The sequence below is a fragment of the Lithobates pipiens genome, unplaced genomic scaffold, assembly GCF_037356315.1.
Source record: "Lithobates pipiens isolate NorthernLeopardFrog02 unplaced genomic scaffold, aLitPip1_a1.2 Scaffold_13, whole genome shotgun sequence".
NCBI classification, from domain to species: Eukaryota; Metazoa; Chordata; class Amphibia; order Anura; family Ranidae; genus Lithobates; species Lithobates pipiens.
In genome coordinates this window covers 118,239,664-118,383,842 of record NW_027507718.1, presented here as the reverse complement: position 1 = coordinate 118,383,842, position 144,179 = coordinate 118,239,664, and the positions used below count along the sequence as shown (strand labels likewise).

Below are 144,179 nucleotides of genomic sequence, written 5' to 3'. Positions count from 1 at the left end.
AAAATTGGGACTTTTTTTGGATTATATGTATTGATTGTGTTTTAAATTGGTTGTGCTACACTGGTTATGTTATACTTACTTACAACTCTACCTTCTGCTTTCTTCTTCCTTTTCCTGTCGGGGTCCCCCAAGGCTCTGTCCTTGGGCCACACTTATTCTTGATCTACATCTCCTCCCTAAATCAGATGATTGCCTCCCACTACCATCTCTATGCTGGCAACATTAAAATCTGTCTTTCTACCCCTCGACCCACCCAATTAATATCCTCACACATTATTAATTTACTAACAGACATTTCAGTATAAATGTCCCACCACTTTCTCAAACTAAGCTCATATTATTTCCTTCCCCACATGCCCCTTCCCCTGACTTCTCTGGCATAACTATCAGTCCATTCCCACTTTTCAGGGTGCTAGGTGTAATCCTGAACTCTAAACTCTCCCTCTAAACTTGCCCCATATCCAATCACGGTCCTGATTTTGCCACCTCAACCTCTGCAACATCTCCAAAATTATGGCCTTTTTTAACTAAAATCACAAGGCTTCTAATATACAGTGGTGTAGTGGATAGCACTTTCACCTAGCAGCAAAAAGGGTCGCTGGTTTGAATTCCAACCATGGCACTACCTGCAGTTTGCATGTTCTCCTTGTGCCTGCATGGGTTTCCTCCGTGTAGTCCAGTTTCCTCCTAAACTCCAAAGACATGTTGGTAGGTAATTAGATCCAATTTTTAAATGTCTCTTTATTAGTTTTTTTTACATATCCATTATACATTTCACCATTTACATTCATCGGTCTCTTATGAGCTTCCATAAAATCCATTCATAGTCATGTCCTCAAATACTATAAAAAATACATTTATACATTCATATCCCTCTTACCCCTTTTTTTTCCCCCTTTTGGTGTGGCTTGCCCTATCTCCATACGGTTTTATCCTGATGCCGTTATAGAATTTTCTATCCAACTTGCCCATACTCTCTCGTATTTCTCTCCATGTCCTCTACTCCAATATGTTTCCCTATATAGTGGTAGATTACTATTTACTACATTTTTCCACTGTGTTAACGTTGGGGTTTCCGCCTTCTTCCAATTCAGCACTATTGTCTTTCTAGCATAAAAAAGCAACAGACCCACTTGTATTTTCCTACCTATAGGGGTGATATTATTCCCTACTAGTCCTAATAGGGAGATCTCTGCCTCTTGATTTAAAGAGACTGATGCTACTATAGTAGACAAGACCAGAATATGTGGATGAAATCTCCTGGGGTACCTGCACATCTCCAGCAGTTTTGAGAGTTTGTTGGAAATATTTTGTATAATTTGTATGGCGTATAATAACTTCTATGTATTATTTTAAATTGTATTAATTTATCTCGCAGAGATACTAGTATTTGGAGTGGTGATCTCCATATCTCCTCCCAGTTTTTATCTGCTAATGTTGTAACATCTCTTTTCCAGCTTTCACATAGCTTACTTGTATCTAACAATTTAGTTTTGGATAAGTAGCTATATAAAATTGAAATTTGGTCTTTTTCCTTACCATTTGCTCTAATTCTGTTTCTATCAATTGTGAGATCCCCTCCGTGAACTGAGCCAATAAAGCATGGACCAACTGCATGTATCTAAAGGTGTAGTTCCCAGGTATATTCCAACATTTCCTTATTTCGGCAAATGAAATAATTCTCCCTTCAGGTACAACTTGTGATAGTTTTTAACCACTTAACAACCGGCCCATAGCCAAATGACGGCTACAGGGCGGTTGCTTAACTCTGGGAGGCCGTCATATGACGTCCTCCCAGAATTCCGCTCTCGCGCACACTCAAGAGCATCCGGCTCATCGTGGCCATTTACCATGTGATCGCTCTGTCAAATGATGGAGCGATCACTTGTAAACAAACCTCCCCTGTTCCTTGTTCCTCCCTCCCCTCTCTGTACTGATCGGTACAGCTGAGGGGGCAGATCGGTGTCAGCAGCGCAGTGGGCTGAATCTGCAGTGCCCACAGTGCTGCTCACCGACAATTAACCCCTCAATTCCCTGCCAATACTCTGCAATGCCCTGCCAATACTCTGCAATGCCCTGCCAATACTCTGCAATACTCTGCAATTCCCTGCCAATACTCTGCAATACCCAGCAACGCCCTGCCAATACTCTGCAATGCCCTGCCAATACTCTGCAATACCCAGCAATGCCCTGCCAATACTCTGCAATACCCTGCAATGCCCTGCCAATACTCTGCAATGCCCTGCCAATACTCTGCAATACCCTGTTATTATGGCAGTTCCTCCCTCCCCTCTCTGTACCGATCGGTACAGCAGAGGGGGACAGATCGGTGTCAGCAGTGCTGTGGGCTAGATCTGCAGTTCCCACAGCGCTGGTCACCGACAATTAACCCCTCAATTCCCTGCCAATACTCTGCAATACCCAGCAATGCCCTGCCAATACTCTGCAATGCCCTGCCAATACTCTGCAATGCCCTGCCAACACTCTGCAATACTGTGCAATGCCCTGCCAATACTCTGCAATACCCTGCCAATACTCTGCAATGCCCTGCAATACTCTGCAATGCCCTGCCAATACACTGCAATACCCAGCAATGCCCTCCCAATACTCTGCAATATTCTGCAATACCCAGCAATGCCCTGCCAATACTCTGCAATACACAGCAATGCCCTGCCAATACTCTGCAATACCCTGCCAATACTCTGCAATACCCTGCAATACTCTGCCATAAATTGCCATACCCAGCCATACTCGGTGATACCCAGCCATACTCGGTGATACCCTGCAATACCCAGCCATACTCTGTGATACCCAGCCATGCTTGGCCATGCTCAGCCATGCTCCGCCATGCTCGGCTGTACTCGGCCTCTGTATGTGGCCAGGCTGTGGAAGTCTCACACATGTATTATCGCTGCACTCAGGAGGAGTAGGAGAATCTATTTTGGGGTGTCATTTTTGGTATGTACATGCTATGTGTTAAAAATATTGTATAAATGGACAACTTTGTGTTAAAAAACAAAAAAAGCATTTTAACCACTTCCCGCCCGCCGGCCGTCATATGATGTCCTTGAATTTGTGCGGGGATATCTAAATGATGCCTGTAGCTACAGGCATCATTCAGATATCAGCTTTTCCCCAATCGTCTTTCAGGACAGCCACCTTTGAGAGACACTGGCTCCTCCCCTCTTAGGAAACACCGCCTTCATTTTCATGATTTAAGCCTCCTCCTCCCTTCGTTCCTCAGTTATGGTGTTTCCTCCGGTGGGGAGACATCGCTAAGGAACCTTAGCTGAATTCGGTTGGTGAGACTGAAGCTATCCGAGCGGAGCCCCGGCCCCACTCGGTTACCCGACCGTCTATCGGTCGGCCCTTGACAGTCGGATCAGCGGGGAGCTGAAGCGTTCGTACTGTCTATACACCCTAAACTTCGCTTGGGGAAAGCAGGAAGTTTTACAGGGTCGTCCGTCCGTTCACCCGCGGGTGTTTTAACGGAACAGGCAGTCCGGTCGGCTGGGGAAGCTGAACTTTTGACTGACCTTTTTCTATATACGCACTCCAATCTTCGCTTGGGGAAAGCAGGAAGTTTTTGGGGAGGTTCATCCCTGCGTTTCGCCCAGTGGGGCGCTGCAACGAGGACGTCCAAGGCCCCCCTGTGTATCCAGTCGGCTGGGAGCCAGAGGCCGGACCGGTTGGCGGGCGACGTCAATTCCGGTGGGGGCGGACCTCTTCGTTGGATCCGCGTCTTCCGGTTCCGGACGCGGCACGTGGAGGGGAACCTAGCGTTCGGCTGGTGCAGCCTCTCTTTCTACAGTTGCACAGGTAGCTGTTGGAGGCACGTTCGTACCACTCTTCCTCAACAGGAGAATGTCCAAAGCAGTGGCTTCGGGAGCTCCAGGAGTAACGGCACCAGCCACTCAAAGGTAAAAGCCCTGGCGAGGGGTTCCCTTACCTTACAACCAGTAGCTCCACTGGTGTTTTTTCCCCCTAGGTGGTCGGGGGGGAAGGGCAGTGCGTCTGGGATCCAGATGGAGATTGATCCTAGGGGAGGGCACTCCCGGTGGTCCTCTTAAGTAGTGCTGGTGTTTCTTTTTTTTAGGATTTTATGCTGCTCTTTTATCTCTAGGTCCCTGAAGGACATGAGCAAGTCTCCCCTTGGTTCTAGGAGGGAGCGTCCTTCATATAGAGCCTCTTTGGGGAATCCCTGGTTCAAAGGCACTTGGTAAAGAGTGTATTGAAGCACCGGATAGCTCAGTCAGACCTTTAACCTAAGGTTCCAGTGGCCTCAGAGGGTTCAGGTCCCTGTTTGAGCGCCATCAGGAAACAGGCAGCAGAACACGGTGCATATCTGGCGGCTTCTGGGAAGGTTCCAGTGGCCTCAGCTCCAGAGCACTCTTTCACCAGCACAGCAGAGTGTTCCACCTAACCCGATGGATGTTCCTCCTGCAGGTTAAGGGAGAGTCTAGAGGGTTCCAGAGAGGAAGTTGAGGAAGAAGTTGACAGTGCCGTCTCAGACTCCCAAGGGAATCTGATAAAGGTGAGGGCTTGGGTGGGGAACCCAAAAGAACCCCTCGATATAAACTTCCCCCTGGATGAAGTGGATAAGCTCTTGAGAGCTATTCATACCACTTTAGGAAGAAGGCATTGTCACCCCACGATCAGATGTACTAGGACCTGGGGGAAGCAGGTGTTCTCGGTTCATGATGTCTTGATCGATGCCATCAGGAATGGCGGGGTCCCGAAGGAAAACCTTTCTTTTCTGGTGCATTAAAGCAAAAGGTTTTTTCTTGGGCGGAAGAGGAAGCTCTTGTCTGGAATAGAATCTCCCAGGTTAGAGACTACCTTTCTTCAGACGTCCAGGCATACTGACCTGTCCTCAGGGACATGGGAATGCTTTCAGACCCTATGTTTGAAATGATGGACTCACTTCTGAAGGATGCATGGGCTTTTTCTCTTAAGAAAATATCTAAGCCTGCCATAGCGGCCACAGTGGTGGCTCATAATATGAAGTGTCGGCTTAGCCAGATTAATGCATGAAGCAATGACGGCAGAGGAGACTTTCTATCCTCCTTTCCCATGCTGCTTAAGGTGTTGGCATACGCTGCTTCGATTCAATCCAGGCGAATGTATGCAAGATCTTCGGCTCTGACCAACTCAGCCTGGAGGGCCTCAAGGCTGAAGACATGGCAGGGGGTCAAGGCATGGCAGGGGGACAAGGCGTCCAAAGCAAAGCTCTGGAATCTTTTTTACAGGAGGCTGCTGTTACTGCTACTGTTTACTGCTGTTTGGGCCAGGTCTTGAAGCAGGGCTAGATCGCACGGCTGATAAGAAAAAGGCCTTTCCCCTTAAGAAGAAATATGGGGAGCAGTAAAAAAGAGGCCTTCCTCCCCCAGTGGGAGATGATCACCTCCAATCAGTTTGTGTTGGGGATCATCGTAAGAGGTTACCGTTTGGAGTTTTCAGAACTCTCCTCTTTTGAGACTCCTTGTCACTGAGCTGCCAAAATGTGCCCTTCTTTCCTCTTCAGGAGTTAGAGGAACAGGAAGTGGTAATACAGGTCCCAGCAGGATATATAGAAAGGGCTCCTATTCTCACATTTTTGTGGTTCACAAGCCTTTGGGAAAAAAGTTCAGGCTCATCCTGAACCTGAAACGTCTGTGTGTCTTAGTCACCTACAGATGGCTTTCGTTGGTTTTGGTCACTGGGTGAGGGCACCTCTTCCACCAAAACTGTTTCAGGGCATGGATAGTATGGATGCATACCTGCATATTCCCATTGCAGAGAACCACCAGCGTTTCCTTAGGCTGGCAGTGATAACTTCTGTAGGGGTGCTACACATTCAGTTCAAAGCACTTCCCTTTTGGGCTATCCCTTTCCTCCTCCTCCTATCTTCACCAAAGTGATGGTAGAAGTTCTGGCATTCCTGCGTCTCAGGGGAGTCTCGGTGATCGTGTGTCCTGAAGATCTTCTCCGGTTTGTACCTTCTCTGACGCAGTCGATTTGGGATCAACAGGTAACAAAAGACCTGTTAGTGAGCCTGGGTTGGCCTCTGAACCTAGAGAAACCCAACTTAAATTCCTTACCAGGGGGTCACCTTCCTGGGGTAGGTGCTGGGCTCAACAGAACAAAAGGTCTTCCCTCCTTGGAGAAGATCCAGAAGATAGACAGAGCACTGTTGTTTCTCCAGGGCAACTGTCAAAAACTCAGTTAGGCAGTACACACCTAGACTCCTGTTTGGTACAGGAAGGAATCTAAGAGATCCTCAAATTGGAGGGAGTTGAGAACAGTAGATCTGGTTCTCAGGACCTCTCAGAGTTCTCTGGAGACTTCATGTAAGAGTCATGGAAACAATCCCTTGGCAGTGGCTTGCGTCGACAGGACGGGGACTCCTGGAGCGGATCCTTATGGGTCCTGGCGAAGGCCATCCTCAGATGGGCCGAATATTAAAATCCTGTCTTTTCAGTGATCTGTCTTGAAGGAGAGCAAATCCTGATATTAGATTTCCTCAGAGCAACCAGGTTCTCAAGCAGGAGGTTCTTCGAATGGATCACCCAGAGTTGGGGGATTCCTTGCATAGACCTCTCTTTTTCTCAAGGGAAAACGCAAAAGAAGCCATCTCCTGTTCCATGAACAGGGGAGATGGGAGGTCGGGAGCAGACACACTAAAGCACAGAGTTAGGGTTTCTCTAAGTGCTATGCTTTCTCCCCTCCCGTTCTGATTCCTGCAGGGTCAGGGAAGTTTTCAGGTGGAGATTACTACCTATTTTCTAATCGCACCTCTTGGGCCCAGGAGGCCGTGGTTCTCCATTCTGAAGGGCCTGTCAGTAGAACCCCCCCCCCCCCCCCCCCCCGGGTTTTCCCGGTCTAGGAGTGTCCCTTCTCCCAGGGTCCAGTCTGCGGTCCCCAGGTGGATTCTTGCAGCTTGGCTACTGAGAAGGAATTGCTGAAGGGCAAAGAGGTCTCAGACTGTTTAATAGCCACTCTTCTGAATTGCAGGTAAATAGAAACTCAGACCATTTTCTTGAAGGTATGGAGACGGTTCAACAGCTGATGCTCAGAGAACTCCTTCAATGTGCACAGCTTTGTAGCCGTTCTAGAGTTCCTGCAGTCAGGGGCAGATAAAGGTTTAGCCCCATAAACATTGAAGAGTCAGGTTTTCGCTTTTAGCGTATTTCTGGAAGGGCATCTAACATCAGACCTTGGTATAGTAAGGTTCCTAGAGCCTTAAGTAGGCAAAGACCAAGCCTTTGGTCGCCCCCTTCCCAGTCGGGGTCACTCATTAGTTTTACAGGTTCCCACAAAGGAACCTTTTTCAGCAATTGGAATCTGGCTGGTTATGGTTGATCACTCTCAAAACTGTGTTTTTTGTGGCGATCACTGCGGCAAGGAAAGTGAGTAAACTCGAAACCCTTTCTGTTAAGGCACTCCCTTTCCAGACCATTCAGTTTTTAAGATCATTCTGGCCTTTTTACCTAATGGTAGTCTCTAATCCTCAGAGAGTCCGAGAGATTATGCTGCCTATTTTTCGTTCAAAACCAGTGAGCGAACAGGAACACATCTTCTTGGACGTGTCCTTCATTATTTTGGTTACACAAAGCCAGTTCAGGAAGTCTGATTTACCTTTGGTGTTACTTCCAGGGGCTAGGAAGGGTTCCAAAGCCTTTAGACGTACGCTAACCAGATGATTAAGGTCAGCCATTGGGCAGACTTGCGCGGTTGGGGTATTAAAGCCTCCAGTTAGAATTAAAGCACACTCAGCCAGGACAGCGGCAACTCCGCAGACAATGTGGGCTGGTGTGTCTCCTGAACAGATCTGTAGAGCCGCAACGTGGTTCAAGTTTTCTACGTTCGTGAAGCACTATAGATTGGATCTTCTCTCAGCCAAAGACCAAGCCCTTTGGTCACAAGGTGCTGCAAGCAGTAGGTCCCACCCTAAGACAGGGTACTCGCTTATCCTCTCAAAGGTGGCTGTCCTGAAAGACGATTGGGGAAAAATGGAATTACGTACCGGTAATGTCCTTTTCCAGGAGTCTTTCAGGACAGCACCGGTTCCCACCCAAGTTTTTTGCAGATCATCGGGAACTCATTACATGAGGCCGTCAGGTAAGACTTAAAGGTTTGTTTATTTGACGTGTTCTTGTGTCTCCCCAGTTGGCCGGAGGTACTCTGGAAGAACTGAGGAACGAAGGGAGGAGGAGGCTTAAATCATGAAAATGAAGGCGGTGTTTCCTAAGAGGGGAGGAGCCAGTGTCTCTCAAAGGTGGCTGTCCTGAAAGACTCCTGGAAAAGGACATTACCGGTACGTAATTCCATTTTTTCAGCCGGCGATTCCCTACACCATAAGAATAATCATAGCAGCTGTTCTGCTGCTTGATCGTTCTTATGGGAGGCGAGAGGGGACGTCCCCCGTCCCCCCGGCCGCCCTCCGGTGCTTCTAACGTCTCGCCAATACGATCAAAGCCAGAATCGTTTTTTTATTTTTTTATTTCAGGCTTCCCAGCCTAGTGGTGAGATGTGGGGTCTTATTGACCCCACGTCTCACTGTAAAGAGGACCTGTCATGCCATATTCCTATTAGAAGGGATGTTTACATTCCTTGTAATAGGAATAAAAGTGATCAAAAAATGTATTTTTGGGGAAAGAAATGTCAAACTAAAATAAATAAAGTAAAATGAACAATAAAAAAAAAAGTAAAGTGCCGTGTCCCCATGAGCTCACATGCAGAAGCGAACACATACGTAAGTCCCGCCCACATATGAAAACGGTGTTCAAACCACACATGTGAGGTATCGCGAATGTTAGAGCGAGAGCAATAGTTTTGGCCCTAGACCTCCTCTGTAACTCAAAACAAGTAAAAAAATGTAAAGCGTCACCTATGGGGATTTTTAAGTAGGGACGTTTGGCGCCATTCCACGAGCGCGTGCAATTTTGAAGGGTGACATGTTAGGTATCTATTTACTCGGCGTAACTTCATCTTTTAGATTATGTAAAAACATTGGGCTACCTTTACTGTTTTTTTTTTTTTAAAGCACAAAACTTTTTTTTCCAAAAAAAGCGTTCGAAAAATTGCTGTGCAAATACTTTGCGAGATAAAAAGTTGCAACAACCACCATTGTATTCTCTAGGGTCTTTGCTAAAAAAAATAACATATATAATGTTTTGGGGTTCTATGTAATTTTCTGAACAAAAAATCCCCCTATATAAATGGGATTATAAGTGACCACCAACACCACATACAAATCAAAAAAATTAATATTTTATTAACAAATACAGAACAAAAGATACACATAAATACATTAAAACCAGAGGGACTACTAAGCAAACAGTGTCCAATGGTATAGCAAAATGTTATAAACACATAATTACATTAAAAAAACAACCAATAAAAATTAATCATACTCTAAGCTGATGACCCCAGACCCGACGCGTTTCTAGTTGCTGAAAACTTTCCTCAGGGGTGAAGAGCAAAAAGTTGGGTGGTAAGTTGATAATTCTGAGATATTAAAATCAAAGATAGATATATTGGGACCATTCCATACAAATGCCTGTCATTGGTTTGTGTGGCTTTGTCCCAGACTGGTATTTGGCCATGACTACTTCCCTTTTGGTCCACCCTTCCCAATCTTCTGTGTAAAGAAAGAAAGGGTTGCACTAATCTGAAGGTGGCTCAATTCTCATATACAAAAGGTTTTACTCAAAATAAGCAAAAAGCCTCAATAGGCTCAAGATTTGCAAAGAGAATGTGCCCGCAGGAGAGACTGAAGCCAGGGGCTCGGCAATGCGGGCCATAGATTAATTGACAAGTCACAGAGTGTTTCCATGTATGTGGCAAAGGGATGTAGCTGTATCTTTTGTTCTGTATTTGTTAATAAAATATTCATGTTTTTGATTTGTGTGTGGTGTTGGTGGTCACTTATAATCCCATTTATATAGGGGAATTTTTTTGTTCAAAATGTATCAGGGATGAGATCAGCACACTAGAATTTTTTGATCCACTGAGAGCCCCCTTCCCTCTTTCGCATATGTAATTTTCTAGCAAATAAATTATGATTTTTACATGTAGGAGAGAAATGTCAGAATTGTCCTGGGGATCTCCAGAATGCCTGATGGCGCTCCCTGCATGTTGGGCTTCTGTATGTGGCCACGCTGTGTAAAAGTGTCACACATGTGGTATCGCCATAGTCGGGAGTAATAGCAGAATGTGTTTTGGGGTGTAATTTGTGGTATGCATATGCTGTGTGTGGGAAATAACCTGATAATATGACAATTTTGTGAAGAAAAAAAAAAGGAAAAAAAAACTTGATTTTTCAAAGAATTGTGGGAAAAAATAACAACTTCAAAAAACTCATCATGCCTATTACTAAATACCTTGGAATGTCTTATTTCCAAAAAGAGGTCATTTGGGGGGTATTTGTACGTTTCTGGCATGTTAGGGTCTTAAGAAATGAGATAGGCCGTCAATACTTCAGGTGTGATTAATTTTCAGATATTGGCACTATAGCTTGTGGACTCTATAACTTTCACAAAGACCAAATAATATCCGCCAATTTGTACTTATTTTTACCAAAGATATGTAGTGGTATAAATTTTGGCCAAAATTTATGAAGAAAAATTACTACCGTATATACTCAAGTATAAGCCGAGTTTTTCAGCCCACTTTTTGGGCTGAAAAAAGCCGCCTCGGCTTATACTCGAGTCAGTGAAAAATTTGCCCGAAATGGAGGAGAAAAAGGGGCAGGGCCATGCCGCTGGGTGACGCTCGTGAATGGCCCGGCGCCCCTGTGAGTTTCCCCTCCCTCTGTGTCAGTTTGCCTCGCAGCGCGCACCGCACCATCCCCCTCCTCACGTTCGAATGTAATGCAGGGCTGTCTTACGATTCCCCTTCCTCCTGCCGCTCTGCAACGATGTCCCACCTCCTCCTTGTTATGGCAAGCAGCCACATAGCGATGTCCCACCTCCTCTGGTACAGTGATCCAATGATAGGAATCACTGTACCGTGTGTCATAGGAGGCGGGACATCGCTCCCGCGGCTGCACGGGACATCATCATCACAGCAGGACATCAGCATCATGAGGACAGTGAAGTATTTCATTGAATACACCGGTATTGTGTGATAATAATTTGTTATCCAGAGCAAATTTTTACAATGGCTACTGTATATTTAATGGGCACAGGCAGGCTGTATATGTTATTCAATGGGCAATGGCAAGCTGTCTAATGTGTTATCCAGAGCATTATTGCAATGGCTACTGTATATTTAATGGGCACAGGGCAGGCTGTATATGGTATTCAATGGGCACAGGGCAGGCTATATATTTAATGGGCACAGGGCAGGCTGTATACGGTATTCAATGGGCAATGGCAGGCTGTATAATTAATGGACACAGGGCAGGTTGTATACGGTATATTTAATGGACACAGGCAGGCTGTGTATTTAATGGGCACAGGCAGGCTGTATATTTAATGGGCACAGGCAGGACACTGGTAGAATGTATATTATGAGCCCTAACACAGGCTGCTCTATGCAAACAGTCATGTCATCACTTTCTGTAATATCAGCCTGCATTAGGCCTCAAAAGATACGGTACCCGAACAAGTCTTTTTTTTTTTTTTTATCCTTTTAGAAATGGATCCCAATACTTCTACCGGTAATCCTGGACCAAAAGAAAAACGCAGGTCATTCGAAGCTGGTTTCAAACTTAAGGTTGTGTCAAGAGCAGAAGAAAGCAATAACAGTATTGCAAGTAGGGAATTTTGTGTTGATGAAAAACAAGTGAGGGAATGGCAGAAAAAGAAAGCTGACTTGGAAAAGATTCCAAAGGCAAAAAAAGCTCAACGTGGTTTAACAACTTCATATGGGGCTCTAGAGACTGAATTGCATAAATGGGTTATGGAGTGTCGTCAAAATGGTTACTGCGTAACACGCATGGGAATTCGCTTACGTGCCCTTCAAATAGCACAAAATTGTTGATACCATATTGTTTTTATTGACCCTCTTTTCCATTTACAGAGCTAGTTTACTGTTTTTCTTTGAAATAAATATTCAAAAACATTATTGGTATCTATTTTTATTTTTGAAATTTACCGGTAGCTGCTGCATTTCCCACCCTAGGCTTATACTCGAGTCAATAACTTTTTTTCAGCTTTTTGTGGTAAAATTAGGTGCCTCGGCTTATATTCGGGTCGGCCTATACTCGAGTATATACGGTAATCTGCTAAATTTTATAACAGAAACGAAGAAAAATTATTTTTTTTTACAGAATTTTCGTTCTTTTTTCTTTTATAGCACAAAAAATAAAAAAAAACAGCGGTGATTAAATACCACTAAAAGCAAGCTCTATTTGTGTGAAAAAAAGGACAAAAATTTCATATGCGTACAGTGTTGCATGATTGAGTAATTGTCATTCAAAATGTGAGAGCACCAAAAGATGAAAATTGGTCTGATTATTAAGGGTGTTTAAGTGCCCAATGGTCAAGTGGTTAATCCCAAATCTAGTCCATGCTGGGTCTTGGATGGAATCCAAATGTGGGAGCTCTGGATTTCTCCATAATGGAGTGTTTGTTGATAAATCCCCTCTCAAATTATCCTCTTTTACCATGGCTGCTCTCCATAATTTTACTGTCGTAAACATCGAGGGAGTCAGATCTGACCTATATTTTAATCTGCGGAACGGCAATAACTGCAGTGCCTCCTGCGACTGGACCACTGCGGCCTCTACCATCGTAGCAGAGTCAAATCCATCCAGATTCAGCCATCTCCCTATCGTCACCAACTGTGTAGCCATATAATATTTATAAAACATTAAATCAAAAAATATTAACAAAAGTGCAGACAAAGAAATGTATATACTAATGTTCAAATATTAGTGCATCATCCCATCAAAAAAAATAATTTGGGTTGTAATCTCCAACGTGTTTTAAACACACCACACCGATATAGGAAAAGTGTCATCAGAGTTTGCAGAAAAAAAGGAGGACTTCCACCACCAACACTACTGCCGCTTACCAGCTACTCTGATCCCATCTCAGAGACCAGATATCGCCAAATCAAAAACACTTCCTTACCTTTCGTTATAGGTAACGTCTTCCAGGGGCACAGGCGGCGTACTGACTCACCGCATTAAATAGCACTGTGTACAATTAAGTTAATTGTACACAGTGCTATTTAATGCAGTGAGTCAGTACGCCGCCTGTGCCCCTGGAAGACGTTACCTATAACGAAACGGCGTAGGGTGGACCGACGTACTGACGTCACCGCGATCTACGCTGGACCCGGAAGCGACGGGCAGCGTTACTAAGCCGGCCGGCGAATCTGTTTGTTTTACAAAGCAAAGTTTTTTCTACTCGATGTAAGTGCAATCTTTTTTATTATATTAAATTTCGTGACTATATCACACTATGGCGATTCCTTTCGTTATTATATGTGCTGGGCAATGAGCGGTGTGGCCGTAGGATTCTTCTAACCATTGGAATAAGCGGTGTGGCTGTAGGATTCTTCTAAACCACTTGAACCAAGCGCCTAAAGGAGATACACCCTCCATGCAGTCCTGACTCAGAGGAAGTGTTTTTGATTTGGCGATATCTGGTCTCTGAGATGGGATCAGAGTAGCTGGTAAGTGGCAGTAGTGTTGGTGGTGGAAGTCCTCCTTTTTTTCTGCAAACTCTGATGACACTTTTCCTATATCGGTGTGGTGTGTTTAAAACACGTTGGAGATTACAACCAAAAAATTTTTTTTTGATGGGATGATGGACTAATATTTGAACATTAGTATATACATTTCTTTGTCTGCACTTTTGTTAATATTTTTTGATTTAATGTTTTATTTATTCACTTATTTGCTTCACGTAGCATTTATTGGATCAGTATAGCGCAGCTTATTTGGGAATAATTATTTGAATTGTGGGTATCTCACGGTTAAAGCTGCTGCTGCGTTTATAATTCACAATTTTTTGTAATTATCGTTTCATTACTTCACATTAAGTTCACATAGGAACAGCGCTGTATTTTTTAGGTTTTTATATAATATTTATAAAGGTCTGGGAAAGCCAATCCCCCTGCCGGACGCATAAGTACGCTTAGTTTAATTCTAGCTGGTTTGCCTTTCCATACAAATATAGAAAACATACTGTGTAGCTGTGTAAAAAAAACTTCTTAGGCAACCACTGCGGGGAATTTCTCAATAAATACAGAAATTTAGGAAGAATTTTCATCTTTATTAAATTTATATGTCCCAGCAGCGACAGGGGCAATGCCTCCCAGATCTTTAACGTTTTCTTACACTCCTGTATTACTGGATCTAAATTCAGCATTTTAAAGTCTTTGACCTGTCGAGATATTATTATACCTAGATACTTAAATTCTGATACCAATTTTAACGGTAGATCTGGAGGAGCTGTGTCTTGTGCCCCTTTGTCAATAGAGAATAACAAAGACTTATCCCAATTCACTTTACGCCCTGTAAACATTGAAAAAGTATTCAGTAGTTCTAGAGCTCCTTTCAATGAAGGACCTGCATCTCTCAAAAACAGCAACATATCATTGGCATACAGGGCTACCCTCTCCTCCCGCCCCCCCCAATCCGAAGTCCCTGAATATTCGGCGAGGTTCTAAGAGCCTCTGCCCCTGGCTCAATTGCAATTGCAAAGAGTGCCGGAGAGAGATGGCAGCCCTGCCTCGTGAATCTATGCAGCTGAAATGGGGACGAGAGCCTTCCTCCCAATTTTACCGATGACATGGGTTTTTTATATATTGTTTGTATCCATTTAATAAATATTAATGGAAATCCCATCCTTCTTCCCAAAGAAAAGGCCACTCGACCGTATCGAAGGCCTTCTCTATATCCAGAGAGGCCACCATTCTAGATCCCTCATATACGTGGTGGATATGTATGTTTGTATGTAATCTACGTAGATTAACATCTGTCATTCTCTCTGGCATGAATCCTGTCTGATCCGAATCTATGATATTCTTTAATAAAGGTTGTAATCTCAATGTTAATATTTTCGTCAGTATTTTTAGATCTATATTTAATAAAGCTATCGCCCTGTATGAAAAACATCGTTTTGGGTCTTTCATCTCCTGGTATAATAAGGTTATATGTGCATGCCTCATTGAGTCTGGAAGGACTCCTTTCTATAGACCACTTGTAAATACTTCTGCTAATTTTGGAGCTAGTAAAGCTCCATATTTCTTATAAAATTCCATAGGAATTCCATCTGGGCCTGGTGCTTTCTCCCCTGGGAATGTATGTGTGACCTTTATGATCTCCTCACCTGTAATCGGACACATCAATGCCTCTCTCTCCCTATCCAACAACCACCCGAGGGCTACCCGGTCTAAAGGGTCTGCCATAGCCGTCGGGCGGAAGTCAGAGGGGAGGGAAGAGGCATACAACCGACCACAGTACTCTCTGAAGGTCTCTAAAATCTCCTCAGGTTCATTTATTCTCTTTTTCTGTAGGGTTTCGATTTCTGATATAGTTGTAGCTTGATATTCTTGTTGCGCTAATCTTGCTAAAAATCTCCCACCTTTATCTCCTTGCTGAAAAATATTTTGTCTGTTTTTATGTAGTTCCAACCTTGTTATTTCTTCCATATGTAAATGGAGGTCTCTTTGTGCAGCCATCATTTGCTCAAACTTGGAGTCTTGACCATATTTCTCCTTTTTTATATCTGTTTTTGCAATTCCTCTATCCTAACCTTCTGTTTTTTATTAACCGCAGCGATATTTGAGATGTAGTGTCCCCGTATATACACTTTAAATGCATCCCAGACAATGTCCACCGAGGACCCTGCATTATTTTCCCAGTACTCCATTATTAGGGATGCCATTTTTCCTTCTATCTCAGGGTGACACACCCACTGCGGAGTTAACCTCCACAATGATGAAATCCTCGGGGTGGGGACACGTATTGACAAAAAAAGGAGAATGATCTGATAAGCCACTCGGTAAGTATGTTACTTCTGAATATACGTTAACATCAGGGCTCAAGTGGGAATGGAGTTCCTGTACTTTTTCCACAACAGGAACTCGTTCCCGTTAGCAGCCGTATCCTGCAAGACTTTGAAGTATGCGAGCTGTGTGGCAGGTGCTACACCAGCAACCAGCCCACAACAAACCATCTCTGCTACCAAACAACTGCCTGCCCAAGAGTCTCTTCTTCCATCACCTATGGCAACCTCAGTTTCAGCCCAATATTCTTTACTTCCCACCAAATATCAATACCCTGTTTCTTCCTGCTGCACACACCCTGCCTTTAATCCAACTGCCTCTTTCTCGTTGCCTACTATCCCTCAACAACTTCCCCCAGCCACTGTTACCTCTTCCCTGCTATATTCCAACCCTTCTCTCCAGTCTGCTTCATCCCCTACCTATAGATCTGCAGCTACCTACAGGACTTCAATAGCTAAATCTAAAAAGAGATGGAAGTTCTTTCCTACCCATTTGATCCTGCCAGTAACGCAACCTGCCTCCAAACCAACCAACCTGCTCCAGTCTGCCTGCATGCCAGCTGAACCTGATCACCCACCTGATTCTGCCAAACATCTGCCTCCTAGTCAGCCAGTGACTCTGCCTGAAGTTCCTGTGCCCCAGTCTGATGTGCCTGACGTCCCAGTGCCTGCTGTTGAGCCTGACGTCCCAGTGCCTGCTGTCCAGCCTGACGTCCCAGTGCCTGCTGTCCAGCGTGACCTCCCAGCCTTCCAGTCTGATGTTCCACTGCCGTCCTTCCAGTCTGATGTTCTGCTAACATCCTTCCAGTCTGATGTTCCGCTGCCATCCTTCCAGTCTGATGTTCCGCTGCCGTCCTTCCAGCCTGACATCCCAATGCCTGCTGTCCAGCATCACATCCCAGCCTTCCAGTCTGATGTCCCGCTGCTGTCTTTCCAGTCTGATGTCCCGCTGCCGGCCTTCCAGTCCGATGTTCCGGATTCCCAGCCAGAGGTGTTCCCGTCTGCTGCCCAGCCAGAGGTGTTCCCGTCTGCTGCCCAGCCAGAGGTGTTCCTGTCTGCTGCCCAGCCAGAGATGTTCCCGTCTGCTGCCCAGCCTGATGTGTCTCTGCCAGCTTCCCAGCCTGATTTGTCTCTGCCAACTTCCCAGCCTAATGTCACGTCACCTTGAGGCGAGGTGACAGATGCACACCGTAGGGATCAGGAGTGCACCGCAAGGTTGTGGACCCTATGGCTGACTGCTGCGGACGGGAGACAGGTCCCACCGGGGTTAGAGCGTAAGATTCCCTGGGGTGCGGAGTCTAAGAGCCAGCAGGTGTTCACCAGAGCCTCGAGTGGTGAGGATGGACTTGGCTGCAACTGGCTCCAGGTCGCGACCCCCAGGGTCCCCCAGCTCACACCCACAGTAGGCAACAGGAGGATAGGGATGGTGAGGGACAAAGCCAAGGTCGGGGCCACAAGCAGACAAATAGTCAGGGACACGCCAAAAGGTCAGGATCACAGGCAAACAGGGATAGTCAAAGACACGCCAAAGTCGGTAACGGAACAACAGAAGAGCACACAGCAGGTAACAGGAAGCCAAACACACAAAGGAATACACAATGGTTGATCAGCACTGATGGCCTGCAGTGCACAGGTTAATATAGGGCTCCCTGATAGGGCCTGGGGTGGAGCCATGCTTAGAGGAGAGGTTATAAAAACCAGGTGGAAGTGGCTGGCCTCTTAGTCTGAACACATGAGGGGAGGTAAACAAACACAGGAAGATCACTGCATAACCATGACACCTGATGTGTCTCTGCCAGCTTCTCAGTCTGATGTGCCTCTGCCAGCTTCCCAGCCTGATGTGCCAGCTTCCTAGCCTGATGTGCCTCTGCCAGCTTCCCAGCCTGATGTGCCAGCTTCCCAGCCTCCCAGTCTGAGGTGTTTGTGCCAGCTTCCCAGCCTGATGTGCCTCTGCCAGCTTCCCAGCCTGATGTGCCTCTGCCAGCTTCCCAGCCTGATGTGTCAGCTTCCCAGCCTGATGTGCCAGCTTCCCAGTCTGATGTGCCTCTGCTAGGTTCCCAGCCTGATGTGGCTCTGCCAGCTTCCCAGCCTGATGTGTTCCGGTCTGCTTCCCAGTCTGAGGAGTTTGTGCCCACTGCCCAGCTTGAGGTGCCTGTGCCCACTGCCCAGCTTGAGGTGCCTGTGCCGCTGCCCAGCTTGAGGAGCCCGTGCCCGCTGCCCAGCTTGACGTACCGGTGCCCTCTGCCCAGCTTGATGTGACTGTGCCTGCTGCCCAGCTTGATGTGCCTGTGCCTGTTGCCCAGTTCAAGGTGACTGCCGCCCAGCCTGACAACCCAGACCCTGCCAACGACCCGGAGCCTGCCACCTAACCCGACAATCCCGAAGCCTGCCGCCCAGTTTGATGTGCCTGCTGTTAAGCCTGTTATGTCTTTGCCTGATGCCCAGCTTGAGCTGCCCATCGCCTGGTTTAATACTTTAGACCAGTGATGGCAAACCTTGGCACCCCAGATGTTTTGGAACTACATTTCCCATGATGCTCATGCACTCTGCAGTGTGAATGAGCATCATGGGAAATGTAGTTCCAAAACATCGGGGGTGCCAAGGTTCACCATCACTGCTTTAGACTGTCTTCATATCCAGCTTAATGTGACTCTGCCTACTGCCCAGTTTGATGCCATGGACTTGTCCCAGCAGCAGGTAGTTGGAGCGTCCGGGGGCCGCTCCTTTGAGGGGGGGTACTGTCAGGAAATGTTCCATCCGCTGATAATATCTGTCTTTTGGCATGCAGTACTGAGGTCCTCCAGCAGGTGTCTCCTGGCAGTTTGGAACTGTCAGGAGAGCTTTTCCCTGCTGATGTTATGTCATCTTTGGGCTGCAGTACTGGCGTCCACCAGTGGATGGATCCTGGCAGTATGGAGCAGACAGCACCTCCTGCAATCAGGTGTCACTTGAGGCCAATCAAAGGACTATAAATAGCTGGCAAGCATTCACATGTTTGTCTTGGTATTGTCCTTGTGTCCTGACCTGCTGCTTGTGATCCTGAGCCTGATTCTGTACCTGTTCCTGTGCCCTGAACCTGTTTTCCTGTCCTGGTCCCTACCTTGTCCCACCTGTTACCATCATCCCTGCCCTGCAGTCTGATCTGTCCATCCTCTTACTGTCCTGTGTTCCTTACCCCATCTGCTGATTTCCCAGTGTATGACCTTGGCCTGGCTTGTGTCTCTGATTCTGGACTGCCCTTGTTTATCTACTGATCCTCTGTGCATGACCCTGGCCTGCCTATCATTTATGATCCTGGTACTTCCCATTTATTGTACATATCTGTTTGTTGTTATTTGGGGGTCTCTGTTGGTTGATTTATTGCACTGTGTGGTTGTACTTATATTATTCACTTCCCTTAATAAATCATTATATTTCACTTATACACGTTTGGGTTTCCTCTGTTGCAGTCCACACAGTTCTGGTCTTATCTGATACGTGACAGCCAGGAGGGAAGTTTATGTGAAGGGTTGGAATAGCAGCGAGTGTGTTGGAGCCCTGCAGAGTTTGCAGCCCCCCCAAGCTAACATACATCTCCTAAGAAGGAACACATCACTAACTCCCTAAGCATTCTGTCCAGATAAGGTGCAGTTAATTTATGACCTTTCCGTTTAACCCTGTGTTACCCAAACTCATAAATACTCTATATACAAAATAACCTTCCCCAATAAAGATCAGAACAGGATGTTCACATTTGCATGGAAACACAATTGAATGAATGCTGATTATTCAGAGAATTACCATATTTATGTTTATTGAGGATTGTTTTTTTTTATGTACTAACAGTTAACCACTTCAGCCCCGGACCAATTGTCAGCCTAAGGACCAGAGATCTTTTTACAATTTCGCACTGCACTGCTTTAACTGGTAATTGCGCGGTCATGCAATGTTGTACCCAAACAAAATTTGCTTCCTTTTCTTCCCACAAACAGAACTTTCTTTTGATGGTATTTGATTGCCTCTGCGATTTTTATTTTTTGCGATATAAATGGAAAAAGACCGAAAATTTTGAGAAAAAAAAGATATTTTCTACTTTTTGTTATAAGAAAAATTGAATAAACTCAATTTTAGTCATACATTTAGGGCAAAATGTATTCAGCCACATGTCTTTAGTAAAAAAAATGTCAATAAGCGTATATTTATTGGTTTGCGCAAAAGTTATAGCGTCTACAAACTAGAGTACATTTTCTGGAATTTACACAGCTTTTAATTTATGACTGCCTATCTCAATTCTTGAGGTGCTAAAATGGCAGGGTAGTACAAACCCCCACCAAATGACCCCATTTTGGAAAATAGACACCCCAAGGAAATTGCTGAGGGGCATGTTGAGCCCATTGAATATTTTTTTTTGTCCCAAGTGATCGAATAATGACACAAAAAAAAAAAGTTTACAAAAAGTTGTCACTAAATGATATATTGCTCACACATGCCATAGTTATATGTGGAATTGCACCCCAAAATATATTCTGCTGCTTCTCCTGAGTACGAGGATACCACATATGTGGGACTTTTTGGGAGTCTAGATCCCCGAAAACCAATCACTGCCTTCAGGGTTTCTAAGGGTGCAAATTTTTGATTTCACTCCTCACTACCTATCACAGTTTCGAAGGCCATAAAAACTGTTAGCGATCGCAGGGATCAAACCTGACTCTGCGAACACTGCAGTTATGTGTTTAGTGTTTTGTAAGTGACAGTGATCGATCGATACTGCACTTGGGTGGGCTGGGCGGAGGGGCAAAATGCAGGTGCTAGCAGGTATCTGGGCTGATCCTGCTAACAATGCGTTTTTTGGAACCCTAAACTGCTGGGGACGCTAGTATAGATCTGATCAGATCAGATATTGATCTGTTCAGATTCTATACCACTACGGGAGGTTTATGCTTTGCGCATGGGTGTTAGCAGTACTGGCACTAACCTAGCGCTGCCTGGGGCGGTGCAGACCCTGACCCTAAAACCTAATTGATATCACCCGCCGGTTGATCAGGGGGTTAAACCTTTATTGGGTAATAAATGGTGGGTGCCCTGATGCTATAAAAAGCAAACTAACTAACCAGAGTCACCCGTAACACTTATACGGTGATCGCTGGTGAAAGGGTTAACTAGGGGCAATCAGGGGGTTAAATCCATTATTGGGTAGTATATCGGGGTACCTAGTGCTATAAAAACCTGGCGGTGAACCTAAAAAAATAACTAGCTACCTAGCGGCATCAGTGACACTAATGCAGCGATCAGAAAAACGATCGCTTAGTGACACTGGAAAAAGGGGATGAAAGGGTTAACTAGGGGCAATCAGGGGGTTAAAACCATTATTGGGTAGTATATCGGGTTACCTAGCGCTATAAAAACCTGGCGGTGAACCTAAAAAAATAACTAGCTACTTAGCGGCACCAGTGACACTAATGCAGCGATCAGAAAAACGATCGCTTTGTGACACTGGCAAAAGGGGGTGAAAAGGTTAACTCTAAGGGCAATCAGGGGGTTAAACCTTTATTGGGGGGTGGTAGGGGGCTACCCTGGACCTAACACTAACTGCCCTGACACTTTTTACTGTCACAACTGACACTGAATGCAGTGATCAGTAAATAAATGATCACTGCAATCAGTGACACTGTGACTGGGAGGGGGGGTGATCAGGGGGGGTGATCAAGGGGGGTTTGTGTGCCTATGTGTGCCTACATGTTAGTGTAGTGTTTGCTGTTTGGTGCACTTACTTTCAGTGTTCTCCTCGTAGTCCGGTCAAAAAGACCACCCCGAGGAGAATGACATCACTTCCTCCCTGCCTGTGTTTACTATACACAGCGGGAGGAAGCTTCTCATTCGCCAGGAGCGATCGAGAGGGGATGGCCAGAAACCAACGCCCATCCCCTCATCCGGGATCGCTCCTGAAGCGAAACGGAGCGCCGCATCCAGCGGGAGGGGGTCCGATCGGACCCCCCCATCCGCTGGAAGGCAAGCACGTACATGTAGGTGCTTGTGCCTGTACATGCCATTCTGATGACGTACATTGGCATGCGGCGGTCCTTAACCACTTTCAGACCGGACCAATTTGCTGGTCAAAGACCAGACCACTTTTTGCGATTCGGTACTGCGTCGCTTTAACTGACAATTGCGCGGTCGTGCGACGTGGCTCCCAAACAATATTTACGTCCTTTTTTTCCCACAAATAGAGCTTTCTTTTGGTGGTATTTGATCACCCCTGCGGTTTTTATTTTTTGCGCTATAAACAAAAATAGAGCGACAATTTTGAAAAAAACTCATTATTTTTTACTTTTTGTTATAATAAATATCCCCCAAAAATATATAAAAAAAAAATTTTTCCCTCGGTTTAGGCCGATACGTATTCTTCTACATATTTTTGGTAAAAAAAAATCGCAATAAGCGATTATTGATTGGTTTGCGCAAAAGTTATAGCGTTTATAAAATAGGGATAGTTTTATAGCATTTTTATTAATAATTTTTTATTATTTTTTTTTTTTACTAGTAATGGCGGCGATCAGCGATTTTTATTGTGACTGCGACATTGTGGGGGACCCATCGGACATTTTTGACACATTTTTGGGACCATTATCATTTATACAGTAATCACTGCTATATAAATGCAGTGATTCCTGTGTAAATGACACTGGCAGTGAAGGGGTTAACCAGTGGGTGGCAGTGTAGGGGTTAAGTGTTCCTAGGGATGTGTTACTAACTGTGGGGGGGTTGGGCTTTCATTTAGTGAACACTGATCTCTGCTCCAATCACATGGAGCAGAGATCAGCGTCACTAGTTGCTAGGCAGAATGGAGAAATGTTGTTTACAACGGCACTTCTCCATTCGGCCGCTCCGTGAGACGATCGCGGGGATGCCCGTGGCGATCGAGTCCGCGGGTCCCGCGACCTGACTCACGGGAGTCCCGACCAGCGCGGGAGCGCGCAGCGGGCTCCCGATGGCAGGGCGGCAAATTTAAAGGGACGTACATGTACACCCATTTACCTGCCCGTGCCATTCTGTCGACGTACATCGTCGTGCGCTGGTCGGCAAGTGGTTAAAGCGGGATTCCACCCTAAAGTGGAACATCCGCTGATCGGATCCCTCCCCCCTTCCGGTGTCACAATTGACACCTTTCAGGGGGGAGGGGGTGGAGATACCTGTCAAAGACAGGTATTTACACCCACTTCCGGGCTATTTCCTGCTCTGCCGCGCTGTTTGCTGGGACACACACGGGTCCCAGTGACAGCGCAGAGATTTCCTATTGCGCGGCGCAACTCGCGCATGCGCAGTAGGGAACCGGGAAGTGAAGCCGATTCGCTTCACTTCCTGATTCCCTCACCTAGAATGGCGGTGGCAGCAGCAGAGAGCCGAGCGATCGATCGGCCTCGGCTGCCGGCATCGCTGGAACCCGGGACAGGTGAGTGTCCATTTATTAAAAGTCAGCAGCTGTAGTATTTATAGCTGCTGGCTTTTAATATTTTTTTTTTGGTGGAATCCCTCTTTAAGTGGTTAAGCTTCATACACACAATACGAAAATTGGATGAAAAATACCACTTTTGAAGTGTTTGTGCATATGAGCGTATCATTTTTTATTTTTTTTGGTGGGGGAGTGGATCTTGGGTTGGAGTTCCCAAACTTTTTTCCCCAGTACTTGATCCCTGGTTAACATTGTTACATCTGCAAATGCCAAATCTATTCTGGACGCTGTTTTATAGGAGGCAGAAAAACAGGAATAGACTCTTTTCTCTGGATTTCTCCATCTCCAAATTTCGTTACTCCTGTTACCTGAGCCCAATTATACAAGTCTGCTGAATATTGCTTAGGAGGTTTTGATCTATCCAGCTCTGGCAATAGAATTGAATTAAAATCTCCAATAAATAATAACTTTGCTGGGAGATATTCGATTATTTTCTCCATTATCTCATTCAAAATTCCCACCGCAAATGGGGATGTTATATAAATTGCTACTGTAATGTATCTTTGCTGCCCAATTGTATAGAATAAAATAAAATGTTTCCCTTGTATGTCTATAAAGGCCTTCTTTATTTCTCCCAGAAAAGTTTTATTTACTAAAACGGATACTCCTCTAGCATAGGAGGAATATGTGGCATGGTATGCTTTTTTAAAGTTGTTAATCTTTTACCCATTAAATGTGTCTCCTGAAGTATGATCAATTGAGGACTATATTTTCTTATATATTGAAACATTAATGCTTGCTTAACCACTTATCTACCGGCCCATAGCCGAATGACGGCTACAGGGCAGTTGTTTAACTCTGGGAGGACATCAGATGACGTCCTCCCAGAATTCCGCTCTCGTGCACCCCCTGGGGTGCGCACTCGAGAGCATCCGTGACCACTGGGTCCACAGGACCTGGCGCATCACGGATCACGGTAAACGGCCGCTCATCGCGGACGTTTACCACGTGATTGCTCCGTCCCCCTCTCTGTACCGATCGGTACAGCGGAGGGGGAAGAGATCGGTATCAGCAGCGCTGTGGGCTGCATCTGCAGTGCCCACATCGCTGCTCACCGAAAATGAACCCCTCAATTCCCTGCCATTACTCTGCAATACCCTGCAACACTCTGCAATGCTCTGCAACACCCGCCAATACCCTGCAACACTCTGCAATGCTCTGCAACACCCGCCAATACCTTGCAACACTCTGCAATGCTCTGCAACACCCGCCAATACCCTGCAACACTCTGCAATGCTCTGCAACACCCACCAATACCCTGCAACACTCTGCAATGCTCTGCAACACCCGCCAATACCCTGCAACACTCTGCAATACCCTGCAACACTCTGCAATGCTCTGCAACACCCGCCAATACCCTGCAACACTCTGCAATACCCTGCAACACTCTGCAATGCTCTGCAACACCCGCCAATACCCTGCAACACCCGCCAATACCCTGCAACACTCTGCAATGCTCTGCAACATCCGCCAATACCCTGCAATGCTCTGCAACGCAATACTCTGCAACGCCATAATCTGAGATACCCAGCCATACTCGGAGATACCCAGCCATACCCAGCCATAGTCGGTGATACCCTGCAATACCCAGCCATAGTCATCCCCCCCTCCCGCCGCCCTCCGGTGCTTCTACCGACTCGCCAATACGATCAAAGCCAGGGTCTTTTTTTTTTTTCAGGCTTCCCAGCTTAGAGGTGAGGTGCGGGGTCTTATTGACCCCATATCTCACTGTAAAGAGGACCTCTCATGCCATATTCCTATTACAAGGGATATTTACATTCCTTGTAATAGGAATAAAAGTGATCAAAAAAATTATTTTTGGGGAAAAAAATGTCAAACTAAAATAAATAAAGTAAAATGAACAATAAAAAATGTTTTTTTTTTTTAAAGCGCCCCTGTCTCCATGTGCTCGCATGCAGAAGTGAACGCATACGTAAGTCCCGCCCACATATGAAAACGGTGTTCAAACCACACGTGAGGTATTCCTGCGAACATTAGAGCGAGAGCAATAATTCTAGCCCTAGACCTGCTCTGTAACTCAAAACATATAACCAGTAAAAAAATGTAAATCGTCGCCTTTGGGGATTTTTAAGTAGCGACGTTTGGCGCCATTCCACGAGCGTGTGCAATTTTGAAGAGTGACATGTTAAGTATCTATTTACTCAGCGTAACTTCATCTTTCACATTATGCAAAAATTGGGCTAACTTTACTGTTTTTTTTGTTTTGTTTTTTAAGCACAAAACAGTTTTTTTTCAAAAAAAAAAGCATTCGAAAAATTGCTGCGCAAATACCGTGCGAGATAAAAAGTTACAACGACCACATGTTGGGCCTCTGCATATGGCCACACTGTGTAAAAGTCTCACACATGTGGCATCGCCGTACTCGGGAGTAATAGCAGAATGTGTTTTGGGGTGTAATTTGTGGTATGCATATGCTGTGTGTGAGAAATAAACTGATAATATGACAATTTTGTGAAAAAAAAAAAGTAAAAAAAATCTTGATTTTGCAAAGAATTGTGGGAAAAAATGACAACTTCAAAAAACTCATCATGCCTCTTACTAAATACCTTGGAATGTCTTCTTTCCAAAAAGGGGTCATTTGGGGGGCATTTGTACTTTTATGGCATGTTAGGGTCTCAAGAATTGAAATAGGCTGTCAGTACTTCAGGTGTGATCAATTTTCAGATATTGACACCATAGCTTGTGGACTCTATAACTTTCACAAAGACCAAATAATATCCACCAATTTGTACTTATTTTTACCAAAGATATGTAGTAGTATAAATTTTGGCCAAAATTTATGAAGAAAAAAATTACTAATCTGCTATATTTTATAACAGAAACAAAGAAAAATTCATTTTTTTACAGAATTTTCGGTATTTTTTCTTTTATAGCACAAAAAATTAAAAACCGAGCGGTGATTAAATACCACCAAAAGAAAGCTCCATTTGTGTGAAAAAAAGGACAAAAATGTCATATAGGTCCAGTGTTGCATGACTGAGTAATTGTCATTCAAAATGTGAGAGCACCGAAAGCTGAAAATTGGTCTGGTTATTAAGGGTGTTTAAGTGCCCAGTGGTCAAGTGGTTAAACTTCGAGTTCAATCCTCGGACATTCCATGAGAATATTGAATAGCTATTATGTTTACCTGTCATTATATTGGAAGTGTGGGAAGGTTAAACACCTCCACCACATCATAGAGAACGTCCATAGGGTCTTAATCCACACCCTTGTTGCACCCATCCATACTTCCCCCTTACACTTCCTTCACCTCTCTCTCCCCATCCCGCCCCATCCCCTTCCACACCCCTCTCCACATTCACTTCACCCCCCTCCTCCCATCCCATCCTGTCCCTTTCCACTCCCTTCCCTGTTCTGCAACCCCATCCATTCATGGATGGGAATGGAGAGGAACTTCTCCTTGCCCCTTCTTCACTGAACATAGTATATATTCCATGTTCAGTACCCAACTTATCCAAACAAAACTAAAAAAAAACTGTCACTCTTCCATTCCATTGTGGGGCGGGGTCTCTATTAATGGGTCTCAACCCGCACCTTTATACACAAAAAAATATTTTCCTTTGTCCTTCCCTTTTATCATTCCAAAAATTATATTATCAATCTATTTAACAATTACCATAATTTATCATATCACAATTGTACATAAAAAGAAACCAAAAAAATTTAATAATAATATAAATAATAATAATAAATAAATATATATATATATATATATACAGTGGTGTGAAAAAGTGTTTGCCCCCTTCCTCATTTCCTGTTCCTTTGCATGTTTGTCACACTTAAGTGTTTCGGAACATCAAACCAATTTAAACAATAGTCAAGGACAACACAAGTAAACACAAAATGCAATTTGTAAATGAAGGTGTTTATTATTAAAGGTGAAAAAAAATCCAAACCATCATGGCCCTGTGTGAAAAAGTGATTGCCCCCCTTGTTAAAACATACTATAACTGTGGTTGTCCACACCTGAGTTCAATTTCTCTAGCTACACCCAGGCCTGATTATTGCCACACCTGTTCACAATCAAGGCATCACTTAAATAGGAGCTGCTTGACACAGTAAGGTCCACCAGAAGATCCTTAAAAGCTACACATCATGCCGAGACCCAAAGAAATTCAGGAACAATTGAGAAAGAAAGTAATTGAGATCTATCAGTCTGGAAAGGGTTATAAAGCCATTTCCAAAGCTTTGGGAATCCAGCGAACCACAGTGAGAGCCATTATCCACAAATGGCGAAGACATGGAACAGTGGTGAACCTTCCCAGGAGTGGCCGGCCGCCCAAAATTACCCCAAGAGCGCAGCGACGACTCATCCAAGAGGTCACAAAAGACCCCACAACAACGTCCAAGGAACTGCAGGCCTCACTTGCCTCAGTTAAGGTCAGCGTTCATGCCTCCACCATCAGGAAAAGACTGGGCAAAAATGGCCTGCATGGCAGAGTTCCAAGGAGAAAACCACTGCTGAGCAAAAAGAACATCAAAGCTCGTCTCAATTTCTCCACAACACATCTTGATGATCCCCAAGACTTTTGGGACAACATTCTGTGGACCGATGAGACAAAAGTGGAACTCTTTGGAAGGTGTGTGTCCAAGTATATCTGGCGTAGAAGGAACACTGGATTTCATAAAAAGAACATTATACCAACAGTAAAATATGGTGGTGGTAGTGTGATGGTCTGGGGCTGTTTTGCTGCTTCAGGACCTGGAAGACTTGCCGTGATAAAAGGAACTTTGAATTCTGCTGTCTACCAAGAGATCCTGAAGGAGAATGTCCGACCATCTGTTCGTGTACTCAAGCTGAAACGAACTTGGGTTCTGCAGCAGGACAATGATCCTAAACACACCAGCAAGTCCACCACCGAATGGCTGAAGAAAAACAAAATGAAGACTTTGGAGTGGCCTAGCCAAAGTCCTGACCTGAATCCTATTGAGATGTTGTGGTATGACCTTAAAAAGGCGTTCATGCTCGAAAACCCTCTAATGTAACTGAATTAGGACAATTCTGCAAAGATGAGTGGGCCAAAATTCCTCCAGGATGCTGTAAAAGCCTCATTGCACGTTATCGCAAACGCTTGGTTGCAGTTGTTGCTGCTAAGGGTGGCCCAACCAGTTATTAGGTTTAGGGGGCAATCACTTTTTCACACAGGGCCATGACGGTTTGGATTTTTTTTCACCTTTAATAATAAACACCTTCATTTACAAATTGCATTTTGTGTTTACTTGTGTTGTCCTTGACTATTGTTTAAATTGGTTTGATGTTCCGAAACACTTAAGTGTGACAAACATGCAAAGGAACAGGAAATGAGGAAGGGGGCAAACACTTTTTCACACCACTGTATATATATATATATATATATATATATATATATATATATATGTGTATATATATATATATATATTTATTATTTTTCTTTCTTTTGTGTTGTTGATATATATAAAATATTCATCACAATTTATCACTTTATACATTTTAAGAGGGAGAGAAAAGAAAAAAAAATAAGGGGGATAAAAGAAAAAAAAACCTCTATATTTGTGCAACACTCTATATTTATGCAACCCTCCTCTTCTGACCACCCTCCTTTGTTTCCCAGGTGCTATTCTCCTATATATATTTCCCTGTATCCTACTATATAAAAATAAAAAATATTTACCATATTTTTTTTCATAATATTCAGTGGAGAGAAAAAATAAATAAATACACATTCTACATCCGTGTAGCAATCTATTTCCAACCACCCCTCCTATATTCCCATGAGCCTTTGCCCCTATTTATATATGTTTTTCTGTGTCATATTAACAACAAAAAAACAAGAATATATATATTGTTATTATCGTTCAATATTAGAATTTCTTTACATCTTTAGTGCTTATTGTCTTTTTTCTCCTTTCTTTTTCTCTTTCTCCACTTCCCGCTTCCCACCTCCCCCTTCCCACCTCCCCTTTCCCACCTCCCCCTTCCCTCCCCCCCCCCATAATTCCATATATGTGATCTCCCCTACTCTCCAAAAAAAATGTAATCCATATTCATATAAATACAATAGCCCCCCCAAACCCCGTCACTCCCCCCCCCCCCCGTTCATATAATCATTGGTCTATACATTGATCGCTTAAAGTATGTTTGGTTGTTCCTCAAATCCATACCAATACCAATCTATACCAATCCATGAACAAATAACCATATACATACATACATATATATATATATATATATATATATATATATATATATATATATATATATTATATATGTACAGACATACACATACCCCCAAAAAACAAGGGGGGCAGAGAGAAAAATGGGGGGAAGAAAAAAATAAATAAATAAAACAAATACATAAAAAAATAAAAAAAAATAAAAGGGTTAGGGAAGGAGAAAAAAAAATGAAAGGACACTTAAAAAATCAATCTATCTAATGTCCTGCTACTTGGTGTCCAGCCATTCTGCTGCTAAGAGTGGTGTTTCAAAAAAAAAAAAAGAATGCGTGTCCCGTCAATCACTCGTAATTTACTGGGGTATAAAAGGCTATCTTTTAACCCTTTCTCTCTCAATCTTTTTTGTATATCCGTATAGGCTCTTCTTTGCTGCTGTATCTCCTGCAGATAGTCTGGAAAAAAATGATAATTTGGAGTTCTCATACTGTAAATCTGCCTTTATCCTGGCTGTTGATAAGATACAAACTCGATCTCTATAATTCAATAGACGTATCAAAAATGGATGAAGAGGCGCCCCTGATTTTGGGGGGCGAAATTAGGTCCTATGCACTCTCTCCACCACAAACGTTGCCAACATGTCCACTAGGCCAAAGGCTTCCGTCAATAATTTCTCTGAAAGTTTAATTGGGTTGTCTCTCTCCACAGCTCTGGTAAACCCACAATACGAACGTTACTTCTTCTCAGACGACTTTCTGTGTCAATTGCCCTGTCCTGTAGCACTTTGATTTGTTTTCTCAATAAATGTGATTCTCTGTTATCTGCTTTTAATTCATCCTCTATTTTAGAGACATGAGTTTTTATTTCTGTGGTCCTTTGCTGTATTCTAACAAACTCATGTCTCATTAGATTTATATCCACTGCTAATGCACCAGTTTTGTTTGTAAGAGTCTCTCTGCTTGTTTTAATAGCCTCCATGATGTCTTTACCAGAGGGAATTCGCTCTACCTCTCCTTCTATCACAGTCTGAGTCTCTGCTGGTGTCCCCCTCTGTGGGGATTTTTGTGGGGACTTTGTTGCAGATTTCCCTGCTGTCTTTGCAGATATTGCTTTGGGGGAGGAACAGGGAGTAACAATTTGTGCTCTTACACATGGTTTAGTAGGGGCCATTTAGCCACACACCTTCTAGGCTTCCCCACTGTTCAGCAAAACAACATAGAGGTAACAAAAAATACTTCACGTCTTCCTCACCTGGCTCTCCTCCTCCCTCCCTTTTCAATCTGTTCTCCCCTCTTTCCAAGTGTAGATAAGAACAGGAAAAACAGGTAATTTTACAGCCTACCGTTATGTCCGTGATTCCAGGGCTACACTGATGCTAAAGGCATAGGAGATGAGACATCCATCCATCCATCCCTCTGATCCACAAGCCTAAGAAACTGAAAGGTTCTCAGCCGATGCTCACAGAGCAGCTCCAACCTCTGTTTTTGTCTGTGCTGAATGTCTGGTAATCTCCTTAGAACAGCCGGGGGAGGGAGAGAGAGAATCCATCCATCAACACCTGAGAAGGATTTCAGCTGCAGCATCTAGTGTGTAATGCTCTCCTCTAGTCAGCATGGGGAGAGAACATTCAGCCTGTACACAGCTCAGAGTTTCTCCATTGAAGCTTCACAGGATCAGTGCCCGTCCACCCCTTCACACATCACACGTACTCACACCTGCATGCTTTCCCCCCACATGTGTGTCCAATTAGATCCTGTTTAAATTGGCCCTAGTATGTATGAATGTGAGTTAGGGACCTTAGATTGTAAGCTCCTTGAGGGTAGGGACTGATGTGAATATACAATGTATATGTAAAGCTCTGCATAAATCGATGGTGCTATATAAGTATCTGAAAAAAATAATATACTCTCTGGTTATTTATTGCCTCTTCCACTGCAACTCCCTCCTCTTTAGCTTACATTTACCCATAGGCTATCCCCTCTTCAATCCATCATGAATGTTGCTGCCAGACTCATCCACCTTACCAACCATTCAGTGTCTCCTACCCATCGCTGCCAGTCTTTCCACTGGCTTGCACTCACCCAATGAACCAACAAATAAAATTCAAAATACTAACAAATTGCAAAGCCATTCAAAACTCTGCCCCCAGCTACATCACTAACCTTGTCTCAAAATACCAACCAAACCCTTCTCCTGCTCCTCACAAGATCACCTACTCTTACCTCCAGGACTTCCCCAGGGCCTCTTCCCTCCTCTGGAGTTCCTTACCCCAATCGGTCTATCTCCTATTCCAGTGTTTCTCAACTCCAGTCCTCAAAGCGCCCCAACAGGTCATGTTTTCAGGCTAGTATTATTTGCACAGGGGATTTAATCAGCTTCACTGCCTTAGTAATTACCACAGCTGTTTCATCTGAGGGAAATCCTGAAAACATGACCTGTTGGTGAGCCTGGAGGACTGGAGTTGAGAAACACTGTCCTACTCTATCCATCTTTAGGTGATCCTTGAAAACTCATGTCTTTAGAGAAGCCTTTCCCGCTTCCACCAGACAAATATGTTTTTTTTTAAATTTTCTCCATCAGCTTACTCCCTACAGTTTTTACCTTTTTTATATATTTTTTTCTTTTTTTTTTTTATTGCCATTTCAAAAAATTACAATCAGGCAATCTAGCTCTTGGAAAATAAAAAAGAAACATTTTGAACATTGTACAGGTATCTTCATCAGTCAAATATATTATTTAGTTATTGATATCTTTACTAATTGCGCAATTTTTTTTAAACAAAAATAATAAAAAGTGAAGGAGAGGAGTGGAGTGAGAAAAAAAAAGAAATCTTTTGTATCACTTCATCCTTCCTTTTAGATTGTAAACTGTAACAATCTGGGCTTTCTGATTCCTCTTTTAGTGAATTGCATTGTAACTGTACTGTCTGCCCTCACCTTGTAAAGTGCAGCACAAACTGTTAAATCCTTCTTAAGATCTATCTAGCACTTATGATTGCAGGAAACTAAATGCTAGATACACTAGTAAGAGGCCTTTGAAAAAGAGAATTGGAGAATGTATCAGGGACTCAAAAGCACAAACTGAAATAAATAACAGCACAGCCCTAACCTGTGTGTATAATGAAATAAATACAGTTGTGCTCATAAGTAGGCAGAATTTATGATTTTGTGTCCATTTTTCAGAGAATATGAATGATAACACAAAAACTTTTCTTTCACTCATGATTAGTGTTTGACTAAAGCCACTTATCAATCAACTGTGTTTACTCTTTTTAAATCATAATGACAACAGAAACTACCTAAATGACCCTGATCAAAAGTTTACATACCCCAGTTCTTAATAGCGTGTCTTTCCCCTTTTAATATCAATGACAGCTTGAAGTCTTTTGTGGTATTTGTGGATGGGGCTCTTTATCTTCTCAGCTGCCCATTCCTCATGGCAAAAAGTCTCCAGTTCCTGTAAATTATTGGGCTGTCTTGCATCAACTGCACGTTTACAATCTCCCCAGAATGGCTCAATGATATTGAGGTCAGGGGACTTTATTCTACTGTAACTAATGACACCTTGACTTGGCCTTGTGTTTTGGATCATTGTCATGTTGGAACGTCTAAGTATGTCTCGTGCACAGTTTCTTGGCTGATGAATGCAAATGTTCCTCCAGTATTTTTTGATAACATACTGCATTCAACTTGCCATCAATTTTGACCAAATTTCCTGTGCCTTTGTAGCTCACACATCCCCAAACATCAGCGATCCACCTCCATGTTTCACAGTAGGAATGGTGTACCTTTCATCATAGGCCTTGTTGACTCCTCTCCAAAAGGAAGCGTTTATTTAAGGTTGTGGCCAAAAAGCTAAATTTTGGTCTCATCACTCTAAATGATTTTGTGCCAGAAGGTTTGAGGCTTGTCTCTATGCTGTTTGGCATATTATAAGTGGGATACTTTGTGGCATTTGCATAGTAATGGGTTTCTTCTGGTGACTCAACCATGCAGCTCATCTTTCTTCAAGTGCCTCCTTATTGTGTATCTTGAAATGGCACATGTTTTCAGAGAGTCCTGTATTTCATCTGAAGTTATTTGCATCCCAAACAATTTTCCTGGCAGTTGTGGCTGACGTTTTAGTTGGCCTACCTGACCGTGGTTTGGTTTCAACAGAACCCCTCATTTTCCATTTCTTGATTAGAGTTTAAACATTGCTGACTGGCATTCTCAATTCCTTGGATATCTTTTTATATCCCTTTCCTGTTTTATGCAGTTCAGCTAGCTTTTCCAGCAGATCCCTTAACAATTCTTTTGCTTTCCCCATGACTCAGAATCCAGAAACATCAGTGCAGCACAGGATGAAAGAGGCAAGGGTCTGTCAGAAATTCAGATTTTTTTTAACCTTTTTTACACACATGCTAATCACAAGCAAACAGGTCACAGGTGAGGATGGTTACCTTTCATAGCCATTTAAATCCATTTGTGTCAACTTGCATGAATGTTTATCAGGCCAAAATCATCAGGGTATGTAAACTTTTGATCAGAGTCATTTGGGTATTTTCTGTTGTCATTATGATTTAAAGCAGGGTTCCACCCTAAAGTGGAACTTCCGCTCATCGGAACCCTCCCCCCCTCTAGTGTCACAGTTGGCACCTTTCAGGGGGGAGGGGGGTGCAGATACCTGTCTAAGACAGGTATTTGCACCCACTTCCAGGCATAGACTCCCAAAGGAGTCTATGCTGTTTCCTGTCCCGCTGCGGCTGCCTGCTGGGACACACATGGGTCCCAGAGACAGCGCGGACCATTCCTATTGCGCTGCGCAACTCGTGCATGCGCATTATGCTTCACTTCCTGATTCCCTCACCTAGAATAGCGGCTGCAGCGGCCAAGAGCCGAGCGATCAATCGTTCTCGGCTGCCGACATCGCTGGACCCTGGGACAGGTGAGTGTCAATTTATTAAAAGTCAGCAGCTGTAGTATTTATAGCTGCTGGCGTTTAATATTTTTTTTGTAGGTGGAATCCCTCTTTAAAAAAGCAAACAGTTGATTGATAATAAATGGCTTCAGCCAAACACTAACCATGAGTGAAAGAAAAGTTTTCACATGATCTGTAGAATAAAAATAAGGTGCTACTGAGTTTTTAGACCCTACGGTATTTGCACAAATGTTTATCAAACTAATATATTTGCAAAAAAGACACTAAAATCATTATTAGCAGATAAAAACACAAGTTTTACTAAATGCCTACTAAATATAAAAGCTTAACCTGTATTAAGTTAATAAATAACAAATATTTGTAACTTTTAAATTGCGCCTTTTTGCAAAATGGTAAAAACTGAACAGACGCAAAAGTGTAAATATCCAAATTTCTCAAAAAATCTGGTTTTAATTTTTCCCTTACAGGTTTAAGAATTTGCGAAAGACCCACAAAACCATATATTTTCTGAAAGCATATAACCTTTAGCATAAAAAGAAGGTGCTACTGATTTCTTAGACCCTGCGGTATTTGCGCAACTGTTTATCAAACCAACATATTGTCAAAAAATACACTACAACCATTATTAGCAGATAAAAACTAAGCTAATTTTATAAAATTCCCATTAAATCCGTACTAAATATAAAAGCTTAACCTGTATGGAGCTAATAAATAACAAAAAAATTAAATTTTTACATTGCGCCTTTTTGCAAAATGGTGAAAATCAAACATAAACAAAAATTTAAATATCCAAATTTCTCTAAAAATCTGAAGATTTTCATTTTTCATGTACAGCTTTCAGAGTTTGTAAAAGACCCCTCAAACCATATATTTTCTGAAAGCATATAACCTCTGGAATAAAAATAAGGTGCTACTGATTTTTTAGGCCCCTGCTCTATTTGCACAAATGTTTATTAAAACAATATTTTTGCTAAAAAAAAAAAACAATAAAACCATTGTTAGCCAGATAAAAACACAGCCAATTCTACAAAACTGCTAAATTCCAACTAAGCCTAAAAGCTTAACCTGTTTGGAGTTAATACTTAACAAATATTTTTAATTTTTACATTGCACCTTTTTTGCAAAATTGTTCAAACAGAACGTATACAAAAATGTAAATATACAAACTTGAAAATACTTGAAAAATATGAAAGGTTTTCATTATCCTTACAGTATTCAGAATTTGTGAAATAACCCCCCCCCCCCACCATATATTTTCTGAAAGAATATGACCAGTAGAATAAAAAGAAGGTGCTATTGATTTTTAAGGCCCCACGATATTTGCTCAAATGTTTACCAAAGCAATATTTTCGCTAAATAAACACTAAAATCGTTAATAGTGGTGGATGCATTCATGGCAAAATGTACAAAATTCCTGCTAAATTCCTAGTAAATATAAAAGTTAAAACTGTATTGAGTTGATAAATAAAAAATATTTGTACATTTTAAATTGCACCTTTTTGTGAAATTATGAAAACTGAAGGTACGCAAAACTGTAAATAACAACAATTTACTCTAAAAATCCAGAGGTTACCATTTTTCACTTGCAGATTTTAGAACATGAAAAAACCCTCAAACTAGATATTTTCTAAAAGCACATGACCTGTAGAATAATAAAAAAAAAGTTCTACTGATTTTTTGGGCCCCACAATAATTGCGCAAATGTTCATCATATCGCTATTTTCACAAACAAATACACTAAAATCATTAATATTTTCAAGCCACATGATAAGACCCTGAGGCTCTAATTGGGTTGAAAAAGGTTGGGCTTGGAGCACAGAGCATTGCACCCCGAACTTACCCACTTGTGACAATAGCATATTAATATTCGCTATTGTCTTCCAGCTACACCTCCTGTCCAATCAGAATGGATCGGATTGGCTGGGAGGAGAAGCTGAGGTATGTGTGGAGGGGTGAGTGCGAGGGGGGGGGGGCTGTCACCGTGAGGGTGGTGAGTGCGGGCGGACTTACTAAGTGTGTTTTTTTTTTTTTACTTTTTTTGTTTTTTTAAAGTCATTTTTTTTTGTGGGGGGATATCAGAGGTCTAAACAGACCCCCATATCTCTTTTTTCGAGACGGACAAAGGGACTGAAGATAGTCCCTTTCTCTGTAGCATTTTACTTGAATGAATAAAAAAATCTTTATAGAGATTTCATTCATTCACAAAATGACAGTCTGATACATTGTAACACTCGCAGTTACAATGATCAGCTGTCAGTGAATATAAGAAAGACAGATGCCTATATTTACTGTACTATGGGGGGAGCTTAGTAAATACATGTTTGCCAAGCCCCCAAAGCCCCTACTTCACCCCCACCCACACTGCTCCTCCTCCTGCCGTGCTCTCCAGCCTGACAGATTAGGAGATAAGTGCAGGGAGAAGCTGCAGGCAGCGGAAGGGGAAGGAGAGATGCCGCTCGGAGCGGGCCATGGATCGTGGGTGCAGGGGCAGTTGGGAGGGAGACTGCCCCAGCCCCATGCAGAGCTTGAAGCCAGTGGGATTGGAAGAGGAGGGATGATGGTGGCTGCAGGGGCGGTCGGATCGGGTGGAGGGGGGGTAATTAGTGCTGGGGGGGAAGGGGGTGAAGGGGATAGGAGAGGAGTGTGGGGGGGCAGTTTTAGATTGAAGGGAGTGGCGGGGTGGAGATCACATTAGGGGTTAATAACTCTGATCAGCGGATTACAACCCGCTGATCAGAATTATAGAATTGTTCAGCAGAGTCTGTTGCACTTTGTTTCATCATCTAATGTTACGTTATACATTTTTTTGTGTGTTCTGCATGTTTATATGAGTGTGATCATATGATGATTAGTTCTTTTATCCAAAGGTGCTAAGGTTTATATTTTTATGCACCAGGGGCATTGCTTGGTGGCAAAAAAGACCAGGGGCTTTAGCCCAAAGTCCGAACCTGGCAGGCGTTACCTACCTGACATACGCTGACCTACCTGCCATACAAGGAAAATTGAATATGACCTCTAATGGTAAGAAAAAGAAAAAAAATATATAGAAATTTGTACCTTCATCCAGAAATCAAATAGTATAGAGATTGGTAGTGTGATCCCCAACCAAGGTTGGTTGGGGATCAGGCTACCAATCTCTATACCACCTGACATACACTGACCTACTTGACCAGACTTCAGGTGACGTGACCTCCTCCTGCAGCTCTGCCGTAGCGTGCAACGTACCCATCACAGTAGAGTAGACAGCAGGCACTCCAGGCAGCCAGAGCCATGATAGGACAGGACAGGAGAGAAGAGCCGCCGGCCCGAGCGACGAGTGGGGATCTTCTGACAGTGGCGCAGCGGCCGCATTGTAATTTCTGTCTTCTGGAGCCTGCAGTGCCTATGATGGACATCACATGTCCTGTGGTCCTGACATTAAACCAGTGGGATGTCCATCATAGGCGCTGCAGGCGCCAGAAGGCGGGACCTTCTGTGTCACTCGGCCGTGCTCAGGGTCAGATCTGTCCCCAGTGCTCGGGGCTAATAACAAAAATGTGCATTCCCGGAGCTTTTTGGAGACCCATTCGGGGCTTCTCACACTGCTTCTTATCTGTGTTTTTATTTACACTGCACACAGGACAGGAGAATGCTGATTAGACTTCTGCAAGATGCTGCAACTTCAGCTGTTTCTATAGAACATTTGTGCCTGAGTCCCGGCCATCCATTAATTGTTTGAAATTTTCCTTGTTATTTTTGAAGGCATTAGCTGGTCAGGCTGGGAGCTTCACAGACCTGTTAACCATTTATTGTCCTCCTGTGCTTGAGAAATGACTGTTATTATTTTTTTTGGCACTTTGTTATATCTTGTAAACTCCTGTTTACACATAATGCAGCAATTAATATTTTTCCACACTGGTCACTGCTAGCCTAGGACATACTTGTACCATGTCTGCAGTCTCTGACCATTAAGGATGAGCTCCAGCGTGTTCGCACACCCTACGTGCAGAGCCCACCAGGACATCAGCACTGCGCTGCGCAAAGCACAGGCAGTGAGACATTTCCCGATCTCTGCAGCCACGCATCAGGACACTGTCTAACTGCCTTTGATTAGCGCAGTGCCGATTTCCTGGCGGGCTCTGCGCGGGAGGTGTGCAAACAGGCTGGAGCTCATCCTTACTGACCGTCTCTTGTACTATGTTTGCAGTCTCTGACCATCTCCTGTGCTATGTCTGAAGTCTCTGAGCATCTTCTGTACCATGTCTGCAGTCTCTGGCCATCTCCTGTACCATGTCTGCAGTCTCTGAGCATCTTCTGTACCATGTCTGCAGTCTCTGAGCATCTCCTGTACCATATCTGCAGTCTCTGTCCATCTCCTGCACCATGTCTGCAGTCTCTGATCATCGCTTGTATCATGTCTGCAGTCTCTGACCCTCTCCTGTAGTACGTTTTGCAGTCTCTGCGTCTTTCCTGTAGTATTTCTGCAATAAAGGGGGGCTTCAGGTATGGTAGGTGATGAGGGCTGCAGGTGCAGTGGGGTGGTAAGGCAAGGGAGGCTCCAGGCACAGTAGGTAATGAGGAAAGGGTTTCCAGGTGCAGTGGGTGGTGATGGAAGGAGTGCCTAGGCACAAGTGGTGGTTAAGGCAGGACTATAGAGAAAATACAGGGCAAGGGGCTTCATAATCCAGGTCCCACCAAAATCCTCAGCACCAGTCCCATGGTGCTCTTAATCCAGACGGAACGGCCAGGGTCACAAAGGTCGCACTTGCAATCTGGCCCTGAAGTTCCACCACTAATATATTTTTTATGTAGCGCTGACTCTCCTGTCTATTAATGTACGTTAGCATGTTATAACAGAAGTCTATGGACGTTTCTATGGCTTAGTGTTTGGCGTCATATAGTGGCCAAACACTGAAAGTGAACTTAAATAATATTTGGCTTTCAAGCATTGAACTATTTACAGGAAGTGACTGCTATTTACATTGGAGAGTTGAACCTTTTACCCAGGATGCCGAGTGACCTACCCATGGACACCCCTCTTGCATTGCATGCTGAGTAAGAGATAAAAGGACCCTGAGCGGCCATTTTAGGTTTCTTGGGGAACGCATGGCCTGCCTGTGAGGACTTGTGCAGAGGCCTCCCGGAGGAAGCGACCTATTGCCTGTGCCTGTCGGATGTGTGAGTGACCTGAAGTGCCAGTGACTCAGAGATCAGATTGAGAGGATCCAGAGACACTCGTTTGAACATCAGAAGACCAGGTCCACCCGTCAGGATGGGACGGAGTGACGGAGCCAGCTGACGCAGAGGCAAGCTGCAACTACCGGACCAAAGTTACCATACCAAAGTTCCGATGCAGTTGGTGAGCGGGTTGCTACCCACCGTTTTCTAAACCATTGCACCTAGTCAGACTTTTATACAGGCCTTGCTGGGATACTTAGTCCCACGGAGGAGGAGCATAGCAACTGATGCTAGGCAGGCATAAGGCCTACTTACTACCACACTTCAAGCACAGTATTATATTTGTGGAAGCAACACTAGGATCATTCTTAATTCAATTTTAACTGCTTTAACCTTGGATTACAAATTTATAAGGAGTTACCCTTGCTAGCGAAGATCCGAAGTACTTGAAGTGAGATCTCACGCATAGCTACAAAATTAGGGAGAGCTCCCATACATATATATTGTTTGTAACTGTTTTACCAGAGTTCATTGTCCTGTTAATCTATGTTGGATGACGGCACAATTGTTGTAATCACCTATTTACAAATATATATAGTAAAATATACTTTGGTTAAGTACCTCGTTGTGTGGAGTATTGTTTTCTTTCGGCAAGTTGAGCCAGTGGATCCTGAGAGGACAATACAGGTATATTGTGATATATTATATTGTACTGTATTTTAGCAGGTCACATACACATTTCTTTTCTAGCAGTGGACATGCTATACACCCAGAGCATGCGGAGGAGGTGGTGGAGTGACTAAGTCCTACACTGTCTGCCAGGGTGCAAAGTAGATTGAACTCATCAGTAGCTGCTAATGCCCACTGTCCTTCCTCCTTATTCATAGCTACTCCTGCTGTTGCCATACCAGCTGGCATAGAGGAGTTGGCTAAGTTATGTGAGCACATTTGCTGCAAAAGGATAAGTAGCCATTAATTACGTGAGGATGAGCAAGAAAGCAATGAGAGCATAAAGGGAAGTGACATATGCAGGGAGAACCAATAGGCGCAGATGTTCCTGCAGCTTCAGCCTACTCCCTAGTTGGCTCCAGTGGTGAGTAGAAAAGAGGGGGGTGATGATGAGGTCTCTGACTGAATGTGGGTGCCAGAAATAGCAAAGGAGAAAAGCCAGGGAAAAGTACAACATCATTAAGACCGAGTGTCATCAGGGGGGAAGTGGCACAAGATTCTCTGCAGCAGCTGCATCATATGGGGGGGGGGGGAGTACATGGACTCAAGGGCAGATGTTCACACCCTTCCAATAGAATCCATTGATTATTGGGTAACAAGGATGGCCCCCTGGCCAGAGATTGTCCAGTAGGCTATTAAATCTGCAACCATGCTCCTGCGTGGACGTACTGTGGCAAGTCGAGCCCATACCACTGCTTAAAATTGGGGTCTAGGCCAGATTTTGATGAAAACAGGCACACTAATGATGCAAGTGTGTGCTGCCTTCAGGTTAAAGACAGGGTTGAAAGTCAGTGGCCCCATCCTCCTGATGGGGTCAGTATGTGAAGGGAGCTGGACCAAGACATGAAGCCTGAGCAGTGAAGCTGCAAAAAAGAGCCAAAAGGCTGAATAATGTTTATTTATTGCTTTGATGGTGAGAACCCTCTGCGTAGGAAACTACAACTACTTAGCCCCTGATTCTGTAGATTTATTTTTTGAGGACTTTGACACGCAAAGTATTTATTTATTTTATGTACACCCTAAGCCTCTTTTTTCATTGCTGCAGACCTGAAATAAATCCCACCCCTGCCACCATTGCGATATCCTGCCCCCATGAGCAGGTCATCATTAACACTTTCTTCTACCACTGTAGGCCTGTCACCATTACCATCTCATGTAGTGCCAATTGCTGCTGTTCATTGCAATGGCACTTTTAATTTGGTACACGCATTTTATTTTAACAGCTGTATCACATGCCAGGTAACATTCTGTATTATGGATAAATACTGTGTGGGGGTTATGGTGTTTTAGCACCACTCTTTTAACCACTTGCCTACTGGGCACTTAAACACTCCTCCTGCCCAGACCAATTTTCAGCTTTCGGTGCTCTCACATTTTGAATGACAATTACTCAGTCATGCAACACTGTTATTTTTTGCGCTACAAATGAAAAAAGACTGAAAATTTTGAAGAAAAAAAAACGCATTTTTCTTTGTTTCTGTGATAAAATTATAAATTTTTCTTCATAAATTTTGGCCACAATTTATACTGCTACATATCTTTGGTAAAAATAACCCAAATTAGTGGATATTATTTGGTCTTTGTGAAAGTTAGAGATTCTACAAGCTGTGGTGCGAATCGCACAAAATTGATCACGTCTGATGTACTGGTGGCCTATCTCATTTCTTGTGACCCGAACAAGCCAGGAAAGTACAAATACCCTCCAAATGACCACTTTTTGGAAAGTAGACATTCCAAGGCATTTAGTAAGAGGCATGGTGAGGTTTTTGATGTTGTCATTTTTTCCCACAATTCTTTGCCAAATGAAGATTTTTTTTTGCACAAAATTGTCATTGCAATAGGTTATTTTTTCTCACATGGCATGTGTATACCACAAATGACACCCCAAAATAAATTCTGCTACTCCTCCTGAGTATTACGATACCACATGTGTGGGACTTTTTCACAGCCTGGCCACTTAGAGAGGCCCAACATGCAGGGAGCACCGTCACGTGTTCTAGGAGCATAAATTACACATCTAACTTGCTGACTACCTATTACACTTTTGAAGGCCCTGGAGCACCAGGACAATGACACGTGACACTGATGTGGCACCGATTACAGATGGCACTGATACGTAGCACTGATGGCACGTGACACTGATGTGGCACTGATGACACGTGACCCTAATACAGGGCACTGATGACAGATGGAACTAATATGTGGCACTGATGACAGATGGCACTTATACATGGCACTGATGACAGATGGCACTAATGCATGACACTGATGACAGATGGCACGTGACACTGACAGGTGGCACTGATGACAAATGGCACTGATACGTGGCACTGATGACAGATGGCACTAATATGTGGCACTGACATGTGACACTGATATGGCACTGATACTGTATTTATATATGTTTTACACCCATAAACTGTTTATTTTTGTTGTTCTGACAAACTTCAGTTTGTCACATTTTTGTGGACACTGATTATTTCAGCGCTGCATTTATGTTATAATAACTGTAATCACAACCCCCTTTCTGAAGTCTTTTAATCAAACTGGTTCCAATTTAGATTACATTATTTTACACATAAGTACTGGCCAGGGTTGCTCTCTCTATATTAACAGGGCTCTGGGATGGCTTTTCTCACACTCCACAGGAGATAGGATGACTGTTTTCTTTGATTAAGTTCAGTGCAGACAAACTAGTTGCATCCCTGGGCTGACTCTACATTCTCTCCTTAGAATAGAACGCTGGCAGACCTGGGCTCAGTTGTATGTCCACCACTATACAAGGAAGATGGCAGAGGGTTAGGCACAAGACTAGAAGATGACAGAGCTGCAGATGTTGTTAGCTCCCCCCATGTGTGCTTCAATCACTACCCCCTATCCTCTTTGTGTATGTCACTCAGCCCTCATTAAAAGTTTGTCTCCTTCTCAGCAGCATGATCCAACAGCAGTGGTGGAGGGTATATGCTGTTGAACATGCTAGCTTTGCAAACATAGCATGGATCATAACAGAAATTGGTGGCTCAATCCCAAGCCATGTGTGTCCATTGGCATGGCTCCCGCTGCTGTCTCTCTGTTCAGTAAGGACTGGATTGAGATTGGGATCAGGTAAGTATAAGGGTGGGCTGGGGCAGAGCCAAAATACAGAAGGTTCTGTACCATAATGCAGAAAATGCATTAATGTGAAAAAACTTCTGCCTTTAGAATCATTTTAATTATGGTGATATTAGTTTAAGCAAAACACTGTATGCAACAAGGAAGCGACTTTGGAAATAAAACCTTGCATTCCAATACAGAGCTTGAAATTGAACTACTATATTTTATAGGAAAAAATAAGTAACTTTATAAGATCCCTCACGAAAGAGGTCAGGTTCTGAAATAAATACAACACAGAGCATTTTAAAACTCAGTCTTATTGTCTTAATTACAAAAACAAACAAAATAGCACATTTAAAATTAACATTTTGGGGTTAAAAAAGAAAACCTTTTTACAACTAGCAAAATATTTACCAGAACTTAAACCCACTTTCTATTTTTGCATTTATTTACTTTTTAAGTAATATTGAAACCAAAGCTAAAATGTTCCACCATATGTGCTCGGCACAGCAGTAAATCTGCTGGGTACAGAGCCGGAAAAGATTTGCTAATTTGCATGTTTAGAAATGCACTGTTAGCTGGTGACACGTGTACATAGACTAGACCTGGGATTAAACTGTGGAAACTCTAGTAAAAACATAATAAAGTAATAGGGAGGAAAATAAAAATATTCCTTATTTAGGAAAATGCATTTTTTGGACTCCAAGGTAGGCAGAGTTTTGGCAGAACAGGTCTTTTAAAATAATCAATGTAGTGTAAGATTGTGTGTGAGTTTTGAAAAAAAAAAGAAGATATGTATGTATCTATATATGGAGAGAAAATATGCATGGGACACAGCGCTAAAAACATTCCCCTTTCTCATGAATTATACAAATGGGTTTCTTCTAAAGGTAACATGTACTCTTTTGTTTAGTCAGAAATATTTCAATTGGTCCAGGTCTAATTCTGGAGTCCTGTAAACTATATTAGAGACCATTCTCCTTTGGTATCTCAAGGCATGCTCGACATTCCCCTCAGTTCTGTTTCTTGCCTTCCTCTACAGTCTCTGTTGTGACTTTTATGAAGAAAGCTGGATTCCGTAGACAGCGGTAGGCAAAAATCTGCATTCCCAAAGTGTAGATGGCATTAAGAATCATAAAATCCCACCAAGATTCTTGAGGGACACGATAAGTATATGGTGTTCTATGGTATACTGAAGATCCCATGTGAGCAAACTGAGCCTATGGAAACAGTATGCAAAAGACAGTCAAACAAATTTAGTTAAGGAAACAGTGATAAAATATACAAATCTTTAAAATAAGGTTTTAGAAAGCCGTGAATCGAACATTAGCTGTAGAAAGATTTATATACAATGAATATTTGGTTAATGTCACATTCACTTCTTTATAAACATGCTCCACAGAGTCAGCGTTGTTTTTAAACAACCCCAACTATGATGTATGTAATCATGACAAACCTAGAATGTTATTATGTTAAAGGGAATGAACAGTGGTTTTGTACAGATTTTTCTTTGTTTATTTTAATTAGGACATAAAATAAAATATATCACTTTAGCTAGATAAATAGTTGCATATTAATAGTATGCAGGTGTCTATCTGGACAGCAGGTGGAGCTTTAGTCTCCTTTTTCACATGATTGGTATGATTTCTCAGATCTGGTAAAGGAAGCCCAATGTTTACAGAATTCAAATGGGTCATCACAGCAGTAATTGATCAGAAATTAGAAAGCTCACTAGGAGGTTTCAATTGGACAAAGGGAGCTTCAAAAACACTGTTCTGCTTTTCCGACTCCTGGCTGGCCATAGACAGAGAGAATTTCTTTCCTGCAACCACAACGTGGAAGGCGTCCCCGCCAAGAGAACACAGTATTTCTAGAGGCTATAACAGGTACTAGCAATAAACACATGTAAAACTTGGCAGGCTGCTTGTATCCAAGTTGAGCAAATGAGATTTGAACAGTCAATGGCCAGCTTAACACATAAGACTTTGGAACCTTTTATCAGATCGTGTAAACACTTATTTACAAATGTGTATTCGAAAAACAAAACTTGCATATAAATAGTAACATATAAAACGTAACATATAAAAAACATATAAAACATAACATATAAAAAATAAAAAGTTTAAAAATCTACATTATAAAAAAGCCTGATATAAACTTACTCAAAACCATTATTTTTTTCTTACAACTACTGTTTAATCCAACTATTATGGTAGCTGCACACACTACAGTAAAGGCTTTCTTGTAGAAGTGATCCCAGTTGCTATAATGACACCTGATCACTTCTAAATTTATATGAAAATGCTGCCCCCAAACCACACACCATGTGTCCCTACTTGCCAGCTTAACTGTTTTTCATGAGTGCCCAGGACCTCCATGGCAGATGTCAGGATGGAGAGTCAATATTTGGTGTGGCTACCCTTTCGCTTCAAACCAGGTCGTGGAAGACAGTTTCATGTCACAGGTCATACACCATGGCAAGGCTCAGCACAGCAACAAGACACAAGGTAGTTATACTGAATCAGCAATGTCTCTTCCAGACAAAGATTTCAAAGCAGGCTGGGGTTTCAAGATGTGCTGTTTAAGTTCATATGAAGAAGCACAAAGAAACTGGCAATGTTGAGGACCGTAGCCACAGTGGTTGGCCAAGGAATCTTAATGCAGCAGATGAAAGACAAATCACTTTCCTTCGTCACCAGAAGATGTCCAGGACACAGTAGCACAAGTACTGGCAGAAACCATTGGGCCCCAAGTACACCCATCTACTGTCATCAGCCGCTAGCGGGGGTTAAAAGCGCACAGCTAGTGGCCGAAAAGCACCGCTAAAACAGCAGACACATGCCCCCCACCCCAGTGTGAAGGTGCTCCAAGGGTAAATTTCAATTCCTTTTCCCATGTCTTTTCTTCTAGTTTTTCTGTGCCAAGACACTCCAAGTAATTCTTTAACCAGACCTCCTGGCACTGAACATGGCACTGGGATAACACAGAAAAATGTAGTTTTGTTTCCTCAGTTGCTTGCCCCCTTACTATACATATCTGTATAGCGTAATAAGCAACAGGTCGTTTTTGAGCTTAATAGTGAATAATTTATCTGCAGTACAGTCTAGGGCTCTCTTACCTGTGCTATTGCACCAGCAAACACCAGTGTCCAATCCAGCATCCATGAGCAGCCAGGAATTAGAAGACCATAGATGGACACACACAGAAATGGAAGTAGGTAGAACATATAGACCAACATCTAGTAAGAATAAATAACTGTTACTTCACAGCAGCTTGTTGTATGCCCACATTAATAATCCATATAAAGCAACATTTTTATATCTGTTACATTGAGATCTCTCCAGTAGCTCCGCAATTGTAATACCTACAGAAACCTACAAGAAACCTGTACCAGCCTGGAAAAGTAAGAAGGACTGGACCTCTGAATAGCCTGAGCAGTAGTCACCAAAGGAGTGTGTGCATACAGCCAAAAACACAATGCATATTCAGTTTTTCATCACTGAAGACCAATAAACATTGATGAGTGCTATACATTATTTCTTTAAAGTGCTTATTTGAGTTTGATGTCCCTTTTTATCTTTTCCTATGTGCATACTACCCTGATGAGTTTGCCACATCCATACTTTGTTTAAAAAAGACAGAAAGCTTACCTGGACCTTAGAATAGGCAGATGGGTCCCTAAGGTATGGTTCATACTGGTAGATGTAATTGAAACAAGAGTCCATAGGGCAATCTAGGACCAGCTATGAAGATAAAAGAAGCCAGTTGGAAATCACTTTTCTACTACATGGGGTTTAGTTACAAATAAGAACTTCAATATCAATTTTAAACATAAAACACAATTCTATTTTTTATATATTTTAAAATACAATACATCTACTGTCGCCATTCACCAAATTATAATGCCACGATCACCAATGCGCAATATTTTGTGCACACAGCGCCAGGGATCAGAAAAGCAACCCACTAATTTGCACAGATTCTCTGTACACAGAAAATGAAAGAAAATGGGTTACTAATACATAGGTCTCCTCCACTGGAACATAAATAGGGATGCTTCTCGCTTTTTCTTGTTTGTTTTAAGACTACCTACATATGTAAGAAAACAAGCTAATCATTGTACCTGTAAAAAATACCTGCGTCATTATGGCTGTCAGATATCAGGCACCGTTCACACTTGTGGGCTGTGTTCTGCAAGTTGGGCAGCCCCTTCATTTCAAAGGGCTGCCCTACTCACAGAAACACAGGAAAAGAAGCCCTGGACCCTTTTTGAAATTCACGCTGTATGGAATTGCATGGTGTTGCAGAGCTATGCAGTCTCATACATGCAAAACCACGGTCATTCTGCCGATGTATGGGGTCACAATTAAGAATTAATGCACTGTGTATCTGCTAAGCAGCAGCATGTTTCTCTCACATGTCTGGACTAGGCACAAATGTGCAAGCTTTCTTGGCACTAGTGTGAAGTTAGCCTTATAGTATCCAGGGATTGACTGTCCTCTATCAATTACAACAGTCCACTTGTAACACAATGACAGCTGACAGCTATGACTCTCGAAGATGTTTTTTTTACCTAGGCATGTTACTAACCTGTTGCCAATTAATCTAATTAGTTGCAAAATGTTCTTCCAACTCTTCCTTGTTAGTACCACTTGCATTGCCAGCTTTTTGTTGCCCTGTCCCCACTTTTTTGAGATGTGTTGCTCCCATCAATTTCAAAATTGATTTAGGGTCCTTTCACACGGGGCGGATCAGTTCTGATCCGCCCCGTGGATATCCGTTTGCTCAGCGGGGATCACTCCGCCGATCCCCGCTGAGCAGGGAGATGACAGCTCTGTCTCCGCACACTGTGCAGGGACGGACCTGTCACAGCGCCGCTCTCCCCTATGGGAGATCGGATGACGACGGACCGCAGTGCCCGTCGTCATCCGATCCGATCCGCAGACGGATGGAAAAATAGCTTTTTCCTCCGTCACACTTTTTCGGATCGGAGCGGGTCGGATGTCAGCGGACATGTCACCGCTGACATCCGACGCTCCATAGACCTCTATGGAGCACCCGTTCAGGTCCGCCTGAAAAACTGACAGGCGGGCCTGAACGGGACGTTAGTGTGAAAGGGGCCTTATTGTTTTCTTAAAATGATACAATTTCTCAGTTTAAACATTCAATAGGTTTTCGATTTTCTATTGTGAATAAAATATGGATTTATGAGATTTGCAAATCATTGTATTCTTTTTTTATGTAGATTTTACACAATTTTACACAATGTCCCATAAACTGGAAGATGATGGGATTAGACAACTGTTTTCTCTGTGCCTTCTAGTACCTCTCTAAAATTTAGCTACACTTAAATTGCAGGCTGTTCTGACCCTCCCCCTGCCAGTCCTGTACTCCCCTGTACCCGATCCCAATGAAATAAAACTCACAAGGCCCCACAGCCACTTGTCAAAAATCTTCATAGCCAGGCACATGCACCCTATTCATTCCTTTGGAGAGTTAATTGTGCTCCGGCGGAGTACAAACTCTGTATAGGACTAAATAGAAAGCACACAATGAGCGGCCTGGCTCAAGGTTTTGACGAACAGGTCTCCATCTTCATGGGTTTACAATATAAGTGTAGCTACACCAAACATGCAGTTACAATAAAAATATCTAAATAGATAAGGAATTACCATATGTAACATCCCTTGATTTATCTATTTTGTCATTATTTAAAGACAAATGTTGAGCTTGGGACAAGTTGAAAGTTTAAAAATTGTATTTTCCAGTTATATCATATCTGAAATTTAAATGCCTTAAAATAAATATTTAATTAAAACAAAATCAAAGTAATATTACAAGCATGGTATTACTGTACCACTTCTACTATCTTCAGGAAAATTAATAACAATTTAGGAAATAAGAATGTCTGTACCCATAGTAGCCAGCCAGACTTTTTATATTTTCCAGAACACCAGAGAAAAAAAAATATACACCTAGATATGATTGGCTACTATTGGTAACGTTACAACCCTAAATTTGTATACAGTAGACTATAGTTATGAGATGCCCTAAAAGAGCTATTATGAAATACTTACCAGGCCCCTAAAAAGAGTGAATACAATGGCACCTAAGAGATACAGCACAAGAGCCATATCTACAGGTCGCTGAAAGATTCCTTCACTCTGTGCAGCCACCACCTAATAAGGAAACAAAAACATTCATATTGAAGACAGCCAGGCATCGTTTAAGCCATACTGGTCAATAAGAATCTGTTACCTTTTCAGTTGAGAACTTTGGAAAAGCATGACTGGCTCTGAATATCCTTATTCCAGCCCATACAGGGACAAATAGATACGGAATATTAAGAATGAAGGCAGGACGGATCTCAGTGCCATATTTTCCTGAAACAAGAAAAAATGTCTAAATTTGTTGCAGTAAGAAAAAAAAAATGAACTATTTTACATGCCACCGCCAAAGAATTTTGCTGTCTTTGTACAACTAAAATGACACGGATTAAGTCAAGGGTCTATGGAAACTTTTCATTAAAGTACAAAAAAAAATACTCTTCATCATTCATTTATCCTAAAAGTGACAGCCATATATCTGTCCAACCAATGTGACAGCTCTTCCACAAATCAGAAAACTGCATCTGAGATAAGCCCTGACTATTTTCAATGATCCTTGCAATCACAATTAGCCGTGCAAGATTTAACAGAATGTGTTTTTTAGTGACAGGGATGATATAGTAATATCTATTAAAACAGAAAAATGGTAAGTGCTTTAATTCATCAACAATGATATCAGTATATGTTCCAACACCATTAGTACCAACTGAATAGGGAGCAATTTTACAGTAATAAAGTAGTCTGTAATGAACAATTACTTTTTCCTCTGCAGCTTATTTATTGTATAAATTTTGAAAATAAATAATTTTTATTCACCGATTCGGGGTTTTAGCAAAAAGATTTAGATCACTGAAAATGGTCAAAAAAGCTTACATTGGGAGCATTAATATAACATTAGTCAGCTTTGTGCTTGCAGAAGAGGTTGTAAACAAGATTGAAATAAAATGTAACTCATAATTCTTGAATTAGAGGCAGACCACGGTGTGACTATACTGACAATTGACGTACCTCATACTGAGTGTAGAGAATTGAGGAATGGTACCAAGCACAATGCTATCCTAAATTTTCTCCAAAATTCATAAGATGGTGAACAAAACTGTCCAATCAAAATCTCCAGTCAATGTTAGGCAGTCATTGAAGGTGATACATTTCACAACACACAGTCCAAGCTAGAAATATTGCAGCAATATCATAAACCTTAACTACCCAGGGTCTTTACCCACTTAAGCTCCAGACCATTTGGCTACCCAAAGACCAGAACACTTTTTGTGATTTGCACTGCGTCGCTTTAACTGACAATTGTGCGACGTGGATCCCAAACAAAATTGACGTGGTATTTGATCACCTCCGAGGTTTTTATTTTTTGCGCTATAAACAAAAAAAATAGTGATAATTTTGAAAAAAAAAACATTTTTTTTTTACTTTTTGCTATAATATCCCCAAAAAAATATATAAAACTTTTTTTCCCGCAGTTTAAGCCAGTACATATTCTTCTACGTATTTTTGGTAAGAAAAAAAATTGCAATAAGCGTTTATTGATTCGTTTAAGCAAAAGTTATAGCGTCTACAAAATAGGGGATAGTTTTATGGCATTTTTAGCAATTTGTTTTTTTTTTACTAGTAATGGCGGCAATCAGCGATTTTTATCGTGCCTGCAACATTATGGTGGACAGATCGGACACTTTTGGCGTGATTTTGGGACCATTCACATTTATATGGTGATCAGTGCAATTAAAAATGCATTGATTACCGTGTAAATGTGACTGGCAGTGAAGGGGTTAACCACTAGGTGGCGCTGTAGGGGTTAAGTGTGTCCTAGGGAGTGATTCTAACTGTGGGGCGGGCTATGGATGACACAACACTGATCCCCTCTCCCGCTTACAGGGAGCTGTGATCAGTGTCACTAGGCAGAACGGGGAAATGCTTGTTTACGTTAGCATTTCCCAGTTCTTTCTCTTCGTGAGACAATCGTGGGTATCCCTTGCGGTCTCGAGAAAGACCTGTGATCCCACTCACGGAGGTCGCAGAGGGCACGCACAAACCGCTTCTTAAAGGGCAACGTACAGGTTCGTTAATCTGCCTGTACGTGCCCTGCTGCCAATGTATAGGTCGGCAAGCAGTTAAAGGACTTCTGGTGCTGCCCTATCATAAATAGGCTGAAGTGCAGTTTAAGGAATACAGACTTGTGAAGCTGAGTCAGTGACCTATTTTTACCTATAACTAAGTAGTATAGCCCTCAAACTGTCAAATTATTATTATTCATTTATTACAAGTATTTATATAGCAACGACAGTTTATGCAGCTCTTTACATTTACATCATACCCTACACTCAAGGAGTCTAGGGTCCATATTTTTCATGTATACATACACGTCCACACATGCTAGGACCAATTTAGACAGAAGGTAGTTAACCTACTAACAAGTCTTTGGAGTGTGGGAAGAATTCAGGGTACTTGAAGCAAACCCAGGCAAGCACAAGGGAAAACATGCAAACTGCATGCAAATAGTGTACTGACCAGGATTTGAACCAGGAACCGCAGTGCTGCAAAGACGGAGTGCTAACCACTAGTGTAATTTTATTTTCCTTAACTCCTATGGTATGGTACAGTAATGGAGTTACTTTTCTAAGAAGTGGCTACACTAATTGAAAAAAAATATACTACTCAGACACCAAACCTATATTACAAGGTTCAGAAGTTAAATAAGATACATTAGACCTTAAGCAAAATAACACCACTGGAAAAAACATGCCATCCCAGACAAAGGGAGTGGGTATGGAGACCTAGTAAGGTTTCCAATAAGGAAAAGGGGTCTAGACACAGTATATCTCCCAATACACCGTTGTGTACTAGCATATGTTTTGTCAAGGGTGAAAAGTCTGGCGCAGTTGCCATACTATGCACTAAGGTATGCTTGGTTTATTTACATGTCTTGTAAACTTCATTCATCTGCTATTTACAATGACTGTTTGGTCTTATTCTTATGAAAATTTGACCTATGTATTCCTTTAGAGGATTGGTATAGCCACTGATAGTATTATTTCAAATGTCTTCAGACAGCAAGTATTTAGAGGTATGGTTAGCCTGTCATATTTGGTGACTAACAAATCGTAATTTCATTATACTAAGTAATATGCTTGTTTTCTGATTCTGAACCCTTGTCATTGAGAAATATAGAGGTACGCATGATAGCTGGCAGTATGGGGTGTCCATTGGGCATTAAGAAATACTCCAGCACACCTACAAAACACCTCTTAGACCCTTACCTTGGGTGGAGTTAGCTCTGTAAAACCCTACCCAAGGGACAAGAAAAGATGGCTGTCCCAGCAGCTGTGAGATCTCATTTTATCATCAGAACCACTAAAGAATACTGAGAGTTACATTAAAAAAGCCAATCACTTTGCAATATCAGGACGGACTTAATTTTCAAATGATCCAAACTCTGCACTTTGGGGAAACCAGGCGGACCCCGCTTAAATATTTTTCAATTTTAAATTATTTTATTTTACGGTTACTTATTTTGACTGTTTTGAGCACCATTTTTCTTTTCTTTTTCAAAATTACATTTAAAAATGTGTTAAGCTTATTTACTAAATCTCTGAATGCTCTAAGTAGAAATTAAGACCTCTGCCTTTTTGAAGGAGCAATCATAAGCTCTGTTATAATCATTTCTGGGAGTGGCAGTGAGTATTACAGACATTTTTAAAGGTCAGAATTGCATCAGTGGATGCTAACAACACTGCATGTTTCTGTTAAAATATGGGGTTGGCTACTGGTTATATGTAAAAAGGTATCTGCTTTGTTGACCTGCAAGTGACATCCAGCCTACTGGTGCTTAGATTGTTGTCCTGCAACGGGGAGGTTGAGAACGTAAAATTGTCACACAGAGGAGTGGCCAGATTCCATATTTAAAGCGGAACTTCAGTCATTTTTTAATTGTTCCATCTATTAAATCTTCTGCCCTTGTTGTTTTAACTTTGGATAGTACATTTTTTTTTTTGCCAGTAAATACCTTATACAGCCAACTTCTTGTTTCTTTTCTGGAAGAATGCCTAGGCTTATGACATCATGCACAGCTCTCTCACTCTAGTGAGACTTTGCCAGGAAGGGAGGGGGGGGGGGTGAGTCATAAGAGGACCAATGAGAACTGCCGGGCGGGAGGTGTGCCTCTGTGTAAATCCAGCAAATGAACAGGCAGCAGCTTCAGCTGCCCACAGTTAAAGTGGATGCAGCCAGACATAGTGGAGGAAAAGTTGTGCAGCATATTTGGCAAGTACGGAATCACACTATATCTAAATGAATATGCAAAGTGGTTGGAGGGAAGCTTCAGAATGGCAAAGATGTTTTTATTACAAATGATGTGAGCAGACTGCAGTTCCTCTTTAATATCTTAGTATGGTAAGCAATGCGCCAAGTGAAGGGTATGCTCTCTGGTATTTCTTAGGCCACATGGGAGAATACTGACAACCTGCTGTCTGAAGACATTTAAAATAATCCCATCAGTGGCTATACCAATCATCTAAAGGAATACAGTACATAGGTCAAATTTTCATCAGCATAAGACCAAACAGTCATTGTTAGTAGCAGATGAATGAAGTTTACAATACATGCTTTATCTCTATAGTAAGGGCTGGATATATAAACCAAGCATACCTTAGTGCAGTGATGGCAAACCTTGGCACCCCAGATGTTTTGGAACTACATTTCCCATGATGCTCCACTACACTGCAGAGTGCAAGAGCATCATGGGAAATGTAGTTCCAAAACATCTGGTGTGCCAAGGTTCGCCATCACTGCCTTAGTGCGTAGTATAGCAACTGCACCAGACTTTTCCCTCCCTTGACAGCATAGGCTAGACCACAATGGAGTATTGAGAGCCATACTGTGTGTCTAGACCCCTTTTCCTTATAGGAAGTCTTACTAGGTCTCCATACCCACTTCCTTTGTCTAGGGTGGCATGTTCTTTTTCCAGTGGTGTTAGTTTCAGGGTTCTTGCCACCATGCCTTCTCTGCAGTTATTCATAGATCTGAGTCCTCGGCTTTCTTCTGTATGGTTGTGGAGTACAGATTCAACATTACATACATTTGTGTGTATTCCTATTTTTGTGCACTGTTTTTTTTTTTTTTTTTCTGTGGAACTGTCTTCGTCCCATGTACAGTGCTATTCACACTCTCACACAGGTTTATTTTGGGTATGTGTGGGGTTTTTGGTTTTGTGTGCTGGGTTTTTTTTTTTGTTTTTTTTCCCCCCCAATTCTGGAGAACTGACGGATGATATTTTTCAAGGCATCCACACAGAATAGTAAGAAAGGCAAGCACTGTAATCTTAAAAAAAAAAGAAGGTTAGGATTATCTATATCAGGAGAACACTCATTATTAATTTCTCTAGACCAGTTATCCATAATCTGGGCAAAAGAGAAGGTAGATATGGGCAGTTGCCAGGCAGGGCCTGCAAGAGCATAGGGGGACTTCAAAAGGATCATGTGTGTGTTATGAACTCCATGGCTTATCACTTTTGCACTGCATATGGCATTAAACAGATCAGAATTTCAACATAGAAATAACATAGTTCTACATGCACTTAAATGATTTAATGTTATACCTGCACAGTTTGAATACACAAACTGTTAAGATGAATTTATACTTTTTTTAATCATTAGCCAACGGGAGAGAGACAGCTAAACAGATATTTTCTCATTGGCAGTTATATATTATTTAACAGAATACATCCCATGGATGCTTGACCCATTATCCTAGAAAGGTCTGACAAGTGATAGATGTGTCTTACCAATTACATTCCCAGGCAGAAATACCAGCATGCTCATGAGTAGAGAACCCAACCAAAAAAGACCAACTGCTTTGTAGTTTGTCCTAGGAAGGGAAAACCAGAAAGATCTTATTCATTTAAAAACAATGCAGCTGTAGCATCACATTAGAAATAGGACCTATAATCAATGTGCTTAACTGTTTAAAGATGGTCAAATTATAGTACTGAGATCAAACGTATGATGTCCATATACATACTTACTGATGCTGAAGAAGATCAAAGCAGGTACTGTATATTTTTTATAACAAAGTTTGAGTTCAGATGTTTACAGAGGAGTTTTGTATGTTGTGCCCATTTATTTCATTTCATACAGGTGGACACCACAAGACTATAAAACATACCCTTGTTTTGTGTAAACCCTGTAAAGCAAGAGTCCAGGCTGTATCTATGAAGAAACTGTGAGCTGCTCTGATTTGGGCTACAAACACCATCCCCTCTCCTCTTTTCCATATCATAGAGGGAAGGGGTTTTGTAGTCCTCAGACATTGCTGGTAAAAATATAACTAATAAGAATGCAGGACATGATCAGCTCACAATATTTCTGACAGAATAAACTGTTTTTATTTGTTTTTTCTTGCACTTATTGAACAGATATAACAATGCTTCATTTAGCAGGTATAGGGAACAGCTAAGAGTTTATTGTTAGGGTTTACATACACTGCAAAATTGTCTTCTGTACCCAGGGAAAGCCCCACCAGGCAACTCTTGATTATTTTTTTTTGACAAAAGTGGAGAGCTTGCTCAGCTCTTCCATACCTCTTTTGGACAATTAGGATATTCATAACTAGGGATGAGTGAATGTGTGTAAATTCAAATCACAGGGCATTCTTCAAACCCATTGTTAAGTCTGAATATTGCTAAATATGAATCCCACTGAAGTCTTTAGGGGGGGGGGGGGGCAAAAAGGGCATGAAGAGCTGGGCACGGACATAAGATATATGTACCAATAAACAAAAATTAAAATACAGGGGTGAGAGGGCCCTCCCTTTTATCCAATTTCAAGGCTGACATGGAAAACAAACCAATCCTTTTTTTATCAAGAAAAATAAATTAGAGAGTGTATTATTTTACAGACAATAACCAAAAAATTGTACAGGTGATTGACAGTATGTAAGCAGCCTTATTAGACTGCAATTTAAGAGGGAAAGATGAGGCAGGTTTAATCAAGCAATAAAAACTAAAGAGTAGTTGTTGAAATACTTATGCAGCGTACAAACGATCGGAATTTCGGCCAGCACAAGACCCATGAGAGCCTTTCATTGGAAAAATGCGACCGTGTGTATGCTCCATTGGAATTTAGCTGCCCAAATTCCCACCAGCAAAAATCTGAGAGCAGATTCTCAATTTTTCAGAAGGAAAAACTCTCTATCGGAAATTCCAATCTTGTGTATGCAATTCCAACGTGCAAAAACTCACGCATGCTCAGATTCAACTACGAGATGGAAGTTATTGGCTACTGGGTATTGAACTCCCTTTTTCTAGTCCCGTCGTACGTGTTGTATGTCACCGAGTTCTTGACGGTTGGAATTTGGTGTGACCGTGTGTATGCAAGACAGCTTGAGTGAAATCCAGCCGGAATTCCGTCGGGGAAAACCATCAGAGCTTTTTCCGACCAAAATTCCGATTGTGTGTACGTGACATTAAAGTGGTCCTAAAGGCAGAAGTTTTTATTTTATTTTAATGCATTCTATGCATTAAGATAAAAAACCTTCTGTGTGCAGCAGCCTCCCTCAGCCACCCTTTTACTTACCTGAGCCCGATCTAGATCCAGTCATGTTGCATGAGATACTCGGCTGCCGGGGACTCTCCCTTCTGTTTGGCTGAGACACACAGCAGACATCATTGGCTCCCACTGCTGTCAATCAAAGCCAGTGAGCCAATGAGGAGAGAGAGGGGGTGGGCTAAGGATCTGTATCTGAATGCTGTGGGGGCACTCAGAGAAGAGGAGAATCGGGGCTACTCTGCAATACCAATACACAAAGCAGGTAAGTATAACATGTTTGTTATTTTTAAGCAAAAAAAAACCCCACAAGACTTTAGTATCACTTTAAAAAGGAGTCCCAGAAAGGTCTGTTAGAGCCATGTATTGTGAACACAGAGGGGGGTACATAAAAGTATGAAGTGCACCACAGTGTGATGTATCCCAGTACAGCACATTGAATACGGAGGTACATACTAATATGTAGCCCATCACAACTGTAATGTTGCACTCCAGGTCCTCCAATACATTCTGACAACAGGCTGTGGAAAATCCTGACTATAGTGAGGAGATTGGGCATCATTATTGGCTGTTCTGAGCCCCCTGACCACAGTTCAAAGGCCAGGAAGTGCATCATTGTTAACTGGTTGCTATAGTGAAGAATGGCCGCATTAATTCATGATTTCCCAAAACACGGACGACTTAGGGTCATCTCAAACTACTCATGTTCAAGCTAAATCCAAAGCTCAACTCTACTTATAACCTTGGGCAACCATTATAGAGATTCAGGAGGCAGGATGGAGGTTAGTGAGCCCTTTATTTTTGCAAGAGTATTGCAGTGAGTAATTCATTTTTAAAGCATCTAGGTTTAATGGTCCTGGAGTGTTGAAGATGCTATCCAAAAGCAAAAATCCAGCCACAACTAAGGTCAGGCTTGCTACATAAAAAAAAAAATAATAACTTCAGGTATTGGTATTTTTTACATCGTTACATTGGGTGGTGATGTATACATGGTCCAATAAAGATTGCTTTGCATTCATTCAAAAAATGCAAAGAGTTCTCTGAATGGCACCAATGCTGAGCAGCCGACCTCTTGTGTTCACAATGCATTAGGTCGGCCGCTCAACACGGGACCAGGAGGCAAGTGGAGATCACTGAAGCAGTGGAGCCTACTACAGTGATTTCCAGTTTCCAGGGGCATTGGCCAGGTATGGTATATACATAGTTACACTGGTCCAAGTTGGATCAACGTAACTATGCAAAAATATTCCATGCCTGGAATTCATCAAACATTATATCCTTATCAGTAATGCTGTTCCAGTCATTCAAAGACAAAGACAAAGCAATATATTCTTACCCACGAGAGATTGCTGCCAACATAAACAAGTAGAGCAAGTAATGTACTGTCCCATCCCACAGGCAGATGAGCATTCCATGTGCAGTGCGGAGGTATGGCTCCCCCTAGAGGAATAAAATAAATATACTCTAAGACCTTTAAACACATGCATTTTAATATGTGTCAAAACATGAGCCAGCATACATTAAAATGCAAAAAGAAGAGAATAGGACCCTGCTACCAACATGGCCATCACACAGGACATTATTCAGTATTTGTAAGGTGGCTTCTTTGGGCTGTAGAGGTAGGTTTGCAATGTAAAGAATGTACTTGTATATTACAATATCAAGCATTTTCCCATCAAATTAAAGATAAACAAATGCAATGTGATATGGTTGAAAACCATTATTGTGTATGCGTTTTTATTATGTGTATATGCATCTTTACTTTACAAATATTTAATGCAGATGGTTTAGGCAAAATGGATTTTCTACCGAAAAAGTACAGCAGAATTGGTTTTCTGAAACCTCTGGTAGAAACAGTGAGGGGAAAAAAGTTTTTCATCCCCTGCGGATTTTGTACATTTGCCCACTGAAAAAGAAATGATCAGTCTATCATTTTGATGGTAGGGTTATGTCAACAGTGAGAGACAGCATAACAACAAATTTCCAGGAAAACACATTTCAACGTTCCAAAATCCCGACTTTGGGAGCACATGTCGCATGAAGTGTAAAAACCAATAGTTCCCTATGAGAGCCATCTTATCTGGTTGGACACAAGTTGCGCCAACTTTAAAAAAGGTTCCTGCACTACTTTGGTCCATCTTTGGTTGTTTTTCAGCCCATTCAATGTCATTGAAGTCAGATCAAAGTCAGATCCTCGTTCTAACCATCACAACTTTGTGACATTCGACATGGTGATTACAGCAGCAGGGAAATTAATTTATGTCACACTAGGATTGTTTTGATTGGTCAAAGGACAAGTCAGACTATCTCAAAGTCAGAGCAAAATTGTATCCTGTTCATTCAAGTCAGATGGAAGCAGGACCGATGTAAGACTGATGTCACAGGGCAAAGGAGGATGACAGATGTACAGCAGTCGTGTCCTACCAGTGCGAACCTGGCCTTAAAGGGTAAAAGACACCTGTCCACAGAAGCAATCTATAAATCAGATTCCAATCTCTCCACCATGGCCAAGACCAAAGAGCTGTCTTAGGGTGTCAGGGACAAGATTGTAAACCTACACAAGGCTGGAATGGGCTATAAGACCATCGCCAAGCAGCTTGGTGAGAGGGTGACAATGGTTGGTGCGATTATTTGCAAATGTAAGAAACACAAAATAACTGTCAATCTCCCTCAGTCTGGGGCTCCAAGCAAGTTCTAACCTTATGGAATTTCAATGATCATGTTAACGGTGATGAATCAGTCCACAACTACATTGGAGAATTTTGTCAATGATCTCAAGGCAGCTGGAACCATAGTCACAAAGAAAACAATTGGTAACACGCTGCGCCATGAAGGACTGAAATCCTGCAGTACCCTCAAGGTCCCCCTGCTCAAGAAAGCACATGTACAGGCCCGTCTGAAGTTTGCTAAGGAACATCTGAATGACTCAGAGGAGAACAGGCTGAAAGTGTTGTGGTGAGATGAGACCAAATTCAAGCTCTTTCGCATCAACTCGCCGTGCTTGGAGGAGGAGGAACGCTACCTATGACCCCAAGAACACCATCCCCACTGTCAAACATGGAGGTGGAAACATTATGCCTTGGGGGTGCTTTTCTGTTAAAGGGACAGGACAACTTCACTGCATTAATGGGATGAAGGATGGGGGCAATGTACCTTCAAATCTTGGTTGAGAACCTCCTTCCCTCAGCCAGGGCATTGAAAATGGGTCATGGATTGGTATTCCAGCATGACAATGACCCAAAACACACAGCTAAGGTAACAAAGAAGTGGTTTAGGAAGAAGAACATTAACCACTTTCAGACCGGACTATTTTGCTGGCTTAAGACCAGACCACTTTTTGTGATTCGGCACTGCATTGCTTTAACTGACAATTGCGCGGTCGTGCAATATGGCCCCAAAACAAAATTGACACCCTTTTTTCCCCACAAATAGAGCTTTCTTTTGGTGGTATTTGATCACCCCTACGGTTTTTATTTTTTGTGCTATAAACAAAAATAGAGCGACAATTTTGTTATAATAAATATCCCACAAAAATATATTAAAAAAAAGTTTTTTTCCCTCAGTTTAGGCTGATACATATTCTTCTACATATTTTTGCAAAAAAAAAAAAAATTTGCAATAAGCGATTGATTGGTTTGTGCAAAAGTTATAGCGTTTACAAAATAGGGGATAGTTTTATGGCATTTTTATTTATACTAGTAATGGCGGCGATCAGCGATTTTTATTCTGACTGCGACATTATGGCGGACACATCGGACATTTCTGACACATTTTTGGGACCATTGTCATTTATACAGCAATCAATGCTATACAAATGCATTTGATTCCTGTGTAAATGACACTGGCAGTGAAGGGGTTAACCAGGGGGTTAAGTGTTCCTAGGGTCGTGTTACTAACTGTGGGGGGTTGGGCTTTGTGTTAGTGAACACTGATCTCTGCTCCAATCACATGGAGCAGAGATCAGCATCACTTGTTGCTAGGCAGAACGTTCAGCCGCCCAGTGAGACGATTGCGGGTATCCCCGCAGCGATCGAGTCCGTGGGACCCGCGACCGGACTCACGGGGGTCCCGACCGGCACACGAGCACGCCGGCGGCAGCGCGCACGCGATGGCAGGGCGGCATATTAAAATGGACATACCTGTACGCCAATATGCCTGCCCATGCCATTCTGCCGACGTACATCCGCGTGCACCGGTCAGGAAGTGGTTAAGGTACTGGCGTGGCCTAGCCAGTCTCCAGACCTTAATCCCATATCAAATATGTGTCAGGAGCTAAAGGTTCGAGTTACCAAATGTCAGCCTTGAAACCTTAATGATTTGGAGAGGATCTGCAAAGAGGAGTGGGACAAAATCCCTCCTGAGATGTGAGAAAACCTCATGGCCAACTACAAGAAACATCTGACCTCTGATTGCCAACAAGGTTTTTTCCATCAAGTATTAAGACATGTTTTGCGAAGGTGTCAAATACTTATTTCACTCATTAAAATGCAAATCAATTTATAAAAATAACTTTGTTGTTATTCTGTCTCTCACTGTTAAAATAAACCTACCATTAAAATTAGAGACTGGTCATTTCTTTGCCAGTGGGCAAACGTACAAAATCAGAAGGGGATCAAATCGTTTTTTCCCTCACTGTATTCATGAACAGAGGGAAGAGTTGGAGTCTCTTTTGCACATTCACTTATATTCATAAATCTCAATGAGCTATCATGCTTAACAGATAAGGAAAAAATAGAGAAAAAAAAAAAAGCTAAAGCTGATGGCCATAAATAGGAACATAACATATTAGAATATGTAATATTTTATATTAATATGAACATAATCAAATATTGTTTTTAATGCGATTTGTAGGCTGTGTTTGAAGCCACTTACACAGCGTAGTGACTTTGCAGCAGGGAACAGAAGGAGTAGCAGCTACCGGCCAAAACAGACATGGATCTGTCATAACCCAAGAAACAGCAAAACTGAAATGCTGCATGCATTTCAATTAAAGTTTCATTCACTGAAACCGCTCGAAGGAAAAAAAAAAAACAAGGGCAAGAAGGTGATATTTTGACTATTAATCTTTCTCTAGTGCCAATTGTTCACATGATGGGGAGGTGTGGGTTGGCGTTTTATTTTATGATAGGATTGCTATAATAAATCCAAGACCAATACAGACATATTGCAAATTAACTTTAACTGTGTTCATGCTACTAATTACATCCAATGTTCTAATTACCAAAGGCTTATAGGACAACATTTTTATCCAGTGAGTTTATCCGACTGTCCATTACAGGAGAGGACCAAAAAGGAACATTATTTTTCCTCTTGTTGTGGCAAAAACTGAAAATCATTCTCCAGGAAGTTTTAATGTGCTTTCCCCTGGACAAAAACTGCAGGTTACAAAGAACTGGGTAACTGTTTGCTGAATTACTGTTATTCACTGCTAATTTACACCTAACCACAATGTCCTGACAATCAGCTATCAATCAAACAAAAATAAGAGTTTGTGAAATCAATATCTCCAAAAGCATAAAATCTTGTCTGACGTTTTGGAAATGTAAAAAAGTAAAGGGTAACACACTTTATAGTTAAAACAATATGAAACTTTAAAATTGAAACCTTAGATAAGTGTAACGGCTGTAGACATTTTCAAACCAGTTATTCTTACCTCTTTCATGTAAAACTCCATAAATCCACTTATGTGGCCATCTTCTTCTAGCCATATTATTAAATCAATAACACTTGAAAAGGAGAAAATCGCAAAAACTAAAAAAAGATTGAGGAAAAGATAAAAGGGAAAAAAACAAAGCGTCACACAGATATTTTATGATAATTGAAAGTAAATATATATGCATACAATTGCAATATGGCTGAGACAAGTGAAAACAATAAATATCATTATTAGGGTCCCTGCACAATTGACTTTGTTCATAAAAGATTGCTGATTTACATCATTATGTTCTTCAGTTTTGCTCATGTTTTCACAGTTCTGGTACAGTATGTGGCAATACTAGAGGAAAATTTGAAGCCATGTTGAAAAAAAAAAGTGTTTTTTTTTGTTTTGTTTTTTCGTGCAAAAAAAAATAAAATACAATTTTGTGGAATAGTTTTACAAATTCAAGGTCTTTTTTTACACTGGGAACGTGAAGTGCTGTGTACATAAAAAATCTTGCTTTTTAAAATTCTATTTTTTTATTACAAATGGAATAACAAGGACTGTATATGTTAAGAACATTTCAACTATACATGAGAACAGGTAACCACACCTTTCACTCATATTAATTTACTATTTACTATCATCTACTGTATCCCAACAATCAACCAACTGTAGGGCGTACAAGATGGAGCCCACAAACTAACTAAACCTTTCCCCAGCAGTGCACCCTAGTAGCATTTAAAAGTTCAGTGTTACTTGAACTGTATTCCAGGATTTGCTTTTCTTCAGCTAAGAGAACATAAAGTGGAGTTCCACCCAGAAGTGTAAATTCCACCTATGCATTTCTCCACGCCTCCGGTGCCACATTTGGCACCTTTGAGGGGGGAGGGGGAACGGGGACCTGTTTTTGAGAGATCCATTTCCAGAGACAGGATCGCGGCCGGATCTCCCGGAAGTTCGGCCCGCCTCCTCCTCCCCCCGCCGCCAGACCAATTATATGAAACAAATCTGAGAATATGTTGGAGATTGTGGCACATGAATAGGAACAGTCGCTGTTACAGTGCCTTGCGAAAGTATTCGGCCCCCTTGAACTTTTCAACCTTTTGCCACATTTCAGGCTTCAAAACAAAGATATGAAAATTAAAATTTTTTGTGAAGAATCACCAAGTGGGACACAATTGTGAAGTGGAACGAAATCTATTGGACATTTTAAACTTTTTTAGCAAATAAAAAACTGAAAAGTGGTGCGTGCAAAATTATTTGGCCCCTTTACTTTCAGTGCAGCAAACTCACTCCAGAAGTTCAGCGAGGATCTCTGAATGATCCAAATGTTGTCCTAAATGACTGATGGTGATAAATAGAATCCACCTGTGTGTAATCAAGTCTCTGTATAAATGCACCTGCTCTGTGATAGTCTCAGGGTTCTGTTGAAAGCGCAGAGAGCATCATGAAGACCAAGGAACACACCAGGCAGGTCCGTAATACTGTTGTGGAGAAGTTTAAAACCGGATTTGGATACAAATAGATTTCCCAAGCTTTAAACATCCCAAGGAGCGATCATTTTGAAATGGAAGGAGTATCAGACAACTGTAAATCTACCAAGACCTGGCCGTCCCTCTAAACTTTCAGCTCAGACAAGGAGAAGACTGATCAGAGATGCAGCCAAGAGGCCCATGATCACTCTGGATGAACTGCAGAGAACTACAGCTGATGTGGGAGAGTCTGTTCATAGGACAACAATCAGTCGTACACTGCACAAATCTGGCCTTTATGGAAGAGTGGCAAGAAGAAAGTAATTTCTCAAAGATATCAATAAAAAGTCTTGTCTAAAGTTTGCCACAAGCCACCTGGGAGACACATCAAACATGTGGAAGAAGGTGCTCTGGTCAGATGAAACCAAAATCCTACTTTTTGCCCACAATGCAAAACGATATGTTTGGCGTAAAAGCAACACAGCTCATCACCCTCAACACACCATCCCCACTGTCAAACATGGTGGTGGCAGCATCATGGTTTGGGCCTGCTTTTCTTCAGCAGGGACAGGGAAGATGGTTAAAATTGAGGGGAAGATGGATGCAGCCAAATACAGGACCATTCTGGATGAAAACCTGTTGGAGTCTGCAAAAGACCTGAAACTGGGACGGAGATTTATCTTCCAACAAGACAATGATCCCAAACATACAGCAAAATCTACAAAGAAATGGTTCACAAATAAACTTATCCAGGTGTTAGCCCACGTACACACGGTCGGAGATTTCGGCAACCAAATCCGTCGGATTTTGCCCGACGGATTGAGTCCGATGGATTGTGCCCGAAACTGTTGCATACACACGGTCGGGCCAAGTTGTCTGATTTCGCGGTTGCCAAGAACGCGGTGACGTAAGCAGCGTATGGCGGGACTAGAAAAAGGAAGTTCAGCACCACGTCCGGCACCCTTTGTGCTCCTTCTGCTGATCTCGTGTTTTAGTAGAAGTTTGGTAAAAGACGATTCGCGCTTTTCAGATTAGTGATTCAGATCGCTACTGCTCTTAAGTTTCTGCTTGTCTTTGTGTATCTGATAATCAGTGCGTGCAGTCATTAAGTATTTGCTTCTCATTGTGGACTCTATCTTGGTATAGTACGCTTTGAAAGGCATTTTTTATTGTCTACTTGCTTCTGCTATTCAGGTCGTCCTTTCAGGCCTTGCTGTTTAGCGTTGCTTTCTGGTATCCGTTCTGACCACCCGACCGTTTTTCAAACATGTTTCGTCTACGTCCTCATCGTACAGCTTGTGCTGCGCAGGGGTTCTTACTTTGACTTTGACACAAGCCAAAGGGCTTGTGTCAAAGTCAAAGTAAGAACCCCTGCACAGCACAAACTGTACGATGAGGACGTATACGAACCTTCAGGACCTCAAGTTCTCTACAGGCATCTCCCCCCAGGCTCTGGGGATCATTATTCCAGAGATCTGTTCTGCCATCATTCAGCTCCTGCTGAAGGACTATATTATGCTAATTTTTAACCGTAAACATCACATTCTATGTATTTCATGATTGCTAATGTCTTGCATTTCTTTCCTCATTCCCTAATTACCATCATTGCAATATGCTCTAATTCATATACTCTGCCCCTTTGTCCTCATGCGGATTTGCCTCACTAACTTCCCCACCATGCTCTTCTTGGCCCCTAAAACTAGAGTCTAGTCACTTGACAATGTCTTTTGGCAGCTCCATAGTATTGCTTTTCCCTAAACACCCCCTAAAATCTCTACAAATGTGATGTGTGTGCTTCAATTCATGCAAAGTGACCTTTTTATTGTTTTTATGGTGTTGTGCCAAACTCATTAGTAACCCCCCTCTCCCCAACTGTTACCTCAGCTGATAGCAATCTTCTATCTCATGACTTGACCCAACCCAATACACACTCTAAATACTTTTTTCATGATCACATTTATGGACAAATTCACCAAAGCATGTAGTGTAAGGGCCTGCCTCAATACTTTCAAATGCTAGTTTTATTTTTTAAACATATTAATTTTATTGCTATGTAATAGCAGAATGTCAAAATGTCCTTCCATTTTGTTATTATGACACTTCTTACCTGTCCGGTGGGCTGCCAATAGTGTAACTAAGGAGGGGCTTCACAAAGTATCACACATTATTTAGCCATTCAGCTCTCAATCAAGATGAGAGGGTTACCTGTCCTAAACATCCCCCTCATTTTTTATCAAGGGCCCATCAGATGGGGGGGATGGGGGGGTTAGGACTCTCATAAGTTGACCTTATACTTTAGGCTTTAAATACTCATTTTAAAAAATGTTATACTAATTGTCTTCAAAAATCTGGGTGTCTAACCTGCATGCAATGTTGATTTGTCAAATTACTAGTTTGTTTTCTTGTGTCACTACACAGTGTCCTTCAACGCAACAGGAATGGCAGACTGTGGCCTCCCACTTTGCCATTTTTTGACAAGTTGTGCCTTTTTCAGCAACAGTGCAAAGCCAAGTTCAGAGTGAGATGAGGGGACAGTCTCTTCTTCAGATAATCTTATTATGTTGTTGGTCTGCTATACACACACACCTTCTTTTTGTTAACTAATGTGTAGTGCATTACTGATCTAAATCATGCTCATTTTCAGCACCATGGCAGGAAAATGGCATGATTGTCCAAATTTACACCTCACTGTGGGTGCTTTTTACTAAAGGCACATCCACTATGCACTACAAGTGCACTGCAAAAGTACACCTGATACTGCACTTGAAGTGCAAAGTGGAGTTGCCTTTAGTAAATCGCACTCCTTCTCAGCACAAATTTAAATTTGACTAAAAATACATTGTAATCCCAATGAAAAAGGAAGCCACACATTGTTGAGAATGAAACTTTTTAATACAAGCGCATTCATATGTGCGTTTAGTAAAGGTTTTTACAACACAACCAAGATATTTTGGGTATCCAAAACCCAGTTTAATAATTTTATCAAACCGTAAAATACAGAACACAGGAACTTACAAAGTTCAACTTGGAAAAGTGAAGACAATATCAGACATGAGTATGTACAAACTGGGCTGATATTGCCTTCATCACATGGGGTGTCACCCCTGAAAAATACAAATTTGGAAGATGTACACAGTGTGTCAACATGTGCTAACTCCCATCATGGGGGATCAATGTACATGCTTTGGGGCTGCAACCCCTTCATCTCAGACACTTTCCACAAAACATGTACATTGATCCCCCATGATGGGAGATAGCGCATGTTTACACACTCTGTGCATCTTCCAAATTTGGAATTATGCTAAATCCACCTTTTTTATTTTCTAAAACAAAAATAAAACCCTATCTAGTTTTTTCGTTTTCACACTCTCCCCAAAACATCAATGATGTTCTTCATTTTATTTTTAACATCATTGATGTTTTGTTGTACAATTTCCAAATCCCTATTGCACACCATTATCTCCCCGATCAAGATCTGGGCACTTTCACTGGTAAAACGGGAATCTTCCTCCACATGACCTAGAAAAAAACAAACACACCATGCAATCCAAATATGGTGATATACATTGATGAGCTTACCGGAAGCTGTGTTCCCCGACACTCACCTGTTGTGGTGACAATTTGGTCAACCTCCACGATCTCTCCTTCTTCCTCCTCCTCCTCCTGCTCCTGCTCCTCTGTTTCTGCTTTTGGAAGTTGCCCTTCTTTGGGAGGGGTGTGGTCCCTGGTGTCCTCATGGTCCCTGGTGTCCTCATACTTGCCGAGTCTTCTCTCCCCTATGAGCATGTAAACAAAGATTAATTAGCACACAGAGGGCATAAATAGGAATATGAAACATTGCTTGGAAGTGTTGTCCAATTGTGTTTTTGGGCCGAGTTACAAGGTGAGAACATTATTGGTGCCACTTTGTTAAGCTGGAATACTTCCCTGCAGAACGATGTTTCATACGAATGAACGAAACCATGACCTTGAAAGTGGCCATTTTAAAATGCACAACATGAAATCCAAGCACATGGAGCATGTATGCAAGCAAGAATAATGATATGAACACACGACAACTACTTACTTTTTTTAAGAACACGCTTGATCCTTACGTACTGCTCGTGCTCCCTCAGTTTCAGGTCTGACCAGCGTTTTCTCAGTTGATCCTTGGATCGGCGTACCCCAAAATTCTTCAGAAGACTCTTCACAACTTTATTCATGATCTTGGCCTTTCTGATATTTGGGTTTGGGTAAGGTCCATACTTCCCATCATAGTCGGTCCTGTTCAATATGTCGAACATCTCCAACATCTCTCCAAAAGACATATTTGAGGCCTTAAATCTTTTCTTCCTGGATCGGGACGTTTCTGGCTCCGGGCTTTCCTCACCCTCCTCCTCGTTAGTGGAACTATTATTGCGCACCTGCGTTCTCTCCGCCATGTGCTCTCCCCACTGCCTGGGAAGCGAAGGGGCGGGGAATAGTCTGGAAAGAACGTCAGGGGCGGGCGGAGTTTCACGCATGCGCACTGTATATAAAACGCCACACATTTGTATCATCCGTACGATCTGGGAGGAGAGTGTGAGGCATGTTTCTGGCTCCGGGCTTTCCTCACCCTCCTCCTCCTTAGTGGAACTATTATTGCGCACCTGTGTTCTCTCCGCCATGTGCTCTCCCCACTGCGCGGGAAGCGAAGGGCGGGGAATAGTCTGGAAAGAACGTCAGGGGCGGGCGGAGTTTCACGCATGCGCACTGTATATAAAACGCCACACATGTGTATCATCCGTACGATCTGGGAGCAGAGTGTGAGGCACGGACGCGGCGAACGTCGAAACGAAGGTAACATTTTTAAATTTGTGCTTCACTAGACTAGACTGCTTGTATCTAGGCCGCTGTTGGGACAAGATTAGGAGGGATTTTAATTGCATTATTAGTATTTGAGGGTTTGTCTTGTGTTGTGTCTTGCAGAGAAAATGGACCCATTCACCAATCCCAACTTTATGGGGCTCTTCCTCAAGCTCTACATGGAGATGCCCTGCCTGTGGCAGTTCCACAACAAATTTTATTATGACAGATCCAAGAGGAATGCAGCACTGGAGAAACTGCTTGCTTTGGTGCAGATCAGGGTCCCCACGGCAGACATGACATATCTGAATCGCAAAATTGTGACCATGAAGCTTACATATTTCAGAGAGAGGAAGAAGCACCTGGAGTCCTTGAGAGCAGGATATCCAGATGCTGTTTACTACCCCAGGATGGTGCACTTTGACAGGCTGCATTTTCTGTTAGACCAGGGGGTACCCAGGCCACCACTCTCCATGCTTCCTCCAAGGCATCCTTCACCCCCAGCTGAGGCTTCTGATGACCAACCTGGGCCATCCAGGCAGCACCATGTGGTGGGGCCCAGCTTGAGACAGGTATTGCATTGTTGAACATATTTCTTGTGTTACATTTAATGATGTTAACTAGATTAGATGTTCTTATTGATCAGTAAGTTGAGATTTCTTCAAGTGGTTTACATCTCAATAGACAGTAGTGACCAAAAATGATTGGGACGGGAAAGAAAAATGCTGGTGTCAGAATGATAGTCTGTTCTGTTTGGTAACAGTCAAATAGCAAAAGCCAGGAGCACAAAATGTTGTGATTGATGATCAAAAAACTAAAACTATGTCCCCTTTTCATACACAGGAAGACCTCAGTCGGGGGGAGGCTGTGGCAAGTGGCAGCCAGGAGGTCCAACAACGCCCTCCTCCTCCTGCCCCAGCTAGAGGAGCCCAGCCACAGCCTGGAAGGATGCCTGGTGGGAAGTCCCAAAGGAAGACCAGAGAGTGATGGCCTGGGATGAGTCTGGTGTGCCAGAAGATGCAGCCTCTTCAAGATCACCATCCTGGGCATCTGAATTTCCTGCTCTCGAGGACTTCAGGAGCGGACTTCTCTCCCTGAGATATCTACTCCTCAGGCCACCAATTTTTTTATATCTCATTTATTCATGTCTGCCCTGGGGGCCAAAGGCTGCACCAAAGTTAATAAGTTTCTCCAGTGCTGCGTTCCTAGTTTTCTTTTCAAGCAAAAAAAATACATTTTATTTTTGTTTGATGAAATACTTGTGTAATGTGTTTTCCTTCAAAAAGTAGAGTTTATTTGTGAGCAGGCAGGTACATTTCCAAAATACAAAGTAAAATAAATAACAAGGGGTACCAACACTAAACAACCTCCTGTAGATTAAAAAATAAAATCTAAAAAATACAATAATGTTGTTGTTATAAGTTTACACCCAAAAATAAAAAGTTAAAAAAAGGAGAAATGACCAGTGTCTTTAAAGGAGTTTTTTAGGGAATCCCCCCCCCCCCCCAAAAAAACATACAAAAACAAAAAAAAAACATTGTGTAGATGTGACTTAAGCTAAAATTGTATTGCTGAAATGGTTAAAAAAGAGTAATGAAATCCGTTCGGGAGAAGTGTGTGTGACTATGAGCATCAAAAGAAGTTTGTTCTTGCAACATTGTTAAAGATCAAGAGAATGCGCTTGATGACTGATTTTTTAACATTGCAGCGTGACGAATGTGCTATATCGCTTACGAGCAGTAGTTTTACCTGAACGAGCACTTCCGTGTCGGAATTTGAATGTGAGCATGCGTGGCACTTGGTCCGATGAAAATGCTCTACACATGATCGGATTAGGTCCGTCCGGCCCAGTTGGTCGGGAAATCTTTCCAACATGTTGGAAATTTGGATCGGACGGAGATTCGGACGGAATCAGTCCGATGCGTACCACACACAGTCGGATTATCTGACGACGCGGTCCAATAAGACTCATTCCGACAGATTCTCCGACCGTGTGTACAAGGGCTTAGAATGGCCAAGTCAAAGTCTAGACCTGAATCCAATCGAGAATCTGTGGAAAGAGCTGAAAACTGCTGTTCACAAACGCTCTCCATCCAACCTCACTGAGCTTGAGCTGTTTTGCAAGGAAGAATGGGCAAGAATTTCAGTCTCTCGATGTGCAAAACTGATAGAGACATACCCCAAGCGACTTGCAGCTGTAATCGCAGCAAAAGGTGGCTCTACAAAGTATTAACGCAAGGGGGCCGAATAATTTTGCACGCCCCACTTTTCATTTTTTTTTATTCGTTAAAATTTTTTTAAAAATCCAATAGATTTTGTTCCACTTCACAATTGTGTCCCACTTGTTGGTGATTCATCACAAAAAATAAAAATTTTATATCTTTATGTTTGAAGCCTGAAATGTGGCAAAAGGTTGAAAAGTTCAAGGGGGCCGAATACTTTCGCAAGGCACTGTATATGGGTTGCATCATAACCTTTTCTTTAAACTTCTGTGTAAGAAGCTCACTTTGTTCTAAGTAGTCTTCCTTTTTAGTATATGTACGCCTCAGACGACAAAACTGCCCATAAGGGACATTTGGTATCCACCTTGGATGGTGAATGCTTTTCGTGTGCAGGTAAGAATTGCCTCCACTTAGTTTGAAGTGTGTTCTAGAAAATATATCACATCAGAATATCCTTGAAAGTTCTAGGTCCAGGAAGACTAGGCAGTTTTCATCTATGACATGGGTAAATTCTATACCAAAGGGCTTATTTTTACAATGTTCTAAAAAGTTGTTTAGATCTTAAACTGTCTCATCCCAGATTATAAGACTATTATCACTGTATCTGGCATAGAGGACCAGGTTTGCCCCAAATGGATTGTTTTCCTATATAAAAGCATTCTCTCAATATCCCATAAAGAGATTTGCATAGCTAGGGGAAACCTGTAGTTTCCCCCCCCCCCCCCAGCTGTGCCTCTATTCTCCAGATAATGTTCATCCAGAAATGAAAAATAGTTATGCGTGAGGGAGTATTCACCATAGTCCAATAAGAATTTAGCTTGTAGGGGATTCAATCAATTGTCCTCTAGTGCTAATAGTTTATGGCTCTTAGGCCATGTGTATGGTCAATGGACTTATACAGAGAGGCCACGTCCAAAGAGAGCCATCTATAACAAAAGACTGCCATTTGTAGTTGGACAAGATTTCAAGCTTTCAAGGATGGGAGATTGGTCACAGTGTCCTGCAAAAAATTTATCAATATAGCATCCCAGGTTGCTAGAAAGACTATCAATTCCAGCAATTATTGGTTCCCGGGGGATCTACAGGACTCTTGTGCACCTTAGGTAAATGGTAAAAGTGTGGAGTCACTTGCATGTCTAGTATACAGGAAAAAACATTCATCTTTTGTAAGAACTTCCTTTAGTAAGGCCTCGTCCAAAAAAATATTTTTAGTTCTTTCATGCACTCCACAGTAGGATCTTTTCTCAGTTTGGTGTGTCAGTGTTATCTAAGAGTCTCCTTGCCTCAGCTATTTAGTCATCTTTATTTTGAATAACCAGGCTCCCACCTTTACCGGCTCTTATGATTACGTCCTGTTTCTGCTTTAGACTGTCTATAGAGATACAAAAGGGATCTAGACTTAATACTATTTTTCTTATTGTTGTAATTGAACTTTGTTTAAAATGTATTAAAAACCATATCATAAAAAGTTGAAATTAATTTTCCTTTTGCCCAGTGGGGGAAAAAAGGAAGATTTGGGTTTAAATTAACTATTGGACTCTCGCATGGGGACCAGGATTCAGTTCGGACACTATCTGTCCATCTTGTTGGGCCTCCAAATAGAGCTCTTCTAGTATATTTAGGATGGAATCCTCCTCTAGACTGGTTTCAGAAGACGGCAGTGCTATTGCCTTAGCGCCAATATTAGTACCAGTACTATTATTACTACCAGCTTCTTTAGGTATATAGTATCTTTGGATAGTAAGTTTACGTATATATTTGTTGAGATCTATAAATAGCTCAAATAGATTAGGTGTACTGGGTGGAGCAAAAAACCTTTCTGAGGAGGTCCAGTTCGGTTTCTGAAAAAACAGAGCTGAACAGATTGTAGATTTTGATGGTGGAATGAGTGGTTTCTAGAGTCTGCCTCTTTTTACAGCTCTTTCCTCCTCTTGATCTTCTCTTTTCCTTGTTTTCTTTGTAAGTGGAGTGAGCAATGGAGGGCTTTGAGTTCATTGTCTGTTGCAGAACACCCCATTTGTGCAACTTCCTTCTCTAAAAAAAGTCAGAGGAGGTGTAATATCTGATATACTAGCACAATTACTTTCTGACTCAGTTTTCAAGGACTGTAAAGGGATTATGGGTCTGTACTCCATTAGGTGTCGCAAGGTCAATACCCAAATCTATAGCTGCACCTCCAATGGATGTATTGGAAGTGTGGGCCACAGGTGAGGATATAATGCATGTACAACTATCCAATGCTGTTCCACATTCTCCCCATGTGGGTGATGAACTTTTGTCTGTTTATAGAACCTTTTATTGGTAAGGATTTTCAGTTCTAGTTTCTTGGAATTATCATTACTCCTTCTTTTATTACTGTTTGATGACAGCGATTGAATAGTCCTATTAAAAATAATATTCTTTACAGAATTTTGCTGATGAATGTTCCCGTTGACCCATACTGTAAGGGCATTGTTGAGTAGAGCTTAGTTGTGTGTATCCAATTTCCCCTCCTTTATTCTGGCTACCTCTCTTCTTCCCTTTATATTTGGAGTTGTCCTTAGTCCTAACGTTCTTTGGTTGGATATGGCTATTTCTTTGTGCATCAGTCTGAGGCTGAAGTGAATTATGTTCTTGAGATTGTATAGTATGTGTATTATTGTATGAGATGGAATGCGTATACTCATTTCTACTAGAATGATGTTCACTAGCTTTCTTATTCTTATTGTTGTTAGAGGTGGTGTTAGCCTTTTTCCAGTTATGTCCCACTCAAATTTCCCTGATTTTTTACTAATAAGATTAGTTTCATAATCCATCATTTTCTCATTAACCTTCTGATCCCACTCAAAATGTGGACTAATACACATGATTGGTAAGATCTAGACCCTGATATGGTTAACAGCACGTGTGTGTGTATATGTATGTGTGTATGTAAGAACGCGTCAGCCAACAGTGGATCGTACGTCCTCTTCTGTCATCTGGAGACTGCTATCACTAGACCAATTGCCACAAGTTAAAGGCTTTTATATGCTTTTGAGTAGTTTTTAGCTTTTCTTTTAATAAACATATCAAAGGATAATGTACAAGGCTGGTGCGCCCTCTTTTTCTATTATCTTTCCATTCTTTTAGTACCCTGATGCTCCCTTTGGCAGCCAAGTCAATCTAGTCAGAGCTTACACAGGGATAAGGACTGTCTCCCTGCCTCTATGTGACAGTGCTGGGTCAATCAAAAAGCACCAGAGCTGTCACCGAACAAGGAGAGTAAGTCACATTCTCCTTCATAGCCAGAAGTAGCAGGTACTTTCTTTGATCATAGTGGCAGAACAAACCAGCAGGGTGGCAAAGGAAAGGTAGTGTATGCACATGCTTCAGGGAGGGAGCACTAAGGCATACGTGCTGCTTTGAGCCATATGTTCAAAACTGGGTTTTACATTGACATTATTCCTAACTGAAAATGTATGAAACCGGTAAGGCCTGATAATTACTGGAAAATGTCCCCCCCCCCCCACCAAAAAAAAGACAATCAACTTCTGATCTGCGTTGTCTAATGCATGCCCTGCTCAGGAGTTGAGCAGGCAGTACTCACTAACCCATTTACAGACACTGAACACAAAGTGTGATGCATCAGTTATTCCTTGTCATTATACTCCATTCATGTTCAATATAGGCCATCAGCCTTATTTTACACTCCAAGTATTTACCATAAATGCAAAAATTAACTCAACCAATAAAATGTGACAAAAAACTAAAATTTTGAAAAAGCTGACAAGCTAAAGTGTAGTGTATGTATTTAATACCTTCCTTTGCTCCCCCCTTCACAGGGATCAAATAAAATTTGTAAATAAAATTATTTTGTTTTCAAGAAATACCAACTACCAACTTTGGTGCGTGGGCAGGCAAGTTCCTAAAAACAGAAAGCTGCCTCAGATCCTATTTCAAGCGCATTATATTAAAAAACACGTTCCTGGCATCCCTTCAGAATATGCATGCTCCTCCCTGCTGGCCAATAAAGTCTGCACCACCCAGGGAGCATGCATGTCTAAAAGGAGCCAGGGATATGTTCCTTCATATAATGATTGGGAACAAAATGACTGATGGTAGAGGAAGCTAATAGCTGTGAGACCGGCAACAACAGTACAAATCAAGAGCAGAGGGAATTGGTTGATGATTAAAGTAATTTAGACAGGAAATGAAGGTAGAAACAAGTTTGCAGAAAACAGAGTACTTGCTACTGAATTTTATAGCAGTAATCTTCCACTTACCATAAAATAGAGGATCCTGGGGAGGGTTTCCTTGTGCAAAGAAATATAACACAACCAGCAAAGAGAGAAGTACTAGAATTCCGAGAGCAGCTATAGCAACTGGGCTAAAATGATAAAAACACAACAGGTCACACAGAGGAACTTCTTCAGCTTAAAGACAACTTAAAATTGTTACATTCGGACTAGATAAACTTAACTCAATATTTACTTAAACATCAATGTACTGAAAACAATTTAAAGTTGGCCATACATGGGTCAATTTTTTTGACTGAAGGAAGAAAAAAAAAAACTGAACTGATTCCCATATCCACACATATGAGCTGGATGGAAGAATCCTCCACGCTGCGATATTGTACTCTGACAGCCGCATGTCAGAATACACAGATCAGTGCTGCAGCCATTGGCTCCCAGCCTATGACTGAGCAGCTTTTATAAGACAAGGTGGTTGAACAGAAGGCGATCGGTAACACTGCCAGAAAACACTTTAACTCTGCAAAAGTCATCAAGCCATCTGCATCTTCATCCCTGGTGCCCAACCTGTGGCCCTTTGGTGAATGTTGTGCAGCCCTCATACCTCGGCAGTCTTTAGTGGGAACATTAATTCGGGTAATAGCATTGAGATCTACTAGCCTCATGTAACAAGTTCCTAGTTTCGTATTGTCCTCTGCAGCATACCCCAGCCAAAAATGTAGCATGTTCACACTTTTAATGGGTTTGTATTGATTTCAGCATGTGCAAAGTGCTCCATGCATGCTAAAATCAATGCAAACTCAATAAACAGTGCATATTCACTGAAAATGTATGTACCGCAAAGTGCTCAGTGCTATAATCCATACGTAATTAATATACACTAATAAGCTGTGATATTATGAAACTGATTAATCGTCACTCTTAAAGGGGTTGTAAACCTTCAAGTTTTTTCACCTTAATGCATCCTATTTAAAAAAAAAACAAAAAAAAACCAAGTCTTTACAATCACTTTAAGCTGCACTGATAGAACCGCACTAGTGGATACTGATATGCTTCATGTTAATATTGTTAAAGAAGTTGTTAATATTTATTTTTGAAACAAAATTCTGCATAAAACATTTAACAGTGTAATTTCATGAGATAATTTACAAGGGTGTGTTTAGGGGTGTACTTAGGGGTAGAGGTCGACCGATATATCGGCCGATATTTGGCATTTTTTAATTAATCGGCATCGGCCGATTGTTCTGATAAAAAAGCCGATTACATGTTTAGCGCGACTTGCAAAAGACTTCTGTAATAGAAGTCAATGTAAGTTGCCTGAAGACATCAGTGAAGGACTTTCCTCCTCTCTGGGCTGCCAAGAAAAGATCAAAGTGATACAATGTTTCTTCTTCAATGGGCTGAACTCCCTGTGTAGAAGTTCTCAGTTAAACCATTTAAAGACTAAATCTTTTCTGACACTTGTTGCTTACAAGTAAAAATCCAGTATTTTATGCTAGAAAATCACTCAGAAGCCCCAAAAATTATATATATATATATATATATTTTTTAGCAGAGACCCTAGGGAGTAAAATAGCGGTTGGTGCAATATTTTATGTGACGTGGTATTTGCGCAGAGGTCTTTCAAACGCAAGTTAGCCCTTTTTTTTTTGTCCACAAGTTTTGAGTACCTGTTTTTGTGTATTTAATAAATATTTTTTTTTTTTTCATCTAAATTATACATACAAGTGAACTGATTGGAGATTTGTTTTGTTTAATAAATGTGTAAGAAATTTTCTGCATCACTTATTAAGGCTGCTTTCACACTGGATCGGGCAGGCGTTGACGGTAAAACGCTGCAAGTTTTAGCAGCGATTTACCGTCATTTTAGCCCCGCTATTCGGCTGCTAGCGGGGCAGTGAAGCACTGCTGCAAAATCGCATTGCATGTGCTTCAGCAGTGGTGACCATTCATTTCAATGGGCAGGAGTGGTGGAGGAGCGGTTTACACCATGCCCGCCATGCCCTTGTTTTGACCAGCCACCGAAACAATGAGTCTGACTTCCGGAAGGGAGCCGTGGCAGACAAATACACCTTCAAAGTCCGAACCACATCCAGACAGCATGAAGGGCCACCTCTTTAGGATGTGTCAGCTTAGGACACAGAGATGGTAACACAATGTCCTTGTTGATGTGAAACGCCGAAACCACCTTCGGCAGAAAACACCACTAGGGATGAGCCGAACACCCCCCGGTTCGGTTCGCACCAGAACCTTCGAACGGACCTAAAATTCGTATGAAATTTAGAACCCTATTAAAGTCTATGGGACTCGAACGTTCAAAATCAAAAGTGCTAATTTTAAAGGCCAATATGCAAGATATGCAACAGACAACATCAGCAATAAGGGGTATCTTCAAGTGTATACTGTTCTGGAGGCACACAACACCCACTTTAACTCCTGCAGATGCCTGTATTAGAGAACACCAACAATAAAGGGTAGATACAGGTGTATACTGTGCTGTGCTGGAGGCACACAACACCCACTAACTCCTGCAGATGCCTGTTTTAGAGAACACCAGCAATAAAGGGTAGATACAGGTGTATATTTTGCCAGTGGCACACAACACCTACTAACTCCTGCAGATGCCTTAGAGAAAAACAGGAATAAAGGGTAGATACAGGTGTATACTGTGCTGGAGGCACACAACACCACTTTAACTTTAAGATGCCTGAGAAAAGAACACACTGTCCCTGCACGCCGGAAAACACTACACAAGGCCGCCGCGCTGGCAGCCTTATATAGTGTGGGGGGGGGGGGGGTGTACTAAACCCTCTGAGCTATAATTTGCCACAGGCATCCTGCCTGTGGCCAATTATGGCTCTCGCTGCTGGCGCTGTGACTGGCCAAGCATGCGGGGTCACGGTGCATGCTTGAGCCAGCAATGCACTGCGATGGCGTAGCTCACTGTGGGCTATTTGGAATTTGGTGCTAACAGTCCACAAAGTTCTGAATTCGCCGAACAGACGAACGTCCGATGTTCAAGTAGAACATGCGTTCGAGTCGAAACACCGAGCTCACCCTAAACACCACCTTATCCTTGTGGATAACCAGATAGGGCAACTTGCAGGACAAGGCTGCCAGTTCCGAAATCCTCCAGGCCGATGTAATGGCCACTAGAAAGACCACTTTCTGGGAAAGAGTCAACAGGGGAATCTCTCTGATATTTTCAAACAGCGTTTTTAGAAGCGCCGATAACACCAGGTTCAGATCCCATGGGGGAAATGGTGGACGCACCAGAGGGACTACATGTCGCACCCCTTGAACAAAAATAGTCACTAGAAAGTGAGACACCAGAGGTCATTGAAAAAAAAAAAAAAAAAAAAAGACAGCCAAGGCTGATATTTGCCCTTTAATGGTGCTTAACCCCAATTTAAGGTCCACCCCTTGCAGAAGAAACAGCAGGATCCTGGATATAGAAAAGGAGCGCGGATGCCATCCTTTCTCCTCACACATGGAGATGTAGGCCTTCCAGAAGATATTTCTGTGCTCTCAACATAGTTGGGATCACCGAGTCCGACAGACCCTGGTTCCTCAACACCTGGCTCTCAATAGCCATGCCGTTAAAGCCAGCGATGGTAAAGCAGGATGGAGAATTGGACCTTGAGATAGAAGGTCCTCTCGCAGTGGAGGAAAGGCGTAGATCAGCTGATACTGATCCCACAGAGCCACCAGTGCTTCTGATGCATCTGCCCACAGATCTCGTCCTGGACATAAATCTCTGCACCTTACGATTGAGATGGGAGGCCAGAAGATCCACGTCTGGTGTGCCCCACCGCAGGGACAGTAGCCTGCACAAGTCCGGATGCAACCTCCATTCTCCTGGGTACATCATCTGATGACTTAGATTGTCCGCCTGCCAGGTTCTCCACACCCGGGATGTAAATGGCCGACAGGGCCAGTACATGTCGCTCTGCCCACTGAAGTATGCGAGCGACCTCCCGTGCGACGGCCGAGCTTCTTGTTCCTCCTTGATGATTGACGTATGCCACTGCAGTGGCATTGTCTGACTGGATCCTGATCGGATGCCCTTGCAGTCTCAAAGACCATGTGGAGAGGCATAGCTTGATCGCTCTCAGTTCGAGCAAATTGACCGGCAACTTGGATTTCTCCGTCGACCAGAGGCCCTGAGTCGACTGAACTCCCATCATTCCACCCAAGCCAGATAGGCTGGCATCCGTTGTGATCACTGTCCATTTCAGAGGTAGGAACGACTTCCCAGACTGAAGCACCGGGGACCTCAACCACCAAAACAGGAAATCCCTGACTAACTGGCTCAGCTGGATCTGTCGATCCAGGGACAACAGAGATTTGTCCCATTTTGTCAAAATCTCCTTCTGCAGGAATCTGGTGTGGAACTGAGCATATGGTACTGCCTCGAAAGAGGCTACCATGAGTCCCAGGTCTCGCATGCAGAAGCGAAGAGATGACCACTTGCGGTTCATCAGCAGCTTGACCGTGGCCCTGAGAGTCTGCAACTTGTCTGAAGGGAGAAACACTCGATTCCATGGAGTCCAGCAGCAAGCCTAGGTACTCCAGATGCTGAGTCGGCACTATCACCGACTTTTTTGGGTTCAACAGCCACCCAAATTCCTGCAGGGTCTGCATGGTGATCGCCACATCCTCCTCTAACTCTGAGGTGGAAGATGCTCTCAGGAGGCGATCGTCTAGGTTTCCCACAATCGCGATCCCGCATTGCCGTAGCAACGCCAACACAGGAGCCAATACCTTGGTAAAGACTCAGGGGGCTGATGCCAACCCAAAAGGGAGAGCCACAAACTGGTTGTGGGCTTCCCCGACTGCAAATCGCAGAAAATTTGGGTGCCGGAGGCATATGGGTATGTGCGGGTACACATCCTGGATGTCTAAGGACGCCAGGGAGTCCCCTTGATGGAATGCAGCGACTACCGAGCAAACTGATTGCATTCTGAACCTCTGCACTTTCACAAAGTGATTGAGGGCCTTTAGATCCAAAATTGGACGTACCCCTTCCTTCTTGGGGACTACAAACGGGTTTCAGTAGAACCCCTGGAAAAGTTCAGATTCCGGATTCAGCAGGTCCCTTACCGCCCCCAAGAGGACCTCCCGGCGAGCCGGGGGAACGTGTATGCTGGAGAGGAAGAATCTGTTTTGCGGCCAAGAGAGGAACTCTATCTTGTAGCCGTGGTAAATCAGATCGCAAACCCATTGGTCGGACAGTCGAGAGGACCACCGGGCTGCAAACGCCCGAAGGCGACCCCCCACCGGAGTCATGGGTGGGGGCAAACCTTCATGCGGTAGCACTTTTGTTTGCAGGCTTGTTAGGCTTGCGGTTCCAGGGAGGTTTCTGTCCATCCGTGGTCATCCTGTTGGGCTGGGGACGTTTAGCCGAAACTCCGGGCGGATGAATAAGCCGTTTGTGAGTGGAAAAAGAGGGCCCTTGCCTACGGCGTGGCTCCTGAGCCTTCCTGGCCTGTGGGAGTAGAGTAGAGTGGCATTTTTAATAATGTCATCTAAAGAGTCTCCAAAGAGCCGGTCACCAAGGAAGGGAAGATCCGTCAGGGCTTTTTTGGATGCCTGGTCAGCAGACCAGCATTTTAACCAAATCAGGCGCCTCAGCACCACTGCTGACACTGAAACCCTGGATAACAGGGGAAGAGTATCCAGGGCCACATCACAAACGTACTTAAAAAGAGGAAGTAAAGGCAAAAAAATAAAAAATAAAAAAAAAAACACACCCTGTAAGGCGAAGGCATAATGAGTTAATATGCATAGCATACTAGCTCATTATGAATAACTTACCTGAGAACAAAGCCCCAGAAGCGGTCCTCCGTCTTCCTCTTCACCGCTGCCATGTATCCCGGAGCTGTGATTCGCCGGAGCCACGATGACGGGAGCAGACACGGCATATCGCCACGATCTGCGGCCTGCCCAGTGCGCCTGCACGCCGCTGTCTACGGTGCATGCGCCGTAGACAGCGGTGGCTGTCTTTGGGTAAATATCTCCTAAACCGTATAGGTTTAGGAGATATTTATTGGACCTACAGGTAAGCCTTAATCTAGGCTTACCTGTAGGTCAAAGTTGGTTGTAAGGGTTTACAACCACTTTAAGGCCTTGAACTAGTTGGTCTGCTAGTTCCACGCAGACAGGAGAAGCCTGTTTGCCCAATTCACGGTGCAACAGTTTTGCCCACTCAGTTAGTGTGTGCGATACAAGTGCGGATGCCAGTACTGGTCACATGGCTGACCCCACAACCGTAAACAAGGAACGAGCCACTGCCTCGGCCTTCCTGTCCGTGGGATCCTTAAATGCAGGAGTCCTCTCTACCGGGATTGTGGTTACTTTAACCTGGATACTGGGGGGTCCATGACCGGAGGAGCCGACCACTTTTTGAGAAGGCTTTTCTCAAAAGGAGTAACGCACCGCCATGTTTTTGTGGACCGTAAAGGTTCGTTGTTCGGGGCGACCCAATTCCTTGTAAATTAACTTGTCAAAATAAGTCAGATACGGGAACACCTTAGGTGAATGGGCTGGCTTACGGGACCCAAAAGGGACCGCTACATCAGCAGAGGGATCTGCTGGCTCCTGAATCTTCAGGGTATCACGCACAGCTGTGATAAGTGCTCCAACAAGCGCTTTGTCATGCACGGACCCGGACAGGGACTCATCCTCACTGTCCAAACGGTCCTGGTCAGCGTCATCTGAAAACGACAGAGCAGGGGGTCACCCGCCTCAGCAGGGCCTGAGTCTGCGTCAGAGCTCTCCCCAAAGGATGGGGAGCAGGGGCCGCTTTTTAGCACCTTTGCGCTAACGCACCGCCTCCATCTTGGCAACGAACGAATTGAGGACTGCTGACAAGGTGTCCAAAGGCACTGCTCATCCCGCAGGTGAACCGGTTGCAATTGCCTGGATATCGGGGGAAGAAACACCAGTTTCTGAAGCCATGCTGACCCTACCCTGTCTGCCACCTGAAGGGGACTTAGGACAGTGATGGTCCCACGCTCCTTACTGCTGCTGGCTGAGCGGCTCTTTCCCGCAGGACTCACCTCCCTGAAGAGTTCTGCGCTGTCCAGCAAGTAGTGCCCGTGGTCTTGGTTGGCTCCCGGGTGCAGAGGAAACCACTCTGTGTCAGTTAAAGCTGCTGCTAATGGCACTGAAACTGCTCTGCAATGTGCTCAGGCTCAAAGGAAATGGCCGCCCAGTGTCCAGCATTAGGACATGAAACACTGGGAAAATGGCCGCCGGAGTACAGGGACACATGCTGTCTCTAGAGAAGCTGAAAAACGTGCTCCGGCTTCTAGAAAATGGCTGCCAGCGTCCAGTATAAGGACAAATCACATCGCTAGGCAGCCACACACAGCATCCCCCACAGGGAGGGGGGAGGGAAGAAAGGGACAGGGAGAGAAGAGAGGGAGGTGAGGGACCCCCGAATCGACCTCTCAGGGAATGCCCAGCTGCTCAGCCCCACCGAGGCAGGGAGAGCTGTACTTACCAGTCCTGAAGAGCTGGGAGACATTCCATTACAGACCCACTCTCTGATCAGTACAGGGCAGCTGCTGGCCTCAGCACACTGACGCATACATCAGTAGCCCGGTCATATGTGCGCCCCGGAGCATTAAAGCTCACCGACCACCTCTGGAGCGGAGTTACGTCGTGGCTGACCCAGTGCGGAGCTCAGGTCTGCACATGCTCGATGGCTAAGCTGGGGAGACTACAAGGATAAGGGTATCCAGCCTGTCACCCAGCTGTTGATAGCAGATCACAGGATCTATCACCTTGCGCAAAAAAGCAAAGCTTCTGCAGAAAAAAAAAAAAACACGGACCGATGGGCTTGCAGGGTTCCTATGTCCTTCTCCTTCACAAGGCAAAAAAAAACTGATGGCTGCATGGCAGGCTGAGGGGTGGTTACCTAAGGGACTCCCCCTTGGGCGGAACTGGAAAGTTCTGCGTTTTACATAACATGTAATGCCTAGTATTCTCCTAAAGGTGGCAAAACAACCCAATGGCTAAGAGAGGAGCTGCGTCAGTCGGTGAATATAAGAGAAATTATTTTTTAAACAAAAAAAAAAGGCAAAAACTGCTCTGGATGTGAAAGGATAAGTTGACCTTCGGGAACATGTTATATGTTTCACCCGTAAGGTTTGTTAGTTAAAATAAACTGGCTCCTAGATTCAATACCAAATCTCATCTGGGACAACAGCAGCGGAAGAGCAGGCGTCTCCCAGGACAACAGCGAAAGCATTGCCAGAGAGCAGCACAGTGGCTCATACTGTGAAGGCTGTTTCACCCCTACTGGGGTAAGAGCTCTGGTGAGAGCAATCACATTATTATTCACTGTGCACTGTGAGTAGCAGTGGCATATATATATATATATATATATATATATATATATATATATATATATATATATATATATATATATATATATATATATATATATATATACACAGTGGTGTGAAAAAGTGTTTGCCCCTTCCTCATTTCCTGTTCCTTTGCATGTTTGTCACACTTAAGTGTTTCGGAACATCAAACCAATTTAAACAATAGTCAAGGACAACACAAGTAAACACAAAATGCAATTTGTAAATGAAGGTGTTTATTATTAAAGGTGAAAAAAAATCCAAACCATCATGGCCCTGTGTGAAAAAGTGATTGCCCCCTAAACCTAATAACTGGTTGGGCCACCCTTAGCAGCAACAACTGCAACCAAGCGTTTGCGATAACGTGCAATGAGGCTTTTACAGCGTCCTAGAGGAATTTTGGCCCACTCATCTTTGCAGAATTGTTCTAATTCTGTTACATTAGAGGGTTTTCGAGCATGAACTGCCTTTTTAAGGTCATACCACAACATCTCAATAGGATTCAGGTCAGGACTTTGGCTAGGCCACTCCAAAGTCTTCGTTTTGTTTTTCTTCAGCCATTCGGTGGTGGACTTGCTGGTGTGTTTAGGATCATTGTCCTGCTGCAGAACCCAAGTTCGTTTCAGCTTGAGTACACGAACAGATGGTCGGACATTCTCCTTCAGGATCTCTTGGTAGACAGCAGAATTCATAGTTCCTTTTATCACGGCAAGTCTTCCAGGTCCTGAAGCAGCAAAACAGCCCCAGACCATCACACTACCACCACCATATTTTACTGTTGGTATAATGTTCTTTTTATGAAATGCAGTGTTCCTTCTACGCCAGATATACTTGGACACACACCTTCCAAAGAGTTCCACTTTTGTCTCATCGGTCCACAGAATGTTGTCCCAAAAGTCTTGGGGATCATCAAGATGTGTTGTGGAGAAATTGAGACGAGCTTTGATGTTCTTTTTGCTCAGCAGTGGTTTTCTCCTTGGAACTCTGCCATGCAGGCCATTTTTGCCCAGTCTTTTCCTGATGGTGGAGGCATGAACGCTGACCTTAACTGAGGCAAGTGAGGCCTGCAGTTCCTTGGACGTTGTTGTGGGGTCTTTTGTGACCTCTTGGATGAGTCGTCGCTGCGCTCTTGGGGTAATTTTGGGCGGCCGGCCACTCCTGGGAAGGTTCACCACTGTTCCATGTCTTCGCCATTTGTGGATAATGGCTCTCACTGTGGTTCGCTGGATTCCCAAAGCTTTGGAAATGGCTTTATAACCCTTTCCAGACTGATAGATCTCAATTACTTTCTTTCTCAATTGTTCCTGAATTTCTTTGGGTCTCGGCATGATGTGTAGCTTTTAAGGATCTTCTGGTGGACCATACTGTGTCAAGCAGCTCCTATTTAAGTGATGCCTTGATTGTGAACAGGTGTGGCAATAATCAGGCCTGGGTGTGGCTAGAGAAATTGAACTCAGGTGTGGACAACCACAGTTATAGTACGTTTTAACAAGGGGGGCAATCACTTTTTCACACAGGGCCATAATGGTTTGGATTTTTTTTCACCTTTAATAATAAACACCTTCATTTACAAATTGCATTTTGTGTTTACTTGTGTTGTCCTTGACTATTGTTTAAATTGGTTTGATGTTCCGAAACACTTAAGTGTGACAAACATGTAAAGGAACAGGAAATGAGGAAGGGGGCAAACACTTTTTCACACCACTGTATATATATATATATATATATATATATATATATATATATATATATATATATATATATATATATATATATATTTATTTATTTATTTTTTCCTGAAGATAATCACGGAAGATTTTCACCATTATTTATCATCAGTCACCTGTTATTTATCTTTTGGCACTTATCACATTGACTTTTTTATAAACGTGCGACTTTCACTGACTGGAATCTTAAAATAGTTTTGCTTTTCATGTTTAATTTTACTTTTATCGGTTTCACTTGTATTTTTATGTTATCATCATTATTCCTTGCTATAGAAATCTGCACGTTTATCATTGCATTTACAAATATGTTTATGTGATTTTCTATGGAATGTTTTTAGTGACACTAGCACACTAAGCACCTGATATAGGGAACTTAGAATGATCTAACCTAATTTGCTGACACAGGTCACTTAGAAAGATTTAACCTTTTTTTGGGCTTATTATTTACCAGCGTGCTGATAATTCATTATTATTTTTTCCACACTTTTGTCACATTTTTTCACAACTTATATATTTTTTAACTGAAGGGTATAGCGCCAAATCTATTTCCCCTTTTTTTCAATACCAAATTTGTCAAGCCCTACTTTAATAAGTGCCTTAACTTGTGCTCAAGAAGTATCCTCTTATCTCCTTTGTAACCAAGCCCCTGAATTACATTTAGCCACCATAGATTTGTGCATATAGGCGACATAAACAATAGGTGCCATTCATAGAAGCCGGTAATACAGCTTCTGTGAATGAAACAAGATCTATGAATGGTGGGGGGGAAGAACATTTAATCATCTGTCCATCCTCCATTCTGTTTCATTCATAGAAGGTGTAACATTGGTTTCTATGAATAGCGGAGCTGGGTAGAAAAGGTGGGCATAGTTGGGCTCTCTTGATGAATGTCTGTCACAGCTCTCTCTGCATCGAAACATTACGGCAGTGAGGGTGTAATAGGAGTCAGGGACTAAACCAGGACACAGCAGCACAAATTGCACTGAAGGTAGTTAATATCCCTTGTGCTGATTTTTCACTTATTTCATTTTTTAAGTAAACTTAGGCTTTAAAGTATTTTTTTTTAAAGCTGCTTAAATCATGATTAAAACTTGCAAATGCTTTTTAAAAGGTTGCTCTACATGTTGCTCTTTCACATGCTGAAGCTGATAAAATAAATGGTCTAAAAGTAAACATCAAACTAAGCGCTGCCTGCAATGTATTAAGAACGACCCAAGCATCTATACTCCCAATTTACAATCTACTGTGCCAACTGCAATTATACATACTAGACTGAAGGTGAGAGCATGGGCATAGCATAAGGGCTTGCGGGGGGAGGTCACAATCGCAACCCTGTCCCTAGCTCCAGGGGGTCCCTTACAGGCTCCCTGTCATATCATATCCTGCACAAAGTCCAGCTTTGATCTGCCCTAGGGCCCCACAGCCACGCACCAATACTGGGCTTCCACTTTGCCTTCCACAGTCCACACCCCTCTGTTCTCATTAGCTGGGGAGAAGCTGTGAGCCATTTCCTGAATGGGGAGATGCACGAGGTGAGAACAGCCCAGGATGGGGAAAGTGCCCATGCTGTGTGCTGGCAACATGGAATGGTAACCAAGCTCAGCGAGTTAAGAGGAGAAGAGTGTTGTCCTGTAGCCATGATGGGACGGCTGTTACTGGTGAGGTAAGACACCGCTCAGTGTCTCCTAGTCACCAGCTGGGATTCTTTGTACCCCCTACTCGGAGATGTCTGCTTACCCCACTTCCCTGACAACTGGGGAAAAGACACACACCTCTGGGAGGTGACCTTCCTCTAACTCCTGCCAACACTGCCAAATAAACTTTCATAAATTGCTAAAACAAATCCCTTAACACCTCCTGAGGGGCTGCAGGCTCCAGATTTTGCGTCACATGGCTTTGCCCCCCCCCACAGATCTAAGTTGCCCCCCCCCCCCCCCAAAGCCCCCTGACCACCCCCTCCACCCTTGATGCTATGCCCAGCTGCTGAGCTCCTTTCACATTATGGCACTTTATACTGCTCCTTCTCCGCATGGCTGAAATCACATTCCATTACAACACAACCAGTCAGCCACGATCTGCACAGGGTGTATCTGCCTACTACAACTACACTGCCATTCCGACCAGAGAATTTCACAGGTCAGGACAGCAACATCCAGATACACCCTGTGAAGATTGACAGACTGTGTGTAAAAGAATGTGATTCCAGCTTTGTGTAGTTTGTGTGTGTGTGTGGGGGGGGGGGGGCTGTATACAGTGCTGGGATGGGAAAGGAGCTCTGCCAACTGACCTGTTAGGGGGTCCCTGTCCTCGGATTCTTCAGCTGTCATTCCTGCCCTCTGATGTAAGGAGGAACTCTGGGAACTCAAAACTCTTAAGCCACTTTGGGTATCATGGCGTGCGGTGGGTGTATCTGCATGCACGGTGGAAGTGGAGGGTGGTAGTGGGGGGCGGGGGCCCATGTCAACTTTTGCATCGGTGCCCACAAGCTTCAAGCTACGCCTCTGAGTGAGAGGATACCAATTAAACCCGAGAAGTCTATTTTTGGCTGTGGAAAGGGAGCCAAGGTGCCTAAAGGTAATGTGCAAAGGTTCAGCAGATGGTGTTCCTTGTTGGTACGGACTGATAAATAGTGCAGAAAGGTAGCCATGCAAGCAACTAAACTACCAAGCAGTCCCTCATAGCAAGTTTTCAACCCGTGCAGAAATACCAATTAGCGAGTACAGCGGCTTTTGAAATTTCTGTAATTTCAGAACAGAAGGCAAATTGGATTCACATTCTGTAAAACTGACACAGCTCCTGGGATCATCCAGATAATGACAACGTCCTAATTTGGACCCTATTACCTCTGATAAAAGCCAAACAGGAAGGTGTTATCTGGCAATCTCCTAAGATACAGTTACAAGAATGACAAGGACATATTTCAGACTGTCTGAGATCAAAGTATACATATGGCAGTAATTAGTCATTCCCTTGCAACTGAAATGCAAAGTAATTTGCGTCAATTCGATTTAAAATAAACATATTTTAAAGGGGAGCTTTCTAACATTTACTCATGAACTAAGTTTATAATAATATATCACATTTTTACCAGACATCTCTCAGAAAATATACAGTGGTGTGAAAAAGTGTTTGCCCCCTTCCTCATTTCCTGTTCCTTTGCATGTTTGTCACACTTAAGTGTTTCGGAACATCAAACCAATTTAAACAATAGTCAAGGACAACACAAGTAAACACAAAATGCAATTTGTAAATGAAGGTGTTTATTATTAAAGGTGAAAAAAAATCCAAACCATCATGGCCCTGTGTGAAAAAGTGATTGCCCCCCTTGTTAAAACATACTATAACTGTGGTTGTCCACACCTGAGTTCAATTTCTCTAGCCACACCCAGGCCTGATTATTGCCACACCTGTTCACAATCAAGGCATCACTTAAATAGGAGCTGCTTGACACAGTAAGGTCCACCAGAAGATCCTTAAAAGCTACACATCATGCCGAGACCCAAAGAAATTCAGGAACAATTGAGAAAGAAAGTAATTGAGATCTATCGGTCTGGAAAGGGTTATAAAGCCATTTCCAAAGCTTTGGGAATCCAGCGAACCACAGTGAGAGCCATTATCCACAAATGGCGAAGACATGGAACAGTGGTGAACCTTCCCAGGAGTGGCCGGCCGCCCAAAATTACCCCAAGAGCGCAGCGACGACTCATCCAAGAGGTCACAAAAGACCCCACAACAACGTCCAAGGAACTGCAGGCCTCACTTGCCTCAGTTAAGGTCAGCGTTCATGCCTCCACCATCAGGAAAAGACTGGGCAAAAATGGCCTGCATGGCAGAGTTCCAAGGAGAAAACCACTGTTGAGCAAAAAGAACATCAAAGCTCGTCTCAATTTCTCCACAACACATCTTGATGATCCCCAAGACTTTTGGGACAACATTCTGTGGACCGATGAGACAAAAGTGGAACTCTTTGGAAGGTGTGTGTCCAAGTATATCTGGCGTAGAAGGAACACTGCATTTCATAAAAAGAACATTATACCAACAGTAAAATATGGTGGTGGTAGTGTGATGGTCTAGGGCTGTTTTGCTGCTTCAGGACCTGGAAGACTTGCCGTGATAAAAGGAACTATGAATTCTGCTGTCTACCAAGAGATCCTGAAGGAGAATGTTCGACCATCTGTTCGTGTACTCAAGCTGAAACGAACTTGGGTTCTGCAGCAGGACAATGATCCTAAACACACCAGCAAGTCCACCACCGAATGGCTGAAGAAAAACAAAATGAAGACTTTGGAGTGGCCTAGCCAAAGTCCTGACCTGAATCCTATTGAGATGTTGTGGTATGACCTTAAAAAGGCCGTTCATGCTCGAAAACCCTCTAATGTAACTGAATTAGGACAATTCTGCAAAGATGAGTGGGCCAAAATTCCTCCAGGACGCTGTAAAAGCCTCATTGCACGTTATCGCGAACGCTTGGTTGCAGTTGTTGCTGCTATGGGTGGCCCAACCAGTTATTAGGTTTAGGGGGCAATCACTTTTTCACACAGGGCCATGATGGTTTGGATTTTTTTTCACCTTTAATAATAAACACCTTCATTTACAAATTGCATTTTGTGTTTACTTGTGTTGTCCTTGACTATTGTTTAAATTGGTTTGATGTTCCGAAACACTTAAGTGTGACAAACATGCAAAGGAACAGGAAATGAGGAAGGGGGCAAACACTTTTTCACACCACTGTATATGATAAAGCAACAGAAGAAGCAGGGTTCATAAAATCTTTGATAGCCTACAAAGTCTACTCTATAGGAAACAGGGCTATTGATATCAGAAGCTTGTTTCTTTCATGTACATGTATACTTTGTCGAAGGCTGGGTTCACACTACTGCGAATTGGATGTGGGTGTTTCCCTGCAGCCAATTTGCATGTCAGGAGAATGTGACTGGCTCTCTATGGAGCCAGTTCACACATCTCCTGAGAGGTTCCAGTGCGAATGGCACAGATGTCCTGTGCGTCTTCTGGTCCGTTTCAGGTCCAAATTCAGCCAAAAATTCGGACTGAAATTGGACCTGAAACGGTGAACTGGGACGCCCCGAAGTCCTGCTGCGAGCCGCTTCATGCTTCAGTGTGAACCCAGCCTAACGATAGAATGGACAGTATGGTCGCTAAATGGCATTAGCCATTAGCATTCCTATCTTACTGCTATGAGGTACTAGAATAGATTAGCATCAGTATGCCATCTGCAAACAGTTGTTTTTTTGTTCCTACTCGCATACATAGATTCCCTCCCACAAGTTAAAACTTACTTGTAGATAACATGGTAACATCTTACCATTGGCCTGAATTAGATACTTCACAATGGCTGCTTCCATAAATGAGGAAGGTTGAGTGTAGAACAGGATGGTCCTATCAATAGATCGATGGTCATGTAAGGCCGTTTGAGGTCATACTCTTGCTTTTCCCACATCTGTCATGTTGATAGTCAACCCCATGCTTCTTTACATGTTTGTGATATAAAACTTTCTAACATATTTTCATAAATTGGGAAATGGAATGCTACAGGAGACTAATGTTGGTCTTATGCAGATCAAATTTCATCTGATTCCTTCTGAATCAGCCAAAATTATTTCCATGGCTGGCCCTGTCAGGACCATCCAGCTTCACAAAAGTCGATTTTCAATTGATATTTGTTGATGGAAAGGGGTGGAAAATTCTAAGCCAAACACTACCTGTATCCATTCAGATGTATGCAGGGGTCAGCTGTCTGGATAAGATAGCCAACAGAGGAGATTTGTTCATTTGTGCTGATAAAGAGAAATTTCTCTCATTCAGCCCACTCTGCTGAACAGGAGAAATCTTAAAGTGTATGGCAAACTAAAGGGAAGGGAGAAAGCAGCAAGCATTCAGAACAGTGGTCTCCAAACGGCGGCCCTTTGCCTGCCTTTATCTGGCCCTTGAGGCATTATTCCTTCCATTGACATTAACAATGGGGCATAATTCCTTCCACTGACAACAAACATGGGGCACCATTCCTCCCAACGACACCAACTATTTCTCTCCCTAATACCTAAAGATCCGGCATTGTTTACTCCCACTGGGAACAGTCTGGCACCCCTAAAGTCTGCAGGACAGTAAATTGGCCCTGATCTAGAATAAGAAAGTTGGTTGGCACCAGGAAAATGGACATAGTCAAATAACTGAAGTATGTATGCTATATTCGAACAATTAATTTCTATATAGACTTAAACTAAAATTATTAAAAATATATTTTTCATGTTTAAAATGTACTGGATAAATAATCCCCCCACCAAATAAAACATCAGTGATCAGTAATTACACTTCCTTTTTGTACATTAGGGTTTTCCACCTCCTGGTTGAAGGTAAACATCTGCTCTATCTGCCCCAATTTATATTCAGCAAAAAATGAAAATAGAACAAGAAATATGGGTGTGTGTGACTTTCAAAGCTTTTATACATACACTATATTACCAAGAGTATTGGGGCGTGTGTCTTTACACGCACATGAACTTTAATGGCATCCCAGTCTTAGTCCGTAGGGTTCAATATTGAGTTGGCCCACCCTTTGTCCCCATAACGGCTTTAACTCTTCTTGTAAAGCTGTTGACAAGGTTTAGGAGTGTCTATGGGAATGTTTGACCATTCTTCCAGAAGCACATTTGTGAGGTCAGGCACTGATGTAGAAGGCCTGGCTCACATTCTCCACTCCAATTATTCCAAAGGTGTTCTATTGGGTTGTGCTAATTAACCCTGTGTTTATGTTTACAGTAATGTGCATTGAATAGTCAATCAGTGAGCTAGGAGACAAAGTCTTACCCTGAAAAGTCCTCTTTCTCAGACAACTAGTCTGGGTCAGTGATTGGATAATTAGCTCATGCTAATTAAGTTAGGTTTTAGTTTTCTACTGTATTATAAATACTTGGCATTTGGGTTCTAATAAATCAGTCCATGTTGAGCAGCTAAGCAAGTGTCGTCTTGTTTTGTGCTTGTGAGCAGTTGGAATATCTGATATCTATATTCAGACTTAGGAAGCGATATACTGACTGAAGCACTCAGAGTGTGGGATCGGATCCGTCACACCAACTTTGTGGGAACAGTTTGGGGATGGCCCCTTCTCGTTCCAACATGACTGCACACCAGTGCACAAACAAGGTCCATAAAGACATGGATAAGCGAGTTTGGGGTGGAAGAACTTGACTGGCCTGACCTCAACCTTATAGAACACCTTTGGGATGAATTAGAATGGAGACTGCGAGCCAGGCCTTCTTGTCCACATCAGTGCCCAACATCACAAATGTGCTTCTTATTGGTCTTGCCATTCATGTGGCTGTTACCTTGGTGTCCATGCCTCCATGCCTCAATGGGTCAGGGCTGTTTTAACAAAAGTACTCAATATTCGGTGAGTGGTCATAATGTTATGGCTAATTGGTTGTCAACCAAATGTAAAAAAAAAAAAAAGGGATCCATACATCTTTATTAACATGGCATTAAAAGCAATAATCAATAAAAATCCTCATAGACCAAGTACAGATCCAAAATATCTACTTTGCTATACATAAGTATATGCAATTGTAGAGTTCAGTCATCCAAATTATAATGCTAATGCTGATGTATTTCGCATTTCATGCTTCTTCAGGTGCACAAATTGAACAAACAATATCAAGGAGACACATTTCTGCATCCTACACAATTGCTGTATAAGGCAACCCAGTTGGCGCAATCCCACAGTGTTCAATCCCAAAAACGGATATGTTTTGGCTATTAACAATTTTGGATGTTGGCAAATAGGATAGTCTCAAGTTACACTAATGCCGCGTACACATGACTGGACTTTCCGGCAGACTAGTTCAGACGGAATCAATCATACTCAATTCCTATCGAGAAAAATGTTTGTCTGTATGCTGGTCCGATGGACCAAATACAACGCAAGGGAAGCTATTGGCTACTGGCTATTATCCTTTTTTTAGTCCCGTCTTACGTCATCACGTTCAAAATGAACGGACTTTCAAACAAACTTAGTCCGTTCGTTTGTGGCCAAGTCCGTTCGTTCAGAAAGTCAGTCGGAGCTCCGCCAAAAGTCAGTCGGGAAGACTGTCGGACCTAGTCTGCTGGAAAGTCCGGTCATGTGTATGCGGCATGACAATAACTATATTGTAGGTTTTTATTCCTGTCTGAGAAACCCTCTTTGGGAAATTTTCTCTCACTTTCTGTCCCTGTGATAGATACCCTTATAAAAAAAAAATGGAATTACGTACGGTAATGTCCTTTTCCAGGAGTCTTTCAGGACAGCCACCTTTGAGAGACACTGGCTCCTCCCCTCTTAGGAAACACCGCCTTCATTTTCATGATTTAAGCCTCCTCCTCCCTTCGTTCCTCAGTTCTTCCAGAGTACCTCCGGCCAACTGGGGAGACACAAGAACACGTCAAATAAACAAACCTTTAAGTCTTACCTGACGGCCTCATGTAATGAGTTCCCGATGATCTGCAAAAAACTTGGGTGGGAACCGGTGCTGTCCTGAAAGACTCCTGGAAAAGGACATTACCGTACGTAATTCCATTTTTCCCCAATCGTCTTTCAGGACAGCCACCTTTGGGAGGATAAGCGAGTACCCTGTCTTAGGGTGGGACCTACTGCTTGCAGCACCTTGTGACCAAAGGGCTTGGTCTTTGGCTGAGAGAAGATCCAATCTATAGCGCTTCACGAACGTAGAAAACTTGAACCACGTTGCGGCTCTACAGATCTGTTCAGGAGACACACCAGCCCACATTGTCTGCGGAGTTGCCGCTGTCCTGGCTGAGTATGCTTTAATTCTAACTGGAGGCTTTAATACCCGAACCGCGCAAGTCTGCCCAATGGCTGACCTTAATCATCCGGTTAGCGTACGTCTAAAGGCTTTGGAACCCTTCCTAGCCCCTGGAAGTAACACCAAAGGTAAATCAGACTTCCTGAACTGGCTTTGTGTAACCAAAATAATGAAGGACACGTCCAATAAGATGTGTTCCTGTTCGCTCACTGGTTTTGAACGAAAAATAGGCAGCATAATCTCTCGGACTCTCTGAGGATTAGAGACTACCATTAGGTAAAAAGGCCAGAATGGTCTTAAAAACTGAATGGTCTGGAAAGGGAGTGCCTTAACAGAAAGGGTTTCGAGTTTACTCACTTTCCTTGCCGCAGTGATCGCCACAAAAAACACAGTTTTGAGAGTGATCAACCATAACCAGCCAGATTCCAATTGCTGAAAAAGGTTCCTTTGTGGGAACCTGTAAAACTAATGAGTGACCCCGACTGGGAAGGGGGCGACCCAAGGCTTGGTCTTTGCCTACTTAAGGCTCTAAGAACCTTACTATACCAAGGTCTGATGTTAGATGCCCTTCCAGGAATACGCTAAAAGCGAAAACCTGACTCTTCAATGTTTATGGGGCTAAACCTTTATCTGCCCCTGACTGCAGGAACTCTAGAACGGCTACGAGGCTGTGCACATTGAAGGAGTTCTCTGAGCATCAGCTGTTGAACCGTCTCCATACCTTCAAGAAAAATGGTCTGAGTTTCTATTTACCTGCAATTCAGAAGAGTGGCTATTAAACAGTCTGAGACCTCTTTGCCCTTCAGCAATTCCTTCTCAGTAGCCAAGCTGCAAGAATCCACCTGGGGACCGCAGACTGGACCCTGGGAGAAGGGACACTCCTAGACCGGGAAAACCCGGGGGGGGGGGGGGGGTTCCACTGACAGGCCCTTCAGAATGGAGAACCAAGGCCTCCTGGGCCCAAGAGGTGTGATTAGAAAATAGGTAGTAATCTCCACCTGAAAACTTCCCTGACCCTGCAGGAATCAGAACGGGAGGGGAGAAAGCATAGCACTTAGAGAAACCCTAACTCTGTGCTTTAGTGTGTCTGCTCCCGACCTCCCATCTCCCCTGTTCATGGAACAGGAGATGGCTTCCTTTGCGTTTTCCCTTGAGAAAAAGAGAGGTCTATCCAAGGAATCCCCCAACTCTGGGTGATCCATTCGAAGAACCTCCTGCTTGAGAACCTGGTTGCTCTGAGGAAATCTAATATCAGGATTTGCTCTCCTTCAAAACAGATCACTGAAAAGACAGGATTTTAATATTCGGCCCATCTGAGGATGGCCTTCGCTAGGACCCATAAGGATCCGCTCCAGGAGTCCCCGTCCTGTTGACGCAAGCCACTGCCAAGGGATTGTTTCCATGACTCTTACATGAAGTCTCCAGAGAACTCTGAGAGGTCCTGAGAACCAGATCTACTGTTCTCAACTCCCTCCAATTTGAGGATCTCTTAGATTCCTTCCTCTCCCAGGTACCCTGTACCAAACAGGAATCTAGGTGTGTACCCCAACCTAAGCCGTTCGTATCGGTTGTAACCACCCTGGATACTGGGAAACTCCATTCTAGGTCTTGTAACAAACGTGCTCCCTTTCCCAAAGGGACCTCTTTACCTGAGTTGGAACCAAAGAGTCCCAAGACCCCTGACTGTGGTCCCAAAGCTTCAAGATGAATAGTTTACAGAGGACGGTAACATGACCCCGTCCACTGAACTGCTAGGAGTGTAGCTGTCAGTAAACTCAACCTGCCTAACTGAGTTTTTGACGGTTGCCCTGGAGAAACAACAGTGCTCTGTCTATCTTCTGGATCTTCTCCAAGGAGGGAAGACCTTTTGTTCTGTTGAGCCCAGCACCTACCCCAGGAAGGTGACCCCCTGGTAAGGAATTTAAGTTGGGTTTCTCTAGGTTCAGAGGCCAACCCAGGCTCACTAACAGGTCTTTTTTTACCTGTTGATCCCAAATCGACTGCGTCAGAGAAGGTACAAACCGGAGAAGATCTTCAGGACACACGATCACCGAGACTCCCCTGAGACGCAGGAATGCCAGAACTTCTACCATCACTTTGGTGAAGATAGGAGGAGGAAAGGGATAGCCCAAAAGGGAAGTGCTTTGAACTGAATGTGTAGCACCCCTACAGAAGTTATCACTGCCAGCCTAAGGAAACGCTGGTGGTTCTCTGCAATGGGAATATGCAGGTATGCATCCATACTATCCATGCCCTGAAACAGTTTTGGTGGAAGAGGTGCCCTCACCCAGTGACCAAAACCAACGAAAGCCATCTGTAGGTGACTAAGACACACAGACGTTTCAGGTTCAGGATGAGCCTGAACTTTTTTCCCAAAGGCTTGTGAACCACAAAAATGTGAGAATAGGAGCCCTTTCTATATATCCTGCTGGGACCTGTATTACCACTTCCTGTTCCTCTAACTCCTGAAGAGGAAAGAAGGGCACATTTTGGCAGCTCAGTGACAAGGAGTCTCAAAAGAGGAGAGCTCTGAAAACTCCAAACGGCAACCTCTTACGATGATCCCCAACACAAACTGATTGGAGGTGATCATCTCCCACTGGGGGAGGAAGGCCCCTTTTTTACTGCTCCCCATATTTCTTCTTAAGGGGAAAGGCCTTTTTCTTATCAGCCGTGCGATCTAGCACTGCTTCAAGACCTGGCCCAAACAGCAGTAAACAGTAGCAGTAACAGCAGTCTCCTGTAAAAAGGATTCCAGAGCTTTGCTTTGGACGCCTTGTCCCCCTGCCATGTCTTCAGCCTTAAGGCCCTCCAGGCTGAGTTGGTCAGAGCAGAGGACCTTGCATACATTCGCATGGATTGAGCCGAAGCACCCGCAGTGTATGCTGACTCCTTAAGCACCATGGGAAAGGAGGATAGAAAAGTCTCCTCTGCCATCATTGCTTCATGCATTAATCTGGATAAGCCAACACTTCATATTACGAGCCACCACTGTGGCTGCTATGTCAGGCTTAAAGATTTTCTTATGCTAAATCCCAGGCATCCTTCAGAAGTGAATCCATCCAACAGCAGGTTTCCTGTAAAAAAGGATTACACAGAGCTTTTGCCTTGGACGCCTTGACCCCCTGCCATGTCTTCAGCCTTGAGGTCCTCCAGGCTGAGTTGGTCAGAGCCGAAGATCTTGCATACATTCGCCTGGATTGAATCGAAGCAGCGTATGCCAACACCTTAAGCAGCATGGGAAAGGAGGATAGAAAGTCTCCTCTGCCGTCATTGCTTCATGCATTAATCTGGCTAAGCCGACACTTCATATTATGAGCCACCACTGTGGCCGCTATGGCAGGCTTAGATATTTTCTTAAGAGAAAAAGCCCATGCATCCTTCAGAAGTGAGTCCATCATTTCAAACATAGGGTCTGAAAGTATTCCCATGTCCCTGAGGACAGGTCAGTATGCCTGGACGTCTGAAGAAAGGTAGTCTCTAACCTGGGAGATTCTATTCCAGACAAGAGCTTCCTCTTCCGCCCAAGAAAAAACCTTTGCTTTAATGCACCAGAAAAGAAAGTTTTTCCTTCGGGACCCCGCCATTCCTGATGGCATCGATCAAGACATCATGAACCGGGAACACCCGCTTCCCCCAGGTCCTAGTACATCTGATCGTGGGGTGACAATGCCTTCTTCCTAAAGTGGTATGAATAGCTCTCAAGAGCTTATCCACTTCATCCAGGGGGAAGTTTATATCGAGGGGTTCTTTTGGGTTCCCCACCCAAGCCCTCACCTTTATCAGATTCCCTTGGGAGTCTGAGACGGCACTGTCAACTTCTTCCTCAACTTCCTCTCTGGAACCCTCTAGACTCTCCCTTAACCTGCAGGAGGAACATCCATCGGGTTAGGTGGAACACTCTGCTGTGCTGGTGAAAGAGTGCTCTGGAGCTGAGGCCACTGGAACCTTCACAGAAGCCGCCAGATATGCACCGTGTTCTGTTTCCTGTTTCCTGATGGCGCTCAAACAGGGACCTGAACCCTCTGAGGCCACTGGAACCTTAGGTTAAAGGTCTGACTGAGCTATCCGGTGCTTCAATACACTCTTTACCAAGTGCCTTTGAACCAGGGATTCCCCCAAAGAGGCTCTATATGAAGGACGCTCCCTCCTAGAACCAAGGGGAGACTTGCTCATGTCCTTCAGAGACCTAGAGATAAAAGAGCAGCATAAAATCTTAAAAAAATAAAAAAAGAAACACCAGCACTACTTAAGAGGACCACCGGGAGTGCCCTCCCCTAGGATCAATCTCCATCTGGATCCCAGACGCACTGCCCTTCCCCCCCCGACCACCTAGGGGGAAAAAACACCAGTGGAGCTACTGGTTGTAAGGTAAGGGAACCCCTCGCCAGGGCTTTTACCTTTGAGTGGCTGGTGCCGTTACTCCTGGAGCTCCTGAAGCCACTGCTTTGGACATTCTCCTGTTGAGGAAGAGTGGTACGAACGTGCCTCCAACAGCTACCTGTGCAACTGTAGAAAGAGGCTGCACCAGCCGAACGCTAGGTTCCCCTCCACGTGCCGCGTCCGGAACCGGAAGACGCGGATCCAACGAAGAGGTCCGCCCCCACCGGAATTGACGTCGCCCGCCAACCGGTCCGGCCTCTGGCTCCCAGCCGACTGGATACACAGGGGGGCCTTGGACGTCCTCGTTGCAGCGCCCCACTGGGCGAAACGCAGGGATGAACCTCCCCAAAAACGTCCTGCTTTCCCCAAGCGAAGATTGGAGTGCGTATATAGAAAAAGGTCAGTCAAAAGTTCAGCTTCCCCAGCCGACCGGACTGCCTGTTCCGTTAAAACACCCGCGGGTGAACGGACGGACGACCCTGTAAAACTTCCTGCTTTCCCCAAGCAAAGTTTAGGGTGTATAGACAGTACGAACGCTTCAGCTCCCCGCTGATCCGACTGTCAAGGGCCGACCGATAGACGGTCGGGTAACCGAGTGGGGCCGGGGCTCCGCTCGGATAGCTTCAGTCTCACCAACCGAATTCAGCTAAGGTTCCTTAGCGATGTCTCCCCACCGGAGGAAACACCATAACTGAGGAACGAAGGGAGGAGGAGGCTTAAATCATGAAAATGAAGGCGGTGTTTCCTAAGAGGGGAGGAGCCAGTGTCTCTCAAAGGTGGCTGTCCTGAAAGACGATTGGGGAAAAATGGGGTTTGAGGATATCACCCAAACAGGAAGGCATGGACAGCAATAAAAATATTGCCAGAGCATCTAACCCTTCCAACCTCTCTACTAAAAATGTTTTGTCCATGTCCTCTTTGGAAAGCTTTCTTGCCCCAACAGAAAAGAAGGGACACCTTCCTGAATACGGACACAAACAGCAATTTAAGGATGACAATCTGTAATCCTGCCATTTTTTCAGGAGGTGTGATTATATTTCCACGTATCAAAATTGGGATCGCAAGTTCACCGACATCAGTTCGGCAACACACTTATACCGGTGCCAGAGATACTGCATACATGTTCCAGAATTTGTAGAGGTGGATTCTTTGTACTGTGGATTCTGGGATGTCTTAAATGTATGCCCCCTTCCCCACCATTTCATCTAGATTATACATTTATGTTTACCTTCTGACATGGGCATTTGAACCATTCCTGCAGAATTTGGAGACAATGGGGTTTATTTACTAAAGCTGGAGGGTGCAAAATCAGGCTCACTTCTTCATAGAAACCACTCAGCTTCCAGGTTTTATTACCAAAGCTTAACTGAACAAGCTGAAGTTAGAAGCTGATTGGTATCTGTGCAGAAGTGAGCCTGATTTTGCATGCTCCAGCTTTAGTAAAAACAAAACAAAACAAAACAAACACAACATAGTGTTTCTTTAGCCTGGGATTACACTGGTGTGAACACAGACATTGCATGTGATTTGCGCCTCATGTCTGCGATGCGAATTCAGCCAAACTGTATGGCCGGCATCGCATCATTTTTGCACCAATATGGTGCAGGACTCTTTTTTTGGTCGGATCACATGGATGTTCACTCCCATGCGATCCGATTCTTGTACCATTTGACAATTTGCACTGTGATCTGCGAACCTATCGGGGGTGCCATTAACTTTCTATTGACACCCGCAGAGGTTCGTAGAGAGCAGCGAGAACTGCCTGCGATTGACATGTGATGCAGGAACCTGCACAGGAATCGCATTGGCTCCCGCATCGCATGTGTGTGAACCCTGGCTAACTGGACTTTTAGAAGTTTTATCCTCCCAAAGAAAAATATCAAAGTCACGCCTTATTCATCGGTCTTCAGTTTTCAGCAAGACCTATATTTGTGAGCAACTATTTTCAAGGATGAAGCACACGAAGGGCAAAATTAGAACCAAAATATCTCATAAGCACCTTAAGAGTTCATTGAAAATTGCTAATACATCCATTCAACCAGATATTGACGTGTTAGTTTATCAAAAACAGTGTCAAATATCACACTCATTTTATGTTGCCCTCTTTTATTATAATAAGAAAAAATACAAAAAATAAAAATGTAGTTTTATTACTCAGATAAGTACATTATATATCAGTGATCAATAAGCGATCTACCTGACTTTTTCTGCTCCTCAGCTATTCTTATAGTTAATGTATTTTATGTGTGGCCCAGGGAGGGAAAAAGGTTGGACACCCCTTATTTATAAACTATATTGTCAAAAGTATTGGGACACCTGCCTTTACACGCACATGAATTTAATGGCATCCCAGTCTTTGTCTGTAGGGTCCAATATTCATTTGGCCCACCCGTTGCAGCTATAACAGCTTTAAATCTTCTGGGAAGGCTGTCCACAAGGTTTAGGAGTGTCTATGGGAATGTTTGATCATTCTTCCAGAAGCACATTTGTGAGGTCAGGCATTGATGTGGACAAGAAGGCCTGGCTCACAGTCTCCGCTCTAATTTATCCCATAAGTTTTCTTTGGCAGTGGTAATCAACCCTGTCCTCAGGGCCCACTAACAGGCCAGGTTTTATGTATTACCTTGGGGAGATGCAGACTAGAATACTGCAGTCACTGAGCAGCAAATTATATCACCTGTGATGTATTTCAGTTATCTTGCAAACCTGGCCTGTTAGTGGGCCCTGAGGACAGGGTTGATTACCACTGCTCTATGGTGTTTAGGTCAGGACTCTGTGCAAGCCAATTAAGTTTCTCCACCCCAAACTCATCCATGTCTTTATGGCCTTTGTTTGTGCACTGGTGCACAGTAGAGCTGCAACTAACAATTAGTTTGTCTGTCAACTAATCTATTGATTATTTTTTCGATTAGTCATCGACTAATCATGTGAATCACTAGTCATGTGAATGTCCATTCTGAAAACGAATGAGCCGGGTTTACCGGCTTCTACCTCCGCTCTCCATCCTGAGATACCGAGGGGGGGGGGGGGGGGTCGGCAGCACGGAGGGGGACACAGAGAAGAGAGAGGGGGGCAGCAGCATGGAGGGGGAGAAGAGAGGGGGACGGCGACACGGAGGGGGAGAAGAGAGGGGGACGGCGGCACGGAGGGGGAGAAGAGAAGGGGACGGCGGCACGGAGGGGGAGAAGAGAAGGGGACGGCGGCACGGAGGGGGAGAAGAGAAGGGGACGGCGGCACGGAGGGGGAGAAGAGAAGGGGACGGCGGCACGGAGGGGGAGAAGAGAAGGGGACGGCGGCACGGAGGGGGAGAAGAGAAGGGGACGGCGGCACGGAGGGGGAGAAGAGAGGGGGACGGCGGCACGGAGGGGGAAAAAAGAGAGGGGGACGGCGGCACGGAGGGGGAAAAAAGAGAGGGGGACGGCGGCACGGAGGGGGAAAAAAGAGAGGGGGGCGGCGGCACGGAGGAGAGCGGGAGATACGGAGCACTGTGACGCATCAACGCCCTGCACGCACGTCGACGTATTTGTGTAGTCGTCGACTCATCGTGGCAGCTCTACTATAAAGAACACTAAAGTACTGAACGTTTTTAGCATCCCCATGTAGTCTGGACCCGGTCAGCTGTCTGATATACCCTTATTATAATTTCCGAATGGCGTTATATTTTCTTAACATCAATTTGGCATTTTTCACTTCGTGACACCAAAAAATTGTTTCCTGACACAAGCATGACAGCATACACGTATGGGTACAGGCTCCAACCCCTGCCCAATCACAGGACTGGTTATACTATATAAATGAGTCACTTCCCATCAGACTGAATTCTCCTTTTATTCCTCACTGCTCAGCTGGTTATGAACTTTAACCCCTTCCCAACCAGCTGCCGCAGTTATGCTCCCCTGGACGAACCGTCAGAGCTATACATCGGCTCACCTTTTGACTAACCGCGATCGCTCCACACAGAGACAGAACGGAGATCTGTCAATGTAAACAGACAGATCGCCATGCTGTCAGGTCCCAATTGTAATCACTGATCACCGCCATTACTAGTAAAAAAAATATAATAATATAAATGCCATAAATCTTTCCCCTATTTTGTAGACACTATAACTTTTGTGCAAATCAATCAATATTATTGCGATTTTTTTTAGAAAACATATGTAGAATACATATCGGCCTAAACCAGTGTTTCTCAAATCCAGTCCTCAGGCCCCCCCAACAGGTCATGTTTTCAGGATTTCCCTCAGATGAAACGGCTGTGGTAATTGCTAAGGCAGTGAAACTGATCAAATCACCTGTGAAAAATAATGGAAAACCTGAAAACATGACCTGTTGGGGGGGCCTGAGGACTGGATTTGAGAAACACTGGCCTAAACTGAGGAAACAATTTGCTTTTTTTTTTTAAATTGGGGATATTTATTATAGCAAAAAGTACAAAATATTGTGTTTTTTTTTCAAAATTGCCGCTCTCTTTTTGTTTAAAGCGCAAAAAATAAAAACCGCAGAGATGATCAAGTACCGCCAAAAGAAAGTTCTATTTGTTGGAAAAAAAGGACTTCTATTTGGTTTGGGTACGTCTTACGACCACGCAATTGTCAGTTAAAGCGACGCAGTGCTGTATCCCAAAAAATTACCTGGTCATTGAGCATAAAAATCTTCCGGGGCTAAAGTGCTTAAAGAAAGAATATTTACCCCTCACCTGGCTGGATTCATCTGGCCTATTCACACAGGTTCAAGCCTCTCCTGTGACGAAGCTCCCTCCATTCGGGTGTAAAGCACCTACAAGAGGGAAGCCTCCCTCATGTCTAGATGCTGGGGTTGTAGGATGCTGGTCGCAGATGCAGGTAAAATAGATCTGCCTTGTTTGCTTGTCGGCGTTGATCCAGTCCCTCCTCCCTGGTGAGTTATGGCCCCACATGCTAATTTGTTGGTCTGGCATGGTGTTTTTTTTCTATAACAAAAGCACTAGGATCATTGGGTGGATTTCCAAGATGGTGTCCTGCTACTTCCAATGGCTGTACTGTGGACTGCCTCTTCCAAGATGGCACCTAGCAGACTTCCAGTCGGCGGGGGTGCAGCAAGATGGTACCAGGGTGACTTTTGGTTTCCTGTAATTAGCAACCAGGAGCCCTAATGGCCGCCCAATGTGTTTAGTGATGGCAGTCACCAGTGCAGGGGAGGAGTAGAGCTTCTCCCTTCACCCTTATAATCAGTCAGGGGCGGAAGCTTGGTGCACTAAGCAGAAAGTGTGGAGGCACACTAAGCCAGGTAAGTGGAAGCAGGAGCTGTCATGATGGATCATGCTTGCAATTTTGGTAGTGTGTTAAAGTAAAGAAAGCATCTAAAAAAACTGCTTAACAGAACTATACCCGTCAGTGCCATGTTGCGTTTTAGTGCAGTAGAGGTAGGATATCCTCTGTTTTTATTGTCATGTCTGTCTATGCAGTATGCTTAGCCTGGTATTCATTGTTCCACAGCTTTCTTAAAAGTACAGCTATGAGGTCACCCAAAGACCAGCCACACAGTATAAGGCGAGGGTTAGGGAAGTAGATACGAGTTTGTTTGTTTTTTTAAATAAGTGCACATGGCTAACAAATTGTAAATCTTTACAGCCCTCACTGCCAGCTTCGCTCCTCAAGGAGTATGGGTTTAAGCCCTGCTGAAAATGCAACTCTTTCAAGGAAGGCCGGCAGAGGATCAGTGCTTTGGATGTGGCCAAACAGCACTTCCAGGGAAGGTGCTATGCCGTGCATGCCTGTTGGAGGCCGCAACTCCTAAAGAGGCAAAAAAATCTGATATGGTCTTGTTAATCAAACAGACAGTGAAAGATTCCTTATAGGAGTTGGCCACTAAGGCAAGTCAGTTGGATACTTCAATGCCAAGTACACCTCTGCTACAGAAAAGTTTCCCCAGGGAACAGTCCCAGAATCCATATAAGGGGACAATTCTCTCGCAGAGGAAGACCTGATTGTTGGATTAGATTTTGCCTTAGTGCAACTTCTTGTGAGAGCAATCAGAGAGGCTCTCAGGTGGGAAGAGGAAATCACACAGCCAGCAAAGACGAGAAGGTACTATCCACAACTAAGAGTCAGTGGTCTCATTTCCCCTAATTGAGGAAGTGAGAGATCTCATCTATGATGAATGGAGGAAGGTGGAAGAAAACCATCATTATTATCCAACAGATTTGCTAAGATGTATCCGTTTTTTAGAGGAGGAAGTCCATCCTCTGGAGGTAGCTCTATTAGTAGATGAGGCAGTCATAAGACTAGCCAGACATGTCACGCTTCCTGATGGATGAAGCTGTATCTTTTAAAGATGCCTCGGAAAGGAAAATGCATACAGAGATTAAGGTTTATACATCTGCCGGAAGTGCCTGCAGACCAGCATTGGCGCTCACTTCAATAGTGAAGGCTTTGAGAATTTGAGAGTGCAGAGTCAGAGCTTCTAGCAAATTCTGAAGGTTTTTCTGTTATTAAGCTGCTGAATGACATTTAACAGGCAGGGACTTTGTTGGGTTAGTGGCCATTGATTCCCTGGGTTGTTCTACCAGAGTTATTCTTTATTCAGCCATGGCAAGGAGGGCCTTGTGGCTTAGGCCTTGAACAGCAGACACCTCCTCCAAGACAAATTGGTGTTGCATTCCCTTTGAAGGGACAGCCTTGTTTGGCAGCAAATTAGAATCTGCAATTTCTAAGATGACTGGAGGTAAGTCAGGGTTAATCCCGCAGGATGCTAAATCCAGACAACACCGGTATCCTGAAAGAAGATCGTTAATGGGTAAGTCTAGAGATTCCAGATTCTATAGGCCTGGTACAGACCACAGGAGAGGGTGGAAGTCACCCCAGAAGTTGGTGGCACGACTGGCCAAGTCAAAGCCAGCTCATTCTCAACAACAGAAGCTCTTTTGAGGGTTCCTCCACCCAGACGTGTCCAGTGGATGCCAGGCTGCACAAGTTTGCATGGGTCTGGGCAGAGCATATTAAAGACCCTTGGGTCATGAATGTGGTCCAAGCGGGTCATTTTTGGGATTTCCTTGGTGTCAGCAGAAACTCCAACTAGTGTTTGAATACATCCAGTCACTTCTGCGCAAAGGAGTCCTAGAGCCGGTCCCTGTTCAAGGGAGGTATCAAGGTTTCTATTCTCCACTTTTCTTGGTAAAGAAAAAAAAACAGAAGATCTGAGACCAGTGCTGGATCTGAGGGAACTGAACAAGATAATCTATGTTCAAAGTTTCCGAATGGAGTCCTTACAGTCTGTCAAACAAGCCCTCAGACAAGGGGAATGGATGTTGTCCCTAGATTTGAAAAGACACATACCTACATGTCCCAGTCCATCTAAACATCCACAAATACCTGCAGTTTGCAGTTATAAAGGTACCATTTCCAGTTTGTCTATTTACCGGTTGGCCTGTGCACATTCCTGAGGACATTCTCCAAGGTCCTACTCCCAGTCATTGTCATCTTGCGCAGGCAAGGCATTCAAGTGTTACATTATTTGGACGACATCCTACTGGTAGCACAAAACAGACCATTGGGCGATCCTAATTCTAACTTTGTTAAAATTTGGATGGCTCATCAATTGGAAGAGGAGCCAGCGCCTAAACAGAAGATGGTGTTCCTAGGGGCAAATCTGGATCCCTGCAAAAATACAGTAGAACTCCCTCAGCAGGCACCATGGGTATTATCTCCCACCTAAGGAGAGTGTCGACATGATCTTACCTTCCGGCCTCCCAGTGCCTCAAACTATTGGGGGCACTGTCAGCCACAATACCAATGGTAAGGTGGGCCCATTGGCAAATGAGGACCTTTTAAATAGAGTTCTTGAAACAGTGGAAGAGGCATTCCACACATCAGCAAATCAGGCCATACCCAGCGATAAGACAATCTCTTGATTGGTGGCTGGAGCCATCAAATCTGTTCATCTGCCATGAGCAGAGTCCAGATCCGCCTTTAGTGATCACATTGGATGTGTCGGCAGTTGGTAGGGGCGCTTACCTCAACAGACTGTTAGTCCAGGGGTGTTGGAAAACCAGGCGGATAGAAGTCTCCAATATAATCTAGCTTAAAGCGGCCTTCCAGGCCTTAAAAGCATTTTGGAAGCAAGTCCATGGATCCAATGTGATACTACACATGGACAACAAGACGGCAGTCACATAAGTGCGTCGCCAGGAACGTGGAGCCGGATGCTCTTGGTGGAAATCTCACCCATTATGAGCTGGACGCAGAGGAATTTGGCTCACCTATCAACCGCATATATTCCAGCTACCGAAGGTATCAAATCTACTCCAGCAAGGCCTGGTAGTACATGTGGATCTGGCCAAGCTCAATCTAGCGGTCTGGGGATTGAGGGGCAAAGATTACGGGAAGCAGGGTGCTCGACTTCAGTCACTGAAACATTACTGAAATCAAGAGCCTCCACTACAAAAACAGTACTTATTCCAGAATATGGGTAAAATATTCCACCTTTGCCGAAGTCCAAGGCTTTGATCCCCTTTCACCACCAGAAACGCAAGTATTAAACTTCCTACAAGCAGGCCTAGAATTAGGCTTACACATAAATACACTCTGGGTACAAATTTCAGCCCAGTCTGCATTATTTGAAAGAGATGGGCTACACATCAACTGGTTTGTCAGTTTATGAGAACATGCACAAGAGTTTGTCCTCCAATTAGATCATTTGTCCCTCCATGGGACCTACACGTGGTGCTTGATATGTTGATCAGTCATCTTCAATATGAAATGTAACGATGAAGGTAGTATTTCCCGCGGCCATAACATCGGGAAAAAGGGTGTCAGATATTCAGGCCTTAGGCTGTAAACCTCCTTAATGTTGTAATTTTCTGGATAGGGTAGTATTAAGGACTCTACCTCATCATCATCCTAAAGTAAGCAAGTCGTTCCACAGGAAACAGGACATTGTCCTTCCAAGAATGCAGAGTGATTCAGCCGCTTTACCTCATGATCTAGATGTTGGTTCCATCCTAAAACTGTATATACCGATAATAGCCTCCTTCACAAGAATGGAAAACCTATTTGTCATTCCTGGCAGAGGTAAAAAAAAAAAAGGGTTTGCCATGTCTACTAGAACACTGGCTTTGTGGCTGGCCAAAACTATTTGGAGAGCTTATCTAACGAAAGGCTTAGATCCACCAGTGGATGTAAAGGCCCATTCTACAAGAAGCTTGGCGGCCTCGTGGGCAGGATTCAAGGGGTTATCCCCAGAAGTAATATGTAGCGCTGCAACCTGGTCTACGTTCAGCACTTTCTTAACCCACGGCGGCTTTGACTACAGTGGAATTTGGTCGTTCAGTGTTATCCAGATCGAATGTTTAAATAAATACTACAGCATTACCCTCTCTTGTGATTTGTGGCGATATGTGCATGCTGTCATGCTTGTGTGAGGAAAACAGAAAATTGTATACGTGACAGCATACAGGTCCCTCCCTAAAGGGCTTCACATTGAGTACAGTTATGAGAATGTCGCCTGATGGGAGGTGACTAACTTATATACTATAACAAGTCCTGTGATTGGGCAGGGGGCAGAGCCTGTACCCATATGTGTATGCTGTCGTGCTTAGAGTGGGGTGCCCCCTAAAAAAAAAAAAAAAAAAAATAACAAAAACAAATACTGTAGCTGCTGACTTTTAATAATCCGACACTTACCTGTCCCATGGTCCAGTGATGCGGGGGAACGAAGCCCCCCCTCGTTCCCCGCTCCACTCGCACCGTCTTACTGTGGGCACCCGGCTGTGGCCTCACAGCCGGGCAGCCACTGCGCAGATCGCCGTGATGCGCCGCACAGTCATCTGGGACATGTGACAGGTCCCAGATGACTGTGCGGCACGAGGGGAAGTGATGTCATCAGTCCAGGCAATGAAGAAGGCAGACTACGAGGGACTCCCTAGCAACAGGCATTTAGAGGCAAGTAAAAAAAAAAATTCCAATTTTTTTATTATTTTTTTAAGAATTTAAAACGATTTTTTATTTTTTGGTGGCAACACCACTTTAAGCATCAGGAAAAGGAAAATTACCGTCAGGCAAGTATACAATTTTCCATTTTTATGCTCTATGGCAGACACCAGGAACTGACAAAGGACTGCCATATCCCTGACCTGATTTCATCAGCTCAAAAAAAATAAAAAATTTATCAGCCTGAATATGATTTCTGCACATATATTATTGGACGCAGACAGAGATAAACATTTTTACTGAAATTAAAAAACATTCTTTATAATAAAGAACAGTTGGCAACCCTTAGGTATCAATATTCTGAGTAATAAAGGCTGCACTGAAGCCCCATGTTCATATTTGCCCTTGGCCCTGTACTTTGTTAAGCTGGTCCTGTGGAGAATCAGATGTCAGATTAAATTTATAGCTAGAACGCTAATGTGTGTATTCATAAATTCCACCTATTTGTACACGTTATACTGCAGGTAGCGGGTAAATGGATGGTAAGAATTGAACATGATCTGGAATCCACCTAAAACAGATGTGAATAACAATTTATGTATAATTGGCTCTGACTAAAACCTATCTTTACAGCTACTATATAATATCATTTTTCTCTATATGCGAGTTATTAGAAACTTACTGCTGGGAAACCATCCCTTTACCAGGAACCTGTACTTTAGATCAGTACATCATATCTCTAAATGTTTTATTCAGGAGACCTCATGCCACTGTTCAAAAATACTAAATGGGCCACTTACTCTTACTAATGCTTGGCTTAAAGCTGAAATTCTATTTTTAAGGACACCTGTCATGAGAGAAATATGGAGGCTTCCACTGTTCCTTCTGCTAGTTGCCTGGCTGCTGTTATTCTAATGCTCTGGTTTCAGGGTTTCAAGCCTTAGAGTCACACACAGGGCCGCTGATAGAAATCATGGGGCCCCGTACAGCCTACCTGACGGGGCCCCCTTCAGCTCCACCCTGGCCCCGCCCCTAGTCCCTCCTCCAGCCCCACCCCTGGCCCCACCCATTGCCCCTCCCCAGACCCCACCTTGAAACAAAGTGTAGGTTTGTCTACAACTCGGTGCTGCATATCACGGTGCAGGTGTCATTGCTGTATGTCACGCTGCTAGTGATCATCTCCTGCACCCTCTTCTTTGCCTACCCTGGTCCCTGACCTTCCCTCTCCTCCATTGCCTTCATGCGCTCCACAGTCCTGAATTGTCAGAACAATTTCCCATATAAAAAAAGAATGCTTGTAGTTGTCGATCCCAGATTCACCTCATACATGTGTTATGTCATTGGCCATGTGGTGGGACTATGTTTGCACAGCTATTAATTATTTTGTGGCTGCAAATTTGACCTGTAGGTTTGCAAAGTTCGCCTCCCATTGAAGTCAATGGGAGGTTACGGTTCGCAAACTATCGGCCGCGTTCGTGGTCCGCTTTCGCGAAACGTCCCGTCGGAAGTCGAAGTCTATCACTAGTCAGGGCCATCTATAATATTGCTTGGACCATGGGCAACAATAATTTGGGCCGCCGCCCCCCCCCCCCCCCCCCCCCCCACACACACACACACACACACACACAGATTTACATTCCTGCAGCCACGGGTTGCAGGAAAGAAACTAGCTAAATTCCACCATCAACACAGACAGTGTTCACAGGGGATTCTCTCCTGCCAAACCATTGTGATGTCCTGGCAGGAGAAGCGGTCCCCACCAAGAAAACACAGTGCACATTATTACCACACACCCATTGGTTTCTAGAGGTTACTGTACATTATTACCACACACCCATTGGTTGTTAGAGGTTACTGTACATTATTACCACACAGCCATTGGTTGCTAGAGGTTACTGCACATTTAAATAGGTGCAAGCCGCAAAGTGCTAAGCAGCATATATCAACCACTTACTTTTTGCAGACCTTTCAGTAGCTGATAAAGAGTCCCAGGTATCATAATATATACATGTACATGCGACTGCATTGCAACCTAATTACTTTCTGTGGAGAACAAGTCACACCGAAGATGAAACAAAGTAGTGCAAAAAACATTCATGGAGTCACTGCGACTTAAGTCGCACCAATTAGAACGGGGACCATTGAAATACATAGATTTTGACTTGTCATGCGACTTCACATTTGTCAACTTGCACAACTTTCAGTAGTGGAAACAGAGCCTTTAAGGGCACCTATAATGCTGATGCGGCCGATGGTGAAATGGAGTTTGTCACCCCTGCTTTACAGGCTCCTTACAAAAAAAATAATTATAATTGCATACATTTTTACCTTCAAAAAAATGTGCACTTATTTTTTTGTAAAGGTGAACTTATCTTTTACCCTTCTCTGAAAAGTGAAAAAAAGTGATCCCTACAACATGAAAAGATTTTGATTAGCAAAGGTTATTGTATAGCTTATACAGTAGTAGATAGTCACATTTAATTGAACATGCCCTGCAATGTTGAAAATGTTTTGCTGCTTATCTAAGCAGCTTGTCAATGCTATTGCCTTTCAGAAACAAACCCCAGCAACATCTTCCTCTTTAAAGAGTAAGTGCAGCTGAATGAGACTAAGTACTACTGGTTGTACCATAATCTGGGTATATAAGAACCTTCACATACATATAGTCCATTGTTGTGCAGGGGATATGTGAAAAAAACAACAAGAAAACGTGCAGATTACAGGAACCACCAACGCTTTAACATCAGATGTTGACATTTTGGGATTACCCTAGTAGTTTGAGCTTGGGATTCACGGTAAAAGATCTTCTATACTTGATCTGGGACCAGTATATTTTTAAGAGAGCTCAAAACAACTGATAAATGGGCAGGTTAAACAGACCCATTTGACCATTGATACCCTGGAACAGAAAGCTGATAATATTAAACAGAATCTGGTATCAAAAAAAATTTGATGAGATCCTAGAAAGGGTAGATAAATCTACAGAGAAACCTCAGCAAGTCCAACTCTAGGGATGAGGTTCAGGTTAGCTGAATACTGCATGCTCACAGTTTTGGGGACCTGGAGAAATAATGTGGGGGTTTGCTATAGTATGTACAGATCACTGATTGATACTGGGACTTTGCTGGTGCCTAATCAAATATAAAAACACATTTTCTAGACTTGTTAAAACTTTAGTCCCTTATTAAAAAAAACTTACATTAAAGTGTATGTTCCTTTCAATACAGGGCCTCAGGAGGCTTCCACATGACAAACACTATTTCCTGACGCCTTCATGGCAGCACACACTGGGTTGTGACTCCGCCCCCACAACCTGACAGGATTGGTTAACTATAAATTTGAAGGGGAGACCTCCCGCTGCATTCTCTTTTTTATCCTCACCTGACAGGTTGGAGCGTTCGAGTTTCAAAGATACCTACAGATGAATAAGCCTCTTACCGCCTCACCCCAGCAGGTTCAAGCCTCTCCTGTTTGGAAGTCCCTCCTGTACAGTCTCTAAATGAGCTCTATGGAGGGAATCCCCGTTCTGATGGTCTCAGGGGACTTCTCATGGATTTTTTACAGGCTTTAAATAAGCCTTTATTATGCAGTGGGCTCCCCTTTTTTCATGTATCCTGCTCGTTTGTCTGCTTATGCATTTATTTCCTTTCTTACTTTTGTGCAGGAGTGGCTGGGTCTTGCTGTCCTCCAGGACAGCTGTCATGGCCGCCGCTAGTATCCTCGCCGCTCTGCGCAGGTCTGTCGGCATCTGGTTGTTTTTTTCTCCCACGAAGAGAGGGTTTTTCCCTCTTCCAAGATGGCGCCGGCGTCCTCGAGCCGTTCTGCGCATGCGCGGAGCGTCATTCGGCGCCGTTTTGGCGCCGTTTTTAAAATCACAGCTGTATGCTTCTGCATACTGCTGTTTTCAAGATACTGCCCTGTATTTCGATTATCAACTGGATAAGGTAAGAATATTCCTTATTTTTTTTACTGTAGCTGCATAGTTCTTTGTGTATGTATACTGCCTCCTATTTTGCAGATGCTAAATTTTTTAAAGGGACAGGTTTCCAAAAAAAAAAAAAAAAAAAATTCTTTAAAAAAAAAAAAAAAAAAAATGTGTGTGTTTTCTAATTATTTGTTTATTATCGGTATCGCAAGGAAAATTCTTTTCTTCTTCCCTTCAGCCTACTCTGTCTACCTTTTTTCATGGAGTCCACTGCCCACGCAGACCATCGACAGCTGGAAAGGTAAGAGGCTCTACAAAGTCGTAGGTGAGTATTGAAGGGGAAAAAGAGTGCCGACTGCTAAAGATGCTGCTTTTCTTGCAGCCCTACCAGATCAAGGGGAGCAAGTCCCAGGCATGGAAGAGGCTCAAATCGCACTTCCAGCAGGAGATCGCACAGAAGTCGCTCCAGGTCCTCATCTCGTCAGAGACATGGTCGCTCCCACCACGGTCGCCCTCGGCATAGCCGCTCGGACCACAGGTCTCCTTCCTCTCATCACAGCCATCGCACCAGACCCGCAGCTAACGCCTGCTGGATATGTGGCGCACCGGCCCTTCCGGAGAAGCTTGCCTGTCGCTCTTGCTTCAATGAAGCAACTAAAGAGAAGGAAGCAGACGCCAGAATTGCGACTGACCTCATAAGGGAATCAGTGCGTGAATCTATTTTGGCAACAGCACCTGCTATGGAGGTGGCAGGCCCTAGCACATCCACTGCGCACACATATCATTCTCAAGCTTCAGAATCATCCTCAGATAATGACGGCCAGGAAATGTCTGCAGGATTTGATTTTTCTTTGGTGGAACCATTTGCAAAATCGGTCAAGGAGGCTATCGGCTGGGAGGATATTATTCCTGTACCTCAGAAGACCCGCAAGTACTTTCCCAATTTAAAAAGACGACCAGAGTCCTTCCCATTTATTGAGGAACTCGGAGATCTTATTAAAGATGAGTGGGAATCAGACAAGCGTCCGAGCATAGCAAACAGGTTAGCGAAGATGTATCCGCTGGACGAATCAAAGGTTAAACCTCTGATTAATGCTCCCATAGTGGATTCCTCCCTGATGCGCCTGGCCCGTCATGTCACTTTGCCCATTGAAGATGCGGTCTCTTTTAAAGACGTATTGGACCGTAAAATGGACTTGGAGTTAAAGAAAGCGTATTCCATGGCAGGGGGCTCCTGCAGACCGGCTATTACTACGGCGGCAGTGGCAAAAGCTATTTCTGGATGGGCTACTAAATTGGAGAAGGATCTGCTAGAAGGTGCAGAAATGGAGAAATTAGTCTCTTCCTTGCAAGAGATTAGGCTGGCAGGCGACTTTGTAGCAGAGGCCTCAGTGGACATTATAAGATCTTCGGCCAGAACAATGTTGGCATCGGTAACAGCTAGAAGGGCCCTATGGCTGAAACCATGGATGGCCGATACAGCCTCTAAAATAAATTGGTGCAAGATCCCTTTCGATGGTGCTAATCTCTTTGGGGCCAAACTGGATTCGGCTATTTCCAAAGTCACAGGAGGGAAGTCTGGTCTGATCCCCTCCGACAGAAGACCCAAAGTTCACAAAGGGCCTTCTTTCAGGCGAAATCTTCCGGACAAGTATAGAGAGTCCAGATCCTATCGTCCCGGCAGAGAATTCAGGAGGGATTGGAAGAATACCAAGCCTTCTTTTCTGAGAATGCAAAAGACCAAGGCTACACCCGCAGGGGAGCATCCTAAATCCTTTTGAAAGGTTGCCCGCTCACCCAGCCCAGGTGGGCGCCAGGCTAAGAGGGTTTATTCGGATCTGGGCAAGTCATATACAGGACAATTGGGCACTGTCCACAATCAGGTATGGGCACAAGTGGGAATTCATCAACGGGTTTCCAGGCAACCACTTTCAGCCTACCAGAATGCCTTCCACACTATTCAGGAAAAGCCTCCTGATAGAATATGTAGCGGATCTAAAACAGAAGGGGGCTATTGTGGAGGTTCCATCAACTCAAAGAGGGAGAGGTTTCTACTCCCCGTTATTTTTGGTAAGGAAGAGAACAGGAGATTTTCGTCCAGTACTGGATCTCAAGAAGCTCAACAAGAACATCAAAATAGAAGCTTTCAAAATGGAGAGTCTCCAGTCCATACTCCTGGCAATAAATCTGGGCGATTGGATGCTGTCCGTAGATTTGTCGGACGCCTATCTTCACATCCCAATACATTCGGCCTTTCAGAAATTTCTTCGGTTCTCCATCAATCATTCCCATTTCCAGTTTCGATGCCTTCCATTCGGCATTTCGTCGGCTCCCAGGACCTTTACCAAAACTCTTCTACCGTTAGTGGCGTTCCTGAGGGGGAAAGGTCTTCGAATTCACCATTATTTAGACGACATCCTGCTGTTAGCAAAAAGTCAAGAGTTATTACTTCACCATCGGGAAATTCTTCTTTCAACTCTCCACAACTTCGGGTGGATCGTCAATTTCGGAAAAAGCAGTTTACAACCTACACAGAAGATGGTGTTTCTAGGGGCACAACTGGACACCAAACAGAACAGAGTTCAGTTACCACAGGCAAAGATTCAGCTCCTAATTCAAAAGATGCGGAGACTGCTGTCAGCAAGTCATCTTTCAGCCAGGGCCTGTCTAAGCGTGCTGGGATCCATGTCGGCCACCATACCCATGGTGCAATGGTCCCAATGGCACATGAGGACCCTACAAATCTCCTTTCTCAGGCAGTGGAATGGAGTGTCCATGCATCAGACTATTGTCATTTCCAAGCCGGTGAAACAGTCAGTATGGTGGTGGACACACCAGTACAATTTAGAGAAATTCAAGCCAATAGTCCCTCCAGACCCAGAAGTGGTGACTTCGGACGCCTGTCAGAGCGGCTGGGGAGGACACTACCAGGATCTAGCAGTCCAGGGCCAGTGGCAGTTCCAAGCCCTAGGGGTAGTTTCCAATATTCTGGAACTCAGAGCAGCCTTCCATGCCCTAACGGCATTCACATCTCTGCTCTCGGGGAAGAGCGTGCTTATCAGGATGGACAACAAGGTGGCAGTATCTTATGTGCAGAGACAGGGAGGTACAAGGAGTGTCACCTTGATGGAAGAAGTTCGTCCCATTTTGGATTGGGCCCAAGTTCACCTAGCAGACTTGAGAGCAGTATATGTTCCAGCAACACAAAATGTATTGGCCGACTATCTGAGTCGGAAGCCGTTGTCCAACAACGAATGGTCTTTGAGTCCTCAAATTTTTTCTTTCCTGACGGGAACCTGGGGGACACCGGAGATAGATCTAGCAGCTACTCCCTTGAACACCAAATGTCGCAGGTTCCTGTCGAGGAATCCGTTTCCGTCAGCCGAGGGAATAGACTGCCTGACACATCAATGGAGTTTCAAGTTGGGGTATATATTCCCGCCTACTCCTCTAATTGCGAGGTTCCTGTCCAGACTTCGGAGGTCTTCAGTAACAGTAATCGCAATAATTCCGTTCTGGCCGAGGAGGCCGTGGTTTACGACTCTTCTACAACTCAGTGTCCAGCCACCAATTGCTCTGCCACTAGAACCAAACCTCCTCTCACAGGGGCAGTTTCTTCATCCTGCTCCCGAGAGGTTACATTTGATGGCCTGGAAGTTGAAAGGTCTAGGTTGAAGGCGCAAGGCTGCTCCCAGGAGGTCATTTCTACTTTAATGCAGGCTAGGAAAGTTTCCACGAATTCCGTCTATACTAGAATTTGGGAAAAGTTCTGCCTTATGGCCCAAGAAAAAGGTTGGGACCCTCTTGCTCCAGGACCACCTCAGATCCTGGAGTTTCTTCAGTCAGGAATTAACAAAGGCCTCAGTTCAAGCACCCTCAAGGTGCAGGTTTCGGCTCTCTCGGCTAAAACAGGCACCAAATGGGCTTTTCATCCTCTGGTCATCCAATTTCTGAAGGCTAGTCTGAAGATAAAGCCTCCTAGGAAGCCTATGTTTCCGGCATGGGATCTATCGGTAGTTCTCCACGCTTTTTCTAGTCCACCATTTATTCCTGCGGAATCTATCTCACTATGGGACCTGACCTTGAAGCTTGCCTTTCTGATTGCCATAACATCGGCCAAGAGAGTGTCGGAAATTCAAGCCTTGGTTATTTCGGAGCCTTATCTGGTTTTCTTTCCAGACAGGGTAGTTCTTAGACCCTCAGATCGTTTTATACCCAAAGTGGCTTCTTCCTTTCACTATAACCAAGATATTGTCCTTCCATCCTTCACTGATGATCAGGGATATCCTCATCCGCTGGACATTAAATCCACCATCACCAACTACCTGTCAGCTACAACCTCTGTTAGGAAAACGGACTCTCTCTTTGTTATTCCTCATGGAACTAGACGCGGAATGCCAGCTTCCTCACGCACTATTGCGACCTGGTTGGTGAGGGCCATTAAAAAGGCATATTCTACGCAACATTTGACGATTCCAGAGGGCGTCAGGGCTCATTCTACTAGGGCAGTGGCTACTTCCTGGGCGGCATATTGCAGAGTTTCTCCGGAGACGATTTGTAGGGCAGCTACATGGTCTTCTGAACATACCTTCATTTCTCACTATAGAGTGAACTCTGCCCTTTTGTCCTTGGCAGAGTTTGGTAGATCTGTTATTAGAGCCAACTCTTCGGCATTATAGGAATTAAATATATTTTGCATTTACCCACCCGTCTGGCGAGTTATTTCCCAGTGTGTGCTGCCATGAAGGCGTCAGGAAAACGGAAAATTCTATACTCACCTTTCCGTAATTTTCCTTTCCTGACGCATCTTCATGGCACCACACAAATCCCTCCCGTTTATTTAATTTATGTTGATATTTACAGAGAATGCAGCGGGAGGTCTCCCCTTCAAATTTATAGTTAACCAATCCTGTCAGGTTGTGGGGGCGGAGTCACAACCCAGTGTGTGGTGCCATGAAGATGCGTCAGGAAAGGAAAATTACGGAAAGGTGAGTATAGAATTTTCCGTTTTTTAAACCGATTTAAAATATTGAGTATATTGCTCTCTTTCACTTAATACCATTATTAACCACACACCTCACCTTGTCCCCAACTTCAAGATTTCGCCTCGATCGCCCGGCCCCTGCTCTCTCTGCTTCTTGTTAGTCACGTGTAGAGAGAGAGAGAGAGGATTGGGCATATCACTCCGCAACATAACCTTTCTATGCTAATGCTGTGCAGTGTGCGGAGCGGGTGCAGAAGCTGTATTCCTCCGGGCCCGAAATAGAAGAAAGAGTCCCCCCCACTACAGGCAGCCGCATACACAGAGCGTAGAGCACATATAAAAACAAAAAAACTGTACCAAACGGTGGGGGTGGGAGAGGGGTATGGCTGGATGTTATCTGCTGATAGTGCGTGTTATTTATGGCAATCCATGATCGTGGAGGAGGAACTTTTTTTTTTTTTTTTTATACATAGAATTTTTTGCAGTTCAGGTTGCTCGGGCCCCCCTGCTGGTCAGGCCCGGTACAGCAGGGCCAGATGTACTGGCCTATCAGCGGCCCTGGTCACACCCTCCAATTGTCCTGATCACCATGTCACCAGAAATGAAAGCGAAGGTAAATTCAACGTTTTCAGCAGCAACCAGGAAGGGAATAGAGGGGAAATCTTCCAAATAAGGACACTGGTCCCTGTGACAACTGTCTAAGTCTAGGTTTACATCTATGCGGATGCGGTTTTCAGGTGTTTTGCGGTGCATTTTTAAGCCCGCGTTTGTGATTCTTTTTCTCTTTAAACACACTGTATATAGCTGGTTGCTAAGGAGTGCCCCTGATGTTAACCCCTTCCCAGTCAGTGTCTATAGTACCGTGACAGTGCATATGGGGTCACTGGACCCCAAAAAGTGTCAAAAGTGTCAGTTCATGTCCAATTTGTCCACCGCAATATCGCAGTCCCACTATGTTGCTGATCACTGACATTAGTAGTAAAAAAAAAAAATGATCCTACACTTTTTAGACGCTATAACTTTTGCGCAAACCAATCACTATACGCTTATTGGTATTTTTTTTTTACCAAAAATATATAACGGAATACATATTGGCCTAAACTGATGAATACCGTTTTTTATTGGGTAAAATTGTGGCTCTTTTTTTTCTTATAGCACAAAAAAATAAAAAATAAATCACAGAGGTGATCAAATACCACCAAAAGAAAGCTCTATTTGTGGGAAAAAAAGGACATCCATTTTTTTTTGGGTACAGTGTCGCATGATCGCACAATTGTCAGTTAAAGCAACACAGTGCCGTATCACAAAAAATGGCATGGTCCTGAAGGGGAGTAAATATTCCGGAGATCAAGTGGTTAAAGTAGGCAAAACTTGGCAAAACTTTTCATTTTGGATAGAGTAAGGGAGGGTTATAATCCCTCTAAGGTTTATTTTTGTCATTTTTGCCCCATTTGGGAGATTTAGCTTCACTTCCTGTCCCATAGCTAAAACAGGAAGTGAGAGAAAATCCCTGCAAATTAAGGAAATTCCTTGGAGACCTCTCATTGGAACATTTCCCTTCTAATACTTTTCTAGGGACAACCCAAAATTTGGGATTTTCTTTTTTTTGTTTCACTTTTTTTTTTTGGTTCACAAACCCAAAATTCGGGATTTTCTTTTACTTTCACCTTTAATGATAATGGTAAACAGGATAAATAGAGAGGGTGACTCTCCCTAAGAGGAGCACAGACAGCAATAAAAAAAACTGACCTGTTCTAATCCATCTCCACTATAGCCAAATAAAAAAAAAAAAAAGTTTTGCCTTTAGTTAGATTTCAGCGGATTCCCGGCCAGCTCCTTAGCAACCAGATATACACAGTGTGTTTACCCCTTCACACCTAAGGGTAACAGAAACCTGCGTTACATCAGAGGGGGCGGGGTCACCCACACGTCACTGGGGAACCCCTGGCTTCCCTCTCCTGCGTCAGAGGGGCGGGGTCAGGTGACGGGTGGCCCCGCCCTCCCAATATAAGAAATGTCAGCGCTCGGCTCTCTGCAGTGTCTCCGCAGTGGAGACAGAAGAAGGAGGTATGGACAGCGCTGGACTGAGAGATCCCCCGTCGCTGGATATGATCATCCATCGCTGGACCCCGGAGACCCGTCGCTGGATAGCAAGAGTGGATTAGCACCGCTGGAATTTTTTTTTTATTTTTTTTATTTTTAATAAAGGAATTTTTCAAAAGTGTGTTTGTCTTATTTAACCATTTTGACACTTTCTTTGTGAAATGGTAGGGGTACTTTTGTACCCCCTTACCATTTCAAACAGGGGGGGGGCGGGATCTGGGGGTCCCCTTGTTAAAGGGGGCTTCCAGATTCTGATAAGCCCCCCGCCCGCAGACCCTCACAACCAACGGCCAGGGTTGTGAGGATGAGGCCCTTGTCCTTATCAACATGGGGACAAGGTGCTTTGAGGGGTCACAGACCCCCAAAGCATCCTCCCAATGTTGAGGGTATGTGGCCTGGTACGGTTCAGGAGGGAGGGGGGGCCGCTCTCTCGTCCCCCCCTCTTTTCCTGCGGCCTGCCAGGTTGCGTGCTCGGATAAAGGGTCTGGTATGGATATTTAGGGGGACCCCCACGTCAATTTTTTTTTAAAATTTGATGCGGGGTTCCCCTTAATATCCATATCAGACCTGAAGGGTCTGGTATGGATATTTGGGGGGACCCCCACGTCAATTATTTTTTTAAATTTGACACGGGGTTCCCCTTAATATCCATGTCAGACCTGAAGGGCCTTTTGATTGAATTTAGGGGAACCCCCACGCTTTTTTTTTTTTTTTTTAATCAATGAATGAATGAATTGTCGGCTAATACAGAGAACACTCATTGAGTGTTCTCTGTATTACGGAGACCCGACAATTTAGCCGCAAGTGATTTTAAAAGACTTTTTTTCCTGCACAAATGACACTTTGTGCAGCGACAGTTCTAAGCACCAGAAACATGCGCCCCTTCACAGGCATACTATAGATACCCCCCAGCTACGAAATTTAAAGGAATATTACACTTTTATTGTTTCACTTTAATCATTATTAAAATCACTGCTCCTGAAAAAACGGCCGTTTTTAAAACTTTTTTTTGCATTGATCCATGTCCCCTGGGGCAGGACCCAGGTCCCCAAACACTTTTTAGGACAGTAACTTTCATATTACCCTTTAAAATGAGCACTTTAGATTGTGAACGTTCGAGTCCCATAGACTTTAATAGGGTTCTAAAGTTCACACGAAGTTTAGGTCTGTTCGCAGGTTCTGGTGCGAACCGAACAGGGGGGTGTTCGGCTCATCCCTAGTTTTGGCTACACCTATGCTTTAAATGGCCCCTGGTTAAACTGACCCTAGTATATGTATGTATGCATTAGCGCTGCACGATTCTGGCCAAAATGAGAATCACAATTTTTTTGCTTAGAATAAAAAGATCACGATTCTCTCATGATGCTCAAGGCATAAAATCTTTCACATTATACAAAAAAAATAATAAAATAAATAAAATCGGGCTAACTTTACTGGTTAGTTTTTTGTTTTTTTATTCATTAAAGTGTAATTTTTTCCCAAAAAATTGCATTTGAACGACTGCTGCACAAATACAGTATGACATAAACTGTTGCAACAACCACCATTTTATTCTCTAGATCGCTACTAAAATATTATATATATATATATATATATATATATATATATATATATATATATATATATATATATATATATATATATTTATTATGTTTGGGGGTTCTAAGTAATTTTCTAGCAAAAACAAAACAAAAACAAATGTCAGAAAAAGGTTTAGTGTTTAAGTGGTTAAACTTCCCTTGTTTACACACCAGAGTATATTTGTCTGATCTAAGGATAAATTGTTACAATGTTTATACTTAAAGAGGGATTCCACCAAAAAAAAATATATTAAAAGCCAGCAGCTATAAATACTACAGCTGCTGACTTTTAATAAATGGACACTCACCTGTCCCGGGTTCCAGCGATGCCGGCAGCCGAGGCCGATCGATCGCTCGGCCCTCGGCTGCTGCCACCGCCATTCTAGGTGAGGGAATCAGGAAGTGAAGCGAATCGGCTTCACTTCCCGGTTCCCTACTGCGCATGCACGAGTTGCGTCGCGCAATAGGAAATCTCCACGCTGTCACTGAGACCCGTGTGTGTCCCAGCAGACAGCGCGGCAGGGCAGGAAATGGCGTAGACTCCCACGGGAGTCTATGCCCGGAAGTGGGTGTAAATACCTGTCTTTGACAGGTATCTCCACCCCCCCCTCCCCCCTGAAAGGTGTCAATTGTGACACCGGAGGGGGGGAGGGATCCGATCAGCGGAGGTTCCACTTTAGGGTGGAATCCCGCTTTAAATTCCACTGCTAAAGAATGATGTGAATTTTTTTTTCCCCCTTTCTTTTGAAGGCTGTCGCCTTTAGCAGAGCAGAGAGAATTTTCTACATAGAAAGAATCAGAAAATACTTTTTTCAAGATCGCGACAGGGGAAAAAATTGCAATAACGAATCTTAATTATTAAATGTGCAGCTCTAGTATACATGTAGGATAGGGACCTTAGATTGTCATTTCATTGAGGACAATGTAATGTGCTGTGTACGGCCTTATATACACAGGCAGAAAAGAAATGCAATATTTAGAGGCAATTTTTCCTTTTCATGCCTCTGAACGCAGCTCTATTTCAGCCAATGTGTCCAGGCACATTATGGTGCTTAGATTTGTACTTTAGAGCAGGTACATAAAAATGTACACAAATCTGCATTCAGAGAGGAGTTTATTCACACACGCATCCAGGTATTTATTTTATTATAAAATGTGTATACTTACTAGTGCTCCTGACAGTAATCCCCTACAATGCTATACATAGTAATGGAGAAGATCTCACTAGTACTCCTCACAGTAGTCCAAATAGTACTATATAAATCAATGCAGTAGATCTTACTTGTACTCCTCACAGTAGTCCATACAGTACTATATAAATCAATAGAGCAGATGTTACAAGTACCCCTGCCAGTAGCCCATACAGTACTATCAGTACATCAAAATAGCAGATCTTACTAGTAGTTCTGGCAGTACCCCATAGAGTACTATATAAACAAATAGAGCCAAATTACTAGTGCTCCTGATAGTAGCCCATTCAGTACTATATACATCAATGAAGCAGCTCTTAGTAGTGCTCCTTGTAGTATCCCATACAGTATATGTAAATCAATGGAGTAGATAGCAGTAGTGTGCACAGTACTAGGAGCCCTAGTTCTCCATAGAGTGTAGTAATCCAGGAGGTGAGAGGTGTAGGTGTATGCTCTTCGCACTGTACTCACTCAGAGGCCGCACTCATGGAGTTCACCACATAGGACACAGGGAAGGCAGTGAGGGAGAGGAGAAAGGGCCCAGCACCCTCGGGGAGACCCATGGCTCACACTGTCTTCCGGCATACAAGTGTACAGGAGCCGGTGTGAGGAGCTGTGTCTGGGGCGGGGTGGGGAGTCCAGCACTAAGCACGTTTTCCTATCTATTCAAAGTTCACTCTCTGTCTTCACTGCTGACTGGAATTGCAACATAGCTGTGTACTGATAATAGGACTGTTAACCATTGCATGACAAGAGCAAACACATAGCCCAGAAGTAAAAATCACTGGGGTGGAGGCAATATATCCAAACTGGACTTTATGTAGGCAAAAGCAACCAATCAGCTTGTACAGTTACACTTTGAAATTGAAAGATAAAAGCTGATTGGTCGGCCTGCACAGACACTCAAATTCTGTCTGCTGCTTAAACTCCCCTCTATGGGGAGCAGTAACCAAGGGAAATATGTCATGTAAATATCAGAAACAATGCCAGTACCCTAGCGATATATGTTGTTGTGTCAACTGTGCTAAAACACTATGCAACCATTTCTATCAGGGATGAGCCCAACACCTAGGGTTGTCACCTTTTCTTCAAGTCAAACCCGAACACTTTAGCGGTGCAGGGCAATTTTTTTTTATAGTATAAACTATACATATATTTTGCTATTAAATAACATTTATAATCTTATGAAGTTAATAACAAGTGTCCCCCTTTACATCTGAATCCACAGAGTTCCCCTTTTACATCTGAATCCACAGAGTTCCCCTTTTACATCTGAATCCACAGAGTTCCCCTTTTACATCTGAATCCACAGAGTTCCCCTTTTACATCTGAACTCGCAGAGTTCCCCTTTTACATCTGAACTCGCAGAGTTCCCCTTTTACATCTGAATCCACAGAGCTCCCCCTTTACATCTGAACTGCAGAGTTCCCTTTCACTGTAAGGGGGGGGACTCTGATGTAAGGGAGAACTCTGGGGCCTCTAACATAAGGGATGCTCTGGAAACCCTGATTTAAGGGGGAACACTGAGAACTCTGATGTACGAAGAGGACTCTGATGTAAGGGGAAACACTGTGGCCTCTGGTGTAAAGGGGAACTCTGATGTAAGGGGTGCTCTGAGAACCCTGATTTACCTTTGTGTATTTACTCAGAGGCAGAGGAGAGAAGGGGGTGAGACTTCAATCACAGACAGGGATGGATGGTGAGCTCACTCACACTTTGGCAGCACCTCTCATCCAGATGTATCTGAGGCTGCTCGACTTCAAATTTCCCGCCCCAACTTTCCTTTTCTGAGACACAGCACCGGGGATTGGAGTGTGAGCAGACAAAGAGGGGTAGGGGTAAGAGGTGCAGATCTCCTCTCCCATCTGTGTGTTTTTTTTGGGGGGGGGGGGGTTATAAGTGCTGGCTTTGGGCAGTATGAAAGAGTGTAACAGACACTCTCAGCTGAGACAACTGCAGCCAGCAACCCTGCTGGGAAGCCCTAATCCAGTCTAAATAATGTGTCCGGTTCTCAGACAGTCTGAAACCCGGACACATGATTCCAAACCTGAATTGTCCAGGTTAATCCTGGACAGGTGGCAACAGGGCTGTCTTTAATACTGATTGGACCCTGGGCAAAAATTTTCTTGGCCCCCCCCCCCATACAATTTTACTCTCCACCTGCTCTGAGACATACAGTACAATTAAACTTAAAATCAGTTTACTATATCAGACCAGGCAGCAATTGCGATTGGTTACCAGAGGTTATAGCATATCGTTACTGCTTACTGACTGGTTGCTAAAGGTTACAGCACACATTATGGCTCAATGATTAGTTGCTAGAGGTTACAGCAAATGATTTCTGCTTGTTAATTGGTTGCTAGAAATTACTGTACAGTAATACTGCTCACTGATCTACATATGAATGCTGCCTTTATTTACATATAAATACCTCCAGTCGCAACTATTTACATATGAATGATTTGCATGTAAACACAGGGTCTGCAAGCGAGTCATCTGTACACAACAATAGGGCAGAGCTGGGCAGCATTAGTACCAGCACTTCACACTGAGATATCGGGACACAGCACAGGACTAAAACTACAAAGGACAAGGGAATTTAAACCAGGATAGTTGGCAAGTATGAGGCAGCTACTTTGGGCCCCACAACAATGACAGGGCCCAGGGCAGTTGTCCCTTTTGACGGCCCTGGGTGGCAACCCTACAAACCCCCCCCCCCCCCCCCGCTTCAGTTCACAGCAGAACATGCGAACAGGCAAAATATTTGTTCAGACACCATTAAAGTCTATGGGGTACAAACATGAAAAATCAAAAGTGCTCATTTTAAAGTCTTATATGCAAGTGATTGCCATAAAAAGTGTTAGGGACCTAGGTCCTGCCCCAGGAGACATGTATCAATGCAAAAAAAAAGGTTTAAAAACTGCCGTTGCAGAAGTCTCTGCTCTAATTCCTCCCAAAGGTGTTCTATCGGGTTGCGGTCAGGACTCTGTACAGGCCAGTCAACTTCCACCACCCCACATTCGCTCATCCATGTCTTTATGGACCTTGCTTTGTTTGGTGGCAGTGGGATTATGGTGTAGAGATGTTTTTCAGGGGATGGGCTTGGCCCCTTAGTTCCAATGAAGGGAACTCTTAAGTCATCAGCATACCAAGACATTTTGGACAATTTTATGCTCCCAAGTTTGTGGGAACAGTTTGGGTATGGCACCTTCCTGCTCCAACATGACTGCACACCAGCTTGTTTGGCTGAACTTCTCCAGTAGATCACAGGACTGCAGTTTGTTCTGTACTCCTGTGACCCTCGCTGAGGTCACACAGCCAGTCCAGGCTGGGGAAAGATCACAACCATATGGATCACGAGCCGCTGAGAGCCTGAGCCAGCCAATCCCACCCCCTCCACAGCTCAGCGCTACCAGTGAGCATGGGGGCTAGAGCAAACAGAAGTGACTGACAGTCACCAGCTCTCTGCTGAGGGAGCACTGATAACTGAGCGATCAAACACTGCTGATCGCTCGGTTCTCAGTCTTAGCCCACATTCACATTGGGCCGATTTGGCATGCAATTTGACATGTCAAATTTCCAAACTTTTGGCGACTTCGGGGGCGATTTGAATAGACATCTGTGCATGAACCCACACAGATGTCTGTCAAATCGCCCCCAAAGTCAGACTGCATTGGTGGTTTGAAATTGTGCGAGTTCACCTGAACTGAATTAGTGTGAACCTGGGCTAAGAGCCAGCGGGATCCGATGCTACATCCACCTAGGTAAGCATCATTCTTTAAACAAAAAAAAATCCTATATTTCTCTTAAAATGTTCTGGTGACAACCCTAAATTTGGGATTATTTTCACTTTTACTTAGTGATAATAGTAAACAGGACAAAAAGAGAAGGTGAATTCCCCTAATAGGGACACAGACAGCAATCAAAACTGACAGGTATTCTAATCCCTCTCCACTCTATCCAAAATGAAATGCTTTAATTATAATTTTACCTGTTGCCACCCGTCCTGTATGCAGGGGCAGATGCCATCTGATGCAGCCACTTTTTACAACGTACCCCAATCACCCAGGATGCACAGCATCACTGATTGCTAAGACACTGGTGGCTCACGCGACACAGAATCGTTGATTGGTTGATTGATAGTAGACATGTCCACGCCGGAAAATTTCGTTTCGTTTTCTTTTCAGATCCATTCGTTAAGTGAAGAATTTGTTTTTGGATGCATTAGTTAATGGGCCGATTCATTTTCGTAATTCGTTTTGTATCTCAGGCATTCGTTCTGTTTCATTTGAAATAGAGCTGGTTGTTAAAGCGGTGTTGTACCCAAATTTTTCAACCAATCTTAGCCCATTCTGTTATTGTCATTGATGCTCAAATGCCCCTTTAAAAAATGTATTTCGCCATAATTACCTATATATTTTAATTCTTATTTGTACTTCCGGTCTCTCCTCCCATGGGAGTAGGCGTGTTTTTCACCTTTCCCCTGCTCCGAAAAGTCCCCTGTGAGCTTATTCTGATTCTTCCCAAGATTCTGTGTGGATCGTCGTCCTTCCAAAATCTCGTGAGATCTCTGGTTTGTATATGTTTGGTTGCCATCACAACGGGGCGGGAACTTCCGACGACGGCAACCCGGATTTTGACGGTGCTGCTCGCTGTTATCATTGAGCATGCGCGGGATCGAGTGGTGAATGCTGGGAGCACAGCATTCACTGGCTCCCGGAAATAAATGCTAGTGGGCTTTAACCACTTAACAACCGCCCATTGCCGATTAACGGCTTCAGGGCGGTTGTTTTAACTCTGAGTGGCCGTTAATTAACGGCCTCCCAGAATTCTGCTCTCGCGCGCCCCCTGGGGCGCGCACTCGAGAGCATCCGTGACCGCCGGGTCCACAGGACCCGGCGCATCACGAATCACGGTAAACGGCCGCTCAGCGCGGCCGTTTACCACGTGATCGCTCCGTCAAATGACGGAGTGATCACTTGTAAACAAACCGGCGTCATGTTATGACGCCGGTTCCTCCCTCCCCCTCTCTGTACCGATCGGTACAGCGGAGGGGGAAGAGATCGGTGTCAGCAGCGATGTGGGCTGCATCTGCAGTGCCCACATCGCTGCGCACCGAAATTTAACCCCTCAATTCCCTGCCAACACTCTGCAATACCCTGCCATTACTCTGCATTACTCTGCAATACCCCCATTACTCTGCAATACCCCCATTACTCTGCAATACCCCCATTACTCTGCATTACCCTGCAGCACTCTGCATTACCCTGCAACACTCTGCATTGCCCTGCAACACTCCGCATTGCCCTGCAACACTCCACAATGCCCTGCAACACTCCACAATGCCCTGCAACGCTCCGCAACACCTTGCAACACTCCGCAACACCTTGCAACACTCTGCAATACCCTGCAACACTCTGCAATACCCTGCAACACTCTGCAATACCCTGCAACACTCCGCAACACCTTGCAACACTCCGCAACACCTTGCAACACTCCGCAACACCCTGCAACACTCTGCAATGCTCTGCAATACCCTGCAACGCTTTGCAATACCCTGCAATACCCTGCAACACTCTGCAATACCCTGCAACACTCGCCAATACCCTGCAACACTCTGCAATACCCTGCAACACCCGCCAATACTCTGCAACACTCTGCAATGCTCTGCAACACCCGCCAATACCCTGCAATGCAATACTCTGAGATACCCAGCCATAGTCGGTGATACCCTGCAATACCCAGCCATAGACATCCCCCCCCCCTCCCGCCGCCCTCCGGTGCTTCTATCGAATCGCTAATACGATCAAAGACAATCTTTTTTTTTTTTTTCAGGCTTCCCAGCTTAGAGGTGAGATGTGGGGTCTTATTGACCCCACATCTCACTGTAAAGAGGACCTGTCATGCCATATTCCTATTACAAGGGATGTTTACATTCCTTGTAATAGGAATAAAAGTGATCAAAAAAATTATTTTTGGGGAAAAAAATGTCAAACTAAAATAAATAAAGTAAAATGAACAATAAAAAAAAATGTTTTTTTTTTAAAGCGCCCCTGTCCCCATGTGCTCGCATGCAGAAGCGAACGCATACGTAAGTCCCGCCCACATATGAAAACGGTGTTCAAACCACACATGTGAGGTATCGCTGCGAACGTTAGAGCGAGAGCAATAATTCTAGCCCTAGACCTCCTCTGTAACTCAAAACATATAACCAGTAAAAAAAAAAATTAAATTGTCGCCTATGGGGATTTTTAAGTAGCGACGTTTGGCGCCATTCCACGAGCGTGTGCAATTTTGAAGAGTGACATATTAGGTATCTATTTACTCAGCGTAACTTCATCTTTCACATTATGGAAAAATTGGGCTAACTTTACTGTTTTTTTTTTTTTTTTAAGCCCAAAACTGTTTTTTTTTCCAAAAAAAAGCATTCGAAAAATTACTGCGCAAATACCGTGCGAGATAAAAAGTTGCAACGACCACCATTGTATTCTCCAGGGTGTTTGCTAAAAAAACATATATAATGTTTTGGAGTTCTATGTAATTTTCTAGCAAATAAATGATGATTTTTACATGTAGGAGAGAAATGTCAGAATTGTCCTGGATGCTCCAGAACACCTGATGGCGCTCCCTGCATGTTGGGCCTCTGTATGTGGCCACACTGTGTAAAAGTCTCACACATGTGGTATCGCCGTACTCGGGAGTAATAGCAGAATGTGTTTTGGGGTGTAATTTGTGGTATGCATATGCTGTGTGTGAGAAATAACCTGATAATATGACAATTTTGTGAAAAAAAAAAAAAAGTAAAAAAAATCTTGATTTTGCAAAGAATTGTGGGAAAAAATGACAACTTCAAAAAACTCATCATGCCTCTTACTAAATACCTTGGAATGTCTTCTTTCCAAAAAGGGGTAATTTGGGGGGTATTTGTACTTTTTTGGCATGTTAGGGTCTCAAGAATTGAAATAGGCCGTCAGTACTTCAGGTGTGATCAATTTTCAGATATTGGCACCATAGCTTGTGGACTCTATAACTTTCACAAAGACCAAATAATATCCACCAATTTGTACTTATTTTTACCAAAGATATGTAGTGGTATAAATTTTGGCCAAAATTTATGAAGAAAAAATTACTAATCTGCTAAATTTTCTAACAGAAACAAAGAAAAATTCATTTTTTTACAGAATTTTCGGTATTTTTTCCTTTATAGCACAAAAAATAAAAAACCCAGCGGTGATTAAATACCACCAAAAGAAAGCTCTATTTGTGTGAAAAAAAGGACAAAAATTTCATATAGGTCCAGTGTTGCATGACTGAGTAATTGTCATTTAAAATGTGAGAGCACCGAAAGCTGAAAATTGGTCTGGTTATTAAGGGTATTTAAGTGCCCAGTGGTCAAGTGGTTAAATGCCCACAAGTAAAATGACAACGGCCAGAATACATTTTTCAAAGTTATTGTTGCTGACGAAATCGGCAAGTGGGGGAACTTAAAACCACAAAAAGTGAGTACAATCATTACATTACTAAAGCATATCAATGAACCTGAACCCAGCCATTAATGTCTAAACCACTGGAAACAAAAGTGAGTACACCCCTAAGTGAAAATGTCCAAATTGGGCCCAATTAGCCATTACCCCCCCCCCCATGTCATGTGATTTGTTAGTGTTACAAGGTCTCAGGTGTGAATGGGGAGCAGGTGTGTTAAATTTGGTGTTATCGCTCTCACTCTCTCATACTGGTCACTGGAAGTTCAACATGGCACTGCATGTCAAAGAACTCTCTGAGGATCTGAAAAAAAGAATTGTTGCTCTACATAAAGATGGTCTAGGCTATAAGAAGATTGCCAAGACCCTGAAACAGAGCTGCAGCACAGTGGCCAAGACCATACAGCGGTTTAAAAGGACAGGTTGCACTCAGACCAGGCCTTGTCATGGTCAACCAAAGAAGTTTAGTGCATGTACTCAGTGTCTTATCCAGAGGTTGTCTTTGTGAAATAGACGTATAAGTGCTGCCAGCATTGCTGCAGAGGTTGAAGGGGTGGGGGGTCAGCATGTCAGTGCTCTGACCATACTCCGCACACTGCATCAAATTGGTCTGCATGGCTGGCATCTCAAAAGGAAGTCTCTTCTAAAGATGATGCACAAGAAAGACCGCAAACTGTTTGCTGAAGACCAGCAGACTAAGGACATGGATTACTGCAACAATGATCTGTGGTGTGATGAGACCAAGATAAACTTATTTGGTTCAGATGGTGTCAAGTATGTGTGGCGGCAACCAGGTGAGGACTACAAAGACAAGTGTGTCTTGCATACAGTCAAGCATGATGGGAGTGTCATGGTCTGGGGCTGCATGAGTGCTGGCAGCACTGGGGAGCTACAGTTCATTGAGGGGAACATGAATGCCAACATGTGTTACTGTGACACACTGAAGCAGAGCATGATCCCCTCCCTTCAGAGACTGGGCCGCAGGGCAGTATTCCAACATGATAACGACCCCAAACACACCTCCAAGCTGACCACTGCCTTGGTAAAGAAGCTGAGGGTAAAGGTGATGGACTGGTAAAGTATGTCTCCAGACTTAAACCCTATCAAGCACCTGTGGGGCATCCTCAAATGGAAGGTGAAGGAGTGCAAGGTCTCTAACATCCACCAGCTCCGTAATGTCAACATGGAGGATTGGAAGAGGAATCCGGTGGCAACCTGTGAAGCTCTGGTGAACTCCATGCCCAAGAGGGTTAAGGCAGTGCTGAAAAATAATGGTGGCCACACAAAATATTGACACTTTGGGCCCGAATTGGACATTTTTACTCAGGGGTGTACTCACTTTTGTTGCCAGCGGTTTAGACATTAATGGCTGTCTGTTATTTTGAGAGGACAGCAAATGTACACTGTTATACAAGCTGTACACTCATTAATTTACAGCAAAGTGTCATTTCTTCAGTGTTGTCACATGAAAAGGTATAATAAATCATTTACAAAAATGTGGCACAGGCTTATCACAATCATTCCTCTGCTATCAGCATGAATCACTTCTGACAATTTTTCCTGACACCAAGAGAAAAATGGTGACATAGTTTTAGCGGCACTTTACCACTGATAAAGCGACGCTTTTAACCCGGCTAGTGGCAAAGAAAGGGTTAATAGCCCCTGTGTTGCAGCGCTGCCCATACAACGCACTGCCCCAAAAAATGCTGCTTGCAGGACCCTTTTTCCTGTTCTGCAAGCGCACCACCCCAGTGTGAAAGCACTCCAGCTTTCATACTGGTCTGGCTTGAGAAGCGCTTCACAGGCGCTATTTTTAGTGCTAAAATGCCTGAAAAGCGCCCCAGTGTGAAAGGGGTCTAAGCCCTTGTACACACGGTCGGACATTCCGACGGAAAATGTCCGATCGGACTGTGTTGTCGGATAATCCGACCGTGTGTGGGCTCCGTTCTGACTTTTTCCGTCAGAGTGTCCGACCACAAAGTTTGAGAGCTGTATATAAAATTTTGTCCGATTGTTTGTAGAGAAGTCTGATTGGACAAAGTGCCACGCATGCTCAGATCAAAGTACGAGAGCAAAGCTATTGGCTACTAGGCTGAACGTGGTCCCGTCGGAACGAACGAATGTCATCACGTTCCAAACGATCAGATTTTCGGTCAACTTTGTCCAACCGTGTGTATGCAACACCAGTTTCGGACAAAATCCATCGAAAAAAATCAGATGGATTTTGTGGTCGGAATTTCCGACTGTGTGTACATGGGCTTTGGGTTTACCTGAAACTGTAAAACCAGCAAATCTAAGAGAATACTTTACTAAATTGGCCACAGATATTCTACTTGATGTGCCTACTGCAGAGCTGATTCTTGATCATATTCATAGGCTACTCAAAACACCACATCTACCTGACAAAATTCCCAGAGATACATTGGTATGCATATATTTTTATCAAGTGAAAGGCAATTGAGTACTGTCTGTGATACTTTTTTATATTTGCCCTAACATACAATTTTTCAGGACAAGCTTTTGGGGTATGTCCCCTTCATCAAAGTCCAAACAATACTCCAAGTTAAAGAAAAGCTGACGTGAGCCACTCGACCCTCTAATGGCAACTAAACAGTAGGTGGGTCTTGCTTTTTATGCTGGTCTTTCCCAGCATTCTCTACAGTTTCACAAAAAATCTGCCAATGATCACAAAGGCACTGTGTAATTATAGAATACCCTATCATTGGGGACACCTTGTGAAGCTACTTATCATTAAAGAAGGAAAATCCTATGTGGTTAAATCTGTGATAGATAGTCTGGAACCCTTTAACCATTCTTCTTGTTAACAACCATCTTCCCCAAAATATCTGGATTTGGAGTAGCAAGTGGCAGGGCAACCTACAGAAATTATCACTTGATCTTGTGTTCTCTGAACTTTCCCCACCCTACTGTTCAACTGGCTCCGGTGGCTTCTTCTGTTTGTGAGACTATGGCTGTTTTCCCCCCAAAAAAGGAAATTGTGTTTATTTTCACTCTAAACTTTTTATTATACATTGTCACTTCTGTGTTATGAACATGGCATATAACTTTTCACTTTTTTACGGGTGCCAATTCATCAAGTTTTTATTTGCCAAAGGTACCACCATCTTGACCGCTGATGATTCTTCTCCACCAAGTGTCCATGGCGGCAAGATAGATCTCATCCTCCACCTCTTGATATCTGGGAATGGGTCATATCCCCAATAGTCTCTAAGGCAGGGGTAGGCAACCTGGGGCCCTCCAGCTGTTGTGGAACTACATTTCCCATGAGGCATTGCAGGGCTGGCATTTACAATTACTCCCAGAGGCATGATGGGACTTGTAGTTCTGCAACAGCTGGAGGGTCCCAGGTTGCCTACCCCTGCTCTAAAGTAATGCTTCTTTGCACATTTGAACATGGCGCTTACCAATTTACATTTCTGGCTGCACTTTCTTGGGTCCCTTGGCCTGCTGGGAGAACCTATTTATCTGGGTGGAGTCAGGTAATCAGGGTTTTGTGCCACCTGGACAGCTGTCTGGCTGGACGTGTGTTGTATTTCCCCAGGCTGCTAGGCCAGAAACCTAAGGCCTATCCCGGGGACATCTGGCTGCCAGGCTATCTGAGAGTCTATCCAGAAGTAGTGCAGGGTTGGGACTGCAAGCTTGTAGTCCAACTAAAACGAGTGGTTCCACCGGCAGGGAATCAGTCGTGGTCGAAGGTAGAGGGGAAACTGTCACCAAAAAAGGGACCATCCACCTTGCTACTGGAGACCATAGTGAGTAACCTGAGGCCAATATCAGAGCAGACTTCTCACCAACCAGGGACGATGAAGAAGTGGGAAAGCATCAGCAATTGCCAAGTCAGGGACCCAGCAGGACAGCAGGGGTGAAGCTTGAGGATTATCTGTGAGTGCCAAGCCAGGGACCCAGCAGAGAAGTGGGGGTGACGCTTGGAGGAAGATAATGCTACAGTGAAAGAGCTCACGGGATCCAGTGGCTAGTGGATCTGAAGTCTAGTGAGAGAGACTCAGAGTGAAGACCCACAGTGAGTGAGTGTGGGATAAAAAGAACTGTTCGTGTTGCAGTTAGTTGAATACCTTTACTGTTAGTAACAGCTATAAGATTGTTACCATAGGAGACATCGGTCCTACCTATACAGAAGTGGTGTCCGGCTGGAGGCCTTCACTTGTATAGCTGTCTGCCTAAAGAAGTCTCTGAGTCTGCCAATTAACATTGCATCTACCTAAGGGTGCCTTGGCCCTAATCCTCTCTCCCACGGTTCTGTTTAACCGGTTCCCGACCGGCGCACGTCGATGTACGATGGCAGAATGCCACGGACAGGCAAATGGGTGTACAGGTACATCCCTTTAAATTTGCCACCACGCCATCGCGTGCATGCTGCCGGCCAGGACCTCCGCGAGTCGGGTTGTGGGTCCTGCGGACTCGATCCGCCGCAGGATACCTGCAATAGTCTCACGGGGAGGAAGAACGGGGAGATGCTAATGTAAACAAGCACCTCTCCATTCTGCCTAGTGACAGTGTCACTGATCTCTGCTCCTTGTGATTGGGAGCAGAGATCAGTGACGTGTAACATGTAGCCACACCCCCCATAGTTAGAAACACGGCCCAGGACACACTTAACCCTTAACCTGCCCCCTAGTGGTTAACCCCTTCACTGCTAGTGTCATTGACACAGCAATCAGTGCATTTGTATAGCACTGATTGCTGTATAAATGACAATGGTCCCAAAAATGTGTCAAAAATGTCCGACGTGTCTGTCATAATGTCGCAGTCACGATAAAAATCACAGATCGCCGCAATTACTAGTAAAAAAAAAAAAATTATTAATCAAAATGCAATAAAACTATCCCCTATTTTGTAAACGCTATAACTTTTGCGCAAACCAATCAATAAACGCTTATTGCGATTTTTTTTGCCAAAAATATGTAGAAGAATACGTATCGGCCTAAACTGAGGAAAAAAATGTTTTTATATATATTTTTGGGGGATATTTATTATAGCAAAATTTTAAAAATAATATGTTTTTTTCAAAATTGTCGCTCTTTTTTTGTTTATAGCGGAAAAAATTAAAACCGCAGGGGTGATCAAATACCACCAAAAGAAAGCTCTATTTGTGGGAAAAAAAGGACGTCAATTTTGTTTGGAAGCCACATCGCACGACTGCGCAATTGTCAGTTAAAGCGATGCAGTGCTGAATTGCAAAAAGTGCTCTGGTCAGGAAGGGGGTAAAATCTTCCAGGGCTGAAGTGGTTAGGAGACAATAAGTCTCTTTGTATTCAAAAAGTGTTCATCTTGCATTACACCCACCATGCCATTACACTAAAGGATGTCAGCTGTCCCTAACTCTGGAGGTCACAATTGGGCTTCGGGGGTCACAAGACTTTGCTACATATGTTACGTACAATACGTCTCATCTATGCATTTTTACCCAAAAAATTTAAAGGCAGAATTAATAATGTGGGTGTGCTTGTATATAGGAAAATATTTTTGGGAAGACAAATGCAAAAATTTTGTTTCAGAACATAGACAATTGTAAGCATGTTAACAGAATACTGCCTATTACCATAAGGCCCCTTTCACATGGGCGCTGCCAGGTGGCAAAATCAAGCGATTGAGATGCATTTACAACTCACCTTAGCTGAATGTCAAAACCAGGCAATGGCCACTCGACTGCCTCATACACATTGCCGTGGCCGTGAAACTGTGCAACAATACAGGGCATGTTGTGTCTCGCAGGCAATACCCCTGTCATTGTGCCCCGTAGAGGTAAATGGGCCTGCACCACATCCACGTCCAGTTGAAGCGATTGTGATAAAGTGAGATTTCATTCTGAAATCCCTTTTCAAACACAAGTACAATCCCTGCAGGTAACCGCTGGCAGGCACAAATAGCTGCATCCATACACAGCCTGTTATCACAGTGCACTGGCATGGTGGCCGCAGCTATCCTCATTCAACTGTCAATTCCAGTCGCAGAAATGGATTCCTGCTGCTGGGATTCGCAGCATGGCTAAACACCCCTGCAAATGCTGCCTTAGCTGTGCATTTTCTGCTTGGGGTTCCTAGTTGCTGCCCTTTGTGGTGACTAATTCCATTTAGAAAATGGCAACAATGGGAAGTACAGTAGAAAGCATACAGACCAGAAGCAATGGACTAACAGCACTGTTTGACTTTGGGTAGTTTTTGGAGAGCCATAAAAGACAGCATTGAGGTAAGTGTATTAATTAAAGCATACATAAACCTTAAAGTGGTTGTAAACCCTTACAACACACTTTGACCTACAGGTAAGCCTACATTTAGGCTTACCTGTATGTCCATGAAATATCTCCTAAGCCTACACGGTTTAGGAGATATTTGCCGAAAGACAGGCACCGCTGTCTACGGCGCATGCGCTGCAGACAGCGGTGCGCAGGCGTACTGAGCACGCCGTGGTCAATGGTGAAATGCCGTGAGCGGCGGCTCCCGTGCGCATGCGCGGGAGTGACGTCATCGCGGCTTTGCCGAATGACAGCGGCGGAGAGGCGAGACCCACCGAGAAGATGGATGCGCCGGACTACAGGGGACAGCGGTGACTTCGCTGGCTCCTGTGTCAGGTAAGTGACACATAATGGACTACTATGCAATGCATAGTAGTCCATTATGCTTTACCTTTGCAGGGAATGAAAGAGGAAGTAAACTCATCAGGGTTTACTTCCTCTTTAATAATTACCTTCTCTTACAGTTGTGCTCATAAGTTTACAGAATCTATGATTTCTTGGCTATTTTTCAGAGAATATTAATGATAACACAAAAAAAATTCTTTCACTCATGGTTAGTGTTTGGCTGAAGCCATTTATTATCAATCAACTGTGTTTACTCTTTTTAAATCATGACAACAGAAACTACCCAAATGACCCTGATCAAAAGTTTTCATACCCTGGTGATTTTGGCCTGATAATATGCACACAAGTTGACCCAATGGGGTTTGAATGGCTATTAAAGGTAACCATCCTCACTTGTGATCTGTTTGCTTATGATTAGTGTGTGTGTAAAAAGGGTCAATGAGTTTCGGAATTCCTGACAGACCCTTGCCTCTTTCATCCAGTGCTGCACTTACATTTCTGGATTCTGAGTCATGGGGAAAGCAAAAGAATTGTCAAAGGATCTTTTGGAAAAGGTAGTTGAACTGTATAAAACAGGAAAGGGATATAAAATGATATCCAAGGAATTGAGAATGCCAATCAGCAGTGTTCAGACTCTAATCAAGAAGTGGAAAATGAGGGGTTCTGTTGAAACCAAACCACGGTCGAGTAGACCAACTAAAATTTCAGCCACAAGTGCCAAGAAAATTGTTCGGGTTGCAAAGAAAAACCCACAAATAAGTTCATGTGAAATACAGGACTCTGAAAACATGTGATGTGGCTGTTTCAAGATGCACAATAAGGAGGCACTTGAAGAAAGATGGGCTGCATTGTCAAGTCGCCAGAAGAATGCCACGCAAATGCCACAAAGTATCCCTCTCACAATACGCCAAACAGCACAGAAACAAGCCTCAAACCTTCTGGCACAGTCATTTGGAGTGACCAAAATTGAGCTTTTTGGCCACAACCATAAACGCTACATTTGGAGAGGTAAGATGAAAGGTACAGAGGTGGATTGCTGATGTTTTGGGGATGTGTGAGCCACACAGGAAATTTGGTCAAAATTGTTGGCAAGATGAATGCAGTATGTTATCAAAAAATACTGGAGGAACATTTGCATTTATCAGCCGGGAAGCTGTGCATGGGATGTACTTGGACATTCTAACAGGACTATGATCCAAAACACAAGGCCAAGTCGAGCTGTCATTGGCCACAGCAGAATAATGTGAAGGTTCTGGAGTGGCCATCTCAGTCTCCTGTCCTCAATATCATTGAGCCCCTCTGGGGAGATCCCAAACTTGCAGTTCATGTAAAACAACCCTAGAATTTCCAGGAACTGGAGGCATTATGCAAAGAGGAATGGGCAGCTTTACCATCTGAGAAGATAAAGAGCCTCATCCACAAATACCACAAAAGACTTCAAGCTGTCATTGATGTTAAAGGGGGCAATACACGGTATTAAGAACTGAAGTAAACTTTTAATCAGGATCATTTGGGTAGTTTCTGTTGTCATGATTTACGATGATTTAAGATGAACTGTATGTGGTTCCTCTTGGTCTGTTAAATATATTATGGAAAATATTTATCTGTTCAGTAAGTGCAAAAAAATTACCCATTGATCTTGCCAGAAATCTTGTGAGCTGGCAACTTCCTGTCCCACAGAACCCCTCCCCTTTGAGTTATGGAGATGAGGTGGAGAGGTCTTCTGTTGTCCTGCCCTGTGGTGACAAAGCTGCTTCCCTACAGTCACAGGACAGTGTCAGTAGGTGGAAAAAAGTCAGAAAGGAGCCCAAACATTCTGCCTCCATATCTAAGGCCTAATCAGCTGCAATATATTATATTCTTGCCCTTGGCTTTCAATATGCGTTAATATATTACACTTCACCTCTCCTTTCCAGAAATAATTACTGGAATTCTCCTTTAATTATTTATTAAATCTGCCTATCCTCCACCAATCACAAAGAGGTTTGCTTCTGCTTAGTTCAGCAAAATTATAGATATTTTGTACACGTTTGTAACTTTTTTAAATAATGGAATCCAGTGTAAATCAAAATAAACAGAACAAGCAATGACAGGCATCTTGGGATGCACATATAAAATATCTCTTGGAAAAGGAAAAGGGCAAAGTAACAAATGTAAAAAAATGCGAATGATGTCATCCAGCACGCTGAGTAAGAAAAGTAATTAAAGGCAATGTAACCCTCTGCTGTTAAAGCATCCTGTTGTGAGACGTGTTACTACAGACTAGCGAATGATGAGTTGTGCATGGACTATGGCCTTTTCCTTATCACATATACTGCAGACACACACATACACAGGACTCTTGACCTGGCCAAATCCTGCTTTGGAGATTTAGCTCTTTAGCTGTCTTCATCCTTAAAAACATTTAGTGGATTGATGAACACATTTTTGTCTCTCATATCTCATTGGCTGAATACACAAAATAGCCTACTAAAACATAGCTGAAGCATTTCACATTCTGAGTTTGTGAGCTTCCAATGTGTTCTGTAGTGACAGGAAATATATACAGGCAGCTCCTAATGTCTATTTTTTTAGGTTATGGATACACAGGAGGAAAGCTGGAGCCACTGACAATTTGTCTGTTTGGGAAGAGTTCTGCTCAATTCCGCTTTGACAGCTGTCAGACTTAAGAGGTGAAAAGAAATCCTCCCCATGGAAACAGACAGCAATTAATTTTTTTATTCCTCAAGAAGAATGAGTAAGGGACAGAACACCTCTGACAAGCATTTATTGCTATTTGCATCACTGAAAATGTATATAAAGGCAAAAATTGGATACCAGTAAAAATCTATTTTTTAGAGTAGGATCCTCAGTCATTACCATAGATATATGCAGCTGCCTTCAGGTGATTGGAAACTTTCAAAAAGGGAAGGCCGCGGGGATACCCCAAACCCCCCCATAAAACCCCTGCCACTCTAAGTTAAAGGGGTTGTAAAGGTTCCTGTTTTTTCACCTTAATGCGCTTCTCCCAGAGGGTCATCTGATGTGGGGACGAGCCAAGAGAGCCACCGAGGGACCCCAGAAGAGCAGGTTCAGAGCCACTTTGTGCAAAACTAGCTGCACAGTGGAGGTAAATATGATAGGTTTGTTATTTAAAATTAAAAAAAAAAAATGAATCTTTAGTGTCACTTTAACTTCAGTTTTGTAGCAGCCAATAAGGAGATGACAAGAACAGAGGGGAGGGACCTGTGTCTCAAATAAATTGATTATACTGGCAAATCAAAAATCCTGTTTTCCAAGTCAAACAGGACACTGGATCTTTACCAAGGAAAACAAAATCTAACAGGCCCATGGAAGGGGTCAGGAAAGGCAACAGAACTTAGAGAGCAACTTGTAGGCACTTACTGGCATCAGAGGAGGCCTGCATAACCACTTGGTAAAACCAGGTGGCAGCCTTGCAAATCTAAAAACCAAATTAAGCACTAACAGATCAGGTAGGTCAGTACTTTATCAAGAAAGGGGATAGCTCAAATTATTACTTATCTTATCCACCTATCAATGGTAGAAAGAGAGAATCTGTGTGTGTGTGCCACATCAGGACAGTGGTAGGAAATTTCCCTGGGATGTTTTGGAGTATGACATGAAGAAGGAAGGACAATGTCCTGGTTGAGGTGGAAGGAAGGGATCACCTTATTAAGGCTTTAGGGCTCAAGACAACCTTTATCTTGTGTAACACTAGGAAGAGCCCCTCCCTTACAGGATAAGCCCACTAACTCAGAGACCCCTAGCACAGAGGTGATAGCAGTAAGAAAGGCCATCTTGCGATGGAGGTCAGACAAAAGAATATCCCCAACAGTTTTGAAAGGCTGCCCATGAAGGCCAACATTACTACATTAAGGTCCCTTTGAGACACAGGGGGAGAGATGTGTGTGACACCCTGTACAAAGGGCCTTAAAGAGGTTGTAAACCCTATAACAAAATAATAATAAAAAAATAAAAAAACAACCTGTAAGACAAAACTATAATGAGCTAGTATGCATCGCATACTAGCTCATTAGGAAACACATTAGATCGAAGGGCCTGCAGCATGCGCATAGGAGCCACCGGTCATGGCACAGGGCCCTAAAGAAATGGTATGGGCAACCGTTTCTTCAAGTAAATATCTCTTAAATGGTGCAAGTTTAGGAGATATTTACAGTACCTACAGTAGGGCGTTTCATTTTCGAATGGAAAAATATAAACTGTAAAATTTTTGCAGACTTTGCTTACGCCCCGAGTCTGAGTGATGTAAAAGATATATATGCTAAATTTCAAGAAGATTGGATAATATTTAGAGGTTGCTCTGTTTTGTAAATGTAGGCAAAAAATATGATTTTTCAATGTTAATTACTTTTATTGGGAAAACTAAAAATTACAAACTTAAAATACTATTAAAATTATACACTAAGATTAATAGGTAATATGATAGGCAAAACATGTATTATATTAATCAACTTTGAACAATGCAATCCCTTGTATTTGGTCACGTCATGGATCCCAAACAATTCGAAGAACGTGTTTATTTTATTAATAACAAAATGGCTCAGGTCTTTCCCTTCAAAAAAACATGTTTTTACCCTCTAATCGTTTCACTTCCTTTTTCTTTGCAGGTTTGGTTTCTAAATTTTTTGTCATATTTTCCTTAACAGCCTGAGTAATACGTTCGTCCAAAAAGACCAATCCTACGTTTGTTTCTGGCAGATACCAAAGGTGTCTCTTAGCAACTGCGAGAGCACATTTTTTGACGTCTGCATCTGGGTGCTCAAAAGCTGTAGCATATCCAAATCATTCTTTGGAGCCCGTCGACTTACAATTGCCTCATGTCAAAAGTGAACATATATGAGGCTGACAAAATGTGCAACCCGTTTCATTCCATCCAATTGTTGTTGAGGAATATTCAACTGTTTAGTGAAGAGGACAATTTTAAGTGCATGTATTGCCTTTGCCATCCACCTTGTTTGATCCAGTACCCCTGGGATCCTGAAACTGAAGTTGTTTTTAGACCAACCTCCTAGGTACAGGAGTGAGAGTTGTAATAACTCTTTGTAGTCTTCTCTTGGATGACTTCCATCTTTTAGGACACATTTTGAATGTAGTCAACCATTTTCACTCGTCGTTCTTCTAGAAAGCCTTGAACGGTACTTTCTTCATCCAGCATTGTTGTATATGACTTCTTATCAACTGAAGCCCACAGACTTTGCTTTGATAAAAGTGATCAATGTGTGCAGCCCCTAAATATTATGCAATCTTCTTGAAATTTGGCATATATATCTTTTACATCACTGAGACTCGGGGTGTAAGCAAAGTCATATGAAAATCACATCTTTGTAAAAATGAAACACCCTAATTCTCAACCTAGAGAAATCCTCCTCAAACCGTCAAGGAGATTAGAATACTTGGGTCTGATCTTAGATACAGCCCAGAAAAATGTATTTTTGCCCCAGGCAAAGATCAGCGCCATAAAGGAACTGATTCAGGTGGTCAAAGCAAAATAGAATCCTTCTATTCAGCTTTGCTTGAGGTTGTTGGGAAAGATGGTGGCTTCATTCGAGGCCGTTCCTTATGCTCAGTTACATTCGAGGCTGCTGCTAAACAGTATCCTATTAGCTTGGAACAAGAAAGTCCAAGCTCTAGACTTTCCAATGTATCTCTCTCCAAAGGTGCACCAGAGCCTCAGTCAGTGGTTGATAACCAAGAATCTGCAAAAGGGAAAATCCTTCCTTCCAGTTACCTGGAAGGTGGTAACAACAGATGCCATCCTTTCGGGTTGGGGAGCAGTCCTGGAGGAGGGAAATAGTCCAAATCAGAAATGGCCTTGCCCATCAATGTTCTACAGATTCAGGCAGCGCTCTTGGCTCCGAGGGCCTGAACTTTCAGGTTACGGAATTTTCCTGTAAGGATCCAATCCGACAATGCCACAGCCGTGGCTTATATCAATCACCAAAGGGGCACAAGAAGTTGGGTGACCCAGAGACAGGCGAATCATGCCCTAACTTGGTCAGAAAACAATGTACCTTGCCTATAGACAGTCTTCATTCCAGGGATAGAAAATTGACAGGCGGACTATTTGAGTCACCAGAAGTTGTTCGCGGGAGAATGGTCCCTTCACCCCGAGATTTTCTTGGCAATATGCTGAAGCTGGAGGATCGTAGATCTGTTTGCGTCCAGGTTCAACAAGAAGATCGACAATTTTGTTTCAAGAACAAGGGATCCGCTAGCATGCAGAACAGATGCCTTGGTGGTCCAGTGGAATCAATTTTCACAGATTTATGCATTCCCTCCTATTTTGCTGCTTCCACAACTTCTTTGCAGGATCAAGCAGGAAGGCAAGTTGATGATTCTTGTGGCCCAGAAGATCTTGGTATGCAGAGATCATAAGGATAGCGGTAGGGGACTCATGGACCCTACCACCACGTCAAGACCTACTCTTGCAAGGCTTGGTATTCCATCCTACCTTACAAAAGCTAAATTTAACGGTTTGGCTATTGAGGCCCACATTCTGAAGAAGCATGGGCTGTCAGGTTCAGTGGCATCTACCTTGATTAATGGAAGGAAGCCCACCTCTAGAATCATATATTATAGAGTCTGGAAGGCATATGTTTCCTGGTTTGAATCCAAGGGTTGGCATCCCAGAAAGCATGTCATAGGTAGAATCCTTGACTTTCTGCAGATGGGGTTAGAAATGAAAGTGTCCTTGATTACTATAAAAGGCCAAGTCTCGCCCTTATCAGTATTGTTTCAACTACCACTTGCTTTGCATTCTTTGGTCTGTAACTTTATACAGGGGGTAACTTAATCCCCTGGTTAGGTCACCCCTGAACCCTTGGAACTTGAATTTAGTTCTGACGGCATTATAGAAACAAGATATGACATATTCCTTTGGTCCTTTTGACAAGGAAACTAGTTTTTCTGGTAGCCATATCTTCTGAAAAGGGTATCAGAGTTGGCTGCTGTTTCTTGTAAAGAGCCATATTTATTTATTCGCAAGGATAGGGTAGTATTGCGTCCTCTTCCTAACTTTCTACCGAAGGTAGTGTCAGGTTTTCATCTAAACTAGGACATTGTTCTACCTTCGTTTTTTTCCAGAACCCGGTTCTACAGAAGAAAAGTCCTTACATTCTTTTGATTCGGTGAGAGCAGTCAAAGTCTACTTGAAAGCCACTGCTCATATTCAAAAAACTGAAAAACTGATGTTCTGTTTGTGTTGCCTGAAGGTCCTAAAAAAGGACAGGCAGCATCGAAATCTACTATTTCTAAATGGATTTGGCAAGTAATTGTTCAAGATTATGGTTTGAAGAGGAAGGTTCCACCCTCTCAAATCAAAGCTCACTCCACCAGGGCGGTTAGTGCTTTGTGAGCAGTGCATCACCAAGCCTCCGTGGCTCAAATCTGCAAGGCTGGAACTTGGTCTTCAGTCAATACATTTACCAGAGTCTATCAGGTTGATGTAAAAAGGCATGTGGATATCACCTTTGGGCGCAGTGTGCTGCAGGCAGCAGTATAGGTCCTCTGGTCTCATGGTGCCCTACTTTTGTTGCATCTCCCT

At 43.4% G+C, this 144,179-nt stretch overlaps 1 protein-coding gene across 1 annotated transcript; it reads right to left on the bottom strand.

Annotated features, from left to right (window-relative positions):
• Positions 1–43,804: 43,804 nt before the first annotated feature.
• Positions 43,805–123,181, bottom strand: TM6SF2 (transmembrane 6 superfamily member 2). Its single transcript, XM_077475449.1, has 10 exons — positions 122,987–123,181; positions 75,561–75,664; positions 62,814–62,911; positions 58,497–58,600; positions 55,402–55,484; positions 49,765–49,889; positions 49,584–49,685; positions 47,157–47,249; positions 46,625–46,744; positions 43,805–44,726 (listed from the first exon to the last, which is right to left on the bottom strand). Exons 1-10 carry the CDS (start codon positions 123,076–123,078, stop codon positions 44,520–44,522), a joined length of 1,128 nt encoding a protein of 375 aa, XP_077331575.1. The 5' UTR covers positions 123,079–123,181; the 3' UTR covers positions 43,805–44,519.
• Positions 123,182–144,179: the final 20,998 nt, after the last annotated feature.

What these genes read in the sequence shown, in the direction of transcription:
- TM6SF2 (XM_077475449.1), bottom strand. Translation starts at nt 123,078, where the DNA reads ATGGGTCTCCCCGAGGGTGCTGGGCCCTTTCTCCTCTCCCTCACTGCC. An exon ending in TGGAGTTTTACATGAAAGAG is followed by an intron (nt 58,601 to 62,813) that starts GTAAGAATAACT and finishes TTATTCCTCTAG; the next exon opens with GGGGAGCCATACCTCCGCAC. An exon ending in TCACTCTTTTTAGGGGCCTG is followed by an intron (nt 47,250 to 49,583) that starts GTAAGTATTTCA and finishes TTATCTTCATAG; the next exon opens with CTGGTCCTAGATTGCCCTAT.